The 144,179-nt window shown below is 38.0% G+C and overlaps 1 protein-coding gene and 1 long non-coding RNA gene across 9 annotated transcripts; both read left to right on the forward strand.

Moving 5' to 3' along the window:
* The first annotated feature begins 11,146 nt into the window (after positions 1 to 11,146).
* LOC116874980 lies at positions 11,147 to 21,922 on the forward strand. The gene is made up of 3 exons (XR_004384104.1): positions 11,147 to 11,277; positions 17,659 to 17,715; positions 21,465 to 21,922. It is a non-coding gene; the product is annotated as an uncharacterized LOC116874980 (long non-coding RNA).
* Positions 21,923 to 32,749: 10,827 nt separating this feature from the next.
* Positions 32,750 to 119,965, forward strand: LEPR (leptin receptor). Of its 8 annotated transcripts, none has more exons than XM_032870009.1 (19): positions 32,750 to 32,837; positions 54,148 to 54,207; positions 59,599 to 59,928; positions 62,273 to 62,396; positions 77,610 to 77,818; positions 82,314 to 82,459; positions 84,240 to 84,384; positions 90,073 to 90,363; positions 90,522 to 90,639; positions 92,905 to 93,104; positions 95,283 to 95,431; positions 96,644 to 96,803; positions 96,920 to 97,002; positions 98,343 to 98,559; positions 101,176 to 101,358; positions 102,784 to 102,879; positions 104,681 to 104,786; positions 105,898 to 105,973; positions 118,902 to 119,965. In XM_032870009.1, exons 2-19 carry the CDS (start codon positions 54,168 to 54,170, stop codon positions 119,727 to 119,729), a joined length of 3,501 nt encoding a protein of 1,166 aa, XP_032725900.1. In that variant the 5' UTR covers positions 32,750 to 32,837; positions 54,148 to 54,167; the 3' UTR covers positions 119,730 to 119,965. The 8 variants fall into 8 exon arrangements, with proteins under 8 accessions (XP_032725900.1, XP_032725898.1, XP_032725899.1 ...); XM_032870007.1 differs by lacking the exon at positions 32,750 to 32,837 and adding an exon at positions 35,775 to 35,851; XM_032870008.1 differs by lacking the exon at positions 32,750 to 32,837 and adding an exon at positions 36,221 to 36,239 and having other exon boundaries at positions 54,132 to 54,207.
* Positions 119,966 to 144,179: the final 24,214 nt, after the last annotated feature.

Here is a 144,179-nt window from a genome sequence, read left to right on the forward strand (position 1 = left end):
AGCAATCAGGTTTCTTTTGTGTGGCAGTTTTCCTATGTGAGAAAATTGGGTCTCATTTTGTGCTCCACGACAACCACAGCATCTAGAACAGTGTGGGAAATAAAGTAGATAGTCATGAAATGTCCTGATGATGACTAAGTGACTTTTCTCTTTTCTATACTAGCAACTTCAGAGTCTTGAACAATTCTTTGTGAGACACGGCTAACAAATTTCTCATAGACTTAGTGATCCATCCATGAACATGGTCTAGTTCCTTAATATCTTTCATAAAATGACTGTTACAAAATATTCTATTTCTTTCAATGTGAAACATCAAATGTGACCATTAACTTCTCAAATGTGAGCTCCATGTGGTCTGGAACTGTATATTGTATGTAAACAGGTAAATGAGTGGTTGAATGAATAAATGTTTAAAGGGGCTCTAGGTGGTTATGATGTTACATTTGACCCTGCCATGGTTGGCCACAACTGGTTGGAATAAAAGTAAATATTGGATTATAATTGGACCAATTAGATCCCTTTCTTGGGAATGTGGAAGGCTTGTCCCCAGAAAGAGGAGCTGGAAGGCACAGCATTGAGGCTGAAGGTAGAGACGTGACTAGTCACAGCTTTGTGGAGTAGAAGCAAGCGAAATAGTGCAAGTCCACAGAGGAGAGACAGTCCATGACTGCCAGTGAACCACATGGCTTCCCAGCACGTGGCTTCAGTTTCCACTAGGGTCAGCTGCCTTCATTTTGTGAGGCCTCGGAATCCTTTTGATCATCCCTGTCCCACTCTCAGAGATGGACAGACACACACAACGCACACACACATTGCATGGAACAGTTTATTCAACCTAGTAGAACACTAATTCTTGACTCACATTCTGTACTCAGATTGCTACCATGCCCAGGTCTTTTCCCGTGAACTGCTGTCAAACTGATTGAATAATTTAGGTTCTTGGGAAGGTTCATTCATTCATCCATTCATTCTACAGGAACACATTAAGCAACGACTGCATTTGAATATACTTTCTATCATTCAGTTATTTGCCTGTCAGTTGTCACTTTCTGCTGCCACCGAGGACTGCTGCCTCTAATAATCCTCCCTCTCTATTTACCTCTGATCAGGGGTGGAATGAAAAGCGAGCACGTTACCAAATACCAAGCTGTGAGCAGTAACAGCAGAATGAAAGTTCTTACGCTCTTAGCGTGGGCATGTGCAGAGACGAAAGCATGTGATGTTTACTCTGTCTACGCTGCCTGCAAAGAGAACATTTTGCCTACCTTCTGTTTTCCTCTTAGAGTCTGCATTGTGGAAGGTGTAGTAAACAAATACTGGGTAACTGGGGTGTTATGTGTGTTCATACATAGTTCACATAAGTTGCTGTCCAAATAGATATACATAGCTAGGGAAAAACTGAATAAAGTTTCTACCAGAATCCAACAGTGAAGAAGATTCAATGACATTTAAATAAATGAAATTGGTTACATTTATAGACCAGCAGATGCACTAGGGACTTTTTCTCTGTAATTATGCATCCTGAATAAAACCAGAGATTAAACTTGGCCATTCAGTGTGCTCTTAATTCATCTCTTCCATTCCACTCTCACTTCAGTCAAATTAACCAACCTTTAAACACCCATTTCTAAGCTGATTTTTTTTTAAGATTTTTTATTTCTTTATTTGACAGACAAAGATCACAAGTGGGCAGAGAGGCAGGCAGAGAGAGAGGAGGAAGCAGGCTCCCTGCCGAGCAGAGAGCCCGATGTGGGGCTCGATCCAGAACCCTAGGATCATGACCTGAGCCGAAGGCAGAGGCTTTAACCCACTGAGCCATCCAGGTGCCCCGTAAGCTGATTTTCTGCAGTTCCAATTTGTATGCCTTACACCAGCCCCCCTCACTTGTGGGTTCAGTTTTAAGGGTGAGAAGGAACATGAGGGGGGCGCCTCTCTCTCTGCCTGCCTCTCTGCCTACTTGTGATCTCTGTCAAATAAATAAATAAATAAAATCTTTAAAAGAAAAAAAAGGAAGGGACATGAGGAAGAAGACTTTTTTTTTTTTTTCCTATAGTCCAAATGCCCATGCAGTAGCTAAATTTATACTTGGTCCATCCTCCGTTTTCTTCCTTTTTTTTTTTAAATTTTTTAAAGATTTTTATTTATCTGAGAGTGAGAGCACGCACAAGGGGTCAGGAAGAGACAGAGGGAGAGGGAAAAGCAGACTTCCCCACGAACAAGGAGCTCAGTGTGGGGCTCGATCCCAGGACCCCAAGATTATGACCTGAGCTGAAGGCATACACTTAATGGGCTGAGCCACCCAGGCACCCCTATTCTCCATTTTTAGCAATAAAATAATTAGCAATAAAAACAAAAGCAATAAAAAATTAAAAAATAAAAATAAATGGCATGAAACTAAGGGATTTGAATCCTGCCTTTGCTGACTCTCAGCCATATAAATTTTTTGCAGTTCTCTTAATTTCTTCATACCTCAGTTTGTTTATATCTAAAACAAGGTTAATACTACCAACTCGTAGGAATCGCTGTGAGGGTTAAAGTTCTCAAATGTCTATCAAATACTTAGCATAGTGCCTGGCACGTGGTTAAGTGTTCAATAGCTGGTGGCTTTTACTGTTGTTTGTGTGACCATGAGACTCTGCTGTCCGTGGCCGCGGAGACAGAGAGAGAAAACAACGTGCAAGGCAGAGGACTGAGAAACATTTCCTAAGAGCATAATATATTTTCTGGGAATTCAGATGTTAGCTTGAAAAATCTTAAAAATCTGTCAGTGGTAACACAACTTACTTCTGTAAATATCCCCTGTCCTGGGGATAATATGAATGTTCCTACGAGTACTATCCCAGATTTCTTTTTCCGTGAGAATGAACTCCCTTGTGCTTCTTAAATTTCTGTTTTCTTGGTGGAGAGTTTCTGTTTTCCCTAATGCACCATGGGTTTTCTCAACTTTGAGTCGTAGGAATTTCAATCTGGGCTGTGGCGAGAATGGTTTCGAGGAAGGAGACATGAGAAATGGCAGTTCTTCCCAGTGAACACTGTGTTTCAAGACCCCAGAATAGTTTTTCAGTGCTTCTTAGACATCTTGTGGAAAATGGCCTGTCCTGTGTATGTTTAGTGCTTAAATCGAAGAACAAGTTCTTACTAGCCAACTGCCATGCTTTAACCGGCCCAAGTACTTGTATTTCGATCTCAGCCCTCTTGGCTAACTTGTAGAAGAACCTTCCAACCTCCTTCCTGAGTTTCCTCAGACTTAAACTAAAGAAATAGAAAGGACTGCCAGTGGAGAGTTGATTCCAAAAGTGTAAATAATCGATCAAGATCACGGAATGATGGGCCAAGCTCGCAGGGGGTGCTGAGGCATCCGGTGCCTGTTGATTTTTAATAATAGGGAGAACACTATTTAATAATAGGTAGAACACTTTAATAATAGGTAGAACACTATGCCCGTTTATTATTTATTTTATTTTTATATTTATCTATATATACTATATTATTTAATAATAGGTAGAACACTATTAAGCAGGGGGTTGGGTTAGATAGGCTAGGCGATCACAAAGTTATGACTCTAAGATGGAAACTATTGGCTGAGCAACTTACAATTGTACACATGGTTGTAAAACGTGCTTCCACATCCTTAGCTAAATAAGTGCTTGCTGCTGGCAGATTAGCCTGGCCTTGGAAATTTGCTGCTGCTAATCAGATGTGAAGTGGTTGGTGTTTGTGATATACTTAAAACAGTACAGGCAATTATTTTCCTAGGTATTCAGACTATGTCAGGTGAGTCAAAGAAGTCTTAAGAAGAGGCTCCGTTTCCAGCTAACGGGTTTGTGTCTAATTGTTCATTGATTGTAAAATTAAAGAAAAATCTCAAAAGCTCATGTTACTCTGAAGTGAGAAATGAAATTTCTTAGTGACTATCCCACTAAGTAACTGACTATTAAGTAACCAAACATTATCTTTACCTATGCTCTAGTTTAAAATTGCAAAAAGAAATGTGGTCAGGTTTATCAATGTGATTCACTCTCTGACATCATCTCTGAGGAGAGAACCACTTTCTCCTGGGACTGACTGCCCAGGGGAACCTCAGGATATCTCTAGTGTAAAAAGCAAACATCCTTTTTAGCGAATAGATGGATATTATGGTAGGAAGTATGTAGATCATCTTGCTTATTTTACCATCATCCATCATGGCAGAGATGGAAACATTGTGAGCCGGGAACATTGAGTTTCGTTTAACCTGTATCCTTGCCTTTTAGAAGATACCTGTTAGGAGTAGTTAAGGTAAATGGATTGTTTCTAAAATTGTGAGACGAGCTATAGGGCAGCATTTCTATTTAATTAGATTTTTTTCTTTTTGTGTTTTCTGTTGAGAAATACGGAGTAGGACCTAAGCTATTCATTCACTGAAGCATATAGTTTGCTTACAATCCTTTTTAGCTTAGCTAAGAATACTATTTATGGCTGTTTCAAAAAGTATAGCAAGATAATTTGTAAACTCAGTTTCATGTCAATTGTAATCTACTTATTGTGCTCCTTTCTGTACTGTGTTTACCAAGGTCAACCATGGTTCATACTTCTTTTTTTTTTTTAAGATTGTATTTATTTATTTGACAGATCACAAGTAGGCAGAGAGGCAGGCAGAGAGAGAGAGAGGAGGAAGCAAGCTCCCTGCTGAGCAGGGAGCCCGATGCGAGGCTCGATCCCAGGATCCTGGGATCATGACCTGAGCTGAAGGCAGAGGCTTTAACCCACTGAGCCACCCAGGCGCCCCATGGTTCATACTTCTAATGAGAAAGATTTGCATTATAGTATCTTTTCTATGCACAGGTGGGGGTAGAAGACTCCTTATCTTCTTCCTCCACTCCCAAAGCTCCTAAGCTCCAAACTTCAAGATCATATATTCTTTTCCTACTTCTAATCTAATATTAAATTGTATTGATTTTATCATAATTTTTTCCCCATTTTCCATTACCGTTGTCATTATCTTAGCTCAGGCCCTCTGATTTCATCCCTTAAATGTTCCTTTCCTCCTTCCTTCCTTCCTTTCCTTCTTTCTTTCTCTTTCTTTCTTTCTAAGATTTTGTTTATATATTTTAAGGGGAGAGGGAGAGAGTACAGCTATGAGTACAGGAGCTGTGGGAAGAGCAGAGGAAGACAGTGAGTGAGGAGGAAAGAACCTCAAGCAGACTCCATGCTGAGTGTGGAGCCCATCTCAGGGCTGGATCCCAGGACCCTGAGATCATGATCTGAGCCCAAAGCAGGAGACAGACACTTAACCGACTTAGCCACCCAGGTGCCCCACTTAAATGTTTCTTTATTATGTGTAATGTATTTATTCAGCAGATGTTTAGTATTCATCTACTGTGTACTAAGAATTCACTGCTGGGAATACCAGCCATAACTAAGATGAACCCTCATGTTGGGTACAATCTTCTTACCTGAGTCACTGCCAAAGCCTTAAATAGGTCTTTTATATATTCTCTCTCCCTGCATTATATTAAAAACGCTATTGCCAGTTTAATTTCATTTATTGCTTCATTCTGGTTTGCAAGACCCTAATAGTGTGGGCCTGTCTTTTTTCCAAGGTTATCTTACATTATTCTCTTAATTTCCTTCCTTCCTTCCTTCCTTCCTTCCTTCCTTCCTTCCTTCCTTCCTTCCTTTCTGTAAACTCTACCTCCAATGTGGGGCTCAAACTCACAACCCCAAGATCCAGAATCATATGCTTTACTGACAGGCAGCCAAATGCCTGCCCCTCTCTCTTAATTTTCTTAGTTCTCTACATTTTAGATACATTTATCTACTAGATATGTGACCACAATCCCGGGCCTTTCCTAGTTTCAGTGGTTTTGTTGTTCTCTTCTTATGGAAGTGCTTTTCCCCCATCATCCCATATGACAAAATCAAATCCATCTTGTAAAGCTCACTCTAATGGTCAGTTTCTCCAGGAAGCTTTTCCTGATCTCCCTCCTCCTTCCTGTTTGGCAGATCCTTGGAACTTGTTTTGTTCTCCCGCATTCATTAGCCCTTACTATCTAGCTATCTGGGCTCTGCCCCTACACATTCTAAATTGCTTGCCTAACAACTTAGAAAGGGAGCCAGCGATGCCCATAGCAGCCACCAGCAATTGTGCCAGCCTTTTCTTTATTTCTGGCACACTCTGGTACCTGTTCCTGGACCCTGTGAGTTCTTTTTTCTTTTGTTAAGACTTTTCTGTATTTATTTGTCAGAGAGAAAGAGCGCACAAGCAGGGGGAGCAGCAGGCAGAGGGAGAAGCAGCCTCCCACTGAGCAAGGAGTGTGATGCAGGACTCCATTCCGGAACCCTGGGATCATGGCCTGACTCCAAGGCAGATTCTTAACTGACTGAGCCACCCAGGTGTCCCAAGATTCTTTGGCTATCTCTGTCCTCTCTTCTGTGCATCTCCTCATCAATTCTGGCTCCTTGGTATTTCTGCTTCTTCTCTTAGTTTTTGATGATTGATCCTCTATCATGGATTTTGAACTGAATTGTGTGCCTTTTTTTTTTTCCCCCCCTAAAGTGGATTTTCTTGGGCAGAATCCAGTCTTGCTTGGTGCCAAACTAGGGGGAGGTGGTCGATCAACTATCTTTATTTACACTTTTTTTCCTTTTTCAAATGAAAACAATTTTCAATTGCAGGAAGACATGTACATAACATAAAATTTACCATCTTAACCATTTTTAAAAAAAGATTTTATTCATTTATTTGACAGAGAGCGAGAGATCACAAGCAGGCAGAGAGGCAGGCAGAGAGAGAGGCGGAAGCAGGCTCCCCGCCAAGCAGAGAGCCCGACGCGGGGCTCGATCCCAGGACCCTGGGATCATGACCTGAGCCGAAGGCAGAGGCTTAACCCACTGAGCCACCCAGGCGCCCCCCATTAACCATTTTTAAGTATATAATTAAGTAGTGCTGAGTTTATTCACACTGTTATGCCACCAATCTTCAGGACTCTTTTCATCTTGAAATCTGTCTATATTTTTAGATAGCCATTTATTTGCTTGCTTTATTTACCTTGCCTATTCGACTGGAAGTTTCTTGAGGACAAGGCCATGTTCCTGATTTTTGTCTCCCTTACAAGACTGCCTGGTATGATCATGGTATAATCATGAATTACTTCATGAAGTTGAATTGACTTGTTTCCCCTCTCTGCTCATCTAACCTGCTTTCCGCAGGAACCCTCCTCTGCTCACAGACCTGGATCCTCCTGGCAATTAAACAGACCGTTTGCAAACATTTCCACTTATATGAGCAAGGGAGGTAAGCGTCCACAGAGTCAGAAGTTGGCCTGAAAGGTTGATCTGCTTTGAAGGTTTTGCTTTAACTGCAACTTGGTGCTGTTGTTTTTGTTCTGAGAGGTGGGGATACAGCGGTTTTATTTATTTTAAAAAGGCAGAAAGCCAGGAACACATAATTGAAAGGAAGTTTCTGTGCTGGCATATTATTATTCTAACTAAGACGGTAACAAATAAATTTCAACTTCCTTTTGTTTGAAGTGGTGGATGTGAACTGAGGTGAACATTTTACACTCATGAAATTGCCAAGTGGCAAATACTTTCATGGTTCCTATTATTTAAAAATGCCTATAAATGTACACTCTTCTAGGAATGAGTTTTGTTACATAATTGCCTCAGAATTGTCCTGTATGTGCTCCTCGTGTCTTCAGACCGAGGGGAGACCCAGTGTCTCCCTACTCCTTTCATACCTCAAAAGACTCTCAGAAGGCTTATGTCTCTTAGAGTCACTTCTCCTTCTGGTTTTCTGCTTCTGGAATTCTTCTTCGTTGCCTGCATTTTGTTTCTTGTGGCTGTTCCCTCTCCTCTAGCGAACATATACCCTGAAGCATTCTGTTTGCCTGGATTTTGCAAAGATACCACATGTGTTGTCCAGAAGAAATATTTAAGCGGAAAGAGGAGGTAGCGCGAAGATGGAGGTTACTTACATCAGAATGGTGCAGAAAGATGTAAATGAGATATGAGGAACACTGTTCTTAAACTTCATTGGCCATTCCTACCCCTGGAAATATTTGGGAACTGACTTCATTCTTCAGTATCTGTGGTCTCCTGCTAGGTCACTGATTTCATCTCATTTCCTTTACTGCTTGGCTCTGGGACCCTAATCTCCTTCTGCTAGTCAGTTCTTGGAATACCGCAATTTGTCCAAATTTAGTCCACTATTTATCTTGCCCAAATTTCTATCATGCCCTGGACATGACAAATATTTTTTGTTTGTTTTTACTAAAAAGATAATTTTACTAGAGAGATAATTATCTCCATAAAAGTGATTTAATTTTTTCTTAAAAAAAAAAAACAAAAACCCTCTAGGGACGCCTGGGTGGCTCAGGTCATGATCCTGGTGTCCTGGGATCGAGTTCCACATCGGGCTCCATGCTCAGCGGGACCATGCTCAGCTCCCTCTGCCTCTGCCTGCCACTCTGTCTGCTTGTGCTCTCTCTCTCTGTCTCTCTGACAAATAAATAAAAATAAAATTAAAAAAAAAACAAACTCTAATTTTAGAACAGTTTTAGATGTAAAGAAAAATTGCAAAAATAGTACAGGTTTCCATGTACGTTGCACCCGTTTTCCTTATCATTAACATCTTACATCAGTAGTTCATTTGTCACAAGCTATAACCAATATTGATACATGATTATTAACTCGTCTGTATTTTATTCAGATTTCCTTAATATTTTCCTAATGTCTTTTTTTTTTTAATGCCAGGATGCCATTCAGGATACCACATTATACTTGTCATGTCTCCTTAGACTCTTCATAGCTGTGACCGTTTCTAAGACTTTCTTTGTTTTTGATGATCTTGACTGGTTAAGTATTTTGTAGAATGTCCCTCAGTTGAGATTTATCTGATGTTTTTCTCATCATTAGAGTAGATTTATGTGTGCTTTATAAGTGTGATTTTTATCAAAATGACTTATCAATGTTAATGTTGACTTTGATCACTACTTATCACTAGTAAATATACAAGTGAAGTAAGCCACAGCCTGAAGAGAACAGCATGGTAATCATGAGCTTCTACCTTTCAAGAATGTGAATCTGGGTCACCCACCAGCTAAGCTACCCAGACTAGCAGAGATACTAGCTGACTAAAGGGGATTAAGAATAGGAAGCAGAATTTTTCACAGAACTAGAACAAATAATCCTAAAATATATATGGAACCACAAAAGACCCCCAAAAGCCAAAGCAATCTTGAAAAAAAAAAAAAAAAGAAAAAAGAAAAAGGGAGGTATCACAAAGTTACACTACAAGGCTGTAGTAATCAAAATAGTATGGCATTGGCACAAAAGTAGAGACATAGGTCAATGGACCAGAATAGAGAGCTTAGAAATAAACGCATGATTATATAGTCAACTAATCTTTGACAAAGGAGGTGAGAATATGCAGTGAGAAAAAGACTGTCTCTTCACCAAATGGTGTTGGGAAAACTTGACAGCTATATGCAAAAGAATGAAACTGGGCCACCTTCTAGCACTATACAAAAAAAAATAAACTCAAATGGATTAAGGACCTAATGTGAGACTTAAAACCATAAAAATCCTAGAAGAGAGCACAGGCAATAATTTCTCTGACACTGACCAAAGGAGCATTTTTCTAGAGATGTCTCCTAAGGCAAGGGAAACAGAAACAAAAATAAACTATTAGAACTATAGCAAAATAAAAAGCTTCTGCACAGCAAGGGAAACAACAAACTAAAGACAACCTATTGAACGGGGGAAGATATTTGCAAATGACATATTTGATAAAGGTTCGTATCCAAAATATATACAGAACTTATACAACTCAACACCCCCAAAATAAATAATCTAATTAAAAAATGGGCAGGAACCATGAACAGACATTTCTCAAAAGAAAACATACAGATGGCCAACAGGTGCATGAAAAGATGTTCATCATCACTCGACATTGTGAAATGCAACTCACAACCACAGTGAAATATCACCTCACACCTGTTAGAATGGCTAAAATTAAAAAAAAAAAAACACAAGAAACAAGTGTTGGCAAGAATGTGTACTATTGGTTGGAATGCAAACTGGTGCGACCACTGTGGAAAACATATGGAGGTTCCTCAAAAAGTAAAAAATACAATTACCATAGGACCTATTAATACCACTACTGGGTATTTACCCAAAGAATACAAGAACACGAATTTAAAAGGATGTATGCATCCCTATGTTTATAGCAGCATTATTTACAGTAGTTGAGATATGGAAGCAGCCTAAGTGTCCATCAATAGATGAATGGATAACAAAGATGTGTGTATATAGATGTAGAGTGGAATATTACTCAGCCTTAAAAAAGAATGAACTATTGCCATTTGCAACAGCATGGACCTAGAAAGTATAATGGTAAGCAAAATAAGTCAGAAAAAGACAAATACCGTGCCATCTCACTCATATATGGAATTTAAGAAACAAAACAAATGAACAAAGGAAAAAAGAGACTAACCAAAGAACAGACTCTTAACTATAGAGAATAAGCAGATGGTTACAAAAGGGGACGTGGGTTGGGGGATGAGTGAACTAGGTGAACATATTAAGAGCACACTTACTTTTTTTTTTTTTTTTTAAAGATTTTATTTATTTGTTTGCCAGAGAGAAAGAGAGTGCAAGCGAGCACAAGCAGGGGGAGTGGCAGGCAGAGGGAGAGGCAGGCTCTCCGCTGAACAGGGAGCCCAATGCAAACTCGATCTTAGGACCTTGGGATCACGACCTGAGCCACAGGCAGATGCTTAACTGACTGAGCCACCCAGGTCCCCCAAGACAACACTTACCTTCATGAGCACCAAGTAATGTATAGAATTGCTGAATCACTACATTGTATACCTGAAACTAGTATAATACTATGTTAACTGCCCTGGAATTAAAATATAAATAAATAGGAAGTAAAGGAAGGTGGTAAGAATCAACTATTTTTCAGGGATCAGCTGCAGTGCCAGAAGCTATAGTTTGTCCCATCACCCTTCTTCAGCTTGTAAGTTTTTCCCAGGGAAAAGACTGACTAGAATTCTGCAAGAGTTCTTCCCACATGAGGTAAATTTATTATATGAAGCAAATGTATTCCAGCAGCGCAATGAGATGGATTGTAGTGGCTGCTGTGTTTTGCTCTTCAGACTGTTACTTGAGAACCAGGAGCACCAACCTCTTCCATTTGAGTCCAACCCTAGGACCAGCTATTGGAGAAAGAAAACCAACTCACCTGACTACACTTCTACCATGGAAGAGACCTACATCCCATGACCAATCAATGTAGGTGATACAAAGCCCTCTCCCCTTGCCTCCGTGAGAGATATCTCAAAAGGGTCAACCCAGCTTCAGAGTTCCTTGTGAAATTGTCTTAGGCACCTTGGGCACCTGTATTGCCTTTCTTCTCTCCCAGTTGTCCCGTCCTGCTTCTTTCACTCCCTTGGAGTTGGTGTTCTGTGGAGCACTTCCAAATAAACCACTGGGATGCAGATCTCCATCTGGAAATCTGTTTCCTGGGAAGCCCAATCTTTGACACACAATGAAGAGACCTGAGGCTACATAAAAATACTTTAGCTTATCTCAGTCTTCTCTCTGACGGATGAGTTTAAATCAAATGGCAGGAATGGTACGTTGAAGAAAAGAAACTAGAGGTAGCCTAGGGAAAAGATGAGAGGATTGGAACCTTGTAGTAAGAGCAAAACACAAGTCAGAGGACATAATCCATAATGGGCCAAGCGGTACTCTGAGCCTTATAAAGAGAGAAAGATGGAGGTCATCCAGGAAATTATTGAGGGGACTGGAAGAAGTAACAGTGAGCCGCTCTATGGACCAGCTTGTGGAAGAAAGAAATTCCTAGGTTCACTTCACAATAAAACTGAATGCACAGTTGCTAATCAGCCTGCAGGGTCTCGGTGGGTCTTTATTTCCTGCAAGTCTGCCTATTTTTGCAGTGTGAAGGATTCTGGATTATCTTGGTGGGAGGATTTTGGGTCCATCCTACAAAGGTAGGTGTAGGGAGGAAAGGCAGCTGGGGGAAGTGAGTAGATGGGATTTTTAGTTTCTGTTTTGTTTGTACAAGTTAGGATGACTTAACCCTTGCTAATATCACACTTTCTTGGGCTCATTGTATTCAGAGTGAATTTTGAACAAATCACTTAATGTCTAAGATCTTTTGTTTCTACGTCTGTTGAAGTGGTAAGAAAAATCTCTCAGTTTACTTTCTTCGTTATCTATGTTCAAGTGTTTTAATACTCAAGGAAGCCATCATATGTAAAATTAACTCCTTTATAAATAAAGCCCTGAATCAAATGATTTAGGTTTGGAAGGGAACATCTAGCCCACTCTCTCATGCAGTGGAGATATCCTTTCTGTGGCCTGCCTGACAAATAGTTATTTGACTTCCCCTTAAATAGTCTGAGCACAGACAACCCAGTACATCCTAGGCAGCCTTATTGTCAGATGACTCTAGGGCAATGATACGTGAGTGTTAATCCTAGGACCACTGGCACCAGGCCGAACTGGGATCTTGTTAGAAAAGAAGGGCCATCTGTACCCCAATGTTCATAGCAGCAATGGCCACAGTCGCCAAACTGTGGAAAGAACCAAGATGCCCTTCAGTAGATGAATGATAAGGAAGATGTGGTCCATATATACAATGGAGTATTATGCCTCCATCAAAAAGGTTGAATACCCAACTTTTGTATCAACATGAACAGGACTGGAGGAGATTATGCTGAGTGAAATAAGTCAAGCAGAGAGAGTCATTTATCATATGGTTTCACTTACTTGTGGAGCATAAGGAATAACACAGAGGACATGGGGAGATCAAGAAGAGAAGTGAGCTGGGGGAATAAATGGGAAAAAAATAAAAGTAAAATTAACCCCCACCCCCCCAAAAAGAAATGAAAAATCCCAGGCTCTATGCCAAGTCTGAATCAGAATCTACCTTTAACAGGCTCTCCCAGTAATTCACATGCATGTTACAATTTGAGAAGTATGGCTCTATGCCTTTTTTTTTAAAATTATTGTTCTTATAGTATTGATCTGAAAGCTTACTTTTATAATAGCCACTCATTAGTTTCCATTTAGTTTCTTGCAATTTTATAGAAGTCTAGGATCTTACTGCACATGAGAACTATTCAAATCTTTGAAGGCAGAATCCAGGTTTGTTGGCTGGTCTCTTTCTGAATTGTTCGAGGCTGGAAACTTTCCTGTCCTGAGCTTTCCCATGGTCCCTTTGTTCTGTCGGATTGCTTTTTGTTTTTTATTTTTAAAGATTTATTTATTTATTTGAGAGAGAGAGAGCGCGTGCGCACATGAGTGGGAGAAGCAGAGGGAGAGGGAGAAAGAACCTGTAGCTAAGAGAGGAGCCAGACAAGGGGCTCAATCTCACAACCCGGAGATCAAGACCCTGAACCTAACCCAAGAATTGGGCCCTTAACCTACTGTGCCATCCAGGTGTCTCTCCGTAGGATTGTTTTAATAAGAATATCAGGGTCTGCCAACTGAGGGATTTATGAAAAAAAAAAAGGCAGGCTGCCTTGTCCTTTTGCCTGTGAAATGGAAATGAACAAGATAGAACATTTGAGCTGATTGTTTATACACTCAAGCCTTAGGGCATATAAACAGGATGCAACCACTTATCTCCCCTTTATTGATTGTTTCCTACAGATTGTGGCATTTTCCTAAATTTGCTATCTTCTCAGGGATAGTTCTTTAAACTCAGTCTTCTCTTTTCTAAACTAAAAATACCCTCTTCGTTCAACTGCCTCTTGCACGGTTGGATTGGAATGTAAACATTTTGAGAGAAAGGGATGAAGTCTTACTAGAGTATTTTTTTTTTTTTTAATGTCAGGTTAGGTCAGTGCTTAGTGCATAATATGCTTTTAATAAGTAATTTTTGAATACACAAATGATTTAATGGGGGACATGGTTGCAAGACCTTGGTTGTCATCTTTTGAAAATATATTAGTGTGTCACTGTCTCTGACAAAATGTGACATCATGGATTGGACAGAATATTCCACGTGTCATATGACTATTGTAGAGCAGTGGTAGGCTTAATTTCCCTAATTTAGACTTTATGCTTAGATGAACTCAGCCTGATCACGACAAAAGAGACCAAGGACCCCCAGCATGATGGTTGTTTGGGAGTTTTGAAAGTCAAAGTCAATTCAGTTTATCAGCAAGGTGGAATTTGCTTTAAATGACATTTTTAGAGTTTTTTTCCTTTTGGATCTGAGGGGCTTTCCAAGGTTAGGGAGGCCCTTATGGCTAAAGAACTGTGGTCTTTCCTCATCCCTCCCTTCCATCATTCTTTGCTTCCTGATGCCTCTGGCTGCATCTGAAGCCACTTTCCTCACCTGAAATCACTTTTTGTCTAAGCTTCACTATGAAAAAGACTGTGGCTGGAGTATTTAATGCAGAGTAGATGGATAAACATAATGATCCAAGAAAGATGATAGTGAAATATGACATTTTCTGGTGTTGGATATAATAATAATGGGTAGAAACAGAGGAATAAGAGAAACAGGCTGGCTCCTTTGCCATGGCAACAATGAGTGCATTTATTATATAAACAGAAGGAGGAAAGGCAATTATTCAGTCCCTGTGCTTTTCTTTCCTAATCCTCCAGTTCTCCTGTTTCTAGCTCAGATTCTCAAAAGATGGCAGCCAGTTATCTTACCATGATGTTGAGCATTTCCTTAAGTGCCTGAGATGTGCGGGAATACACGTGACTTCCCAATATTTTATTATTAAAAGTTGATCAAAGATTTCTTTATAAGCTCATCAAAGGGTAGCTTGTGTTCTATTTCATCAAGCCTAGAAGAATGCCCTTTTTAAAAGTTTGTATGTATTTTGATATAATAAACTTACAAACGGGAATCAAGGTACCATTTTCTTTCCAATTCAGTATCATTAGAAAATTGTCTGATTCATTCATGTGTGTCTCAAGGATAAGTGGTCGTCAGTGAGTGTCTGACAGAGAAACACTAAGTGATTCTAGTTTAAAAGGAAAATCAATGTGCACTGAGTAGCAGTGCTTCAAAGGTAGTTCAAAAAGCTACTTTTCTTCCCTATGTCAAAATGCACCTCAGGTACCAGGGGGAAAAGAAAAGCTATTAAATGCTTATGATAGTGAAACAGTGTGTTTTAGGGACTAAAAAGATGGGAAAATAGATGGCAAATGAACTGCAGTCCACACAGTGGATTTCCCAGAGAGCATTGCTGTATTTTCACAATATTCTTCCCTTTTTGGAGGAGGTTGTGCAAAATTGCAAAGAGCATGGTCTCATTTCATACATTTTCCAAATAATGTCTGGAATTTACAACATGAGCTGTAGGATAGATAAGTTGATGAGACAAGAGAGACAAGAGCCTAAAATATACCAAATTTCTGGATACAAATATCAGCCCCACCATTTATTAGCTTTGTGTGACTTTGGGTGAGATCCCTAATGTCTCTGAGTCAGAGTTTCCACAGGTATACAATTAGAACTGTAAGTTCTACCAGAGAGAGGAATTGTCAGAATTCATGCAATTGACCCATATAATGCAGTCACCAGAGGACCTGGTACATAACAGGGCTTCAAAAATAGGAGCCGTATTTCCGTTCTCGTTGTCACTTTAGTTCAGATCCTCAGAATGTCTCCTCTGGGCATTCTAGTAGCTTCCAGTTTTCCTTGTCTATAGTCTTCCCGTTTATGCATTTTGCTTACTCACTAGTATTTATATAACATTTTCCACACAACCTTCTTAACTTATACTTAATGTGCCATATCCCACTTCCTAGAGAAAAGCTCAAACTTCTTATCATAGCATTCAAGGACATCCGTGATGGGATTCCAGATAGCATCTCCTCTATAAAGACCTTGTGTTCTCTTGGCCATGTCCTTTACGTGTCCTGAATCTTTTTCTCTCCATAATTTCACTCACTTCTCCCCCTCTAACTGCAATACCTTCCATTTCTGCATATTAAAAACCCTATTTAGGCTTTAAATTCCACCATCAATGCCATGCCCTTCATGAACTGTTCCTTAATCCTTTAGACAGAAGTGACCTCTCTACTGAAACTGCTTAACAATTCCTTATAACATTAACAATAAATACCTATGCGCCTGTGTAATGCTAAACTCAGTGGATACTTACAATCTGGATATTATCTAACCTGTCTAGAGTAGTTGACAATACTAACGACTCTCCATCCATTACCTTCCTTTGATGTCGAAAGGGTGAATTTCTTACTTCCTTTCTGACTTTGCCTTCTTAGTCTCCTCGGTAGATGTATTAGTTTCCTAGAGTTGCCTGGGAAATGTACCACAAACTGGATGGCTTAAAACAACTTAAATTTATTATTTCCCAGTTCTGGAAGCTAGAAGTCAAAATCAAGATGTTGGCAGGCTTGTGCTCCATCTGCAGCTTCTAGGGGAGGATCCTTTCCTGCTTCTTCCAGCTTCTGGTAGCCCCAGGCATTTCTTGGCCTGTGGCAACGTAACTCCAATGTTGGCCTCAGTCTTCACACGGCCATCTTCTCTGTCTGTGATACTCTCTTCCTGGTGTCTCTGCTTTCTCTTCTTAAAAGGACCCCAATCATGTTGGATTAAGCCCCATCCTAATTGAGAATGACCACATATTTATTTGATTTTATCTGCAAAGACCCTATTTTCAAATAAGGTTACAGGTATCATGTTTTAGGAAACAGCTTTCTAGGGAAAACTATTTAACCCATAACACTGGAGCTCCCACCTTTTGCCTCTTTTTTAAATATTAGGGTTCTTCAGAGTGATTTCCCAGGCTTTCTTCTCTCAGAAGTCGCTTAAATAATGTCCAAAATGAAAGAAGTTGGTAGTACCAAATATGGTGACTCACAAAACACAAGGATCCAAGTAGGATGCTCGAGCTATAGTCTTCAGACATATTTTCCTAGACTATAGCTACTTTCCCTTAGATTTTCCTTCTGAATCAGAGTTGAGATGTAGTCTTTAAAAAAATTCAATGGATATTATTTTTTAAAAAGAGTTTTTAATAAGGCAACATTAAAAATGTGGAAGTTCTATGAGATAGATATGAGATATGAGATAGATAGTGTTCCTCATCTTTTTCTCCTTCATATATAAAAGAAGAAATGATTGCCCACTGGAAGCATAATTGTTGTGGACTGAATTTTGTCCCCTCCAACATTGGTATGTTGAAGACCTAACTCCCTCGCAGAACGTGATTATGTTTGGATATTGCCTTCAAAGAGGTGATTAAGTTAAAATGAGACCATCCAGGTGGGCCCTAATCTAATCTAACTGGTGTCCTTATAAGAAGAAATCTGTACACATACAGAGGCACCACCCAGCATGAAGTTAATACAGAGAAGATTGGAGAGATGGAGATGGGGTTGGATAAAGAGGAGAGGGAGGGGGAGAGAGAGGAGAAGAAGAAGATTGGAGGAGCAGAGGGAAGAAAGACAATTTGTTGGTATCATTTGTGCCAGCTGAGACTCAACTACCCTTGCACACTTCAACTACATAAGCCAGTAAATACCACCCCTCCTTTCCTGCTCCCACCCTTTTTTTCCCTAAGCTGATTTGGAATTCTGTTAACTTGCAGCAAAGCATCTGACTAACCCATCCTTCTTACCCACTTTGGGTTTTTTTTGTTTTTATCTCCTATTTAGGTGCCATTTCAGAGAACATCTTTAACAGTATGAACATGTATCTGACCTCTCACAAAGGTAAGTAGGGGAAATAGTGAAGTTCCAAGATTTGTCACCAGATTTATCTATGATTTATTTATCCACAAAAATTCCTGACTGCTGGTTATATGATCAGTGTCTTAGATTATGAGTAGTCTTGAGATGGAGAACACACTGAAGTCTCTTTTTGCGCCCTCGTGATAGACATTCATCTATCCCTAACTGACTCTCCTCAAACCACTCAGAGTAGAGCATCAAGTCCCTAAACTTTATTGTACCTTGGAATCATCTGGAAGCTCTTAAAAAAAATCCCTAAGTCATACACCCACTTTGCAAGACAGTTTGGCAGTTTCTTATAAAGCTAAATATAATCTATTGTATGATCCAGAAATTCCTAGTTGATTTGAAAACTTATGTCCACCCAAAACCCTCCATGTGAAAATTTATAGCAGCTTTACTCATAATCAGCAAAATCTGGAAACAACCATATGTCCTCCAATAGGTGAATGGATAAACAAATCATGGTGACATACATAGAGTGAAATACTATTTAGCAGTAAAAAAGAATGAGGTATCAAACAAGATACAGATGAATGATAATTGATATTTCTAGGTGGAAGTAGCCGTCTGAAAGGCTATCTCCTATATGCCTTTATAGGACATTCTTGAAAGACAAAACTCTAAAGACAATAAATTAGTCATTATTGAAGTTTGAGGGGCAGAATGTTGAATAGATGAAGTACTCACAAGCATAATGGTGGTGAAAACTTTGGTATGATTCTGTAATGTTGTAACAATGCATTTGTCAAAACCCATAGAACTCTACAACATGAAACGTGGGCCATAATTTATGCAAATTAAAAGAAATCATTTAGGAGGTCAGAGGTTCCCAGGATGGAATACAGAATACAACAAAACAATCTAACTATGTTACAAATGTATGAAAAAACCTCACTGCCAGAACTAGGGGAAAAGTTGGCTGACCTAATGAGTGGTGACTAGAAGACCAAAGGAAAAAGGGATTGTACATAAGCACTCTATTCTATAAAGTTACCTATGGGGGCATGGGTTAACTGTTCTGAAATAAGTATACATGTATACCAGAATTAAATAATTAAGTAAATGGCTATTAGGAGTCTATAGGTAAGCAAGTGCAGAGGCAGGAATGATCCCTGTGGTGATGGATAAGAGAGATATTATTATGAACTCTATTATATAGATCTTTACCTATAGAAATATTTATAGGTATGGGTCTATTCAGGGATTAGCTATATGCACACATTTCCCCCCCCCTGGCAGCCCAAAGGGCCTAGAAAGAAGGATATACACAAACATCCATTTATTTGTTTCTAATACTATTGTCCAATAAAAGGAATCAGGAATTCAAGAAATAGCTGACTGTATAGGAAATATAAAAGATGAGCCTGGAGCATTTTATAGTGCCAAAGAGTATGGAAGTGCCAAAAACAAACAAGGAACACTTTGTAATGATGGAGCAATGTGAACAACAAAATGAAGTAGCATTGGATTATAGCCCAGAATGTAAATCTCTATGAATCCCCATTGATATAAATAAATGATTGAATTAATAAATAATTGTGGGAGAAACAGACAAATTTCCCATGCAGAACTCCAAATAACTTATGTAGATCCTTTGTCTTCAAGGAGGAGGAGCACACCTTCCTTAAGTGAGGGCTGCATATGTGACTTCCTCCCAGAGTACAGAGTGGAAAGGAGGGGGGGAAAGCAACTTTACAGTGAAGAAACCTGGTAAACACTGTGTCTTCCTGGTGATCAAGGTCAACATTAACAGTGATAAATCTACTGCTGGTATATACTCTTGACATGGTGTGATGAGAGTAGCACTTTCCCTCTGTGGTCCTCCTCCCCACGGAACATAGAACCAGAGTTTCATCATTAGAAAAATATTTGACAGATCTAAATTGAGAGATGCTGTATGAGATACCTGACCACTATTCCTCGTTACCACCAAGGCCATCCAAAACAAGAAGATACTGAGAAATTATTGCAGCCAAGAGAAGCCATGCTGACTGGAATGTAATATGGTATCCTGGGTGGGATTCAGGAATAGAAAAGGGACAGAAGGTAAAGACTAATGAAATCTGAATAAAGCATAGACTTCAGTTTAAAATTATGTATCAGTATTCCAAGATTGGTTCATTGGTGGTGACCAATGCACCATACTAAAGTAAGATGTTAATAATAGGGGAGATCCAGAAGATATATGGGAACTCTATTATCTTTATGGCTTTTCTTTAAATCTAAAACTTATAAAATAAAAAGTTATTAAAAAATTCCTTTGCCAAGTTGCACCTCTACCAATGAAATCAGTATTTCTGGGGTATAAGCCAGGCACATCATGGTTTTTTTTCTAGAGATCCCAGATGATATCAATATACAGCAGAAGTCTGGGGACCTCTGGTGTTGGAGAAGTCTCTGAGGCTGGAGGCTGTTATATTTTGGCATTAGTTCACTCAAAATGTTCTGAACTAAATAAAAATGTTGAGTGTTGCTTCCATTTTATACCTATGTGAAGTTGAATTTTTAATAATGAATGTGATAAAAATAAAGTACTGGAACGAGTTGCCCATGGGAACACCACTTGATGTTACACTATTAGATACTGAGGCACTAAATGACCAATGTATCAAGCATATAATTACAAGCAATATCATATCTTAAAATTTCCCTTGTAATTTTCCCGCAATTGAAGTGAAAAATGACACTCACATGTACACCCTTTCCCCTCTCTCGTCCCTGGCCACCTCACTATGGCCCCCAGTCGCTATGCTCTACTGGACCCACAGCCCAATCCATCTTTTACCCTTTTTGACCTATTCTGTGCTCCGAAGGCTGTCTGTGGACTGCAATGCCCGGGCCCTCTTGCCCTCTGCTTTCCCGTTGAGTTCAGGCAGAATGGAGGAGATAGATGTCCTTTTAGCTCCACTCTCTCCATTCCTCATTATGGCGGGCCGTGGCTGCCTTTGTCCCAGATCCAGCTCCTGTTGTCTCCTGTTCTCGCTTGGCTCTGGAAACTGTTCCCTTTCCTCACCCCTTCAGCCCCCAGAGAAGTAATTGCTTCCTGCTGTGGCTATTTCTGGGTAACTCATATCCCCTGTTGGAGTTTTAAAAATTCTGCCCACACCTCTGTAAATAGTCACTTCATTGAAATACTTTTGATTTAACCCTTTTGAGGGTGCCATCTGCTTCTTGTCAGAGTTCTGACTGATAGAATCGGTGTATATTGGCCTACCCTCTCTCTTCTTGAGAGCAACGACCTGCCACCACCCTCCAATCACCTTTTTTTTTTTTTTTTTTTTTAACTTGACATAAGTATGGCTTACTTCCTTGGCCTTAAAAACCTCCTTTGTTTTGTAAAATGATGCTGATGGTGGAGAGCACTATTTTCCCCAAACCCTTTCTTGGCAAAAGTAAAAGTTGGCAGACCTGTGCTGGTTCACCACACATTTTTGAAATTTCATTTTTGAAATCTAGAGTCTGGGAACCATTGATCTCAATGAGTATTTGACTTTGAAACATTAAGGGAATTCAGCTGTAATTCTTTTTACCGCAAGAATCTTACAAATCTGGGGAAAGTGGCCAACCTGGACACTGTCACGGCAGGCACTCAACTTACTGGGCTTCGTTGTTTACATAACAGGGTCTCACTCCTGGTAAAGAGGGAAATAGTATCAGGGGAAAATCGAAGGAACTATAAAAATGAAATGGTTATTTTCTGCATCATTCACTATTGCATTTCCCTGCAGATCTGCTGGGGGAAGAGAGAGAGAGAGGAAGAGGTTAAGAATGTATCTGGAAGTTTAAGCGAAAAGTTTACAGGATTCCTCCATGAAGTTTGAGTGAGAGTGACTAAGAACTCTCATGTTCTCAGATCCAGGAACGTTTGTATTTGCACTAATCCACATCCTTTTTGTTATAAATAATTGCAGAAGTTCATTTATAGATGAGCTCCATCACTAAGCAACACGCATTGGACATTTGTGTTTGTTGGCGTTTTAAATTCACCGTGTTTTATAATGTCAAGTACAGTCAATTTATAATTGAAGCAAAATTTTTGAAGTACCCTGTGCTTGGGCAGGGTAGAAGAACACAGGGTACTATTTATCATAGTTTAGTCTCCTTGACTTTAAAATTTTTCTTTGTTAGGAATGTAATATCCTCCTTTGTTGTATCATATCACATTTAATTTTGACTGCAAAGACACTAAGGCATGATTGTTTTTTTTAATCTTTCATCTATTTAAAAATATATGCTTGTTAATGTTCTCATTATTTTCTTTTTCTGTGGTTAGCTTGAGAAAAGGCACATAGCCATCTTTTAAAATTCATTCCTTCCTTTATACGCTTTAAAAAAGGAATTTAGAAGGGTCAAATAGATTAGTCATAGGGAGGAACATTTTTTTACACAGTTATAATCCAAACAAAAGCTATTGTCCTTACTGCATGGAAGAAGAACCTGTGAACTCAGTAATTTTCTTTCTCTTTACATTTCCACTACTGAAAGAAATTAGTGGAAACGTTAAACCCTGACTTATGTTTTCCTTTATCTGATGGTGGAACCCCGGGATGAAAAACCTGGGAATGGTCAGTCGCCATGTTTCCTACCATGTGGAAAGGTATAGTAAGAAGGAATGAGACCCACTCATACTGAGAAGCAGAGATAAGAGATGGAGAAGGTTAATGGTGGTTTTAGGGTTCCTCAAGACCAGTTACATGTCTACTCCTTTCGTTATTTAGTTGCTCAAATCTTCCTGATTTCATGAAATAAAAATACCCATTTTTTGCTAAACTATTATATCAGCCATACGTAGCTTGAGTTAGCTTAAGTACAAGGAGGGAATTAAGGAAAGATCCTGAGGCAGCTGACAGTACAAAAGGGAGAGCTGATCAACTAAGCTTCATGAAGGTAGGAGGGGGCTCTCTAGGAGGGACTCGGAGTCGTGGGCCAGGAGGTGGGTACCATCAGGACTCAGTTTTCCCTCATGTGACCCCTGACCCTTCTCTGCCTGGGCATCATGCCCTCTGTGGAGGAATATTTTGATATATTACTTGCTGTGTTTCCCCCCAAGTACTTTTCATTTATTTATATTCTAACAACTCTTCCATTCGTGGGCATTTTTGTGTCCCTTGTCACAGGAGATGTGATAACAGACTGTGTTCTGAGTCTTAGACACAGGCTCCATTCAGGCTCTGAAAACTAACAGAGGTGTCTTAAATTAGGGGAAAAGAAGAAAGCCCGGAGGGAAACAAAGAGAGCTAAGTTGAGGCACCAATGAGAAAGAGGCCCCATCCCCTGTAGATGATTCCATCACTCAGTAACACACTGTGGGCGTCAACGTTTACCGGTGTTTTAAACTGAATGTGTTTCATAATATCAGTTACCAACCTATAGCTGAAAAATGTTTAGAAGTGCCTTATGAAGTTTATATCTGAGGACTGAACTGGATAGGGGAACAGCAGCAGACACTCCCAATGAGTTTGGAGGAAATCTAAGAACGTAGAGGATCAGAGTAGAAAGAGCAGTTGCCCCTATCCTGGACAGAAGGTAGGGATGGAGAGAAGACCATCGGAGCTCAGCAACTTGGGGTAGCCTGAGGCAGCAGGTAGGAATGTCTGTGTGATGAAGGTAGTCACATCTGAAGTAGCTTTGAAGAGTTCCAACTTGACTCAGTGAGGGGTGGGAGCAGCAGCGTAATTCCCAAGGGTAAAATAGATGTGGTTTTGGGTTGGAAAGCCTCATCAATGTGGCCACAGCCCAGGGCAGTATTTGGAGAATACTCAGTTCACTTCGGAAAGGCACCAGGGGCAAGCCGGGAGAGTCACTGATCCTGAAGTGACCCCTGGCATGGATCCCTGTAGATCAACATCTGAAAAACAGACAGGATGAGGAGTCAGATGTGAAATTCAACAGATGACCAACGATCAGAACCAAGGATCAGCCTACCTTTCTCTCCCACTGTCTACTGCTTAGAAGTTAGAAGAAAAGTTAGGGAAAGGAAAGGGGAACCTGAATTCATTGACATTTAGTTTCTATCAGTTCGTATAACAGGATAGCACAGAAGAAATCAAGTAGAGTTGCATAAGAAAAATGGCCCCACTTTCTGAACACCTGCTTTCGTGGCCTGAAATTCAAATTCTGGCTTCTCCTACAGGCTGTGTTCTTCCCTGTGGCAGAGAACCTGGCTGCTAGTAGCTGCAGTTCACAATCACATGGATTCATCCTCTAGGGGAAAAGGCTCTTGGCCCCTTTGACGCCCACCCTTTGGTCCTCTCCTCCCAGCTTCCATTGGAAAAGTCTCAGAGGTCCATCTTCACTCTCCTTCTCATCATGCTCCTACCCCACTGGCCAATTACAGAGCCAGAACTGTGAGATGCTATGATCAATCTAGCTTGGCCACGTGCTAGGTGGCCCCTGGAGCCAAGATGTTGGAACACATCCATGAGCTTGGAGTCCGCGGAGCAGTAGATCCTCCACCAGAGGAAATACTCCGACCAGAAGAAGAGGAAAGGGGGAGCTGGCTGGTAAAATAGTGAGTCTTCTCCACGGTCTGTCTGTCTCGGGTAGCTGTCTAGTGGGACCGCACTAATAAAGATTTCCTAGTACCACGTTGATATGATGAAGGCAAGGAACATAATTAACAAGATACTGACTGTGTCTTTTATGACCCATCAGTTCAGAACTAGAAACTGGGCTCTGAAAACAAAACAAAACAAAACAAAACAAAACCCCAATGACAATAAAAACACAACCTTTTCATTGTATATGTGTAAATTCTATTGCAGCTCAGCTAGAAGATTTGGCTAATAGGTCATGAATAGGCCTGGTGCTTTTTCCTCTCAAATCTCATTATGTGCCAGCAAAGAAAAAAGTGCTCTGTGAAAATTAGTTTATAGTATGTGTGTATCAATCCTCAGGATTATTGGAAATACTGGCCACTCTCCTTCAAGGTTCATAGAGACTTAAATCTGAAATGCATTTCTATGAAAACTTCATTTGGCCACATAATTCTGAAATGATTCTAGCCCACTGTTTATTCATAGCAGCCTTTTCAGGCCAGAGGCATGGAGTAATTGCTCTACATTTATTTTCTTAACTTTACTTATTCTTATATTCTTTCAAATGTGAGGAAATAATAATTACTTTGGCTTAAGTAGAAAACCTGGAGAATTTTGTAATCTCTTTTATACCGCGGTACCCATTTCTGATAAAGAGGTAAATAGATAATAGATACAAGAATAGAGCAAGAAGAACTGACAAAATGTAGAAAAGAAATCCCTTGAAGAAAAATTCTATTTTAGTCCACGGTCTGGTACTAATTTTAACCTTGGAGTTAAAGCATACTTATCCTTGGTCCTAAATTGTAAGCAAACAATCCAATTAACTTGGCTTTCAACTCTTAACAGTTTTTTCATCACAGCTGATTTAGCTACTGTGAATTTCATTGTGTTATGTAGCTTTTGAGGCAGGCAGGATAATACATTTCATCCACATGCACACCCGTAGCATCCTAAGGGCAGGGAAAAGTGTTCCGGCAGATTAGGGGCCTAAATGAGTTACAAATCAGGGCAGCTGGCCAGTGAGCAAGAGCCAACAGGAACTGGGCTGCCCCAGGCCTTAAGGTGTATTTCAGTGGGCCTAGCTCCCAGGAGTTATTTCCAAAGAACATGTGATCTTACACAGATATTTTCAAATAGATTTATTACATATATAATTCCTATAAACAATTCTACAGAAATTTAGAATAAAAATCTCTTTCTCGTACACAAATTTCAAGCAGTACTGTAGGTAAATAATCATTGTGAAGTAATTACTCATAAATAAAAGTTTTCACTTTTGTTCTTTTTAATAATAAAGATGGAAAACTAGATGATTTGCTTTTTCTATTTTAGTCCAATGCATATTAATTGAGCAATCCAAGATATGGTGATATACTTTTAGGGACTAGAAAACCAAACATTAATAACCTAACATTTGCCCTCAGGACATTTATGTAGATATAAGCACAACTAACTATGTCATGATGAAATGGACACAACATAAATTTCTAAATGATTGTAGTCCATAGATAGCATAGCTCCAACTGGGGAGCTTACAAAGAGGAATCCATTTAGTTGGATCTTGAGATCTTGGCATTATTGGCTAAGATTGTGACCAGCAGAGAGAGGATGTTGATGGGTGATGGTTGAGGGAGAGGTGTTGTAGAATGGAGGAAAAACATTCAGGATGGAACGGCATGTACAAAGGCAAGAAGTGGGAAAAAAAAAAAAAAAGCAAAGATAAGTTTAGGTAGCTAGGAGTTGTCCTTCATGGTGGGAAGAAACATTGGTCAATTAAATCTCAGACAGTACACTGGGAATGAATTTGAATGCCAGAGTGAGTTTAAACTTTAATCCGTAGGCAGTGGAGAACCACAGATATTTCTGAGCAGCCCATAAAATGATGAAGTCTGTATCTTAAGAATATTATGTGAGACCTAAAACCCCAACAAGGAGTGATATATGGCCATTTGTGTGTGTGGGTAGGTGTTCATGTAATTGTTTTTGAAGCATCCTTTTTAAAAAAATGTAAATTGTAGCTAAGCTTTTGTTTTTCTCTCCACATCCCAAGAATACATTTTTAGAACTTTTTAGAAGAGCATAAGGATTTCCTACAGTATTTTAATATCTAAACTTCCTTATTAGTAGTATTTTTATCATTTGTAACTAGACAACATAATGTTCATTTGTTCTGTATATATTTGTTCCCTTTGTCTTTCATAAGATTGCTTTATTCACTCAAAAAGTATGTATGCAGTAACTTCACTGAGAATATTGTATAATGGGTAATACAGAAACTATGTCTTCTGGGGGCAGCTGGGTGGCTCAGTCAGTTAAGCATCTGCCTTCAGCTCAGGTCATGATCCCAGGATCCTGGTATCGAGCCCCATATTGCCTCCAGCCCCGCATGGGGCTCCCTGCTCAGCAGGAAGCCTGCTTCTCCCTCTCCTACTCCCCCTGCTTATATTCTTCTCTCGCTGTCTCTCTCTCTGTGTGTGAAATAAATAAATAAAATCTTTAAAAAAAAAAGTGCTTTGTGTCTTCCAGGGGCCAGCAAACTATGGCACATGGATGAAATCTAGCCCTCCCTTGCTTATTTTTGTAAATAAAGTTTTATTGGAACACACACAAAAAGAAAAAAGAAAGAAAGAAAAAAGAAACTATGTCTTCTGGAAATTTTGGATTAAACTCTGGGCCTGGAGATAGCATTTGAATAAGAGGAATTTTGACTATCACACACTTAAGGATAAACTTGCTAGCATTTATGATGGCCAGACTTCATTAGTTGATACTAATTATCCTGTTTATTAAATATTTGTAAACTCAGGTTTTCTTTATTTGTTCTTCAGTTTCCTTCCTACATTTTTTTTTTTTTAATTTAAAGAGGGAGAGAGCGAGAGTGCATGAGTGATGGGGGGAGGGGCAGAGGGAGAGGATCTCAAGCCGACTCCACCCCCAGTGTGGAGCCAACACAGGGCTCCATCTCGCCGCCCTGAGATCATGACCTGAGCCAAAATTAAGAGTCACACGTTTGACCAACTGAATCACCCAGGTGCCCCTCCTTTCTACATTTTTAAAGTGTTTCTTTTTTCATTGCTTTTTCCTATTTCATTTAACTTTGAATTGCTAAAACCTTTTGAAAATCATATTTTAAGGGTACCATTTGTATTTAATGTAGAAAAGTCAATTTAGGCTTTCATTAAATCAGCTTTTACATTATCTGCTCTAAACTTTCCATTGTTTAATATATTTCTGGTGTAGGCAAAGGTACTGGCTACCATTTACCCAAATAAGTTGGCCTACTTATTATCTGTAAATGGCACGTCAAGTGACCCCCAACACTCTCATGTAAAAGGTCTTCTCTTCTGAAGTTTACTTCGGTCTCAGAAACCATTATTTAATTAAGCAGTTATATTGTTTATATGACTAATGCAATTTATTATAATCAAATATTGATGATCATATTGATGGATTATTTTTTCCTATAGCACCTTTTAGGTTTGCAAATACAGCTCTCTATTGTTAGATCCAAATCCCTCTGTACCCATTTCACAAAGCCTCATCACATATTCTGAGATTCCATTTTTGTGACTTCATTAGTTTGCCTTCTGAAGCCGTGAAAATCAGAGCAATTGTACCAACAGGGAAATCACAAAATAAAAAGCCAAGCAAAATGGTGCTTTTTAGGACTATGCTAACCAAATCATCTCAAATTACTCTCAGGAAATTTTACCATTTGAATAATCTCCCGTAGTTCTTAGATGATCATAATGACCTTTCATCTCTCAGAGTGTTCCCTACCTCTTTGGCATTACTAATGGGGTGTGGAATATAATGTCGGTCAACATCAAGCCAACTTTGCTACATACCCCTATACCCAGAGACACTAATGGCTCCTCCAGAGAACTGGGACCCTAGACTTAAAGGATTCATATGCAATTAATCTGAAAGTCACAGCAGAACCTATATGGTCCAAGCTATCAAATTACCTAGTAGTTCTTTGGCTGCTTAACTGAACTAATTAAAATCAAAGCTGCATATGTATGTTTATTTATTTTTATTTTTATTTATTTATTTTTTAAAGATTTTATTCATTTATTTGACAGAGAGAGATCACTAGTAGGCAGAGAGGCAGGCAGAGAGAGAGGTAGGGGGTAGGGGGAGCAGGCTCCCTGCTGAGCAGAGAGCCCGATTCAGGGCTCGATCCCAGAACCCTGGGATCATGACCTGAGCCGAAGGCAGAGGCTTTAACTCACTGAGCCACCCAGGTGCCCCTGCATATGTATGTTTAAATAAAAATCCACATCAATTAATTTTCCTGTTTCAGATTTACTGTTTCATCCCAATTGTCTTGAAAATAAGACCCCCCCTCCCCACAAAGGTCTATGTACTTATTTATTTATTACAATAGAAAACAGATGCAGGCGAAGTAACTAAAGGCAATCCTCGCTTCTGGAGGGAAAAGATTGCTCATGCTCTGTGAATGGTCAGTCAGCTCTCTGTGGATAATAGGTGATGTTTTTATTACAGAACTTGTCATTTACAGCCCAAACCCTCTTCATGGAAATACTCTGAAGTTGCATCTCCAAACCATAGATGGTTTGATATGGTGCAGCCCTAATTACCATTTTTCTGATCTAATCTCTTTCCCACCGAGTATCATCCTGCAATATTCCTGTTGGCCAGTCCTTTAGTCTCAATTTAAAAAATATCACCTGATGAAGAGCTCATTGTCTCACCTGGTAGCCCATTCCACTTCTAATGACTATGGCAGCTAGCAAGGGATTCCTTTGATTGGGCTTAAATCTGGCTGCCTGTGCTTTCCATTCACTGATGTTAGTTGGGTTTACAGGGGCTGTATAGAAAAACCTACCACATCTTCTTCTTGATTGTCTTCCCAGTGTTTGAAGTAAACTATCATTCTCGCCTTTCTCCAAAAGCTAATGATTTCCCATTTCCCTAGGCATGCCTATTAAAACACAGAGTTGTTTCCCCACCTCCAGAGGCTTTTATTCATTAGGTCTACGATGGGCCCCAAGACTTTGTCTGTTTTAGAGTACAAGCTTTATGGTTTTATCAGCCTACTTTCTGTATGTAGAATTTGGGGGTCCAAAAGCTTTCTTTGTTCTGTACTCCATCCCTTTAAATCCCAAATGGCAGTATTTCTACCAGTATCGAGTTTTTGAGAACCCTATAGATGTCCTGTGTATGTTAAAAGGAATTCAGTCCAGAAGAAAAGGGGCTTATCCATTGATCCTCCCTAAATAATCCCATTTCTATTTGGGAGGTGTGAGGGAATTTATGAGTCAAATACTTAATTTCTTCAAAGAACCTTTGTGTGACTGAATACTCTGATTTTTAAAATCTTTCTTAAGTATTAGCAAAAGGTTGACCAGCCATATTCTTGGCTTTTTCTCGACAGCATGCTTTCTTGGCAGTAAAGCCAAGTCCATGTTTGTACCCTTCAGAGACTGGATGAGCCAAGAATTTCCCAATCATCAAGCCCTGGTTGCTTTTTGTTTGAGAATTCTTTCTTCAATTTATTTTTCTTCTTACATTTTACTGTCAGCGTCAAGAAGTAACCAGAATACCTCTTCAACATTTGGAAATCTCCTCAGGTATGTGTCCAGTTTACTTGTATACAGCTTATGCTTTCTACGTGACTGCCCGGTACAATTCCGGTAAGCTTTCCTCCACTACGTAACAAGGATCTCCCTTCCTCGAATTCCCGAAAACGTGCTCCTCACTTTCTTCCGCGTCCTTGCTAGCAGAGTTGTTAACCACCATATTTCTACTAATCGTCTATTTAAGACAGGATAGGCGTTTTCCATTGTGTTTCTCAAAATTCTTCCAGTTTCTGCCAGTTGCCCATGTCTAACACCATTACCACATTTTTGGGTCTTTGTTATAGTAGCACCCTGGCTTTTGTTGCCAAAATCTTTTGGGGTCCAACTGGAGGAGGAGAACCAGTAGGAGATATATAGTAAGATATTTATTGCAAGGCCTATGTAACTTAGGGACTGCCTAGGACTGCCTGTGTAACTTTTAGACATGCCTAGGCATGTCTAAAATCCATAAAGGAGGGGTTCCTGGGTGGCTTAGTTGGTTGGACGTCTGCCTTTGGCTCAGGTCATGGTCTCAGGGTCCTGGGATCGAGCCCCATGTTGGGGCTTGTCCCTCTTCCTCTCTGCCCCTCCTCTTTCTGCTTGTGCTTTCTCTCTCTCTCTCAAATGAATAAATAAAATCTTTTTAAAAAATGAGTATTAAAATCCATAAAGCAAACTGTCAGGGGAGGCAGACTGGAGCACTTGGCCATGGGCTGAGGCTTCTGTCCACAGGTGGGGTTTCTCCTTCTTCAGGGAAGACTCAGCTCTGCTTTTTTGGCTTTCAACAGACTGAACCAGGCCCTCCCTGACTATTTGGGATAATCTCTCTTACTCAAAGTCAATTGATTGTGGATTTAAATCACATCTACAGAATATCTTCATAGCAACACTTCGATTAGTGTTTGTTCGTGTAACTGGGGACCGATAACTGAGTCAAGTTGACAACATCAGAAAGACCATCATGGTACCCTGTATTACACTTCCTCCACTAGCCACAACTTGTAACCGCCTCACAGATAACCTAATAATTTTCCTTTGGATGTTCACGCTTTAAAGAGGCTTGTTCTCAGACATACCTGAAGAATCAAGACAAAATATTTCTATCATACTGACTTGTTATACACAAGACTTCTTCAATTAGTCATAACAGCTGTATGAGCTGCAAATTATTTCTCCATGGGGATTCGAAAGTTAGATGTACACTAGATTTAAATGTCTTTTTGTTGGGAGACAGCACTGACAGTAGTTAGATAGTCTGTTGCCTTGCTGGGGACCAGCAGCATTGCCATCACCTGGGAGCTTATTAGACATGCAGAGTCCAGGTCCCATCCCAGCACTCCGGAATCAGAATTGATGTTCTAAACAACCTGCATTCAATTTAGTTGCACATTATGGTTTGCCTACTTTCTTAACTGTTATTCCCTGGCTCTACATTTATCTCTTCACACACCCAGGATGTGCTTTCCTTGCTACGAATTTGAAAGCAATTCTTTTTTTTTTTTTAAGATTTTATTTGTTTATTTGATAGAGAGAGAGAGCACAAGCATGGGGAACGGCAGAGGGAGAAGCAGACTCCCCGCTGAGCAGGGAGCCTGATGTGGGGCATAATCCTAGGACCCTGGGACCATGACCTGAGCCAAAGGCTGAGCCTGAGCCACCCAGGTGCCCCGAAGAAAATTCTTGAGTCTAAAAGTGTTCAACGTTTCTTCATGCATAGAGGTGAAAGTCCAAATGGCCTTCAAAATCCACATGACCTTCAGAGTTCTTCTATTAGACTGCTGTGTACTTTTCCAGGTACTCTTATCTCAACATAACGCAGGGCTCTGATACAGGCAGTCCCCAAAGCTACTATGGCTTCTCTCCTCTGTGCTTTTCCTTCCATCCTTGGTTCCCCTGTATAGAGTGCCCTACACCAACCTGGTTGAACTATGGGAATCCTAACTTGACTCCTCCAGGGCATAAAGGACTCATGCTGTTTATCTTGGTAGTTGTACCTGACACATAATAGATACTGACTATTTATTAAGAGAAGAATAAATGATCAGAGTATAACTCCCCAAAATAGTTTCTAGAGATGCTGTGAAAGCTGAGATGAATGATAAATAAATGTCATAGAGTTCTAGGGAACAAGTCCTATGATGAAGGCATAGTTATTATCTCATTACATTGCATGGCATTTCAGAGGGGTAATTATTAAGAACTCCATTTTGCAGTAAAGGATGCTGAGACAGAGGGTAGAGAAACTGTTCTCATAATTAATGTGCTAAAAAGGAACAAACAAACAAACAGACAACTAAGGCAGTCAGATTCCAGAATCCACATGATTGCTATATAACTTTGGATGCATATAAAAACATTTTCCAGTCTTTTATAAAAGTAAATTCTAAAGATTTGTGTGGTAATTAGACATGTAATCAATAGTTATAATTATCAATTCATTTCTAAAAACTTTATGGAAAACAGAACACCATAGAAAGGACGAAGTGATATTTTAATTAAAACTACATTCAGGGGGCGCCTGGGTGGCTTGGTGGGTTAAAGCCTCTGCCTTCGGCTCAGGTCGTGATCCTGCGGTCGTGGGATTGAGCCCCGCATCGAGCCCTGCATCGGGCTTTCTGCTCAGCGGGGAGCCTGCTTCTCCCTGCCCCCTCCCCGCCTACTTGTGATCTCGGTCTGTGAGATAAATAAATAAAATCTTAAAAAAAAAAAACAACCTACATTCAGTTAACAACAAACCTTTTTAAGTGTCTATTGCCGTGCATATCTATGCTTTTTGGCCCACTTTTTCTTAAGTAAGAGCACCCTAGTACTCTTTTGGGATCCCACTTTCCCCACTCTAAGTTATTTGGTTAGGGTGAGATCAACTCTCCTCTCAATCATGTTTTCCAGGAGCACACCGGTGACTCATACCTGGACGGTCATCATATTCCAACTCACTGGACACCATGACTGGTTCAGGGATGGGCCTATGACTCAAGTAAGCCCAAGAATGAAAATCAGTTTGGTAATTTTTAATATATTGGTTGATTGTCTAAAATTGTAAGAGTGGAAAGTAAGAAGGAACGTCAAAGAGGGAAGAAGTGAACCAGGAGAAAGTGGAGTCATTGAAATCATTGCAAGAGTTTCAAGAAATGACGCTTCAGTATCATAAAATTACCAATTGAATAATATTTATGCTTTTGAATGTATCAACCAAATACTTAAACAAAATATTTTATTCACTTCAAGTAACTATAATTTCAGTCATGATTGATTGTTCCCAGCGGGATCTGTATCTGTGTAAATAGGCAATTATTGATTCGGAAAAAAGAAAAAAGGAGAAGAAGAAAAAGGTAGGTATCTCATTATTTTCTTTTTCAAATCAAAGTTTTCCTTTTGGAGACTTTTCCTTCACTCAAGAAAATACTGAATGAGTCAGCGTGTTAATCTGTTTTGCTCTGGTAAATCCCATCTTCTTATTATAGAGATGTTTTTCAATGGGGTAATAATTGCCTAGCTGATTGGTGGTGATTTATTTATACCCATCTACTCATTTAACAGCTCTTTATCAGGCCTCGATATGTAGCAGGCATTGTGCAGAGAGAGTGAGATTCAAAGTTGTTCCCTAACCTAGAATGAAAGCTCCCTAGGAGCCCCAGACTTAGAGCTTGGTGCCTAGCAGACATTCGGTGTTGGATCACATTATCAGAAACCCATACCTATGTATGTGGGGTATGTTTCTGTATTCGTTTAACCATGGTAGCTGCTGAAGATCCATGGTTGGCCTTCAAGTATCACCTGGGACTCAAACATGAACTTCCAGCTTGGGGCTCTGCACTTTTTTTCCTTATGGCAGTTATTCCTCATAATGCTCAGGTTTAATGATACCTGTTTTTAGTAGCCCACAATGAAATGATAACTTATACTTAGTGTCAATATGGTTTTGTATAACGGTGCTGAAGCGGTACCCTGATACCCCAATAGACGACGATTTTGGTCCCTATTGGTGTACTAGCTTTAGTGGGTTGGATGGTGGCTTCCCAATAAAAATAGGTCCACACTAAATCCCAGAGCCTGTGATTGTGACCTTATTTGGAAAAAGGGTCTTTGCAGATGCAACTAAGTAAGGATCTTGGGCTGAGATCATCCTGGATTATTTGGGTGCTGCCTAAATCTGATGACAAGTGTCCCTGTAGGAGACAGAAGAGAAGATGACACATGGAGGAGAAGGCCATAGGAAGACGTAGGCAGAGAGTGGAGCGATGTAGCCATAACCCAACAGATTCCTGGAGCCTCCAGAAGCTGCTCCAGGCAGGGGAGGGTTCCCTCATAGTCTTGAGGAAGGAGTGCGGGCCTGATGACACTTAATTTAGACTTCTGGCCTTCAGAACAGGGACAGAAAAAAATTTCTTTTAAGCATTTGTTAAGGCAGCCGTAGGAAACCAATAAGCTAGTTCATACAGATTGCCTAATTAAGGATTCTGTTGTGCTGTTTTATAACAATTTTTGGAAAGTATGTATCTCTACTCCAATTCTATCCAATGGAGACGTTTGTTTTCTGAGGTTTGATGAAACTCAAAGGTTAGTGCTTCTAGCCACAGATGCCCCAGAAAGTCCATTCAAGGCACAAATATGAAATTTCTGAATGAATTGGTCTCAACAAGTGGTCTGGAGATCTAAATACTCTTTGTAAAAGTACCATTGGTTCTGAGAGGAAATGCCTATGGGTGAAAAGTTACATTTACAAAGTTCCACAAATTGACAAAGTGCCTGGGCCAGGGAGCCAAGGCACGTTGCTTCTGGCCCTATGCACATCTCTGGGCTACTTTCTCTCTTTGCCTCTTCCTATGATGCACCTTCCTATGAGGGCATTAGGCAAGTTCATTTCTAGAGACCTTTGAAAATTAACCATCACCCAATCTGGAGTATGTCCACTCCCTTTTATTTTTCTTTTCCCCCTTGGTTTCCCCCATGTCACCCATCATAATTGGAAATTTTATGAACACTGGCTTGTCTGTCCTTACTCCAAGTTCAAGGAACATAATAATTGTACCTCGCATATTGTCTGACACACAGTAGGTCCTCAATAAAAAGTATATTAATACACAGATTAGTGAGTGAACATTTTGGGTGTCTATCAGGGGTTGGAATCTGTTCAAGGACAGATTTTGTTTGCGTCGTTCTGAAATTCAGTGGTGTTAGGACTGAAAGAGAAGTAAATGGTCTTTTAGTCTAACCCCACACAGATACATGAGTGCATCTTCAGCCTTCCTGACAAACATGACCCACATGCTTGGCTGAAACATCCTTGGTGACTTGGTGACAGGAAGCTCACGACCTCACTACCTCTAGTCTTTGCCAATTTGCTTTCCTTTTCCACTCCTGTCAATTATTGCAATCTTTATAGAAGCATTTTGCGCCCGTGATGCAGCAGAGGCCTGGAAGTCTGGGAGTGGGAGGAACAGAGGGAACCCCAGTGCCTAGCCCAGGGTCTGAGAAACACCGGCGGCGAGGTGGGCGCGCTGTAGCTGACAGCTGCCTGAAGCAGCGGCGCCGCCTTCCTGCTGGGATCGCCTGGGCTCTCGGCTTCCCCGCAGGCAAGGGGTCCGTCCTCCTTCGCCAGCATTTCTCTTCTCCCGCCAGGCCCGCGGCCACGCGCAGCAGCGTTCCCTGCGGCCGCCCCCGTCACCTGCGCGGCCGCCCTGGGCGCTGGGGTCCTCTGCTGCGGCCGGGAGCGGTCGCCGAGGGCGGGGGGCGCGCGCGTGCGGCCACGGCCTCTTCCCTCCCTTCTCCCCACCCCACGCGCTCCCCCCGGCCCCTCCTCCCCACACTGCGCCGCGCTCGGCTCTCGGGAGAGTTACCAGCACCTCCGGCGAGGAGTTCGGAGCCGCCCCACAGCAGAGCCCACGGTCCGTAGAGCCCACGGCCCGCCGCGCGCGAGCAACGCAGGTGTCGGATCCCCCGCGCCGCCGCCATCTCTGTCTTCCCTGTGGGTTGAACCCCGGTAACGAGGTGGGACCCGCTTCTCTCTCCTCCACCCCTTACTGCCCCCTTTCCCGCTCTCGGCAGCTGGAGGAGCGGGGCGCTGGGGCGCGCTCGGCGGGCGCGGAGCTCGCGGGCCACGGGGGGACGGGGAGTCCGGGGACGACCCCGCGGCTCCACCGGAGGGGTCAGCGCTCGGGGGTGGCGGGAGGGGCGGAGGGGCTTCTCGGTCCCCTGGCCCGGAGATCGGGAGGCTCCCGGGTCGAGGAGGATAGGGGCGCGCGTCTGACCGAAGCTGGCCGCACCCGGGCGCGCACCTGCCTGGTGCCCCCGAAGCGACGCGTGCCCCAGCCAACTTCTTTTTCAGGTCTCAAAGACCTTCCTACTTTGGAAACTGAAGGGACTGCGACGTAAACCAGTAAGCCCCGGGGCTCGGGGAAACACTTGTTGGTTTGGCTGAGGAGAGAACAACCTCGCGCTGCAGGGGTGGTTAAAATCCCAGCTTCTCTTTTTCACCCTCTCCCGTTCTCCCCAAAGAAATGTGAAAAACAAAAGAACGAACCCAATCCCAACCAAAGCACTTGTTTAAAGGGATTCGTAGAGGTGAGAAAACTAGACCTAACCGAGGAGTCAGTGGAAACCCCAGGTATGGTGAAGCCGCCTAAGAAACTAGTTGTTGCCAGTGCTATTTCTAGGACTTGTGTTTGCAAACAGATGAACTCTAAGAGTTCCTTCTATTGAGGGCCTGCCCGGAGTGCCCTCTGTTAACATGTATTTCCATAAGTATTAAAGTATATTGAAAGAAATGCTCTTTCAGAGCTCTGGATTTGCAGTCAGAATATCTGGATTTTGGGATGATGGGCCATTTATTATCCGTGACAGCTGGGGTTAGCTTAACTTCTTTGGGCCTCATTTTCCTCATTTGTCCGATTAGAGGGTTGGATCCTGAGGGCCTCTTAATAATATTTAAGATGCTTCCCAACTTAAAAATGTATAATTCTGTAACTCTTTAACATGTTGCAAACATTGCTAGGTTCATGATTTCATGACACTTTAAAAATCTATTTTGATCTCAGCATTTTGTTTTGTATGCCTTTATGACTTGTGTCTTTAGGGTTTTCCAACCAGAAATTAAAGAGAAAAATGCGTATAAAAGAGTTCAGAAATGTATAGTTTATATGTGAATATTTAGATCATCTCTTACTTTGCCTTAAGGAATTATGTTCAACTTTCAGCCAATATTTGCAGCACTACAACAAAAACACATGGCTTTAGCACAGCACTTAATTCTCTCTCAGTACTGTGTATTTGGAGGAAATAAAAACTGTTTTGGAGGAAAACAGAAATTGTACCTTTCCTATCAATTACTGATCTTGACCAACATGTGTTACTTTTTAGCATAGTTGTGTGTAAAATATTTTAAAAAATGGTTTCAGACCATTTCAAAGCCTCTGAAATTAAGCTCAAAACCAGAGATGCCCATTTTAGTAATGCATTTTAGTTGTCTTGGAATGAAGCCCAGAAAATAGCAGAGGTGAAGCAGATAAACCAGAAATAAGGAATTGACCCCCACAAAAATTTGTACAAGAAGTGTGTGCCCCAAAAGGTCAGTGAACCTTTTGTTTATTTTTGATAAAAAACAAACAACTGTTGGTTTGTTGGCAGACAGAGGATGTTAGAATAGCTTTTGTTGTTACTTACAACTTAAAATTATTTGAGACATAGTCATCAGTAGTTAGGATAGGTTTTAGAAGTATTTCTGGCTCTTCTTTTTTTTTTTTTTTTTTTAAAGATTTTATTTATTTATTTGACAGAGAGAGATCACAAGTAGACAGAGAGGCAGGCAGGCAGAGAGAGAGAAGCAGGCTCCCCGCTGAGCAGAGAGCCCGATGCGGGACTCGATCCCAGGACCCCGAGATCATGACCCGAGCCGAAGGCAGCGGCCCAACCCACTGAGCAACCCAGGCGCCCCTATTTCTGGCTCTTCTTGGTGGCTTTGATATAAAATAAAATAATGCGTTCCCACCTCGCCTGTGCTGTGTGTGTAGTTTGGGAGAGTGGAGTGGATTTCAAGTACAGTACTCTTTTGTGAACACATTCCCTCATTTCCATGGCCTTTCCTGCTTTGGGCTGCAAGTGTCCTTACTCACTGAGGCATTATCTTGCCTCATATTCTCTGGTAAAGCAGGTGATCAGCTCCTTTGAAACTGATGCTCAAGGAGTTAAGTAAATTAGTTGGTGAATCACAGAGAGTGGAAAAACTCAAATACCCTGCCTTCTAGGGGTTTTTGGAAAACACTAGATGAATCTGACTGCTCAGGGTCTACCCCTGATTCATTCATGGCTTGGGAGCATCACCATGGCTGGCCAAATTCTGCTTCTCTTTTGTAATGAATTAACCAAAAAAAAAACCAACAACCCCAATCCAAAAAACAGTCATGTCTTCATACTTAGATCACTATTATATAATCAAATGGTTTTTATTTGTGAAGTGAAATATCTGTGCGGACCTGGGAAATAAAACTTAGAATATCCAGAAAAAAAATTGTCTTGGCAGATACTATACTGCGTTTTTCATACTGAGAACCAAGCACACATACTAAAAAAACATATCCTGTGGAGTTAAAAATGAAGAAAAGGGCTTACGGTCTCCTCTCATTCTTGAGATTTTATGTGATTTACAAAGTCCGCTTTTAATTAAAACAGAAAGGTGCAAATGTTCACCTACTGGCCAGACCTAGTACATGTAACCTTTTGGAATTTCAATTCAAATTTGGTTTGTTTATAATCTGGAATATTCCTTCTCACATACTTTTATTAAAACTTTTTGTGATGCAAGAGTGATATCTGCTGTCTTTTCATGAACATGATCTTATTAATCTTTAATTTTTGTAACCCTTTGAGCATATATATGTATATATATATGACATATAGAGAGAGGAGAGGTCCATAAAATAAATATACTGGTTGACAAATAATAATAGAGAATGATTATAACAGACAAATATAAGGTAAATACCCTATTATTCACCACACCAGTAAGAGAACGTGCCAGTAACTAGAGACCGCTTGCTTATTCCTTCTTGATCACAAGTTTGGTTTTACCTTAAAAAATGTTATTTGAACTTAAGAGGCATTCTTTCAGATTCTCTTGCATTACGTGTTTGTGAGCTGAAGCCATTTCTTCGCTCTGCTTTAAAGCAAAATCTTTTGAAGAGTTGTCTGTGTTCGCTTCTACAGTGTATCTCTTCACATTATTTTTTTTGTTTGTTTGTTTTTAAGATTTTATTTATTTGAGAGAAAGCGAGAGCATGAATGAGGTGAGGGAGAGGGGCAGATGGAGAAGCAGGCTCCAAGGCGAGCAGGGAGCCTGACGGGGGGCTTGATCCAGGACCCCGGGATCAGGACCTGAGCCAAAGGCAGGCTCTTAAACAACTGAGCCACCCAGGCGCCCCTACATTATCTCTTAAGCCCATTTCAGTACTCTGCCAAAACTACCCCTGTCCTAGTCACCAGTGACAACACCTTTCCAATTCCAATAGTTAGTCGTCAGTGTTGCTCCTACGTCACCTGTTGGTAGCATTGTCGCCGTTATCACTGTCTGCTCAGGGTACTCCTTTCTTACTGACCTCCAGGACACCAAGGATGCTTGGTTTCCCTCCTTCTTCGCTGGCCGCTCCTGTCTCCTTTGCCAATCAAGAGCTTCTCTGAGAGGTTTTACTCTTCCAGTGCCTTAAGATGTAGTCCTCGGGAGCTCTTTTCTCTGTATACTCTGATGATTTCATATAGTCTCTTTATTTTTTCTCTTTCATCTTTACCATTGTATACTGATGACTCAGAAATGATAGAGCTCATGCCTGAACTTCTCTCCCTGACCTCAGACCTCTGTATCAGCTGCCTACTCACCATTTCCATTTGGATGTCCAGTAGACATCTCCACTTCTACATACCCCAACAGAATCTTCATCTTGCCCAAGTCTACTCTATCTGCTATCTTCTTCACTTCCAGCCACCTTTCAGTTGCTCTGGCCCCAAACCTTGGCGTCATCTTAGTTTCTCCCATTCCCTCATACCTGAGGTGTAACATGTCAGGAAATCCTCTTTGTTTTCTCTTATCAACCCAGAATATAATTACTTCTCATCACTTCCATGGCTGCCACTCTGGTCTGAGCTGCCATTATATCCCACATGAATTATTGCAAGGACCCTGCAACTGGTCTCCCTACCTTTATCCTTTGTCTTCTATAATCTATTCTCACAGTTGCAATCCGAGCTCTCCTTTTACTGCATATGTCCAATCATGTCACCTTTCTGCTTCAAAAGCTCCAAAGGCTTTCTAGTTCATATGGACTAAAAACCAAAGTTCTTAGGATCACCTACAAGACCCTACCTGATCTTTTCTCCTATCCACTTTACCTATCTGATCTCATTGCCTACTGTTCTTCTCACTGGTCTTGCTATTCCTTAACTATATCAGAGACTACCTTTGTGTTTCAGTGTCCTCTGCCTGGAATACACTTGAAATATTCAAATACTTCTTTTTCAATGAAGCCTACTCTGATTATCACATTTAAAATTACACATCCTTTAACCTTGCAATACACTTCTTTCCCTTTCCTTTGCTTTTCCGCGTAGTACTTATCACCCATTAACATACTATATGTCTTCCCATTTATTGTTTTTTTCCTCTCTTATTTCGATTAGAATATAAGCTCTAGGGGCACCTGGGTGGCTCAGTGGGTTAAGCCTCTGCCTTCAGCTCAGGTCATGATCTCAGGGTCCTGGGATTGAGTCCCACATCGGGCTCTCTGCTCCACAGGGAGCCTGCTTCCTCCACTCTCTCTCTCTGCCCACTTGTGATCTCTCTCTGTCAAATAAACAAAATCTTAAAAAAAAAAAAAAAGGAAGCAGAATATCTTCAAGCATTTAAAAAAAAAAAGAATATAAGCTCTATGAGAATGGATTTTTTTTTTTCCTGTTTTGCTCACTACTGTATCCCCAGTACCTGAAATAGGGCCTAGCACAAAAGAGCTGCTCAGTAATTTTTTTGTTGATTGGAGGTTGTTGCTGACTGTGGCTGTTGTTTATCTTCATTGCTGGATATATTTCACTATATTCATATATAATATCTTATTGTTTACTGATTCTGATTATGATAATCAGGCTCCATTCCTACCTACCTTCCTCCTTCTCTTCTTTCCTTCCTACCTACTTCTGTCCCCCTCCCTCCCTTTTCCTTCCTTCCTTCCTTCCTTCCTTCCTTCCTTCCTTCCTTCCTTCCTTCCACCTTTCCCTTCCCTTCTCCCTTCCCTTCCCTTCTCTTCCCTTCCCTTCCTTCCTTTCTTTTTTAATTTTTCTACCATAAATAAACCAACTATGATTCTTCTTCTACAAGTGTCATGATGCGTAGATGCAGGAGTTTCTTAAGAATATAAAACTGTCAAACTAGTACTAGATCACTACTAGATTGCAGATAGTAGCTTTGTTAGATAATGCCACATTTTTCACTATGTACTACCGATCTACATTCCTGCTTTCATTGCTCTATATTTTTGCCAAAATTTAGTATTCTCACAACATTTAATATTTGTCCATCTGGTGGGTATGTGTTGTTATTTCATTATTTTTTTATTTCTAAAGAACTAAATTACTAGTGAGATTGAGCTTGGTATCTGTAAGTTACGCTGTAGTAACAAATAGTCTCCAATTCTCATTGACTTAATGCCATAAAACTTAATTTCTCATTCATGCAAAGTTTCTTGTGGATTAAAGCAACTTTCCAGGGCGACTGTCCTTAGTAACTCAGAGGTCTAAATTCAGGGACTGTCCATCATTCTATAGCTGTACAATCTGCAACATAGGCCTTTCCCAATTGGTATGGTATGGGAAGAAAAGCATGGATAATCATGAGCTAATTTTAAATACCTTTGTCTGGAAGTGACATGAATTGTTACCACTCATATTTTAGGAGCAAAAGAAGTCATGTAGTATGTTTAACTTCAAGGAGATGGGGAGGGTTAACTTCTTTGATGCTAGAAGGAAAATAAATCTGGGAATACTGGTGAGTGGCACTTTTTTTTTTTTTTAACCCATTGCTGTATAACAAATTACCCCACAGTTTAATGGCTTAAAACAACAAATATTTATTATTTCAGATATCAAGAGTTAATATATCATAGGTGTGTTTCTAGGCCCAGTATTTGTGCTTTTGGTCTCTTTTTTTGGCCCATATCACATTGTTGTAATTACTGAAGATTTAAATTAAATTTTGCTATCTGGTAAGTGTGGTAGCAAATCCTCTCACTTTGTGCAATTTTTTCAAGAGTGTAATAGCATATTCCTTGGCCCTTTGCCTTTCCATATACATGTTTTTGAATCAGCGTGTCAAGTTCTATAAAATTTGTTAGGAATTTAATGGAGGTTGTGTTGAGATTGTTTTGGGTCTATAAACAACTAAAAGGAAATTGATACCTTTAAATATTTGGTCCTAGAATCCATGACTATCTCCCAATATATTAGGTCTTCTCTGATATAAAAAACATAAGTGTTGTTTAATATTTTCCTTTGGAGTTCTTGGACAACTTCTTATAAGATTTATCACAGGAATTGCATGTTTTAACATTTATTTTAAATAGTATCTTTAGAAAAATTCATTGTCTGTTGATACCATATAGAAATACACCTGACATTTGAACATATTTTCAAAATAATAGCTTTAATTGATTGTAATTCACATAACATTCATCTTTTTATGGTATAAAACTCACTGTTTTTTAGTACATTAACAGATTTATGAAATTTATGCAGCCATCACAACTATGTAATTTGAGAACAGTTTTATTACTCCTCAAAGAAACTCTGTATCCATTAGCATTCATTCCCCAATCCTCTTCCTTCTGTGTTCAAAACCACTGATTTACTTTCTGTGTTTATGGATTTGCCTGTTCTGGATATTTCATATAGATAAAATCATGGGGCCTTTAGCAACCAAATTCTTCCACTTAGCAAGTTTTCAAGGTTAATCTGTGCTATAGCATGGATCTGTACTTCATTCTTTTTGTATAGCTAAACAATATTCCATTCTCTGGGTATACTACTTTTTGGTTATTCATTCAGCAATTGATGGACATTTGGATAAGTTTCCACTTCTTGGCTATTATGAGTAATGCTGCTACTAACATTTGTGTAGAAGTTTTTATGTGAATGTATGTTTTTATCTTTTTTTGGTATATACCTATGAGCGGAATTGCTGAGTCACATGGCAACTCTGTGTTTAACATTTAAAAATCTGTCAAACTACCTTCCAGAACAGCTTTCATCATTTTACATCCCCCCCAGCAATGTGACCCTTAAATCAACATTGCCAACATGCCAAGCTTAAAAAGATGTGATTAATGCAAGTATATCATTTTCAAGTAAATTTTAATAAGTATTTATAGGAAATATTAGACATAGCAATGCTGGATATGTAGTGAAAATTACTGTCCAATTCAGGTTCTACATACTTGGGAGTTTTTAAAATCTTTTTCAGAATTGTGAACACTCAATATGTTTAAGGTGGACCATGAGAAACTTTTGTGAATATTGATTCTCACTGAAGGAAAGTCAGCAAGTCATGTATTCAATAAAATTAGTAGGTTAGGCTCTTCCCACTTACACAATTTTTTGGTACTCCATAAAGTCTCCCCCAAAGTGAATATAGTCCAGTGCAGGAGAGTGTTTGCCTGGCCAGTGCAGTTTTTCAGGGATCTGCTTAGCTGGGCGAGAGCTATGGTCCTGGCAAGTACAGCATGGAGAACTCCTGAGGAGAGCACAGAGCTGTAGGGAACCACTGCCTGGAGGACGGGTGGATGATCTCCAAGAAGAGAGTCATGTATTTGAATCACGTGAGAGCACTGTGAACTAGCAAAAGAAAATGACTTAACTAGAGACTCTCTTAAGGGGCATTGTGATATTAATTTTAAAAGTGTTTGCCAATTAGTGGGGGGAAATCCAGAAACAATATAGACTTACAAATGTGCATACAATATGGGTAAGATAGTGAATGAGAAAGAGAGGAAGAGAAGTTGGGGGCAGAGAGAAAGGCTTTACTCCTGGGCCAGTAGTTTCTGTAAGGTTTGTGGGAACATGTACATGTTTTATCTGTTTGTACTAGAGTATAGCTAAAGATCTGAAACAAACAGAGATTCTCAGGAGCTTTTATAATGGGCTTTAAGAGTGTGACCTCATGTTTAAGAAAGCTGCTATCAAATATTTGTTTTGTGAAGGCATAGAACAACTTAGTTTTCCTGAGAATCAGATTTTCTCATTTTATTTTATCCAGCAGCTGTTCTTTGGGTGTCTAAACCTATGAAAATTGAGAAACAATGAACATGAGCTAATCAAACAATTAGATTTCTGTATGCACCAACAAAATTTCTGAACCAAATTTGTTGGTGTTTAGGAGCTAAAAGAAAATAAATTATAAACAGACATAGATAAACACACACTCTATCAACAGAGAGAGAAAACATAATGACACATGCATAAAAAACACCCAATAATTATAGCTGCTGTCATGTTATCAAGATGTTATCTCTTAGAATTATGGCATACTTACCATATTAGACCTACCCAGCAGGTAGCTGGTTAGTTCTCTAGTGATCTGGGTTCTTTTGACAACACTGCTAGTCATAGTTTTGATTTGAGGGAGAGAAGGTTTTTACACAGAACGAACAGGATGTAAAAAACGTTCTTTCTATAAAAAGCAGTCATCTGGGCAAATGGCTTCTTGGTCATTTGATTCAAAATTTGCTAATCAGTTTGCACACTGGAGTTCTTACTGTCCTTTATTGATATTCTTTGGCCGATCTTTGTTTTTACTGACCATAGGTTCTGTGTGAATCTCTTTTGTAATACTGAAATACGCTTCCTGTGCCTTCCCATTCTTCAGGGGGACAGTTAACTCTTTACTCTTCCATGGTATCTGTTACGATTTCCCCAAACTAGAAGTAATCTCTCTGATTTCTCCTAATTACCGTCTTTCTAGGTAGTTGTAATTCTGTAAATCTAGATATCATGAATTTTTAAGATATGCTATCATTTTTGTACCTCCAAGAAAGAAAAGGCTCTGCCTGTATTTTACAATGCTTTCTCAACCTTTAGAATTTTTTCTTATATCTACTGGAAGAGCTCTTTTAGAATTAGTAAATAAAGATTTTTGTTTAAATCATATCACTCTCATAAGGAAGGTATAAAGCAAAGAAATTGGTTAAGGAGTTCTTTTTCACATTCAGAATCTGTTTTTTTTTTTTTTTAATTACTTTTCATCTCAGCGCTGTTGATGTCAATATTTTTCCAAACACTAGCATTTTCTGGGTTATCAAGAATACTTGTGATACAGCATTTCATAAAAGAATGCTTCACTATTGCTTCTTAGATTTTCTATCAGCGTGTTCCGTTTTGCAAACTTTATGCTGGCTCTTTATATGTTCTTCCCATAAGATGTCAACATAAGGTTTTCAGACATTGCTCAGGGCTCCTTTCCCTTCCTCAAATGGTGTTTAAATAGTTTGTTGCCCAAAATATTGATGGGTTAAAATTGCCCATCTATCATGAGGAAAGCGCCCCAGTTTGTCTGTATGCAATCAATGACAACTTGATCACAGCTGCTACTGGGCTATCGGTAATTGTGAGATAACATCGATTTTAACAAAGATCTTGATGTCAGAGATGTTAACATTTTGTGAACCTTAAAATGGAAGAAATACAGCAGTACTCTCTTCTTTTGTGTTTCTTAGAGTTCAACTAAAATATCACTTCTGTGAACCTTTTCGTTGGCCCCTAGGACTTTGTTAGTGGCTATTTTCTCTGAAATCTCATAGCCCTCTATTTAGTTAAAAGGACTCAGTAATAATTTTACATGAAAATAATCCACGCACATGGTTACAAAAACCTATTGCAATCAAAAAAATCTCACCCCCTGCCCCATACCTTCTCCGTGCTGACCTTGGGAACAACTAACTTGAACCATTGCTGGTTTTGTTTCCTAGACCTGTGGCTTCCTCTGAAGGGCTGGGTAATGTGCTTATACTGACTTTTCATTTATCAACCATAAGCAGCATCCTAGAAGAGAATTTAGTTTACTAGTTTTGCCTTCTTTCTTTCTCTATTCCCGCATATAATTATACCAATTTCCAAAGCTTCTTAATTGATTACATTTGTAATTCTCTTCACTATTTCTGTCCCATTCACTACAGGTAGTTCCTCTCGACTCCCTCCATCATCAGGTTGGGATATTTCACCCTTTGCCTTCCCATTCTATCTCCTTATACAATCATACCGCCCAAGTTTTGAGAAGTGTATAGTGAGACTATTGTTAATATTCCACATTTAGTATTGTAATTAATTGAATCTTTCATTTTTGTCTATTGTTGAACCAAAAAGTTGAAAAATCTATAAAGAGCATTAATGTTATTATGACCATAACTATCATTCACTGCAGAATCAAGAAGTGTCATTTCATTTAATATGACTCCTTAGCCACCCAAAGGAGAATATTCTCGGAATCAAGGTTAAGGGATTCTTTCATCTTTCACATGGATTCTTTAATTCTTCACTTGGTCAAAATTGTGCCATATATGCAGCACCTGGCCGGCTCAGTCCATAGAGCATGAGACCTTTGAGTTTGGGGTCTTGACTTCAACCCCCTGTTGGGTATACTTAAAAAAAAGTATGCCACATTTTATTTTGGTTCATATTTAGATCAGGACTCTCCATAAAGCTTTTTTAAATTAACTTTATTTTTTCTTGTTGGGAGAAGGTAGGTGGGCCTTCTTCATTGTATCTTTAATTTTTTAGGTTTTTATCCAATCTTCTTGATTTTTTTGGGATCAATTTCATTCTTCTTTTTGTCGACCATGAACTCATATTCTTATTTGGTTTAGTGGCTTCAATTTTGAAATACGACTTCCTTTTTTCCCTTGTGCTATTTGTGGGTTCTGTTTTTGTTTTTGTTTTTTGTTTTTGTCACATTTTTTGCAGCTTCAGAATCATATTACCCATTGAGTTACCTCCATTCCTGCCTCCCCTCTGGTTATTTCCTTTCAGGGGTCAGCTGCTATGTGGACTGGTCATTCTCAAGCCTGTGGAGCCATCAGCTGGGTTGTAGTTCTGCTTTCCTGAATCCTGAATCCCTGAATCCCTCTTTCTTGGTTTACTTCTCATTTGGCTGGAATACCTTGTAAAATTCCTTCTGAGAAAGAGATTTATAGAATATAAATTTTCTAAGTCATTGTGTTATTGAAAATACATTTGCTTTGCTCTGATACTTGCTTGACTGGCTAATAGAATTTTCCACTGTAAATAATTTTCCATCAGTCATCACTGGATTATCTTCTAGTATTCATTGTTTTGGTATAAAACCTTTGCTTCCATTCTCTTTCTCATTTCTTTAGAGATTTTTTTCTTCTCTTGAAATGTTTCCTGTCTTCTGTTCTTTGCTCTTCTGTAATTTCTTAGTGATATGTTTAGCAGTGGATATTTTTTCCGTTCTTACTCCTTGGACTTGGTACACTTTTTTTTTTTTTTTCCCCTTCAGTTTGAAAACTTGTATCTCTTATCACCTCTGGAAAAGTTTTTCATTTTATTTCATTGATCATTTTCTCTTTATTCTCTTTTTCTGGAACTACTGCTGTTTGGATATGGATCATTTGACCTTTTTCTTTAAGCATTTCTTTTTTCTTTTTTCCTTTTGGGGAGGAATTAATTATGCAAAAGTGTTTTCTAACATTTCTATTGAAAAATGTTTTTGCAACTGTGCTTACGATTTTCTAAAGCTCTTTCTTCTGATGATGATTCCTTTGTCAGAGCAATCTTTGAATTTATGGGTGCAGCGTCTTCTGAAAATGTCCTTGAAGATACTCATGAACATTTACTAAAGCTATTTTTCCTACTCTGAGTTATCTATGTCCCCTGTGGTAGGTTTTCTTTTTTTTTTCCCCCTCTTTTTACAAAATTTTTTCATTATGCTGAAGTCTTCATGTCTTAGTTCATGTCTTAATTCAACATGGCTGTTAAGGGGATAAATATGAAAAATGTGAATTGTGTGCATATGGGCAGTGTTTGTCAACTGGTAGGCTTTATTCTAGGCACTTGAGTGGGGAGCTGCCTTTTACCAGAACATGTAAGTTCTTTACCATGTTCATGTCAAGTCTATACTGAAAGCCCAAGTTCTCCTCAAGTAACTTGTACTTTTTAATTCCTTTAATATATAGGAGTGTATGCAACAATTTTTTAATTCTTTTTGGCTATTTGACATCTTTGGATATTTTATCTATGTTTGGGGATTTCCCTACCTTATAAATCCCTATTTTCCCAAGTTTCCTGGCTGCCTAAATGTAGACTGTGAACTAGGCTGCATCAGTGAGAGACATGCCAAATCTTATATCAGAAGTGTGGAATATGGAAGAACAGATGAGCTCAGAGGAACTCAGAGGTAGTAGTCTTTGAGGTTTCAGTCATAACATGCAATGTCTTAGCATGGTAGCAGGGTTATCTTTTCTAGAGAAATTTACATGGGATTTTGGGTGAGATTCTTGACTGTGTGCTTTATTAGTCAAGTTCTCTGGCTCTCACTGAGGTTCTGTGAGGTACCCAATAATTTTACTATTTATTTTCCTATTTAAACTAGCCAGAGTTGTTTCTCTTGTTGTAAATCACTCCTCTGACAGATACAGGGAGTTAGATTTGGCTGCTGTGAATTGTTCATGAGGGGATAAAGAAAGTCAGATATTACATATACAGACTAAAACTGTCTCTCCTTTTGGCCCCATATCACTCTGCCCTTTACCATTTGGAACATCTCCAGGGTTTTGCTAAGTAAATTTGTTTCTTCATTGATGACAGCTCCTTCCCCAAATATCCTGTGTGGTCACTTCCTTCATTCTACTTCATTGATCTTTGCTTCATCTTCCAGAAATTTGTTTAAATCTCTCTTTTGCTGCTGCTCCCTTCTCATTCTGTGTTCTATTGGTTAATAATGATTTATTTTACTGTAATACTAGAGACATCTCAGGAGTAAGAGAAGATCAGTTTATTTGTTTAGTTTGTTATCTTGAATGTGAAGTCCCATGGTACTTTACTCATATTGGTATTATGGAACTTTGATATATAAAAAAGTCATAAAATAATGTTACTTATTAAAAATAGCAAGTTAAAATTAATGATTTATTATTGATTTTTATATTTCTAGTCCTTCATATGGTAACTTATATTTTACCAAATATTTAGCTAATAATTAAATGAGTTAACTTATGTATAGATTTTTTAATTACTTTGTAGGTAAGATGCCTATTCTGACTCAACTTTGTTGAGTTTATGGTACCTACGTCTCTGAATCACAGTTTATCCCTCTGTATTTTCAAGGAATTAATTTGCAACAAGATCACATAATTAGAGCCACATCAGGAATTAAAACACTTGAAATTAAGTTTTCAAAGTGACAAATGCTTATACCAAAATGATGAAAGGGTTTTTTTTTTATTTGAAAATAATTTAAGTCTTTAAGGCTACTTGATGGGAAGGAATAGCATCATCAATTTCTGCCCTAAATGAAGAAATAAAAGTAAACATACTTAAAATGACAAGGTTAGTAGAGATAGACCAGGCTATTTTTATTTTGACATTTGAAGAAATAGGGTTTTTCATTTATATTTAGATGAAATACTTAAATGGTATTAAGTGAAAAATGGGCGCCTGTCTAGCACAAAGTAAAAGCAAGAATTAGTGGCAGATGGCACTCATCAAGGCAACAAAATTGTCAGAATTGCTTTTCCTACTCATAAACTTTTCTACATACCTAGAGACTTTGTGAGATCATTGGAGCAAGTTGTAAGTAATTTCCTTTCTTCCACTCAAACACTAATTGAGACCATTCTCCTTTATATTTAAGTAGAATTTCATACATAAAGATACACAAAAAGTTTTCTATGATAGAAGTTGAAGTCTAATTTTTTCCTGAAAACCCATAATATTATAATTCAGGAGAATATAGTTTTTTATTTCTCCTTTTGTTTGACGTTTATAATAATAACTCCAGAGTCAGTGACATGTATAATATGCTTACTCTGGTGTTTTATTTTTATTTATTTATTTATTTATTTATTTTTTAAAGATTTTATTTATTTATTTGACAGAGAGAAAGATCACAAGTAGGCAGAGAGGCAGGCAGAGAGAGAGGGGAGGAAGCAGGCTCCCTGTGGAGCAGAGAGCCCGATGCAGGGCTCGATCCCAGGACTCTGAGATCATGACCTGAGCTGAAGGCAGAGGCTTTAACCCACTGAGCCACCCAGGTGCCCCACTCTGGTGTTTTATGAAAATTGAATTACTGACCACAGATTTAGATGTTATGGGTGGGTCATTTAGATCAATCTATGAATGCATCTTTGTATATTTTATGAAGATTTCAAATAAAACACATTATTTTTCTTAACTGTCAACATAGAATGACTATATTCCAGAGGGAACGTTAGGCAGTATTATCTCTAACTCCTCATAGCTTGATGTCTATCAGTGGCTCAATTTATAGGAGCTATACTTATAGAGGACTGCAATTTATTTATCTAAATCAGGAACTCTAAATCGGGAAGCTTTAGATGAATTTAGATGAATTTCAGAGTTTGTTAACCCCCTGAAATTATAGCCCTAATTTTGGGTATATGTGTCTCCTCCTGGCAGTTGGTACCTTGCTCTTACCAAATTCTCAACAATATCCATATTTATTTATTTTTTTAAAAGATTTTATTTATTTGTTTGAGAGAGTGAGGGGGAGGGGCAAAAGGAGATGAAGAGAGAATCCCAAGCAGACTCTGCTGTGAAGCTCTATGTGGGGCTTGATCTCACAACCCTGAGATCATGATCTGAGCTAAAATCAAGAGTCTGACGCTTAACCAACTGAGCCACCCAGATGTCCCAACAAGACCCATATTTAAAAATGGTTAAGGGGGTGCCTGGCAACAGTCAGTTTGTTCTCTGTATTTGAAAGTCTGATTCTGCTTTCTGTTTGTTTATTCATTTTTTTTTTTTTTTAGGTTCCACATATAAGTGAAATCACATGGTATTTGTCTTTCTCAGTTTGACTTATTACACCTAGTATCTATGTTGTCCATCCATGTTGTCACAAATGGCAAGATCTCATCCTTTTTTATGGCTGTATAATATTCTCTCTCTCTCTCTCTCTCTCTCTCTCTCTTTCTCTGTGTGTGTGTGTGTGTGTGTGTGTGTATCACATCTTTGTTATCCACATAATCCATCTTTTGAAGATTGTTGTTATTTTCTTGGTATGATGCCACCAGGCTATTTTGAAGAATATTCAAGAAAGAGTCATATCATGCCATTCCTTCATTCACTCATTCATTCAGTTAATATATAGAAAGCACCTAGTAGGTAAGAGGCAGCCTTCTATGGGTGAAGGATATAATGATGAAAAAGAAACAGTAAAAAAAAAAAAAAGTCTTGGTTTAGGGGAGTCTACTTTCTAGTGGGGAGAGTTAGACAATAAGCAAGAAAAACAAGAAGTCATATTCACATTAGATAGTGTGAAGAAATCAGGAGAAAATTCAGCAGAACAGTAGGTATGGCATGTTTGGGTGGGGAAGGTGTTGAACTATTAGGTGGGCTAGCAGGGAAGGCTCTGAGAAGGTGACTTGAACAAAGGAAGAGCAGTAGTTGATGAGATCAGAGGGGCAGTCGAGATCCAGGACTTTGTAGTTCTGTGTAGGACTGAGACTTGTACTCAGAATGAAAAGGCAAGTACTATAGTGTTTGGGGCAAGACAGACATGATCTAGATCACTCTGGCTGCTGCCTTGAGAATAGACTGAACTCAGGCATAAGGGCAGCAGAAGGGAGACAAGGTAGGAGGTTCTTCTGACTGTCGGGGAAGAGAGGGTGGTGGCTTAGAATAGGATCTCGGCAGTGGAGGGGCTGAGGAACTGTTGAATTGTGAAGTTCCCATGAAACTCTGGTACGGTTAGGATGCTCATGAGGATGTTACCTGTTTTGAAGTTACTCAGGCAAAAATTTCTTTCTGTTCTTAGTGTTAGGATTATTTGAACATTTTCCCTAAGCTGTTAGTTTCATTTTAGTGTAAAAGCACTCTGAATATATGATTGAACAATTTGATCAGAAGAAAGCATAAAGGAAATTAATAGTTCATCTTTAAAAAATGAATTCAACTTAATGGCATTTTGTATATTACACTTACTTTGGTCATCTTACCATTAGTTTTCGCTTTGCTTGATTTTTTTCCCTCACAGCTTAAAAACTTCTGCCTTTTTTTCTTTTTTTTTCCTCGGTATTATTTGTGCTTCTGTAAACCTCTTTGTATATTCCTTTCTGGTACAATGTAGGGTCATATAAATATTTGTCTCATTGAGTCTATATAAGGGGCCATATTTTACACTCTCTTCAAGGTTGCATCTATGTCCTTTTCATTGTTGTGCTTGTTTCTCTGTTATGTAAGAGTGAAACCTGCCTGCAAGAATTCAAACCATAAGAATAATTTGTGTTTTGCATGGAACATTAAATAAAAGAATGCTTGTCTTATATAAGCAAGAACAACTGAGCTGTTTGGTCACTTGACTCAGAAGATCAGTTGAGTTAAAAGTGAGTCAAATCAATTGTTGGCCTGAATTATTTGCCACCAGTTGGTTCATTCAAAACACTTAGTCTAATGATATGTTGTATCTCTGACACATCCTGATTATGAAACTTACTCTTAGGTTTATTTTAAGAGATATTTTTTAAAAAAAGTTTGAATTTAAATTCCAATTAGTTAACAAACAGTGTAATAATTAGTTTCGGGTATAGAATGTAGTGATATAATACTTCCATACCATAGCCCGTGCTCATCACAGCAAGTGCCCTCCTTAATCCCCATCAGTTATTTCATCCATCCCCCCAGCAACCTCCCCTTAGGAGAAAATTTTGTATCACAAACAGGTATCAAAAAATTCACATGATTAGATAATGAGGAGTCCAAAGACCGACCGAATGGATGTTTAGAAGTCCTAAAGACACGTTGTGATATCCATGTATAAGGAATCAAACTTCTGATGAAAACTGAGAGGCTGAAAAACAAATTTATCAGACAGCAAAATGTTTATGCTCATCCCTTCTCTTCCCGAGCGTCATTAAGTCATGAACTAAACAAACGTGTTTTCCTGTTTACTCATCACATGGTGCCAATTTGCAGATGTGACTTATGAGACATGTTTCTCACTTCATATTTTATAATATTCTTTGTGGTAAATCTGTAAGTTCCGTTTTAAAATAAAATCTCTCAGAATCATGGGAAGCTCTGAAAGGGATTATAGAGCTCATCTGTCAGGGGGATTTATATACAAGGAACCTGAGGTCTAGAGTGTCGAAGTCCCAAGTCCCACAGCTGATTAGTTGGAGAGTCTAGATCAACATTCAAGACTCCTGACACCTAATTCAGAGCTTTTTACCTCAGATTAACTTTCTCCAGTGAGCTGAATCCCCAGTTTGAGGTAACAAAAAACACTGGAACAACAAAAACGTTTAGGCTTTCATTACGAGTCAAAGCCCAGTATATTAAAATTATGCTGCCAATCTAATTCATGATGTCCTAGTACAAATAATCTTATTCATGATGTATTTCAAATTGAGTAGACTTCATGGGAAAGCTTATCTCTTGAATTCAGCCTATGATTTGGATATATTAAGCCATCAACCTTTCCTTAGATTACTCTGATAACTCTCCAATGTGAGTATTACTGCATCTGCAAAAAAACACCAGGGGTTTCCAAAAGTATACAGGGTAATTTCCTCCTCTTTATTGGAAATAAATATACAGTCATTACCTATGCTATAACTGTTTGGCTTTGTAGTATTACAGTGAATGTAATGGCTTTAGAAAATAAGAGAAATGTAAGAGTTGAATATGAAAAAAAATTAATGTTCAATGGTGTACATATTGAATCAACCTTATGAACACTTTTGTTTAGTTAAAAATTTGGTCTTATCTTATGATGCCTGCTTTGTCATGGCATAAAGGAATATTAAAAAATTTTTGAATATACTACATGTGAATATGTGGCTAATATTATATGTTAAGCATGTGCACGGGAATGAATCTATAATGTCTAGCTCTACTTTAATGTGAGACACTTCTCTGATATTGATGCACAGTATTATAGAGGATTAAAATTTAAAGACTTATTCATAATCCTTTTAATTTTATATTTCCCCAGACAACTTGTAGAGATCGATGTCAGGTGTTTTTGTGTGTTGTATGTTATTTGTTTTAGATGTACTGTTTTTCAGGTCTACTTCTCTGAAGTAAGATGACTTGTCAAAAATTCTGTGTGGCTTTGTTACATTGGGGTAAGTAATTTGCTTTTTAAATCTCCACATATAAGAGATTTTGCCCTTAGAGATGCTGTTTCTTTTTTTGGCTAGCAGAATGTCCCCTGTCTGCGTTAGAAATTCTCATGCTCATGATTGAAAATACAAAACAAACCAAAGTGTAAGGGTGAAAATGAAAAAATCCTTCCCAATCTCCTGGGCACAATCTGACGTGTAACTTTCCAGAACTGTAACACACAAACACACACAATTTGTATCTATGGTTGCAAAAATAGAATTGGTCTCTATTGTTCTGTTATTCTTTTTCTGCTTAATAGTTTTTCAGTTTATCATGACAACTTTTTTTTTTTACTGAGTACTTACTGATATGCTTATTCATTTAATGGTTGCATAACAATGAATTTATGACTATACCTTAAATTATTAATTTACTAGACCAATTCCCCATTGATAGACATTTCTTTATCTGTTACAAATAATGCTGCATTGAAATCCATGCATATATCTTTGTATATTTGGGAGGATATTCCTGTTGATTAATTATTAAAGAGGAATTTCCATGTTAAATAGTATGCACATTTAAAAATTTGGTAGGTACTGTGAAATCTTCTCTGCAAAGCCTTGAACCATTTGCAGTACCAACACAAATACATGAATCCTATCCCATGGTATTTCTGTTAAAGATGTATATTATCGTTCTTCTACCTTTTTGCCCCATCAAGTATGGAAAACATGGCATCTCATTTCAGTTTTATTTACTCGATTATTTGTGAGGTTGAGCACTATTTATAGGCCATTTATATTTCTTTTTTTTTTTTAAAGATTTTATTTATTTATTTGACAGACAGAGATCACAAGTAGGCGGAGAGGCAGGCAGAGAGAGAGGAGGAAGCAGGCTCCCTGCTGAGCAGAGAGCCCGATGCGGGACTTGATCCCAGGACCCCGGGATCATGACCCGAGCTGAAGGCAGAGGCCCTAACCTTCTGAGCCACCCAGGCGCCCTGTCCATTTATATTTCTTATGCAAGTTTCTAAATCATGTACTTTGACCATTTTGTTGCTGGGTTTTATCTTCGTACATTTTCAGAATTTCTAAAATATCACTGATATTCAGCACTGTATTAGTCAGTGTTCTCCAGAGAAAGAGAACCAGGAGGATTTATAGAGCAAGATAAAGAGATTTATTATAAAGACCTGGCTCACAAGATGGTGGAGCTTGGGAAGTCCCATGACCTTTGGTTGGTCAGCTGGAGAGCCAGGAGTGCTGATGGGATATGTTCCAGTCTGGATACTGACAGGCTTGAGACCCAAGAAGAGCTGATGATCAGTTTGAGTCCAAAGGAAGGAAAAGACTGAAGTCAGTCAGGCAGCTAGATTTCCTTCTACTTCAGCCTTTTTGTTTTATTCAAGTTTCTAACTGATCCATAAGGCCCATCGATGTTTCCATGGTAGGGAGGGCAATCTGCTTTTCTCATTTTACTGATTCAAATGTTCAGTTCATCCACAACATCCTCACAGACACTCCCAAACTTTTTCACCAAATGACTGAGCACCCGGTAGCCCTAGACAAGTTGACACATTACCTTAATCATCACAAGCCCTTAACCATTTATTATGTTTTGCAGATTTTTTTCTTCCTGCCCACTGTTTGCTACTTTGTTTTCTTTTATAATACAGAAAATTTATTTATGCACACTAACATCCTTATACATGTATAGAAACATGATATGGTGACACTTGAATGTTTTAATTTAGTAAATGTAGCATTATTAGGTTATAAATGTATAATATCAGATGTTAGTGAAAACTAATTCTCTGTACCAAGGAGCAATTTACTTGGTGATAATATATAAAATATATCGCTATGACACAAAATAATGGATTTATTCTTAAGTGGAAGGGAGATGCCATTTTATATGCTATTTTACATTATAACTCCAGTAGACAATGACAAGTATAATGTTCTAAGGGGATATTGTCAAGTGGTGGTGTTTATGTTGAACATTTCCATCTTGAATATTACCAGAAGACTTAAATGTATACTAGTCTTCCTTCTATCCACTGCAGGAGTATCCTCAAGTGAAAGCTCACAGATAATTTTTTAATGTCATGATTTTAATTATCATAAATCATAGTATGCTTCTGTTTGAAATTAGTCACCCATTGCCAATGACTTTTTAAAAAAATTTTATTTATTTATTTGAGAGAGAGAGAGAGAAAGAACATGAGTGGGAGAAGCAGACTCCCTGCTGAGCACCAAGCCCAAGGCCTGGGTCCGTCCCAGGAGCTGGATCATGACTTGAGCAGAAAGCAGGCACTAAGCAAATGGGCCACCCAGGCGCCTGCCCCACCAATGACTTTTGAACACAGTATTCTCTGACTTGTTTCTTACTGCATTCTAGAGATATTTTGATTAAAAAAAAAAAAACCAAAAAACTCAAATCATCTAATTTAGGCTGTGTTCCAAGTTTTTTTAAAACTAAAGTCAGGCTGGGGCGCCTGGGTGCCTCAGTCAAACATCTGCCTTCAGCTCAGGTCATGATCCCAGAGTCACGGGATCAAACCCTGCATCAGACTCCTTGATGAGCAAGGAACCTGCTTCTCCCTCTCCGTCTACTGCTTCTCCTGCTTGTGCTCTTTCTCTGTCAAGTAAATAAATAAAATCTTTTAAAAAATTAAAGTCAAGCTTTTTTTAAACAAAACCCATTTTAGCTGGCAACCATATTGGGAGCTTGTCCAGCTGTCCACCTGTGTGTTCTAAGCATCTCCTTGGCTAATCCAATCTGAAGGTGCTCTTCTAAGCCTCTCTCCAAGTTTTCTTCATGCATACTGTTCTTTCTTCTTGTAGCCATTTGTAGATTTATAGAAAATACCCATAATAACTCCACTGTTAACAGATTTCAGAAAACCTATACTACAAGGGACTATCAAAAAGTAATAACATACTCATTCTCTCCCCAATGAGAGAATTCACTAATTTTTATTAGGCTCCATTCAATGTGTTTCATATTGGCTTTCCAAAAGGTTTGTTGTTTGATGAAGTTTTTTGAATCAGGAGAGTTCTTGGGATGTTGTTACCATGATAACATATGTCTTCAGATGCAAATTCTGGATTCCTGGCTGTTTAGGGCTCATCTGGAGGGAAAGAAATATTATTTGCAAAAGAAGCGTGTAAAATAGAACCATCTTTTAATTAAACGGATTCAATAGTTGCTATGTCTATGACGTTTATTATTACATTTTAAATTTCAAATACTTCTTTGAGGATTTTAGACTCATTTCAATTCAGCCAACTGAATATTCCATGTGCAGCTAGAAAATGTGCTTTTAGTTAATACCAACAAATATTCATAGTTTTGTAAAACCAAAGAAATAATCTGTTTTTATTGACATGTGCTAATTTCAGAAACATGTTAGAAAGATGAAGTCCAAAGGAACACAGTTGTAATGAGGAGTCACTTTTGGTGAAGTTATGTTACCTAATTGTTATCAGTGTGGGCAAAATGTTAGTCATGTTGGTCATCTTCGCTTTAATTTTTGCATCTGATACCTTTTTATGTTAGTTCACTTTTATGGAAAAGTTTAGAAATCAAACTTTTAACAGTCACTACCTATATATTATTTAGATGTTTTTACATATATTACTTTAATAATTTAAAGCTTTTTTGGTGAACTGGTTTTTAAAAAAATTGTAATTTTCTTACATTTTTACATTTACCCTAATTCTTCAAAATTCTCATTCCATGCAAATCCATGCAAAATTCTCAGAATTCTCATTCTGCATTGGTTTGTATGTGAAGCAACACAGCTGTTGAATTATATGAGTAACTTGTAAAAGAAAGAATTATTGAGAATTAATTATTATTTTATTTTCAAACAATTACTGATTAAAAAAACAAGTACCACTCCAGAATTTTTTGGGTATGAGATTATATAATTATTCTTAATTTTTATATGTCTAAAAATTGAGAATTGTCTTTAACCAGCAATGGAATTTTTCTATCTTTGTGCATTGATTCTTGGAGAGTGCATTAAAGACATGTCTTAGACAATGTGCTATATCTGAGGATATAGGACATTGTCTAGGGTAGATTCAAGAGCTCATCCCGCTGTTCTGATGCTGAAGATAAACTCTTCTAAAAACACTCATAGTGCTAACATTTTGGTAATATTTTCTTTAAGAAATATTAAAATAACACTTTAATATTTGTTTATATATATAAATTGCACATCCAGATATTTCCCACTTATCCTGGAAGCTCATTAGAATTTTTTTTTTAAGTGCTCAACATCACGTGGCATCAGGGAAACACAAATCAAAACTACAGGGAGATACCACCTCACACCAGTCAGGATGGCTAAAGTCAGGAAGCAACAGGTGTTGGCCCCGATGCGGAGAAAGGGGAACCCTCTTACCTTGTTAGTGGGAATGCAAGCTGGTGCAGCCACTCTGGAAAACAGTATGGAGGTTCCTTAAAAAGTTGAAAATAGAGCTACCCTACGACCCAGCAATTGCTACTGAGTATTTACCCCAAAGATACAAATGCGGTGATCCGAAGGGGCACATGCACCCGAATGTTTATAGCAGCAATGTCCACAATAGCCAAACTACGGAAAGAGCCTAGATGTCCATCAGCAGATGAATGGATGAAGATGTGGTATATACATACAATGGAATATCAGCCATCAAAAAACACAAAATCTTGCCATTTTCAATGGCATGGATGGGATTAGAGAGTATTATGCTAAACGAATTAAGTCAAACAGAGAAAGACAATTATCCTATGATCTCACTGATATGAGGAATTTGAGAAACAAGACAGATGATCATAAGGGAAAGGAGGGAAAAATGAAACAAGATAAAACCAGAGAGGGAGACAAACCATAAGAGACTCTTCATCTCAAGAAACAAACTGAGATTTGGTGGAGGGGAGGAGAGTGGGAAGGATGGGGTGGCTGGGGACAGACACTAAGGAAGGTATGTGCTATGGTGAGCACTATGAATTGTGTAAGACTGATGAATCACAGACCTGTATCCCTGAACCAAATAATACATTCTATGTTAATATAAAAAAAGAATAATTTTTTAAGAAAAAGTGATTGAAATATTTAGCTATAATTTTTTTCATTAAAATGTAAATATAGAAGGCTAGATTAATCATGCTTCATTTGAAGTACTTGAATTCAATTTTCAAAGCAATTTTCGGATTTCCAAGAAGAGGTGCTAAAGGGTGAAGTTATCTCAGTAAATTAATGTACCCTTCCAAGTATCACACATTGTATAATGGAAGCCCAGAGCTCTGCATTAGGCACGGACTGAGCACTACATGGTTTAATCTCAGGTATTTCCTATTTATGTCTTAATCAAAATGACGAATTGTTTTTCTGTGTGTCTTTAATATCCTAACAGAACTTATTTATTTGACAACTGCACTTAACTTGGCATATCCAATTACTCCCTGGAGATTTAAGCTGTCTTGCATGCCACCAAATACAACTTACGACTTCCTCTTGCCAACTGGAATCTCCAAGAACACTTCCAATCTGAATGACCATTATGAGGCAGTTGTCAAAGCTAAACTGAATTTGAGTACTACCTACTTTTCTAACTTATCTTCCAAAACAACTTTCTACTGTTGCTTTTGGAGCAAGGAAGATAAAAACTGTTCTGTACATGCAGACAACATTGATGGGAAGGACTTTGTTTCAACAGTGAATTCTTTAGTTTTTCAACAAATAGGTAAGTATATTAATGTTCCAAGCATTACCTATTAACTGTGTGTGTGTGTTTTTTTTTTTTAAGATTTTATTTATTTATTTGACAGAGAGAGAGCATAAGCCGGCAGAGTGGCTGGCAAAGGGAGAGGAAGAAATAGGCTCCTGGAAGAGCAGGGAGCCTGATGTGGGGCTGGAGCCCGATGTGGGGCTCTATCCCAGGACCCTGGGATCATGACTAGAGCTGAAGGCAGTTGCTTAACCAAGCCACCCAGATGTTCCCCTAGTAACTGTTTTAAACAAAATGTTTTCCTTCTCTGAAACCTGTATGAAGAAATGTAATATAGATGGGATTCTTATACATATCATCATTTTGTATTAGTAATAATATTATGATTCATCATGTGACCAAACTAATGAACCCGAAATTATTTTATATTTTATAAAAATACAATGAGGGGACTCTTTTTTTCCTATAAATCTATTACTTGCAATCTTCTAAATTTGCTTTAAAATAGAAAACGCACACCTTATTTTGTTGAATAGATAAAATATTCAAAATATTCAACTGTTGGGGGCACCTGGGTGGCTCAGTTGGTTAAGTGTCTACCTTCAGCTCAGGTCATGATCTCAGGATCTTGGAATTGAGCTCCGCATTGGGCTCCTTTCTTAGTGGGGAGTCTGCTTCTCCACTCCCTCTGCCTTTCCCCAACCCCTGGTTTGTGTTCTCTCTCTGTCTATCTCTAATAAATAAATAAAATCTTTTAAAAATATTCAACTGTTGAATTAGTTAAATTTTAAAACACTTATGAATAATATTTGTTCAAGCAAGGAATCTCTCAGTAGCCAATTACATATTTTAAATCAAGGGGGTTTTGTTGTTTAAGTATAATGCATACTGAATGTAGCTAGCGTAATAATTCTGCATCTGAAAATCAAAACCACAAAGTTATTTCCAAGCCTTCTGGAAAAGCTAACAGAGCAGCGTCAATTAAATCAGTATACAGAGACCTATAGTATGAAAATAGAGGCACACATAAGTATAACACTCCTATAAAGGGTTAATCAGAATTTCTCAATGTCAACATTATTAACATTTTGGGCCAGACAATTCTTGGTTATGGGGGGCTGTTCTGTGTATTGTAGGATGTTTAGTAACATCCCTGGCTTCTGCCTATTAGATGCAAGTAGCTCCTTCACCCAAACATATCTCCAAATACTGCCAGATGCCCCTGAGGGCCAAATTGTCCTTGGTTGAGCACCACTGATTAGGTGGTAGAAATGCTCCAGTTCATTGAAATCAGTGCAGGAGTAAGAACAAAGCATAAATATACCATAAAATCAGAGTTTTAAAACAAGCTAGTAGTTATAGCTCCTAGTGTCTCCAAATGAGTCGATGGCCATTAATTAATAAAATTCATTTGATTTTAAATGAGGCATATATATATATTTTTTAATTCATAGGGGAACTTAGTTATTCGGCAATTATTAAATATACCAAGCGTGAACTTAATAAGGCACGGTCTTTGTGATGAGCTTTGATCAAAAAGTGTTAGTACTTTCTTCAGTTTTCAAGAGGAATGATTATGATGCTGTAGATTTAAATTTTACACATAAATAAAGCTTCCATAACCAGTCGCTTCTTAGTGAGTTTAACTAAAATTGGTAGGTTAAGTGGCAATTGCTGAGGATTTCAACAGGTGGTTCTATCAGGCATGCTGTTTACTTCGTAAGGGCTCAACAGTGTTGAAAATCCCGACCAGCTACAAATCCTTCAGGTTTGGGGAATATGTTAGCGTTGTCTTGGGTTAGCCATTATTTGTAGTTGTTGCTACTCTTGCTTTTTAAATTACAAATCACCAATAATTTATTACCAGGTGAGTTTTCCAGTGCACAGTGAAGTATATTTGTGTCAGTTGTATTTGGGGCCTATGATATTACAATAACAAGAATTCAAGACATGAATCATGGTTCACATGTCAATCACTGTGCTTTTAGTGCTAAAGCAGACTCAGAAATACTGCTCCAATTTGCTTGTCCCTTGATATTGAATTTTTTTTTTTCCTCTTCAAAAGTGAGCATGAACTGAGCTAGGTGAGGTCTTTTGTCCTGCTTAAGCAGTTGAAAATTTGGAAAAAAAAAAAAAAAGTTTGAGAATTTAACTCTGTTACTTACCTAAAAGGATACTGGGGACCTCGGGTGCTAAGTGACTTAGGTAGATACATACCACTGGTTAGAGCCGGTTCTTTTTCTCTCAGAATAGGTAATGGAAGTTGTATCAGAACACTGGTAAATTTAATTTAGTTCTTCTCTTTCACGGAGTTGTTCCGAATGTTTTTCAGATTTAATGTAGTTTATTTTTAATTCAGGTGCAAACTGGAACATACAGTGCTGGATGAAAGAGGACTTGAAATTGTTCATCTGTTATATGGAGTCATTATTTAAGAATCCTTTCAAGACTTATGACCTTAAGGTCCATCTTTTATATGTTCTGTAAGTGCCAAATAAATTAATTTGGAAATTTCTATGATACAATTTTTTTTAATGCAAGAGCTTCCATATACAGAAGTGGTTTATGAAAACTCTCCTCTCCCTACATTTCCTTTTGTATGTATGTCCATTTCTAGAGAGCAGTTTTATGTATTTTTCATGCAATATTAATCTCTATTAGGTTTCCTCTTTGCTCCTCCTGTTGATTAAGGTAGCAAGACACAGCAATTATGGATGGGCGTGTATTCTGCAAGAAGGATGAACTCAGTTCAGGGCTCTTAGATATTTGAGTGCTGGGGGAAAACTTGTTATACATTTCTTTTTCAAGCAGATTCTTTTCTCCTCTTTGATCATTTTATTAGCTTAGAAATGTAAGTGTTCAATATTTATTTGTGCAGGGTAGAGAGTCAAGATGATGGTTTTAAATAGCCATACACTTATGATTCCAGCGAAGACATCATTCAAGTTTCCTAATAACTTCAGTGACAATACGTATCATTTCTAGAAGAATTTTAGCTCTTTAAAAATTTTTCCTAATTTGTTCTTTTCTGTGATGCTTAAGGAGAAGAACACTAATTCCCTTCAGTTCTACAGTTTTGAGGGCATACCGTTGAGAGGCAATGTGCTAGAAACTGTCTCTATAAACATGAGTCAAGATAGGAAGTGGAATAGTGGTTACCAGGGACTAGGGATGGGGGCGATGGCAAGTTCCTGTTTAATGTACAGAATTTCAGTTTGGGAAGGTGAGAAGAGTTCTGAAGCTGGATGGTGGTGATGATTATTGGACAATGTGAATGTACTACTGTCACTGAACGGTACACTCAGAATGGAAAATTTTATGTTATGTATATTTTAAATAAAATAATTATATTAATTATATATTTAAAAGTCATTTTGTTAAAATAATTTATTTTTTTAATTTAAATTCAGTTCGCCAATATGTAGTATACCCTTATGAATTAAAATAATTAAAAGAGAAATTTAAAGATGTTAAAAAGAAGAGAAGGGTTATGCTGTCTGTCTCAGAGTCATCACAGACTACTGTTGGGGCAGATTCGCATATGGCTTCAGTCGGAGTAGTTACTCTCGTATGTTGTTTAGGAATGTACGGGAAACCACGGGGGCACTAGATTGTTGTGGAAGCCTTATAGGTGGGGATGGCTAGTGCAGCCGAATTCTAGATGACTCTGGAAGCCTGCTAGCCCCTGTTTCTTTGGGTAGTTCTCATTAGGGACAACATTCTGAATGGGACTGCCCGATTGGTGAGAAGGTGCCCCCAGCTGTCAGTGTCTGAGCTGTACAAAATGTTAGATTTTCCAGACAAATGCTGGGCAGCCAGGAAACCTAGATTCATGTTCACAACAGAAATGACTGCGCTATGGATCTCTAGAGGCGAACAAAGTAACGGGTTGTAAAGTGGGAAAGGTTGGAGTAGTAATTGGTGATGGACAGCCAAGGGTGGACATTAAAAGGACAGGAAAGAATGAGCTTGTTTCTAGTCTGTAGATTATGACCCAGCAGGGAAAGAAAGGTTGAAGATATGGTGGAAGAGAATCCATTGAAGTTCTATGACAGAGAGTGAGTATTTAAATAAGTAAGTTCCAGGAAGAGAGCACAGATGGAAGGTTGGTCTTAAAATGAAGGAGGCTCACTTCAACTTTGAGCAATGAGTAAAGAAAGGAAATCCTCTTTTGGTTGGAGATATATTTGAAGTTTAGAGCAGAAAATTTCCTACTTTTTTGAGCAAAGTAGATTTTGGTTCAGAGAAGCAAATTCCTTTGCAATGTAGCACATTCCTATGATGACCTAAATGTTTTGGATGGTAATCAGAAACTCTCTGGGTGCTTACTCAAGAGAATTTCAAACGTTATCAGCAGGGTGGGGCAGTGTGCTTGTTGTTAAAGCTCAGTGACTATCTGTAAGGATTTAAATTTTATTATGTATAGATTATATTTACATCTAGAGGTCTGCATTTTCAGAAAAAGATATATCTGAGTTTATCAGAATATTACAAAGTTGCATAGTAACTTGGCTACAGCTATGAATTTTCGTTTCACTTCACTCAGCCAAGTAGTCACTGGTCTATTCATATAAATTGTCAGATCCAGGAAAATGAGAAAATTATGATAAATTAACTAGATTTTTAACTTGCTCATATGATGAATTTAGCAGATTGTTTTGACCTGCGATTATTATTATTATTATTTTTAGCGATGGAGAGAGAGAAGTTGGAGGAAGGGCAGAGGGAGAGAGAGAGAGAGAATCTTAAAATCTTAAACAGGCTCCCTACCCAGCACGGAGCCTGACTCAGGGCTCCCTCTCACAGCCCTGAGATCATGACCTGAACTGAAATCAAGAGTCAGGTGCTTAACTGCCTGAGACACCCAGGCTTCCTGAGCTGCTTTTATTTTGAACTCAGACTTCTAAAAATATCAGTACAGGAAAACTTATCATAATTGCATGCAGTTTGAGAAATATTGTGGGATTGTGGCGTTCCCCCTCCCACATTAATTGTTCTCTCCTTAATACAGTTTGGTTAATATGTCCATTTTACCCATTGTTACATGCTGTTTCTGTCTTGAATTCTGTTGTGTGCATCTTTGGGCACTATATCTCCAAATAATTTAAATAAGACTTTTCAGATTAGAAGGAAGAGATAGTCAGTATAATGAACAAGACCTCCATGGGAGGGAAAATCCATAAGGGTGGTTTCTGTAAGAAGAGATTTTAAATCAAAATCCCCTTCTCCAGACATTAGTGAATCCTTGGAAGAAATCTTTCAAATGCTTCTATGTGTAAATAAGTATGTTTCTTAAAGGAACTAAAACCTAATGTTTATAAGGGGTTTAAAGCCCTATAAATATGTCCCATAAGGGAAAGCATTGTTTGAGCTCAGATATTAATGTTTGTAGAGAATCCAAAGGAGAGATACCATAGAAGTGTGCTATTTTCAACTGCTTTAGGACATTTTATCTTTGACATGGAAGAGAAATCCTTTTCTTCCTTCATGAGATGTTTACTGTGTGCACCAGCCCCTGAGCTGAGTGTGGGCAACCACGCTGAACAGCTCAGACACAGCCCTTGCCCTCCTGGAACTAACAGTGAAGATGAGGAACATAACAAAGTTTGAAAACACTGGTGAAATAAACACAGGGACTTGTGAAAACACGTAGAGACAGGCACTAGAAGTATCTGCCTGGATTACGAGGGGGACACAGGATGAACCAGGTAGAGTGAGGAGCATTTGCAAGGTCCCAAGTTCACATCTGGTCATTTGAGGACATGAAAAGGTAAGTATGGTTGCGTTATGAAGTTGGGGAATGGTGAGAAATGGAGGTGGATGAATAAGGGTCATCCAAAGAGTTTGGGCTTCTGTAACTGCTAACACCTCGTTTACTCTGTCTCTTTACTATTCCCTATCAGCATTCCTGGTGATTTCCATGTCCATATGGATGATCTTCAACTTCTTGAAGGCTTTACTTTCCCTATTCTTGCTTCTTCACCCCATTTGGTTCACCCATTCTTGTGGACTTGCTCCAGACCTTGCCATTACTGGTAACTGTGCTCTGTTTGTATTTCAGAGTCAAGTACCTCACTTTCTGACCATCTCCCCCTCCTCCTCCTCACCTTAGCCTTCTTCCCTCTATTGCCTCAATGTCTGGAATAATTCTCCATGTTTCTTGGCTCTGCCTTCTGAATTTCTTTTTCTCCCATTTCTTCTGTACATCTCTGCAGTGGGGGAATTTTCTCAGACAATTTTGGGAATCCAGTGGCTTTGTTTAATTTGTACCCTTTCAGTTTGAGCTAGTAGTGTTTCTGCTACCTGTTCTCTCATAGGAGCCTCACAGCCTCTTGTGACTCTCACTGTGATTCACCCCATTAGGTAAAAGCCCACAGGTCTCTTAGAGATAAGCCCTCCTCTGCCTTCTCTTTGATCTTTGCTTGGAAGCCATGTCCTAGCAGCGACATCTATGCCATCTAGAGAGACTAGGTATCTCGCAGCTCTCGTCATGGTTTCTTTTGTTTAACAGCCCTTTGCTCAATATATATCTCTCCTCTTGTGGCAAGAAGAAGCCAAGAGGCACCTTCAAACACCTCCTTGGCAATTTCCTGCAGCAGATCACCCAGTTCAGGAGGCACACGCTGTGTACACCGTGCTTTCTGCCCCTACGTAAGATTCTCTTTCCTCCAGTTTCCAGTCCATGTTCTTCACTTCCTCTTGTACCATCACTGGCAGTGTCCTCAAACTCCACATTTCCACTCACAGTCTGTTCAAGGCAATTTAGGATTTCTTTAGCCTGTGTCTCCAAATTGTTCCAGCCTCTGTCACCTGGTTCTAAAGCCACTCCCACATTTTTAGGTGTTATTGTATGGCATCGTCCCATTTCCATGTACCAATACCTGTCTTGGTTATCTGTGTTATATAATAAGCTACCCCCAGTTTAGTGGCTTAACACAACAATCATTTATCATTTCACAGGCCCTGTGGTTCAGGAATCCAGGCACTGCTTAGCTGGGGACGCATGCCTCAAGGTCTTTCACAAGGTTGCAGTGAAGATGTCAGCTAGAACTGCAGTTATTTCAAGGCTTAAGAAGTTCAGGAGGATCTGTTTCCTGGGCTTCCTAGTTCCTCATGGACTATTGGACGGAGGGCCTTAGTTCCTCCCAGGCTGGGGCTGGAGGTCTCCTTCCATTCCTTGTCATGTGGATTTCTCCATAGGTTATGCTACAACATGGCAGCTGGCTTCCCTGAGAAAGAGCCAGAGACGCTCCCTGATGACCTTACTTTGGATTTTCAGCAGGAAAACCAGAGCTGGGGGGAGGTTCTCTTACAATTGCTTTTCTTACCAAAACCTACCAGCCTGCTGATATCAGTGCTCACACAGCATCCTTCTCTTCTCTAATCATGGATGAGTTCTCTGTGTTCCAATCTCAAGTGAACCCTTTCTCATGTGTTTTGAGTCCCATCCCCTGTAGCTTACTCAAGGACTTTGCTCTTATAGTTATCCCCTCTCTTCCTTGCATTATCAAGCTTTCTTCTCAGCTGATAACACACTGTAATAACTCCCATTTAAGACATAGATCACACATTCCATCAAGTCAGCACCCCATTTCACTGCTTCCTTTAAAGAAAATCAAGTTTTAAAGTATTTGAATATATTATATTTTCATAAGTTCCTTCTGGCCATGAGGGAGTAATACAGTCTGGGATTACTCTTCTGTCATAAACAATTAGAGAACTGGATAAAAATGTAGGAGACCTCTACTTCCAGATATGGGACAAAACAGAACAGAACTGTGATTTCTTTTTCTTTTCTTTTTTTTTTAAAAGATTTTATTTATTTATTTGAGAGAGAGAGAATGAGAGAGCACCGAGGGAAAAGGAGAAGCAGGCTCCCCGCTGAGCAGAGAGCCCAGTGTGGGGCTCAATCCCAGGACCCTGAGATCATGACCTGAGCCAAAGGCAAACAGCCACCCAGGTGCCCCTGTGATTCCTGAGAAAAGGAAACAAAGTGAATCCTGAATTACTCTGGCTCTCTGGACTAAAGGGAATTTTCAGAACTTGGCACAGGGCTGGGAGACTCAAGTGGAGCCCAGTGACTTTGCTGGATCAAGGAGACAGAAGTAGGAGTTCAGAGACCATAGGGAAGCTTGAATTTGTGAGGTAGAGTATTTGATGCAGGGGGGTGCACAGAATTAGTACTGGGGTCCCCTTGACTGATGACCAGTCTGCCCATGATGTTTGGTAAGAAACTGAGTTGGATAAGAAATACTAGGAAGAGAACAACCACCAGGAACTATAAACTAAACAGTTCTCAAAAGTTATATAGGACCGAGAATAATTGAAGTTTTCCACCAAGCAGTTGGTGAATATCAATGACATTAGAAACCCCATAATAGCCACATTCTAAAAGTGGGGCCAAATTAACCCTAGAGTCAAGGTTATTCTCTCCCCAAAATAACTTAAAAGAAAAAAAGGTTCAAACTGGTGCCTAAATAACTTAACTGACGGCCAGAACAAATTCCAACATTGTTTAAAGCAAAACAATACAATCCAACACTTAATGTAATATTCATAATGTCTGGCATCTAGTAAAAAAATACTACACATATGAGGGATAGGAAAATGTAACCCCTAGCCAAGAGGAAAAGAAAAATAAGTCAATAGAAACAGATCCAGAAATGAAATAATAAAAGTAGCAGACAAGGATGACTATTACAATGTTCCACATGCTCAAGGATATAAAGGAAAACATGAATATAATGAGAGAAATTGGCAATATAGAGAAGAACCAACTGCAATTTTTAGAGAAGACAAATGCATTATTTATAAAGTAAATAAAAGTGCTCCCTACTAACTGGGACATTTTAGGGCTAGTGTTATTCAGTCAAGAAATATTTGGTGTGGGGCACCTGGGTGGCTCAGTGGGTTAAAGCCTCTGCCTTCAGCTCAGGTCATGATCCCAGGGTCTTGGGATCAAGCCTTGCATCGGGCTCTCTGCTCAGCAGGGAGTCTGCTTCCCCCCATCTCTCTGCCCACCTCTCTGCCTACTTGTGATCTCTGTCTGTCAAATAAATAAAATCTTAAAAAAAAAAGAAAGAAAGAAACATTTGATATGTATAGGCCACAGCGCTGGGCTCTGTGAGAAGTACACTTCCCATTCCCTTCCTTCCTTCCTTCCTGTCAAGATGAACTCATGGATTCTTCTTCTATTTTATGGGCTATAATCAGTTACTATCATTTTTTATTTTATTGCTCAAATTGCCCCATATTTGGCCATTGGGAACTTATTCAGGTTTGTTTCTGTGTCCTTTTGATGTGTCTCATATTTTTTTTTCTTTTTTGAGGACTTCCTTCCTCTCCAGTATTACAAGACATTTCAAGTTGGTTTTATACTTTTCTTGCTTTAAAACTGGAGTCAGCCATTTCTCCAAGGAGCCCAGATTCCTTTTTATTGGAGAAGGGTATTTACAAAGCAGTATCTGGGAGCCAGATTCTCATGTTACTTGGGGGGCGTTGTTTCTGGGCCCTCTCAGTTACAGAGCTAGTCACATGTATGTGTATCTGCAATACACACATGATGTATATATATAATGGGCACAAATTTGTATTTCTCTATCTCTGTATACACATATATTAAAAACCTGTATTCATACTAACATCGCCCATTTTTTAAAAGATTTATATATTTAGAGAGAGAGTGAGGAAGTCAGGGGGTGGGCAGAAGGAGAGGGAGAGAGAGAATCTCAAGCAGACTCCTTCCTGAATACAGAGCCTAACCCAGGACCTGATCTCAGGACTTTGACATCATGATCTGAGTCAAAGCCAAAAGTCTGAAAGCTTGACCAACTGAGCCGCACAGGCACCCCCAGTATCTCCCATTTTATTTAGTCCAAAACCATAGGATCCATTGTAGCCTTCCTTTTCCTTTCTTCCTTCCTTCCCTCTCCCTCCCCTCTCCTCTCCTTTTTCTCTCCCTCCACTTCCCTTCCCTCCCTCTTTCCCATCCTCCCACCCTTCCCTCTTTCTTTTTTCTCCAGCAATAAAAAACTGCCTTCCCTTTCCCACAATAGAAAACCAATTTGCTTTGTCCTAGAACATATGTAAAGTAATTTTGGAATTGCTAACCTATACCACTATGAAAAACAAGCATACTAACTAGAGTACAATATTTGTTTCCACTCATTTTACCTTGGCTAAGGCTAAAGGTTTCATGGTCCAAATACTATGTTCCAAAGGTAATTAGGATTTCTCCCCCAATGTGGTTGTACTGTCAACTTGATACGCATTAAGGTTCATTTGTTTTTATTTGCAGTCTTTTTTTTTTTTTCTCCCTTTCATCCTTGTTGATTTTCCGTTTGTTTGGTAATATCTTACATCTGAAGAGTACTTTGTGTTTTACAAAATGCTTCTTAAACTTGTCTCCTTGATGACATTTATCTAGGCCATTACTTCTTATTTGGGCCTGATTCATGAGATCTGGGGTGGAGCCAGTAATTTGCATATTTTTAAAAGATTTTATTTATTTATTTATTTGTCAGAGAGATAGAGAGAGAAAACAAGCAGGAGGGGAGCAGCAGGCAGAGGGGGAAGCAGGCTCCCCGATGAGCAAGGAGCCTGATGCTGGGCTTGATCCCAGGACCCTGGAATCATGACCTGAGCCGAACCGAATAAGCCACCCAGGCACCCCAGTAATTTGCATTTTTATCAAGTTCCCAAGGATGCTGATGCTACTGGTGTGGGGATAACTCTTTGAGAACCAATCTATGGCTCTTACTGAAAACAGATTCCTTAGCCCCAGACCTACGGAATTCTTCATGGGAGGTCTAGGAATCTATTTTTAACAAGGTTCCAGGTGATTCTGATGAGACTAGTTTGGGATACTAATTTGGGCTTTGAGATTTGGGGGGATTCGCAAAGTAGATTTTTTGGGTAACATCCATATAGATTACCAGTCTCAGATTAAAATAAGTGACTTGATTAAATGATATACAAAACTAATACTGTTTTCAACAAGTCCCACTTATTCATTTGTCCACCATGGTTTGCTCTCAGTTTATGTCACAGTTAGGAATTGGGTGGTGCCCATTTGATGTTATTCCTGTAATAGCTTGGCATAGATCTTTGCTTAGAGAAGTTTAAATATATTCATAGAAAAGTAATCCTGGGAGCAAACAATATGACCAAAGATCAGAGGATAGACTGTGCTCTCTCTATAAATCACTGTGTCTATCAAAAATGAAATTTCAGTACTAAATATTAATATGTCTAACTTCTGAGTAGAAAAATTGCCCAAATGGTAAAATTTTCAGGGAAGCCAAATTTAAAATTTGAGAAATTTTTTTTTTGTTTTGTGTAACTATTTTCACTTTTAAGTAAAGTTTGCTCACTTATAGAGTGATTAAATAGTGGTACTGAATGTGTGTGTATGTGTGTGTGTGTGTGTGTGTGTGTGTGTTGGCAAGGCGTAAGATACTTGGCTGCATAAAAATTTGTGAAGGATTTCAGAAATTTTTACCTTTTGGTTATTTTAAACCAATGTATCTCCTTTCTTATTTTAAAAATTTGATTTTCATTTTAGTCCTTACACTTTAAAATGATCAAAATAGAGTGCTGTTTGATGTTCACAAATACTTCAGACTTCTTTTAGAAGATAAAGGAAGGTCTGATCCTTTGATCAAGTTACAAGGTCCCTGTATTCCAGTTTCACACAAACTTTGCAAAGTTTATGCTCTCATAAATATGAGCAATATCTCGTGTTTTCCTCAAGGAATAATCCTTGAAATAATAATAATTATGTAATTATTACATAATTATATAATCCTCTAATTCTTTAAAGTTCTGATGTATGGAAATGTTAAGATGGTTCAGATTATAATTATTTTTTAGTTGTGAGCACTGGTGTGTTAATCCCCTAAATAAAATAATAAAGTGGCTTCAGTAACAGGGAAATTTTATCTTGTGATAATAAGACATCTTGGGTGGCATGCCTGGGTGGCTCAGTCTAAGCGTCTACCTTCGGCTCAGGTTATGATCCCAGGGTCCTGGGATCAAGCCCCATATCAGGCTCCTTCCTCCATGGGGAGCTTGCTTCTCCCCTCTCCCTGCCACTCCCCCTTCCTGGGTTCTCTCTGTCAAATAAATACATGAAATCTAAAAAAAAAAAAAAAAAAAAAGAAAGAAAGAAAAAAAGAGAGACATCTTGGATGTAATGAAATGAGCAAGGAACACTGAAACACAAGACTTTAGACAAGTTTCATGTCCACATTGTCTCTGAGCCTCTCTTACTTATAAAGTAGGTGATATTAGTTCCCTCATAAGGTAGTTTGAAAATTAAATTAGTGATTCACAAGGTGTTTGTGTAAATTGTAAATATGCTATACAAGGAAATGTGATGTTATATTTAATGTAGATTTTCTATTTTTGTGTCCTTTGTCCATCAAATTCCCACCAGTAGGGAGTACAAAATGTTTCTGGCCAATAGCCAGAATAGCAAATAACTTGGGCCAAATAGCAAATATTTCAGACTTTGCAGGCCATACAGTCTTTCTTCCAAACTTGTAGTCATAGTTAATATGTATAAATGAATAAGCATGACTATATTTATGGACACAGAAATTTGAATTTTATGCAATTTTCATGTATCATGGGATATTCTTCCTCTTTTTCTTCTTCTTTTTTTTTAACCATTTGAAAATGTAGGAAACCATTCTTAGCTCACAGGTTGTACAAAAACAGGTGTACTTGGCCTGTGGGCTGTAGTTTCCTCACTCCTGTATAGAACGTTTGGAAATTAGTTTTAGATTGACTTTTAGAGTTTCATAATGGGATTGTCTGTTGGAGTGATATGGGAAATTTATGAATGGAGATGCCTTAAAAAAATCATAACTAATGAATTACTAAAATAAACATATATATTATATATGGTCATTATTATAAATATACAGTAATATATTTTATGTATATTGATATTATAAAGAAATTAATGATGAAATTGATTAAATAGAACACACAACAGTGAAGTGATAGAGAAACCAGATAGTTAATCTAATTGGTAATCAGCCCAATTCTATAACTATCCACTCTACTTAGAAAATATGGTATTGGAAAGACTATCTATAGTAAGACAGTGTAATTCTAACTTTTCTTTTTGTTTTAAAAAAGAAAAATATCACTAGAATTTTCTGTCCTTTAAAAAGCATTAGTGAAGAATGTATGCCTTATTTTCTGTTTACTTCTATTTTTGCTGTAAAATTTGGGAGTTTTTCAAAGCATAATACCGTGCAAGCATATTTCTGACATAAAATACCACAATTTATTTGATTTATTCCATACCCTTTTCATAAACGCTTTTATTTTAATATTTGAAAAATACCTAAAAGGCGTAGTATGATATTTTTTTAAAAAATGACATTTCATTGGCTTTGTTTAAAGGTTTAGATAAAATTGAAAGTGCTAAGTCATTCCAATTCTAAATCAAAATGGTATTTTATGGGTGTATAGCACTTTAAAGTTTTCAAAAATACTTTTATGTAATCATCTTTGATTACAACAGCCTTGTAAAGGGAGGTGGTACAGGCATTTTCTCTGTCTTACTGATTATGGAAACTGAGTCTCATAAAGAGGAACATACCTGTCTATAGTCTTATGGCTCAGCAGCCAAAGGAAGGACTTGATTTTAGGTCTTGGTGTTAATTTAGGGTGCTTCCTACAATAATATTATCCCTGACACAGTGTCCAGTAGACTGCTTTGCACGCTAAAAGGTCTGTAACTGTTGTTTCTTGACTGATTTCTTTTGGGACTAAAGTAATGCTGAAGTCTATCTCAGGAGACTCGAAAATCTATCAGAATTCACACTTACTACTGGTGGTATATGTATGAAAGATTCGGGTCCATTTTGCTCACGTTGTATTTATATGTGAATTCTCGGGGATATGCTAGTTAGCAGAGTTTCTAGAACAGTGCATTCTCCTTAGTATATTTAACACTTACAGTTTTTTCCCTACAAAAGGACTGCGAGAATTCTGAAGGCAGTGATCCTATCTACATATTAATACTCTCTTCCTCTCCCTAAGTTCTTTAAAAAAAAAACAACAACAGAGTGGTTTAGGTAGAAGGCAGCAGGTGTTTATGGGCTAATGGGGTGGCTCAAGCAAGACAGGGACATGTTAGTTACCGCTGTCCCACCCATAACTGCTCCCAACGCAGTAAGTTTTCTTATTTGCAGCTAGACTTAGACTCTCCAGGCAACCAGACAGATGAAAAAACACAACACTAATAAATCGGAAATAACAACTCTGTGTCTTGGTTGCATACTATTATTCTCTGTGCCTTGAGTTACGTAACTCAACCCAGCTAGTTACAGGCCGTCACCAACTTACAATGGTTTGATTTATGATTTAATGGTGTGAAAGCAATACTCATTCAGTACAGTTTTGAATTTTGATAGTTTCCCAGACTAGTGATATATGGTAGGATGGATACTCCCTCGTGATGCTGGGCAGTGACAATTCCCTGTCGGCCATGTGACCATGGGGGTGAACAGCTGATAGACTTTGACTATACTCTCTCTCTCTCTTTTTTAAACTCTGGGTATGATATTCAGTAAATTCCATGAGATGTTCAATATTTTATTATAAAATAGGCTTTGTGTTAGATGATTTTGCCCACCTGTAGGCCAGTGTAAGTGTTCTGAGCATGTTTAAAGTAGGCTAAGCTAAGCTATGGCATTTGATAGGTTAAGCGTATTAAATACATTTCAACTTAGGCTATCTCTAATTTACGATGAGTTTATCAGGAGGTAACCCAACAACTCAAGGAAAAACTACAATTACTTTTTTTTTTTTTTTAAAGATTTTATTTATTTATTTGAGAGATAGTGAGAGAGAGCCCAAGCAGGGCGGAGGCATGTTGGGGGCATGAGAGAGGAAGAAGCAGGCTCCCCGCTGAGCTGGGAGCTGATGCAGGGCTTGATCCCAGGACCCTAATATCATCACCTGAGTCAAAGGCAGACACTTGACCGATTGAGCCACCCAGGCGCCCCTGCAATTACTTTCTAAGGTTAGCTCATTCATTTGTAGGTTTATAGTGATAGGTACAGTACTGCTTAAAAAGTTTTTCCTAAATTTTCTTTTTTTGGGTAAACAGCTTTATTGACATAAGATTAATAGACAATAAACTGTACATATTTACACAGTTTATTATATATTCAAAGTATAAATTTGTAAGTTTTTTGTAAGTTTTGCCATATGAAATCACTCATAAAATCATCACCCTAATAAAGAAAACAAATATATTGCCAATCATGAAATTGCTTCCTGACCCTTTGTAACTCCACCTGCTGCCCCTGTCTGTGGTTCCTACCGTCCTCATCACCCTCTACTGTCCCCACACAATGAATGACCTGCTTCCTGTTACTGCAGGTTACTTTGTATTTTTCTAGACATACAGTACTTTTGTCATGCTGTCATACAGCATGATAATTTTGAGACTTATTAATGTTGTGTGCATCTACTAGAAGTTCATTCCTTTCCATGGTGAAGTAGCATTCCACTATATAGATATACCACATTTTGTTTATCCATTCACCTGTGAATGGACACTAGAGTTATTTACAGCTTTTGGCTATTACAAATAAAGCTGCTACAAGCCTCTCCGTTTATATATGAGTCTCTGAGAGGACATATACTTTCATTTCTCTTGGATGACTACCTGGGATAGAATGTGTAAATCATATGATAGGTGTAATTTTAACAACTTAAAAATTGCTGAACTGTTTTCCGAAGTTGTATCATTTTACATTCCCACCAAAGGTGGGAAACCAACGGTGGATTAAAGCTCCAATTTCTTCACATCCTTATAATTAATTTAAAAAATTTTAGCCATTCTAATATGTGGATAGTGTTATCATTGTGGTTTTCGTTTGCGTTTCCTGAATAACGAATGACCTTGGGCTTCTTTTCACATGTTTATTTTCATTGATTTATCTTCTCTGGCTAAGTGCCTGGTGAAATCTTTGCCTGTTTTTAATCGTATTGTTTGTTTTATTATTACTGAGCAACGTTCTTTATATCTTCTGGAGACAAGTCCTTTATCAAATAGATAATTGGGAAATATATTCTCTCAGTCTGTGGCTTGTCCTCTTGTTGTTCCGTAGTGTCTTTCTTTCAAACAACAAGTTTCAATCTTGATAGGAATCCAGCTTATCAATTTGTTCTTTTATGGATCATACTTCTGGTGTTGCATCTAAGGAAATGTTACCTTACTCAAGGTAACAAATTTTTGTCCTTGTGTTCTCTTCTAGAAGTTTTATAGCTTTAGGTTTTACGTTCAAATCGATGATCCATTTTGAATTAATTTTTTAATCTGGTGTGAGTATGGATTGAAATTTGTTTTGTTTTGTTTTGCGTGTAGATATACCATTGTTCATGTGACTTAATGAAAAGATTGCCCTTTCTCCACAGAACTGCTTTTGTACCTCTGTAGAAAGCTGGTTGTCCATATATGTGTTGGTCTCTATTCTGTTCCATTAATCTATTTTTCTGTCTTTATGCTAGTACTCTGTTGGCTTGATTATTGTGGCTCATTAGCTATAATTCCTTGTTTTATTATTTTAGTGGTTGCTTTAGGATTTATAATATAGGTTTTTAACTTATTACAATCAAACAGATGTACCTCTAACTAATATCATACCACTTCATGGATGGTATGAGAACATTAAAGCTGCATACTTAAGTCACGGCTCTCTCCCCCAAGCTGGGAGCCAGTGTCACACATTATACTTCTCCCTGTGTTATAAACCCTACACTACATGGTATTATTTTTGTTTTAAGCAGTCAGTAAATATTTACCATTTTAAAGTTCTTTTCTTTTTTTAAGATCTTATTTATTTATTTGAGAGAGAGACAGAGACAGAGATAGCAAGGAGAGCACTAGTGGGGAAGAGAGGGAGAAGCAGGCTCCCCACTGAACAGAGAGCCCGATATGGGGCTCGATCCTAGGACCCTGAGATCATGATCTGAGCCAAAGGCAGACGCTTACCCAACTGAGCCACCCAGGCGCCACAGTTTTTTCATTTCTTTGTGTGGAATCAGATTTCCATCTGCTGTCATTTTCTTTTTGTCTGATGGGCTTTCTTTGGCAATTTTTGTAACGCAGATCTGATGGTGACAAATTCTTTCAGTTTTGGTATGCCTGAGAAAAACCTTTATTTCATGTTTCTTTTGAAAGGTATTTTCTCTGGGTGTAGAGTTTTAGGATCACAGTGTTTCTTTCCTTTCAGTACTTGACTGTTGCTTCACTCTCTTCATGTGGCTATTATATCTTTTTTTTTTTTTTTTAAGATTTTATTTATATATTTGACAGACGGAGATTACAGAGAAGCAGGCAGAGAGAGAGGAGGAAGCAGGCTCCCTGCTGAGCAGAGAGCCCAATGCGGGGCTCGATCCCAGGACCCTGGGATCATGACCTGGGCCGAAGGCAGAGGCCTTAACCCACTGAGCCACCCAGGCGCCCCGTGGCTATTATTTCTAAGGCTAACCTGCTTGAACCCTTATTTTTACATCTCTAATATAATGTATCCTGTTTTTTCTAGATGCCATTTAAGCTGGATGTTCAGAACAGTTCACCTCAGTTTGGATTTTTATCATATATTTTAGATAAATCCAATCCTGTCGCAGCTATGCTAATATTTAGCTCTTCCTTTGGCACGTAGGCCTGAAGTGTTAGAAGAGTCACCTCCGGCCCCCCAGAAAAGCAGTTTTCAGATTATCCAGTGCAACTGCAGTGTTCACGACAGCTGTGAATGCCACGTGCCTGTGCCCACAGCCAAACTCAACCACACTCTCCTTCTGTATCTGAAAATCAAGTCTGGTGGAATAAACTTCCAGTCACCTCTAATGTCAGTTCAACCCATAAACGTTGGTAAGTCACACATAAAAAAAGGTATTATATCTAAACATCAGCCAGACGAATAGGTTAAACATTGCTTACAGAAGTTTTCAGTAGCTTATCTTGCTTTGACCCGTGTGGGCAGGACAGCAAATGCAGAACCAGGGAGTATTAAAAGCAGCCTCTAGAATGTTTTAACAGTAGTATACGTTATCTCTGCAGTTGTGACTTGAATTCTTGCTTTTTTAAAGACTTACCATTTATTTTAGAGAGAGAGAGGGAGTGAGTGAGTGCAAGCATGAGTGGGGGGAGGGGCAGAGAGACTCTTCAAGCAGACTCCCTGCTGAGCGCAGAGCCTGATGAGGGGCTTGATCCCATGACCCAGGAGATCACGACCTGAGCCAAAACCAACAGTCAGATGCTTAACTGATGGAGTCACCCAGGCGCCCCTTAAATTCATTCTTAAAAACAGTTTTTCTTTCAATCCTGGATCTGTCCAATGGAGATATATCATTGGGGTGTTACTTTTTCACTTCTCATATAACAGTTTCCAGAAATAATTAGGAGCCTGTTTTTACCCTTGTTTATTTATTTATTTTATACTTTTACTTATTCCTTCAATAAATATTTCCTAGAAGCTCATGTGTGTCAGCCACTCATCTCAAAGCTGGGGAAACAACGGTGAATGAGACAAAGTTCCTCCCTCATAAACTGGAGACAAACAATAGTGAGCAGAGAGAAACAAAAAAGTAAACACCTAAATCATTTTCTGTACAAATCTAATTATAAGGAAAACTCAAATAATAGGTAGTACCCCATATTTTTGGTGCAAAGATTCCCAGTTTCTTTTTTTTTTTTTAAAGAGTTATTTATTTATTTGACAGACAGAGATCACAAGCAGGCAGAGAGGCAGGCAGAGAGAGAGAGCAGAGGAAGCAGGCTCCCTGCTGAGCAGAGAGCCTGATGCGGGGCTCGATTCCAGGACCCTGAGATCATGACCTGAGCCGAAGGCAGAGGCTTTAACCCACTGAGCCACCCAGGCGCCCCCCCACTAGTTTCTTTTGATCAACTTGAACATATGATTACAGATGTGACTAATATAGGTATTGTTCACTTAAAATTTATTAAGTCAGTTTCGTGTATGTATTTTATATATAATATATAATTTAACAGTGTTACTATTTTCCACTTATATTTCTTGAAACCATTATATACCAACTATTTACGTGCATCTCGATATCATTGTTTTTGACATGACTCGAACCACTTTTCCAGGTATTTCACACACAATTTTCCAAACAACTTCACCATCACTTCTCTAAGTTACCGGGGATATACCACTTTTTGAATCTGTATATGACATCATATTTCAACATTAGGACCTTCAAATAATTTGTCCTTTAGAGATATATATGTGGTCTCTACAACATAATTACAATGACATCCAAGCAATTCTGTGATGAAGTTATAGCACAGGGAAAAACATACATAAAATTTATAAAATATCATTTTGTTCTCTTTTTAAAACTAATTCTGTCAGGTGATTTTTAGAAGCATTTAGAACCAGAGTTAAATGAAATATTTACAAAAATAAGGTAGTTAGAAGGTGTTTATGAGAGACTTTATAAGAAACCTAAAAAGAATTTTGTCTTTTTTTCAGAGGTAATTTTTTGAGGAAAAAAAAAAATCTTTCCTTATACTTCGGTATATATGATAATGTCCTAAAAATGTTAAGTTCCACAAAATAAATATGATGAGGAGAGTGTTAGGTAGGTGTAAGGACTATTATTTCAGCTGTGGAGGTCAAAGAAGACCTGTTTTTGGAGATAGCATTTGAGCTGAATGAAAAAGAGATAGCCATGCAAAAATCCAGAGGCAAAGGTGCTCCAGCCAGGAAAATAGCACCCATAAAACCTCTGAGATGGAATGAGCTTGGAAGTGGGAGGACCCAAGACAAGGCCTTTGTGCTTGGAGTGAATGAGGTGGGGGAATATTTGTGGATGTGGTCGAAGGTATTGGATTCAGGTCGTATGGTAGGCCAGGGTTATAGAGTTTGGGTTTTATTCTAATTACAGTGGAAGCTTTTGAACCAGGAGAGTGATATGGTCGTGTGTGTATGTATGTATGCATGCTTAAAATTTACTCTGCATGTGGAGAAGGAAATTGACGGGGGAATGAGGAAGGATAGTTATAAGAGTAGAATCAGAAGGCTCAGATACTATTGGAACAATCTAGTTGGTTTAGAGATGTAGCACTGGAGAAGTAAAGAGATGATCATAGCTGGGATTCATTTTGGAGATGGTGCTAACTGAAATTTCTAGTGGATTGGATATGGAGTATGGACAGAGAAAAACCCAAGATAATAGACTTGGCCCTGAGCATGCCAGTGAATAGTGGTACCAGGTATTTGTGGAGGATCAGATGTGTGACATATTATTTTGAGATGCTCATAGATACCCAAGAGATGCTGAGCAGGCAGTTGGACACATAATCATAGAGTTCATGCGAGATATATATGGGACTATCTGGTGTATAGATGTTTATGGGATTGCCTGAGATCATCCATTTGGAGTTCAGTGAGAGAAAGACTGAGGCAATCAGAGAAAAGAGGAGTGAAAAGAGTGTGGTGGCCTTGAAGTCAAGTGGAATCCAAATGAGCAGCTATGTGGAATGCCGCGAAACAGTGGAGGAAAATGCATCAGTCAACTGACAATGGATTTGGCAAAGGACAATGACCTTGATAGAGTGGTTTCAGTGGACTGGAAGAGCAGAAGACCTACCTGATCAGAGTAGGTTGGTTAGGAAAATGGAATATGAAGTGGAGAGAGTGAGTAGTGCCAATTCTGCCAAGGAATAGTGCTCTGAAAGCAGGTAGATGGGGGTGTATCTAAGACATGGGTGGTCCAGAGAAAGATTTATTTTTGGATTTCTAATATGAAGGCATATATGTATGCCGGCAGAAAATGTACAATAGTTTATAATTTCATGATTTCTGTTTGGTGTTTTTGTTTTGTTTTCTTTTTGGTCATGAGAACTCAGTGAATTTCACCTACTGTTTCTAGACTTTAGTGTTTATCTGTCTCTGCTTTAAAGTAACTAAAATTTGTAATATGTCACATAAAGTAGAAGCTTTATTAACTTTGATTCAAGGAAAGGAGAAAAACTACGTCTAAATTCTTAAAACATATAGTATGTTAATTATAGTAATATGCCATTTTAGTTCCTGAAAATAAAATTCAAATCAGTAAACATTTCAATGTAATGATTATTTCATTGTACATAATTCTTGCTAGTTAAAATCTTGAAAACATAGAGATGCACTGAGAAGAAAATTGCATCATCTGTTTTCTATAATTCTGGCTTTTTTTTTCTATTTTAATACATATTTATAAATATTCTTTTGTTAATTTCAACAAATTGAGAACTCAAGTATAGATGATTAATAATAAACTTTTAAAACTAACAATATTAGCATTTTCAATATTCTTCTCTGATATGATTTTTAATGGCTGTATAGATTTCCCTATGGGGATGAACCATTATTTTTTATTTTTTTTTTTTAAAGATTTTATTTATTTATTTGAAACAGAGAGAGAGAGATCACAAGTATGCAGAGAGGCAGGCATAGAGAGAGAGAGGAGAAAGCAGGCTCCCCGCTGAGCAGAGAGCCCGATGCGGGCCTCGATCCCAGGACCCTGAGATCATGACCTGAGCCGAAGGCAGAGGCTTTAACCCACTGAGCCACCCAGGCGCCCGGGATGAACCATTATTTATTTAATCAATCCTTTATCATAAGATGTTTGTATTGTTTCTATGAATAATTTAAAGGTTACTTGTGTTCAAAACCACACACACACACACACACACACACACACACAACCTATACTCAAATACATATTCATACAAGAACACATGCATGTACACATGAACTCAAATGATTTACTAAGTTAAATGCATTATTAAGCTAAAAAACTCTATCCCCATTTCTGGTGGCAAGCTAGGGCCTGCATGTTTTATTCCACGTAAAACATGCGTGCTGTGGGTTTTGAGTAGGTGTGTCTAGATTATTATATTTCAAAGTTAATAGGTTTGCTGAATTTTATATGCATAGTTACCTGAATTTTTGCATGCAAACTCCATATGCGTTTTCAGAGTAGTGTTCTGCAAAATGCTGTTTTTCCTTGTCACCTGCTAAACCAGTGGATGAGGGTGGTGGGGGAGGCTTCAAAGAAGTTTGGGGAGTGATAGGTTAAATAAAGTTAGCAGACTTTTTTTTACAGTAGGAATTCACATTTATCAAAACAACCTCATTACTGATTTACAGTTTTTGCCATGTGTGGAGAGAAAATGAATATATGTGGATTGCTACGGAAGGGTACAAGGAGTAGACCTAATATTTTGGTCTGTAATTAACTCAAACACCTTTTGAGTTGTTGAAAGAACAGGATATGCTAAAAATTCGTTTTGACTTTGTTTTGTGATATCTTGAAAACTGCTTGACTTAAAAATGTTCTCTTTTTTCCTTAAGTGAAGCCTGATCCCCCATTAGATTTACATATGGAAATCACAGATGCTGGCCACTTGAAGATTTCTTGGTCCAGCCCAACATTGGTGCCATTTCAACTTCAATATCAAGTGAAATATTCAGAGAATTCTTCAACAAACATGAGAAAAGTAAGTACATTTCAATAAACAAAATGAAAAGTTGGGAAGTAACTGAAGTAAAGAGGAGACCCCTTCCATGTCCTGTAGAAAATGACCTTTGCATGCCAAACACGCATGGTCCTTCTAGATGAGAATCAGCTCTAATTTAATATTATATCACTGGCTTTCATTTAAAATCAGCATAGGAAATGATCACATGAACAACATGTCCTCATCTGCGGTAAACACTTTTAGAGAAATTGTTTGATGTTGCACAATCTCTCTCATGTATGGAGCCCTGTTACATATTGAGGAGTGTGACAAATTCTTCCCAGACTTTAGTAGGCTTCTCTGTCTCTCTCCCTCCCTCCCTCTCCCTCCCCCTCCCTCTTCCTTACACACACACACACACAGCTGAATGGCAACAGGAAGACCAGTTACAGAAACTCGAATTCATAATTATAATTTTCTCACCTACAGACCTCTGATTTCTGATTTTACAATTCCAACTGTTGTTTTATTGGTCAACATATTTGTTTACTTGCACCATGTGCATTTGCTGTATAAAGTCTGTCAAATTCTTTTTGCATTCTTTCCATATTTATTGAGCACCTACTAGGTACTAGGAGCTGTTCTGCATGCATCAGGATGTCCTGAGTAGTAGAGCTAACGGGTGCTGGTGGAGCTAGTAGGTTGTAATAGTCAGTGGAAGTGGGGGAGGCCTCATGGAGAAGGTGACACTTGAGCAAGGATCTGAAGGAGGTTGGTGAAGTAGATATCTAGGGGGATTAGTTTCCAAAGAGAGAAAACAGTAATTCAGAGGCCCTAAGCCAGGGGAGAAGCTGGAGGTTGGGCGAGGCAGTGGAGGAGTCAAAGAGAAGAACGAGAGGAGGAGGAGGAAATCATAAAGAGAGTGGGCCATGCATGGACTTTGGCATTTTCCTTTGTGAAACAAACTGTTACATAATTTAGAAGTAAAAACCTGTCTTTGTAGCTCTGGGCCAATTTTTTAAAAAGACTTTATTTTCATAAAGAGCAGAAAAGGAATCCATGGTATCCTGTGTGGAAAAGCAGAGTTAAGGCTTCTCCGGGTTTCAGTTTTCTAATCTGTAAAATGGAGACAAGAAGATTTGAAATCTATGTGGCCTGCTATTGTATAATACATTTGTGGTGATTCTCACCCTTTTGGTCTCTGGTACCCCACAGTTTAAGAGGCCAGGGAATTTAATCGCTTTGGAGTACATCATTGGAAAACAGTGTATTTGCTAAGCAATTCTTATTAGTGGTTGTTTTATGCAGAATTAGGTCTCTTAGATATTTGCCCTCTAGTTTGTAAACTATATTTTGATTCAATACAGCTTCTCAGGGCCAGGGTTCAGGTTCTTAAAATTCTTCATGCCCTCCTCTGTGACACTTTCCTCTAGGAATATTAATAATTCTGTGTCCGCTCCTGCTTATGATTTTCTACCACGTGTGTATTACAGATGTCAGTGGTGGCTTGAAACTCCCTGCTGACTAGCTGTACCTCTCAAATTTCACAAGGTCAATATTTGTTATCATTCAGTAAAAAATATCTGCTGATCATCACTGTGTTTTTCTTCTTGGAGTCATGGGTTATTTAAAATTTTATCGACAAAGGTGCAAACATTTGTGATTTTCTCACTGTTTTCTGTTTAATGTTACCATGGTCCGGCCAAATACTCTGTTAAGATTTTCATTCTTTGAAACTTGTTGGGACTTCTTGTTCTCAATTTTGATGAAGGTTCCATGTCAACTTGATGCTCTGATGTTTTCAAACAATATTTAACAGGCTGATGAGATTGTCTCAACTACATCTCTGCTGATAGACAGTGTGCTCCCTGGGTCTTCATACGAGGTTCAAGTGAGGGGCAAGAGACTGGATGGCCCAGGAATCTGGGGTGACTGGAGCACCCCTCTTATCTTTACCACACAAGGTAGGTTTTGTAATAGTATCAAGAGAATATGCTTCCTGATTTTTCTTTTGGCCTATTGTAAGCGTCTTAAATTTTGTGGCAATAAGCCAAAAGGGGGGACACAATATTAACATTTTATTTGAGTGTTGGAAGGTAAATTTGTGAATGAAAACTTGTAAAAAAAAAAAAAAACTTGTGTAAGGGCTCCCAAGTTTATGTGCATCCGTATTGAGTGTCTTGCTGAATTACTCTTACCTATTCAAAAGATAGACTTAATAGAAAGGTTTCAGACTCACAGATTCAGAACGTTACTGGTATCAGTGTTTCCTTAATTTACATTTAAAATCAGATATATTAATTTGACATAAATTCCAAATATTCAAATTTCATTTATTATATTTACATAATGTAATAAATAATAACATAATGGAATAATTCTTTTCACTCTAGATGGTGGCTTTTAAGAGTTTTCACTGTCAATTTTCATGTTTTTAATCTTTAACATCAGAAAACCTGTGGTTTATTCAAAACTTCCTCATGAAGCTGAGGTGGTGTTTTACAAAGGGCATAGACATCTTGGAATGGTCCAGCCCTGTCATATGCTAACTTGTGACCTGGAAGACACTCCAGGGTCTTTTGCCTAGTCGTCTGATCTGTCAAAAGAACAAAATTATTCCTCCTGAAACTCATGCAGGGTGAATATGGATATGTAGAGACAGCAGGTGCCCTGTAAGTCATTGAGCAGATAGTCAACACATTTAATGAATTAAGTCCATTTACTGATTACTTCCTATTTAAAAAGCCTCAGTTAGTCAAAAAGCCAGTAACATTAGTGGTTTAAGAGCACTGACTTTGGAGTCTGACAATGTTTTATAAAAGTTCTGGCCTCACCACTTATTTGGAAAGTTTCTTTGCCCTTCTATGCATCAATTGGCCCATCTGCAAAATAGGGACATTCTTATTTGGATAGAATGAAACAGTGCACCTACTGTGCTCACTGTAGTGTCTGAGCCTTAGTAAGCACCCAGTAAACAGTAGATGCAGTCACAGTTTCCAAATCCACAGTCTCAATATTCAAAACCTCAGCATCTAATGGAGGTGGCAGGTTGACATGATACATAGCTCATTGCATGAGCAAGGCTGTCAGAAGAGCTAACAAAGTTCTAGGAAGCAGGAAGGATTGGTTCTACCCAGGGAAGCCAGGGACCTTCTGTGAACAGTTTTAGAAGACATGGATTTCTCAGATAATTATTGAGCATCACAATGTGTGTGCTGAGGACTCAGCTTCTGGTATTTTTCAGAGGAAGATCACCTTTTCTACCTTCAATTATTTATTGTTGATAAATAGGTCTGAATCACCAGCAGTGAATTATATAGAGGGAAATAAATTACAACATCAACTTTTAAAGAATGTCCCATGGAGGTTTTTAAGAGAGTGGGATGGGGTGCAGAGGAGGCAAGTAACCCTGACCTCCACTCTGAGAGGCCTCTGACTTGCTGCCTTCACTTACTGTCCAGTGAAATAGTTCTCTTTCACAAGAAGGTGGCTTTCTTCTTTGTGATTTTACTTCTTAATTAGATCTGAAAACCCACCCCCTCCCCAAAGAAGAGGGAAATTCTAAAAGAATCATTGTTATTTTTAAAGTTTGCTAATATTCAAATTGTAGATTATACCTTTCTAGAATAATGATTCTTAGCAATTCTGTATTTAGTGGGGTTAAGATAAGCATTTTGATCCAGCATAATATAATAGTTATTTGTGTTACATTTCATGTAAGATTTTATTTTGGATTGTTCAGCGTAGGTTTTTAGACCTTTGGATGGACATAGTTTTAGTTCTGTTTTACTTTGTACAAAACTCTTTTAGACTACTAGAAAGTAACCTTTCTTAGGACACATCAATATCTGTAGGATTAAATTTGCTCAGGTTCCTCAATATGTTGGACCATGTTTATATGCTTTTATACATAATATAAATCAGATTTTTAATATACATTATAAAGCACATACATACGTATATATATGTTCTTCCCTATGCAATATTTAGTGTTTTATGTATGTGACAGTAATAAAGATATGCTTCATTGAAAAGAAACTTTGCCAATTTACTTGCTTGTACAGTGTCTAAATATTGCAATTAACACCTGGCCTTTTACTTATTTGCCTCAGATGTGTCCCTTTAGTGACGTTAGACATTCCAAACAGAAATATCTGATAGTAAGTGAGAAATAAATCCGGACAGTGAGTAAGTAAATAGTCCCCAAAGGACAGAATTTGTTGATTTAGCAATGAGTATAAAGGTAAGCTTACTATTTTAACAGGCTTGGATGGCTTAGATGCCACTGAGTGGTACCAGGTGATTATTAAGGGAAAGACAGAAACTTGCCAAATAGGAAGTAGACCAGGGACACCAAGAGCAGGAAGAAAAAAGCCTTTACACTTCAGTAGCTCCCAAGCACATTTCTCTGTTATAGGATCATCTGCAGTAACGGCGTAATGATGGGTACTGAATCACAAATCACAGGTGTACCTACCTTCATACTTCCCTACTGGATAATAATAATAATAGCAACAACAATAATAAGACAGTTATGGAGTGCTTCCTGTGTTTCAAGCACTGGTCTCAGTGCTTTACATGTACTATCATTTTATCTTTTCGATCCCCTGTGAGATAGGTATTGATAGTCCCCTTTTATAGACAGAGAAATCGAGATTTAGAGAGGTTAAGGAAATTGTAAACGTTGGCCCAATCTAGACTGGCAGTCTAATTCCAGTGTTCATATTGATACGCACTAATACTGTGAGTAAGCACCGAATGTATGTTTATACAAGACTTCTGGTGTCACTAAAAATTGATCCTGGGAACTAATAAGCGATAAGCTTAATTACATAGAGCACTTTCGTAGAACACCTCATTTCCTTCGTGATTCCTGATAAATGAGGCTTCAGCATTGCTTGGGTTTTTCAGGTCTCAGGTTTGCTGAGTTTCCTTCACCGCAGTTCCCGCATCCCCCAGTGCTTACCGCTCTGGAGGCTTATTCTTGAACCCAGTGCACCAGCGAAGTCTGTTTCTCCAACCCTGGGAGCTTCCTGCTCTTGTGTAAAGGATTTGGATCCTTCTCCCTTAAACCTGGGTATTTGCTATTATTAGATTATCCCATGCTGTTCAGTGCTAGGTGCTACACTGGCATCCACCAAACAGAAACATTCTGTAAGACTGAGGCATTAACTTATTTACAGTGAATTAGCACACCTACTTTATCACTTCCAAACACTTTGGAATTTATTGATCTTTTTTTTTTTTTTTTTTTTTGAACAGAGGCTATCTGATGTATTGGTGCCAGAACAAATAGATGCTAATTATCAGTCCCTTTATAGCTACTACTTTTTGTTTGTTGATTTGTTAAAACTATCTACCAAGTGTACAGTTAATGAAGCATTGACATTTTAATCAAGGAATTCTTTTAGATTTTTAAAAAATGAATTGGCTAGGTTCTTTCTTTAGCTGTTGGGAGATCTTGGACTCTTGCCAGAACTTAAGAAGTCCAAGAATATTGCAATTAAGTTATGCTACATACTAAAAATAAGTTTAGAAGTGCTGACTTCTAGTAATACCTTTCTTAATTGCACTCTTGTCCTGCCAGAGGAAAAACAGATAATTTCTACATTTCGTACTTGACAGTGCTTGTAATATATTAGAGAAAATATTTTCCCATTAGATAAAAATAGAAAATCTGCTTTGAAAATTTAAAAATTTATTTTCTGGTCATATAATAAACATATTTTAATACAACTTTAACTAAAATGTTTTTTTTAACTAAGGTGTTTTATAATTTATGTTCATTGAAGTAATTCACTAATATTTATCAATAGAATTTCTTCTTTTAATGAAATTCATCAGTATAGATTCTGCAAAAGTATTGGTACTTAGTCACGAGAAGAAAATTATTTTCTTATTTTACAGATTAAATGTTGTGTATCTCACATGAGAATAAAATATGTATGTATGTTATTTTGAAAATTAAGTATTTAACATTTACTTCATATCAATTTCTATATATTCAGTGTACATTTTATAAAATCAGGTATTTAATAACTTGTTTTTATTCTTTTTAAGTTAATATTTTAATATTTAATCATGCCAAAATACTATGACTGTATTTCTCAACTTAGCCTTACTTAGTCATTCAATTTTGAAATGAAGTGCTTTGAGATTTTTATTATCTTTAAAAGATTCAGTTTAACTTTTGAAATCTTATTTGTACTCTTTCTAAAAATAAGTTACTCTTAGACTTCTGAAGCAGTTCAGTAATGAGATGTGGAGCATATTGAAAGCAGGTTAATGATCTTTCAGGTCTGTGCTACATACTTGTGTGTAGTAAGTAATGTTCCAATGACGCTTGAGCGCCACCCTAGGCTAGGATTATGAATCTGACGGACTGACTTCTGTCAGTGATTTCATGCTACTAAAACTTTTCCTGTTTATGCTTGACTGTAGAAATACCAAGTAAAATGTTTCGTAAGGATTGTAAATATAAGGACAGGGGAGTTTAGCTACCTATTACAAAAAAAAGAAAAACTTAAATAATAAAAATCAATGAAGTTTTGAGGCGCCTTGGTGGCTCAGTCGGTTAAGCGTCTGCCTTTGGCTCAGGTCATGATCCCAGGATCCTGGGATTGAGCCCCTATCAGGCTCCTTGCACAGCGGGGAGTCTGCTTTTCCTTCTGCCTGCTGCTCCCCCTGCTTGTGTTCTCATTGTCAAGTAAATAAAAAATCTTTTAAAAAATCATTGAAGTTTTTTGTTTTTGTTTTGGGGGTAGTCAGGATGATATGTCTGAGAACAGATACTCACATTCTTTCGGCAGAGAATGGCGTACCTTAAATTGCACAACTGAAATATACTGTTTTTGTAATGCATTATGGCAGAAATAATTTCTTCCTATGTAAAGAGTCATTTACTTTTATTTTCTTTCTAATTAAAAATATAAGTAAACTATGTTTCCAACAATAGGGGACCGAAAAAATAGTATAGAATAGTGTAGAGGCCTTAAAAATAATATTTTAGAAAAATATTGGTTTCCTTTATCTGTAACTACACCATACTGGCATTAAATAACTTGAAATATTACAGATCAGTATTTACAGTTTTTCCTGTTTTGGTGCCTTGACACATCATTGATTTTACATATCCTAACTATTTTTCTTATTTGAAGTTTACTTTTCTCCTTTACCTGCTTATTTGAAATTTTCATACATCCAAATGAAACAGTAGCAACCACCATTTAGTCTTGGGGTTTTTGCCTTAGAGTGATTTGATTCAAGAACTCGCCCTACATTTCATTGATTTTTAAAGCAGAGTCTGATGGAAAACACATGTCATTGTGGAATTAGATTATATTTCACTTGAATTAATTTTCTGCCTATCAATCAACAAGTGACAATTATGCACAAAAATTTTTTTGTAGTAAGTCTCTATGTTTAGAAAATACTGGACATTTTTGAAAGTTCAAGTCATTTGGGAATGAGAGTGCCTGAGATACTACATAACTGTCCATAAATAGGCAGGTAGAGTTGCACAGTCTCTTAGTACAGTCATTTATTTTTGGCGGTGTGAAACTGAATGCATTGTGAAGCCTTTCTACATAGCCTCAATTCCTCACAGGATGTTTTTGGTCTTCATCCCATATCCTCCCCTTCTCTTATTGCAGATGTCGTATACTTTCCGCCTAAAATTCTGACAAGTGTTGGGTCTAACGTTTCTTTTCACTGCATTTATAAAAGTGAAAACAAGATTGTTTCCTCAAAAAAGATTGTTTGGTGGCTGAATTTGGCGGAGAAAATTCCTCCGAGGCAGTATGCTGTGGTGGGTGACCGCGTTAGCAAAGTCACGTTTCCACATTTGAATGCAACCAAGCCTCGTGGGAAGTTCACCTACGATGCCGTGTACTGCTGCAACCAGCAGGAATGCCACCATCGCTATGCGGAACTATACGTGATTGGTAAGAATACCGCCCTTCTCTCCGTTTCCTTCCACAAGCAGATGTTTATTACCGACCCTGTGTTAGAGTCCCGTTGATAATGTAAGGACATGTTGTTTTCAATAAAAATTGCTTTGGTGTTTTTGCTTTGTATTAATATTTTAATGTGTTTTAAATAGATGTCAATATCAATATATCATGTGAAACTGATGGGTACTTAACTAAAATGACTTGCAGATGGTCAGCCAATGCAATCCAATCACTCATGGGAAGTACTTTGCAGTTGAGGTATCACAGGTACGTGTTGTTCTCGCTGTTTTATTGTTCTGTGGATATGGTGAGATAAGACTTCTGGTAGAGATATCATAACAGTTCTCTAGGAGATGTTCTTCCTGTAAGAGGAAGGTAGAATCTACTTGATTAGGAAATTTTTGAGGGATCAAATAAATTGGGGATCAAATAAATTTTTGAGGGATCAAATAAAAAACTCACATTGAGGTAAAAGTGTATTTTGTTTTCACCTCAAATTATTTTTTCTGATAATCAATTAATTTTCCATAATTGCATTTTAACTACTGAATGAAATCCAATAAAAACTGGTTTCTGTACTTTTAATTTGACTTAGGGAATTGACCGGAGGACAATATCAGCGATTTTAGAAGTCCAATATTATCTGCTGAAGATTAATATTTTGGAAAAAAATCAGAGGTAGTAGCACAAAGATTGTAAGATATAATATGAATACTTTTAGAAGTAGGAAAGATTAAGAAAGAAACACTTAATAAGGAGTGAAGTGTTTTATTACTAAAGAGTAATTTGTGCTTGTTTATTTTTACCCTTCCCTGTTTTGAAAAGAATTCAAGGCTTCATCTTCCTTTAGTATCACCTGAAATAATAGCACTCTTGTTTAGGAGAAGGTAGATACATTTTTATTTTTATAATCTCTCATATTAGTTTTCAGTTACATATACTGCTCTCAAACACCCTGTGTCAATTTGTGTTTTGTATTGGGGTCTTCCAGTTTGTTTCACTTGTCCTCATTTATTCTTAAAATCTAAACTTTCTACTGAAAAACAAACCCCCCTCCTGAAATACTGCAATCTGAACTCTATACCTAAAGTGACCAGTCTATTGTTCTGTAGTATTAGAAAAAGAAATAGGACAATTTCTTGCCATTTCTTACATAGGAATAATAGTTGGCTTCATTTTACCTGGTAAGAGTATTTTGAAATCAATAGAATATTTATGACTGCCGTTTTACTTTTATAATCTGTCTTTATTTTCTTTCCATGGCATTTTTCACATTAAGAAAAGTGTTGGTGGCTGACCATCACAAAAGCTCTGTGTCTCATTTGTCTTGCTAACATTTATGAAGAACAGCAAAAGTCCCTGCATGTACTTGGGCAGGTTTTTTTTTTTTAACCTCTCTTTAACCTTGATTTCTTTGTCTGTAAACTGGAGAGAATGATAGGACTTACAAGGTTTCCGTGAGAATTGATGATATATTCCATTTAATTGTAATTAAGTGATAGAATTTCTCCTAGTAAATATTCAGTAAATGGCTCTTGCTCTCATGATGACAAAGACACTAACGTCTGCATTCCAAGTGGTGTATAACTGGGCTTTGGTACATGGTCACAGTTCTTACCCACAAAGGAAGCCTCATGCCTGGTTCTCATCTCTGCCCCCTCACCCTGCTAGCACTCATTCATATACACACCCCAGTGATTGTAATTTTGGAGGGGGTAAGCAGGAAAAGTCACAAAAAATAGAAAATGAGAAACAGAAAAATACAGATTTTTCATTTTCTTGTAACCTCCTAGCTCCATTTTTATGGAAATGGTAAACTGCTATTTTAACTACTTAAATGCTGTATTCAGAGCAAATAGTGGCATCAGGGCTATTTCAAGGAAAAGGACCAGTGCTCTGTAAGTTCTGAGGCAGAGTGTGGGTCAGGACACAGTTATAAAAATTACTTTCTTAAATTTCTTCTCTGAGGAAATGTGTTAAATGTGTTACATATTTAATCATATGACTCAGGTATGAATCAAGAATTGGTATTATTATCATTATATTGTTTTGAACTGGATAATATTCAGACATTGTCAATTAGGCTATAATTTACTATCAATTGTATCTTCAATTTATGGTGGAATTTAATCTGTTTCTAAAGCGTAAAAGATTTATCTTCCTTTCCATTTCGGGAGTGTCCCAATACCACTTGTAATCTATACTTCTAAAATGGTATCACTCATGTATAACGTTAGCTTGACTTCCAAGGTGTTGTAGGTTTTATCTCTAATTGGATCCTTATCTCCTTCTTGGAGCAATGCCATTTATTTTACTTGCATTTCCACTTATTACCTAATAAAATATTTAGTACAGTTTATTGTTTACTTTTATGGAAAGACATAAAATTGTGATATAGCCGGGAATTCAAAGATGTCATTCCAATAAGAACATTTGTTTTAGATGGAACAGAAATCAAATATCTTATTGCTCAAATATCTTATTGCTTTCATCACTGTTGCCTATTAACTGAATGTTCTCGTATCTTTTAAGGAGCAGCCTTTACTGTTCTGATGTTCCATCTATTCATCCCATATCTGAACCCAAAGATTGCCATTTGCAGAGAGATGGTTTTTATGAATGCATATTTCAGCCAATCTTTCTCTTATCCGGCTATACAATGTGGATTAAAATCAATCACTCTTTGGGTTCACTTGACTCTCCACCAACGTGTGTCGTTCCTGATTCTGTGGGTATGTCAAACTCTGTGGTGTGTCTTCATTTTTATTAGCAGATTTGGATTGAGATTGATTCATGGAGACTGCTGTGTTTTACCATTTCCTGATCACACTATATTTAAACAAATTGTTTTTTTCATGGTTACAGTGCAACTGGGAAGACAACCTTAGAAAGTCTTGCCATTTTTATCTTTTAAATTACTTATAACAGTATTTTTGCAATAAGAATATTTTCAGCATATAATCTGACAAGTTATATTGGTCATTGGGAATAAAATTTAGCAGTGAGAGTATTCTAAATAATGCATTGCTTTTTCTCCCAATGTACTTATGAAAACATTTGGTGTTTTTAATTTAAAAATTTAACTTGGGTATTGTGATGGATTTTGCAATCTAGTAATCATAACCCAGGGGTTTAATTTGTGAGGCTGCGTAGGATGCAGCAGGATTCAAAATAACTAAATCGAAGAAGAGAAAAATAGATCAAGCATGATGATATCCATCATGAATTTTAAATACACTTTTAAAAAGATATATTGATTCGAAGTTAAGGGAGTTCTTGACATATATAATATATCCCTCCAATATTAATGTGAAATCTTTGGGAAATGACCCATTTATAATTATACAACAGAGGTAAAGGAATATCTTTTGGTGCTATATTTTGTTTTGGGAAATTATGCCAAAAAACAATATTTGATTCATTACATTTTCAAATAATTAGTACACATATGAAATAAAACCTATATTTTGTTAAATATAGCATAAAGTCATAATTTTTAGTTTTTTAAATACCATAGAGTCCCAATTAATTGACCCCCCCCAGGCCCTCCTAGCCCATGCTATTTAGTTTGGTTCCATTTAAAGTGATTTTACCGTAAGCAGTACTTCTCTGGTACTAAATATCTTGGGATGGCAAAGAACTCTCCTATCACACTCCACCCCACAGACACGCACAGATATAACCTCACATGTACTAAAAGACAAATGCAACATGGATTTAGTTCTATATGCTGTCCAAACAACCCTCGATATTATTCTTTTCAATACTAAAATAAGGAGTTTAAGTTGGGCTTCTATTAACTACTTAGTCTTAGGAAACAATGTGGAGATTCAATTTTAGTATCCAAATGCTAGCTCCACCTGTTATTAGCTTTGTAAACATGGGCTAGACATGTAAGTGCTCCGTGACTATTTTATCACCTATAAAATGTGGATAGCTCCTCTTAATGCCCCAGGGTGTGTGTTGTGGATCATGCAAAACTCTTATCCATTAAGCATCCTTTCTGTAAACTAGATATTCATGGAATATATCCATATGACAGCCATATGATTCAGTCAAGGACAATCTTAACGTCTCTCAAACGTATGTACTTCCTTTTCTGAGGAGGAATTATCTTTTCGGGAGATGAAATGCATGTCCTCTTACTGGTTGGTAAAGAATGTCTTCTTCATATATGAAGAATTGAATAAGTATGAAAAACCGTATAGTAGAGAAAAAGTTCAGGGGTTTGGTCATCAACAGTCTAAGGTATTGTTGATGAAGTCCGGAGCTGCAGAATTCGCACTAGTGTCCTGGGGATTGGAATGTTTAGTTCCAAAATACATTGAGTTTGCATATTGTCTTTTACTTTTCATTTTTTTTTTCAAGAGTCCTTGCCATTCTGATCATCTTTGCCTCTATTTCTGACCTTCAAAAGCCTGTTTTCCTCAGATGATAGAGAACCAGGTCTTTACTCTGTAAGACTATCTCTGACCTTGACCTAGAAATACTTAATAACAGTAGGACGGTGTGAAACTCACACATGTGGAAAAGAATGCAGTGTGTATTTTATTTTTCCTTTTATTAAAGCTCTGCATAGAACAGATATGCTATGGACACTTACGTGTTCAGTATGAGATCTTTTGCGTGCGGAACTAATGGCTCAGTTTCTAATCAGATCTTATTATTACTTGCAGGTGACATGGTCAATGTATTGATTTTTTTCAATCAGACTATTTGCAAACTAGAGATAATCCCTTTCTTACACTCACATAAAATTGTAGGGGATCAAGTGAAATAATGAATGAGAAAACTTTGAAAAGGAGATACTGTTTTATAAATATTGAGTATAAAACTTATCATAATCATGTTTTAAAACTGTTATCACTGCTTAAATTGCTGTTATAGTATACTGTTTTTAAAATTTCTAGTGAAACCACTGCCTCCATCCAGTGTGAAAGCAGAAATTACTGTAGAAATTGGGTTATTGAAAATATCTTGGGAAAAGCCAGTCTTTCCAGAGAATAATCTTAAGTTCCAGATTCGCTACGGATTAAATGGAAAAGAAGTACAGTGGAAGGTACATTTTACCTAGAAATGTCTCCAGCTTGCCTCACTAAGTGTTGTTTCTTACAGCTGTTTTAATAACTCTATTGATTAGGCTTTATTTTATTGGCATAATAGTACCTCTTCGTATATTCTGTAGCTATTTTTGTTCAATAGGTTGCTATAGGTCTAACCCTTTTAAAGAATGACATTTCCTGCAAGCCATCATTTCCCAAAATGAGCGTGACAGAACATTGATCCCATAAAATATTCCTTGAAAAAAGATTGTATGGCTGAATCAACTTAGGAAAGCCTACATCACTGTGTGTTCCTGGTATATAATTGCTCTCTGGTACATCCTAACGGTTCAGAGAGGTCCTGCATTAAAGAAACATTTGTGACCTTTATTTCATCCTACGTTTCTCAAACTTATTTTACCAAGGAACCCTTTTTCCTTTAACATCTAATAATAATCTCTAGTACGTGTATGTTCATTGGGACATATTTTGGAAGAGGCTGCTTCTATCAAACAACCAAAATCACACCCATAGTGGCGAGTGTGCCTATGATGGCTGGCCATGTCAGTTTTCAGATGGCGGTCTGCAAAGACCCAGAAACATCAGGAACCCTAAATAGGACATTAGATCCCGATGATTTTACCTGAAAGGAATGTGACCATTTACCAGCTTGTTGAGGAGACTGAGTAACAGAGACATGACTATGTAACCACCAGGTTAAAATTACTGAGAGTTTTTGTGGATAGGGAATTAGTGGACAGAGATTAGGACCAGAGTGAAGAGTGATCGGGGACTGAGATTCGAGTAGGCCAGTCCAAATCTTGTCCTGAGGAGGAAACAACAAGATGATTGGCGCCTGGCTGGCTCAGTGGGTTGGGGCCTCTGCCTTCGGCTCAGGTCGTGATCTCAGGGTCCTGGGATCGAGCCCCACATCGGGCTCTCTGCTCCGCGGGGAGCCTGCTTCCTCCTCTCTCTCTCTCTGCCTGCCTTTCTGCCTACTTGTGCTCTCTGTCTGTCAAATAAATAAATAAAATTAAAAAAAAAAAGACAATCCTTAACTTGAAGGAGCTCAGGATCCAAGTCTCATTCAAGTATTTCTCAAGCCAGAAAACACGAAGTCAGTTCTCTCTTAATTTTGGAATCATATTAAGGTTTTAAATGCAGTTTGGGGCCCGCCAGCTACAGAGGGGTTCAAAATGATTCTTCTACCGCTTGGCCTTATTTTACAGATGTACGAGGTGTACGAGGCAAAATCAAAGTCGGCCAGTGTCCTGGTGCCAGACCTGTGTGCCGTCTACGCGGTTCAGGTGCGCTGCCGGAGGCTGGACGGGCTGGGCTACTGGAGTAACTGGAGCAGTCCCGCCTACACCGTTGTCATGGATATAAAAGGTCTGTGGAGATTTTGTAAATGTGTCTTAAGAATGCATGCAGGTGCTTTCAAATATGACTCCAGCATGTTCCTCCTGAGAACATGTGTACGACTTGGGCTTCTTGTCATTCTGCAGTTCCTACCAGAGGACCTGAATTTTGGAGAATCATAAGTGAAGACACCACTAAAAAGGAGAGGAATGTTACTTTATTCTGGAAGGTATTCCTGCTTTTTACATTAGTCTTAAATTTTATTTTCACGCTCATGAGAGGTTGTCTTGGTTTCTGTTCCGAGATGGGATTGCAGAGAGCTATGCAGGGGGGCCTGGCACTGGGTTAAGAAGCACTGAGTTCACTCTCTTCTCAGCTGAGCATTAATTCGGCGAAGTCACTTAGACTCTTCAACCTCAGTTTCCTGATCTGTATAAATGTAAGGCTGGACTGGTGGATGCCTGCTCAGATCTTACTCCCACCTGCCCAGATGGTTCCACACCTTGCAGGGACACATGGATATGCATTTCTATTTTTTTTTTCCCATTATTTCTGACTTAGAGGAATCTTAATGACAAAAAAATACATTGAGAAACACTGTTCCAGTCTATTGTAAAGATTCGTTATCTATTAGGTTTATAAGGGATTGGTTTATCTTATTTGAAGATTATTTATTCATTTCAGAGAGAGAGAGAGAGTGAGCAGGGAGAGGGGGAGAGGCCAGTGCGTAGGGGCAGAGGGAGGGGCAGAGAGAGAAGCAGGCTCCCCCCTGAGCAGGGAGCCCCACACGGGGCTGGATCCCAGGACCCCCAATTCATGACCTGAGCCAAAGGCAGATGCTTAATCAGCCAAGACGCCCAGGTACCCCTGGCTTATCTTATTTGAAACAGGTAGCAGTAATGGGGCAGGTGGAGTATATTGTTAGTACTCTAAAGTGAAAGAGTAGAATCGGACTGGACTTTATACTGGAATCATCAGTGATTTGGTATGATTTTTTTTTAAACTATGAGCAGAAATTCTGGGGTGCCATATACATGGTTCTGATAGCCTCTGTTACTTGAATTAGCAACAGATCAGAAGAAACAAATGATTGATCTTATTGGGATTAACATAAATGATAATTAACATCTTTCCAGCTTTTTTGTTGTTGCTTTACAGAACTAGGGGGTTATTATTCCTTGTTTGCTATTTCGATAAGGAAACTCTTGATTCCCTGCTGGTCCCTCTTTTCTCTAAAATTACTGTGAAATTTATTGGTAGGAAAGTGTCCTGATTGTATCCATATTTAATTATATTTGAATGATTTATTCTCCGAGTCTTGAAAAAAAACCAAAAGGAAGAAAAGAAATTTCCTACGTTCCATACCCATCCAGACACCTTCACTGTATCTGTGGTCAGAGATGGGCCCTATCTCCTCTCACCTCCCTATACCTCAGCCTTGAACTAGATGGGGCTTGCCCTGTTCTGACCTTGCCTCCCAGTGGGGAATGTATAAGAAGAGTTCATGGGCTTGGTTGGTATAAAAAGCACTGGAGCCCTTGAACTAATCAATTTTTGTGTTTACTACAGCCTCTGATGAAAAATGACTCATTGTGCAGTGTGAGAAAATATGTAGTAAAACATCATACTTCCCGCAATGGAACATGGTCAGAAGATGTGGGAAATCACACTAAATCCACTTTCCTGTGGACAGAACAAGCACATTCTGTTACAGTTCTGGCTGTCAATTCAATTGGTGCTTCTTTTGTGAATTTTAATTTAACCTTATCATGGCTTATGAGCAAAGGTAAGAAAGGGTACACAGTAGTAAACCTGTAACGCTTTTTAGTATTTAATCTTTACATACTCCTCCCATTCCAAAGGATCTTCCAAGAAGCCTGCAATACTCTGAACCTGGAGAGCTCTCTTCCTTTATCTCGTCTTTTCCGAAAAATAGCAAAACAGATTGCATCCTGGTTATGTAATATGGTCCTTGGGTTTTCGTATAATAGAACCATGTTGAAATAGTATTATGATCAATAAGAATATTCTAGTAAATCTAAGACTTAAATCTCTTGGATCAATGGAAGTTGTACATAAATCAATCTCCTTGTCTGTGTGTATGTAAAAATAAATACATGTATATGTGTGTTATGTTTATTACACATATGTAACAGTATTACATACTATATGGATGCAAGTAATTGATCAGACTTGCAAATTAACGTACTTCATTTCTTATGAGTTGATGAACCTTCTTTCCTTCATTTTGATATATTTGATTAATTAGAGAATCAAGAACTACCTTTAATAGGAGTTCCTATTCTGGATTACATATTCAGAGTATAACTTTTTAATGGAAAATTTCAAATCTACCCTACCTCTACTCATCTCTTCCATGAAGTCTTTGCTTATTGCTTTAATTAGGTATGTCCTAAATCAAGGTGCTTTCTACCTTTCTTAAGGTTTTTTATGTCTTCCATGTATTATGATTACTTTTGTACATATGGGGTAAGCTTCTTGTAAGTTCCATAGCATCTGCACAATGTTTTACACTAAAAATATTTTCTTTTTTTTTTCAAAAATTTTATTTAAAAATATTTTGAACCAGTATGTTCTAGAGATATTTACTGAATGCTGCGCTGTGTTAGGTGGTGGGAATTCCAACGAGAGAGAAACTGTAATTGTCTCAGCATTTGGAAACCATTCAGAAACCACACAGACCATGAGAATGGTCTCAGCAATCACAAGAGTCCAGTAGATGACACAGACATTGATCAAATAATCATCCAAGTTCATGCCTATTTATAAGCTGAAATCAGTGTTCCCAGGAAAGGAATGTAATGTTATGAAAGAAAAGAAAATAGAACCTGACTTGGCATTGAGGGTTAGAGAAGCTTTCTTAAGAAGCAGTATAGGGATTAAACTCTCCAAAAAGTGGGGAAAGAGCATGGGCTCCTGAGACAGGAGTAGTCTGATTGAAAGTCCTCATGGCACAGTAGAGGACCTGAGGGAAGAAGACCAGGGTGGCTCTGGTGCAGAAAATCATGAAAGGCTGGGAGGCTGAATGAGGCTTGGCCCTGTGCCTCACAGACATGCTAGGCGGTTCCTCCTCACATGTGGAAATCCAGTGGAGGCCCTTAAGTGGGACTCTGTGAGGAGGATGTTAAGTAATCAGACTTGTCCTTTGAAAGCGCAACTCTGTCAGCAGGAGAGGAATTTGCAGGGAAGCAGAGGGTGATGAATAGGCTTGTGTGGTGTTCCAGTGGAGAGCAACTTTTTTGACTCTATCCCAAAACCCCATTTTGGTTTCTCCTCAATGGCATATGTTTCCACATCTTTCTGCATATATGACTCTGTGGTACAAAAATAATTGTATTAAATCAAAATCACAATGAGATATGACCTCACACCAGTCAGAATGGCTAAAATTAACAAGTCAGGAAATGATAGATGTTGGCGAGGATGCGGAGAAAGGGGAACCCTCCTACACTGTTGGTGGGAATGCAAGCTGGTGCAGCCACTCTGGAAAACAGCATGGAGGTTCCTCAAAAAGTTGAAAATAGAGCTACCCTATGACCCAGCAATTGCACTACTGGGTATTTACCCTAAAGATACAAATGTAGTGATCTGAAGGGGCATGTGAACCTAAACGTTTATAGCAGCAATGTCTACAATAGCCTAACTATGGAAAGAACCTAGATGTCCATCAACAGATGAATGGATAAAGAAGATGTGGTATACACACACACACATACATACAATGGAATACTATGCAGCCATCAAAAGAAATTAAATCTTGCCATTTACAATGACGTGAATGGAACTAGAGGGTAGTATGCTGAACGAAATAAGTCAATCAGAGAAAGACAATTTTCATATGATCTCTCTGATATGAGGAATTTGAGAGGCAGGGCAGGGGTTGTGGGGGTTAGGGAGGGAAAAAATGAAATAGGTTGGGATTGGGAGGGAGACAAACCATAAGAGACTCTTAATTTTTTATTGTTATTAATATACAGTGTATTATTAGCCCCAGGGGTACAGGTCATAAGAGACTCTTAATCTCAGGAAACAAATTGAGAGTTGCTGGGGGTGGGGGCTAGGGATAGGGTAGCTGGGTTATGGACATTGGGGAGGGTATGTGCTATAGTGAGTGCTGTGAAATGTGTAAGCCTGATGATTCACAGACCTGTACCCCTCAGGCAAATAATACGTTACATGTTAAAAAAATGAATAAAATAAAATAAAATAAAATAAAATAAAAAAATGAATAAAAAAAATAATTGTATTATATTTATCTATATAAATGTGAGCCTTCTCTAACATCTCCCTTTCTCCAATAGGTCATATGCCCCTCAAAGTGTTAGGGGAATTTTTTTATTAGTTTTGAATTTAAAAGCAAATTTCTGTCTTTTCCCCTCAGTAAATTCCATTCAGTCGCTCAGTGCTTATCCTTTAAACAGCAGTTGTGTGCTTCTGTCCTGGACGCTATTATCTAGTGACTACTCTCTGATGTATTTTGTTACTGAGTGGAAAATTTTTAATGAAGACAGTGAAGTTAAATGGCTTAGGATCCCTCCATCAGTTAAGAAGTATTATATCCACGGTAAGTTTGGTGTGCTTTAGTAAGTTTTTCTTACAGATTAGCATGAGAGTGATTATTAATTTAAATAAGATAGCCAGTTAGTGAAAACTTCAAAAATGTAAATGATACTACCATTTTACCACATATAATCCTATCACTTTATCACAACATTCAGTTCTGTTTCATTTGATCCTTTCTAAATATTTTACAGTCATAATCATGTCACCTATTGCTTTTCTTCTGGTTCGTTCCTTTGATATATCACAAGCACGTTTCTGTTTTCTCCCCAGTCCTTTTAACCATGATTTTTAGTGATCATATAGCATTTTATTCCCAAGACTACTTAAACCATTTATTTATTTGAGAACATTTTTTGTTGCTTCCAGCTTTACTTTTTTTTTTTTTCTAGGACTGTTTTTTAATGGCCTTTGATATCTGCCACCAAATTGTTTTCCCAATTCTGTGTACCAACATATAATGTTACTAGCAGTGAGTGGGAATGCCCGGCTGAAGGTCTACAAATATAGGACTAAGTGATGTATAAACTCCCAAAGTAGACCAGTTGCCTCAGGAGGTGATTAAAGTACAAAGTAGTCGTGTACAATACAGTAACTCCAAGTCTGAGTAAGGTTTTAGTAGGGAAGCTAACAATTGCCATGACCCTATTATTATACAATATCACTCCAGAGACTTGTACTTCTGTTTCATTCCAAAGACCCTAGAATTTAGCATCAGGGCAAATAGAAATGATTGATAGAGAACTAAATTCAGTTCATTACCATTATTGTCCAGATGATTATTCTCTGTGCTTTTCTTTAAACCATGTAAATATATAATCTAGGCCTCAACAAGATTTATCCCTTGTGGAATACTTGTATGTTATTAACATTTATAAAAATGACACATCACTGATAGATTCATTTTGAACTTTGCCATACAGATGGTTGTCCCCCTGACAGGGGGATCCCTGGATAAGCAAGGGGACTCCTGGTCCCCACCCCCACTTCTTTGCATTTCATAAGACTTTAGTCTCACAGCTGCCTTGAATGGGGAAAATAAGGAAGTTAAGTGCCCATGAAAGGGGAATATTCCTGGCTTTGGGGATTTGGGAGAGGAGGTAAGACATATTGTCCTGGAAAGGGAAAGTATAAGTTCATACGCCCTGAACTTGAACAAACTGGTTATCATTAGAACATGCCCTTGAAAATTGCAGTCTTGTGTCTCCGGGTAATATTTTCAAAAAGTATTTGAAAATTGTCATTACTAGGAGAATTTGGAATGCTTAGGTGGTTTTTGAAACTTCCTTAATCATCAGTTTCAATCCACAAATAACAATTTATTTCTATGTTTGGAAAAATAAGAGAGTCACCTAAATTTTTTTTATATAGGTTTCACTTGTTAGTGTTAATTCAGTAAGAATGACCTTTAATATATTTTTCTCCTCAGATCATTTTATCCCCATTGAGAAATATCAGTTTAGTCTTTACCCAGTATTTATGGAAGGAGTAGGGAAGCCGAAGATAATTAATAGTTTCCCCCAAGGTAAGAATTTTCCTTTTGGTTTCTTTTTTACAGTGTGTGTTTTCCTACTAAGCAGTTATGTTGCCATCTGATTATTTTCTTTCTATTGGAGTCATGGAAGAGTCTAGAATCTTACATAGATGTGTCAGGGAGTGATTGCAGGAGGGGTACATGGACCCTTGGTGGTTTAAGAAGAATAATCAAGCATGGTATTCTTGTATTAGAAATTAACATTTTCAGTCTCAAACTGGATAAAAAGTTAATGGAAAACAAAATAAAGGAAAATATGCATAAGGGCAATAAAATATATAATCAGAAAGACTAATTAGAAAAATATTAATTTTCTATACAATTTATATAAATGCATTTACCCCAAACAGTATGTTTGGGGGGTATATACTTATGAGCCTTTAAATTTTTTTTTAAGATTTTTATTTTATTTATTTGACAGAGAGAGAGAGAGAGAGACAGAGCACAGGTAGACAGAGTAGCAGACAGAGGGAGAGAGAGAAGCAATCTCTCTACCGAGCAGAGAGTGTGATGTGGGACTCGATCCCAGGACCCTAGGATCACAACCTGAGCTGAAGGCAGACCCTTAACCAACTGAGCCACCCAGGTGCCCAGGCCTTTAAATTTTAATTAATCTTTTAAAGGAAACACTTTTCCTCTAAAAATAAAACTGGAGAAGTAGTTATAGAAATAAATTCATTGTGCCTCTTAAATTTCTAATTCATTTTACCATACTTGGAGTATCAACATTTTGATTTTGCTATTATGGCTCAAATTGTCTTCAAGTCCAAGCAACCTAATAATGAAGTTTCAAGAGAGAAATATTTTTTCTGGTTTTAGCATTAAGATGATTATAAGAACCCATTCATTTATTATTTGATACATACGTGCTGGGAATAAGAACTGGGGATACAGCAATAAACATCTGTCTCCGTCCTTAAGGAGCTTAACCCTCATGCTCTAATGGAAATGAAAGTAAACAAATCATGTATAATATAATGGCAGATAGAAATAAGTGCCATGCTTGTTGTGATGAGCACTGGGTGTTGTATTTAAGTGATAAACCACTAAATTCTACTCCTGAAACCAATATTACACTATATGTTAATGAACTAGAATTTAAATAAAAACTTAAAAAAATTACTTGCACTCAAAAAAAATCCCAAATCAATAAAACATAATGTAAGAGTGACAATTGGTAATAATTAATAAAAGGACTAATTTAATATTAATAAAAAATAAGTGCCATGAAGCAAAATAAATGTAAGATGAAATGATAGAGTTAAAATGTGGTGCTTTCGTTAGGATGGTCAGAATTGGTCTTTTTAGTTCAAGCCATGCAAGTACAAAAGAGAAGAGCATTTTAGACAAAGGAATAGCAACTGCAAAGGTTCTGAAGACTGAGCATGCTTGGTGGCTCAAGAAAAGCAAGGTCAATGTGTGTGGAATGAACAAAGTAGAGATTGGCAGGTAATGGATGTTGAATTCTCTAGAAGCAGATACTGAGACAGAGAGTCATCAGAACAACTTTAATTGGCACTTTGACTCATATGACCTAAAGTGATCACATGGATTTGGCAGAAAATAATTTTGAAAAGGTGTTTTGTTAACTCACTATAAGCATAATTCTGTACAAAAAATATTTCATTAATGTGATCATAACTATACTTTTAGCTTCTTTTTTATTTTTATATCTTTAAAGGTAGTACAGATTTATGATGAAATCAGAAAAAAGTCTGCTGTAATTTTTGGTACAGAAAGATGTTTTTACTTCCTCAACCTTCTGAATCATGTGAATTCTATTTCTTTTTAGATGATATTGAAAAACACCAGCATGATGCAGGTCTATATGTAATTGTGCCAATAATTATTTCCTCTTCAATCTTACTGCTTGGAACACTGTTAATATCACACCAAAGGTATTGTACATGGACTTACGAATCTTTATGGCCAAAGCTCTTGAGCATATTTAAACCTTGATTTAAAACCCAAATCAGAAACCTATAGTATCCTAAATATGTTTATGTGGTATTCAGTATACAGTTAAAATGGCCTAAAAAGAAAAGGCCTGTTTTCAGGAAACCACATTTTATTTTGCTAGTACAACACGAACATCATGGACGAGATTCATGTTTTAAATGTAAATACATTCAGGAAATAACAAGCTTATAACAGGAAATCTGAGGCAGTATGTCCTCAGAGAGGGCAACAATGGCTTTTAGAGCTGTATAATTTGGGTTGAGGACTTTTAGTGGTGAAGATTTACCTGGAGTGGCCAGTTCATTTATGATTAGGAAGCACTCCAGTTTTTAAAAATCAGCACTGTGTGGCTTCCCAGTCTGTCTAGTTTGCAAATGGGCTTGAATTTCTTGTGGTTCTGGGGTGCCATATCACCGTGTGCTGAGAGGCCCAAACCTATGAAATTATTTCCCACATGTCAAATCTCTACAGAAACGTCTGTCTATAGCAAAAAAGAGGAATGGGAGATTTTAGAATCTGAATGTATCTTTCAGTCAGGTGAGCCGATGGGGCCATATCAAGTGGAATTGTTTCTGAAACTCAACTGATGGCCCTTATTTTTCCTTTTTGAGAGGGGCAGGGAGGGGCAGAGGGAGAAGGAAAGAATCTTAAGTAGGCTCCATGCCCAGCGTGGAGCTCGATGTTTGGCTTGATTTCATGGTCCTGAGATTGTGACTTGATCCAAAATCAGTAGTTGGATGCTTAGCTAACTGAGCCATCCAGGCACCCCGATGGCCACTTTTCATATATTATTTCTCCAAGAAAAATCCACTCAAAGTGTTTAGCACAGTGCCTGGCAAAGAGCTTTCAGTAAGTGTTGGTTATTTTATTATTATAGTGATATTTAACTTTAATCTAGATAGAACATTGGTGGAAATCTTCATGGGGTAGTGTGTGAAAATGAATCAGATTCTACTGAGAAGTAGCTGATCTGGTAGATTAATTTCTAATTTGTACATTCATTAACTGTGAACATTTTCGATATGAATGTTTTTTGTTTCTCCTTTATAGAATGAAAAAGCTGTTTTGGGAAGATGTTCCAAACCCCAAGAACTGTTCCTGGGCACAAGGACTTAATTTTCAGAAGGTCCCTTTTTCAATTTTTTTAACCCAAAATATGTAAGATTGTGCTTTAGATGCTGAATGCCTTATATAGCATCCAACATTTTTAAGGTTTAAAATAGTTTAAGGATAAGGTTTAAATCTTATTTTATTCAATTCATTTAAATATGAGTTCTGTTTAATCCATTACGTATTTTCAAGAATAGCAGGATGCAGAGATGTGAAATTAGGATGAAAACAAAATTTAGTAGGTAGTTCATCATATGAAAATTAAATACATAGGTATATATACATATATATGAAAAATATATATGTATATATTTATATTTATATATCTTCTGGTTTTTAGTATATAATAAAATAAATATTAGACTATTAAGGGTTAAATCTAATGGAGAACAGATATTTAGATATACTTTTTTGGTGTAAATTGATTATCTTTAGGTAAAGGCTAGGATCAATACAATATTTTTAATCCCTGTAATTATATTCATAATTATTTAAATCAATTAAAAACTATATAAATAATCCTGTCCTTAAACACTGCAATCTGAAAAAAGAGCAGTTGTCCTAATAAAGCTTACATTTAATTAAGCACATGGTTTTTTTCAAGCTGAAGTACTTTATAATCAGCTATAATAAAATAATTTGTACATATATCTTATAATAGAATTCCCCAGAAAATTGTAGAGTTTAACTAATGTTTTATTAATTCTTATAATTTCCCCTGAAGCAAGGTTGGGTTTCTACCCATAAAATTGAGAAAATAGAATTCAATTTTCATGTCAAAATATCTACACAATGTTTTAAACAGTAATCATATGGAGGTTTTAAGCAGTCTCAACAATTTCATCTTTATCATTAGTCACTGTTAAAGTGATTTCAGTGGTTTCCTTTTAGCTACAAGATACAGTTCAGTCCCTTTAAGCTAGTACTCAATGACCTCTCTCTGTAATCTGTTACCAAACTATGCATCCTATTTCTTCTGTCCCTGGGCCTTGATCATGCCTTTGCTCTTCCCTTTACTTCTACAGACCCCACCACATTGGTGAAGACTTCACTCTAGTCCCTTTTCTACAAATTTTCCTTTAACAAAAGTAGCTCAGAAGATTTCTCTCCCTCTAAGTTCCCAGAGCATTTTACTGTTCAATGTATTGTGAAGAGCTTTCTGAGTTCCCAGGGTAGGTCTTACTCCTCACAAATATTTTTTCAACTTCTACTGCATGGGAACTATTAAAGTCAGAATTAACTAAAGCCGTGTGGTAATTCATGATCATGTCCATTCATATATGTGCAAATCACTGAGATACATTAAGATTTTTGCTTCAGTCCTCAATATCTCAGCTTCCTTTCCTGTAAAATGAGGTTTAATGGAACTTGCATCATAAGGTTTGTTTTGGGGATTAAAGAAGATGGTACTTGTAGCATAGTAAAGCCTCAATAACTATTAATCATCATTATTTTACATTTTTAGATGTTTCAAATTATTATTCTTTCAATGACACTGTGAGATAATTATCATTATTTTCATTTTATAGAAGAAAAAACCCGAGGCTTATAGTGGTTAGGTATCTTGTTTTAGAACCAGGCGTGGCTTGCCAATTCGTCTGACTGTGGAGCCTGTTTGTTCCATTACTCATTCTTCTCCATAGTAATGGCTTTCAATTTTTTTTTAATTTGACCATGACCCACAGTACATTTTACCTTGTAGCCTAGTACATGCATAGATATAGATATGTAAAACTGAAAGGATTTCAGTATATGTAGTGCTATTTTCAAAATTCTATTTTCTTTTAAAAATTACTGGTTGCAACCCACTACATTGATTTCACTTACTACTGACCTATGACTTGCAGCAAGAAAAACACTGCTCTCCAGTTTATCAATGAACAAATGAGCGAATATATGATATTGTAGATATAACAGTGCAAACGATTAAATTGTGATCTTTCAGCAGAAACGACACGGTCTTATCTTCAGATGAGACAGCACAAGATGATCATTCTCTTTATAGAAACTTCGCTTTGTTTTGAGTCCGACCAGCCCCACACCATACACCTCTCAGCTATGGCATCAGGCGTTGTATGCCATGGAATCTCCTTCCATTAGACAGAGCTCATGATTTTTTTCAATTAGTAAAATATTTATTCCTCTCTTCTCTCTTCCATTATGAATTCACACCGTAACATTTATTGTAGCTATAATGATATTTCAGCCATATATATTTATCATTCTTTCATTCATTCAATAAGCACATAGTAAGTATTTACATGTAAGTCTAGGATGTGACTAGGATCTTGGGAAACAAATTTTTCAGAGATTTTCCTTACTATCTGGGAAATAAGACAGTAAGGTTATAGAGGAGTGGCTTGAGTAGAAAGTGGAATAGAAAGAACTTGTCTTCTTTACCATCTCTAAAATAGTTTATTCATTTTAAAATTCATTAATTTGTTTACTTATTCATTCACAGCCTATTTATTGAATACCTGTCCTGTGCTAGTCACTGTGCTGTACCTTCAGGTTGTACTGATCAGAACAACAAACTCCTGGAGTGGACGGTCAAGCAGGGAAATAAGCATTAATCAATGATCATGGAAATAACAATATGCATATGGCATATGTAACCAACTAATAATTATAAGCTACATGTTGTGAAAAAAAAAGATCCAGTGTGCTGAGCTTAGTGTGTGGGATGGGTGGGGATGAGCAGTGAAGATAGGAAAGGAACAACTGAGCTAAGCTCTAGAAGATGATTAGTCATTAGCTAGGTTTTGTGGTGGAGTGGGGAGAGCCCAGGCAAAGGCACCTTCAAACACAAAGGTAGGAAGGACCACAGCACATTCATAAACTGAAAATAGGAAGATTAAAAGACAGTGTAAGGAGGAGATTTTTCTTATATATGAGGAGCTCTTTATTTTAAGATGAACTTTTTTTTTTTGTCACAAAAACTAGATATCTATATAAACAAAAATTTTAAAGCTTCACCATCCAAGTATACATAAGTGCCGGAAATAACCATCTTCTTGCCTTTTTAAGAGAAGCTAAAATACTCTCTTCAATATGTGAAGCTCTTCAAATCTCCCCTCTGCACCACCATGAAAATGGTTTCTAAATATTTACTGGGGTAGGGAAATGATCAGGCTGACCTCCGCAAAGGAAGTCTGAGCCTGCACTAAATGATCTCTCCCCTTTCCGGAAGATGGCCAGCTCAAAGGAACCACTTGGTGGATAGAGGTTGGATCAGTGAGCATTTGTTATAGACTGTGCTCTCCTGTTGTCTCAAACGCATGCACTGAAGATGAGCATAGTGTCGCAGCAGATCATGTGACAGATGTTAAACACAAGGAGACTGAAATCTCACTCAGTTTTCCCATGTCCTAGTAAAGTGAAGAAGTGGGGAGAATTTTTAAGATCCTTGCAGTGGGTGTGGATATCCTTATCTTTATTTCTTCCCCCCCTGCCAATATTCGTAATCTTACTTCGTAATTCTCACTTCGTAATCTTACAAGATAATTTTTTGAGTATAACCAGTCCTCAATATGTCTAGTTTATTTCTAGAGCTTAACCGGTACACCGGTAACATAGTCTAGGAATAAATCAGTTTGGGGAATATAATAGGAATATTTGAAAAGTGAAGAAGAATATAAGAAGAGAAATAAGAATATAAGAATATAATTTCAAAGATTTTTACTAATGATAAAAATCAAACCATCTAAAATGCAATAACTTAAAAAGATCTCATCTTCTACTTTAATCTCCTAAATAGCTAAAAATATACTTTTTAAGGGAAAAATGGTGTGTAATTCATGCTGTATTTCTAAACCAGGTAAGGCAAATTTACTATTGACTCTTTGCTTTTATATTCATTTATTTTCTTTAATTTTTTCATAGTCTTCTATTTTCTGATGACCAAACCAAGTCTCAGAGTGGTTCAATGGCTTGTCTTGATCATCTATCCTGTCCTTGTAAAAACTTCGGTTAAACCTAGGTCCATCGGACTCAAATTGCCACCCTTGCTATCAGTCCCATCTTAGTGATATATTTCTTTATGTAACTTATGCTACTAAATCGTATACTTAAAAATGGTTGAAAGACTAAATTTTGTTATGTATACTTTCACAAAATTTAGCAAATGAGTAAGAAATCTGGATAGACGTTTCTGCAAGGAAGCTATATAAATGGCCAATAAGCACTAATGAATATATGCTCACCATCATCAGCTATTAGGGAAATACAACCCCAAAACACAAGATACCACTTTACACGGGTGAGGATGGCTATAATCAAAAAGACAGATAATAAGTGTTGGTGAGAACGTGGAGAAATTAGAACTCGGACGCTGCCAGTGGGAATGTAAAATGAGGCAGCCCTTTAGAAATATGGTCTTTACAGTTCTTCAGTAGTTCAATATAGAATTACCATATGACCCAACAATTCCACTGCTGGGTATATATCCAATAGAAATGAAATCACGTATTATATGGAGATTTATACGTGAGTGTTCATAGCAGCTTTGTTCATAGTAGCCAAGATGTGGAAACAAGCCAAATGTCCATCAAATAATGAATGGGTGAGCAAAGGGTGATATATCCAATTCTAAAACAAAAGGAAATGACAAACAAACAAAATAACCCATAGTCTATTGCAAAGCAAAAGGACCATGACAGCCCATCATTGTTAAAAATATTTACAGTGCGGGTGCTGGGTGTCTCAGCAGGTTAAGCCTCTGCCTTCAACTCAGGTCATGATCTCAGGGTCCTGGGATCAAGCCCCGCACCGGGCTCTCTACTCAGCAGGGAGCCTGCTTGTCTCTCTCCCTCTGCCTGCCACTCTGCTTGCTTGTGCTCTCTCTCTATCTCTCTGTCAAAAAAATAAGTAAAATCTTTAAAAAATATATTTACCGTATTTTTAAAGAGATAATAATTTTTTACATAAAGCATTTCCCTTAATTATACTCTAAATTCAGATTATTTTGAACTTTGGTTTTTTGAAAGTAACCCTATACTTGTAATTCCTTCGACATCCAACCTGATTTCTTAAATGGTCCCTAAAATTAATCTCTTCCACTTTTTGAGCTGTCATTCTCATTCCCTTTGGTTCATAATGAGTCTAAATGCATATTTACTTCATATTTTTAAAATAAAATTTACAGTTCAAGTTCGTCCTGCTTGTTCCCCTCAGTAGTTTCAGTGCCTCCTTTCCTTCTGAGGGGCACCCACTTTCAAGAATAGAGTGTGTATTTTTCCAGTATGTGCTTTTATACTTCCCTACACCTGCATATGTGCAGCTATGACCAGTGAACAAAAACACTTTGGGTTATAATGAATGTGAACCTGACTTCCATAATTATTCTGAAGTTATTTTTGTTCTCAGCATTGTTTTCTGAGATCTCTCCATGTGGATACAGTTAACATAGTTTACCCATGTGGACTGGCCTTGGTAGTCTGTCCTATAATTATATCACAATTTATATGTCTATCCCCCTACTGATGGATATTTAAGCTGTTTAAAAGCTTTTTTCTATTTATCACAAACAATGCTGCAGGAATCAGGATCGTATATGTCTCTGTGTTCTCTGGAGCTATATCGGTCCCATTATTTTAAAAAGTAAGTTTTTGCATTACCAGATGACCAGTGTGCATGGTTCACTGGTGAAATAGTATGGAAGCTTTATTGCAAAATATAGTGTCCTCCTCTACCCTTAGCTACCCTTAGTCTTGCTCTCCAAATGCCATTACTTCAAACTGGTTTGCTTTTAATTTCTCTGGGAGGTCATCTTTATATTTCTAAAAATAATATGTTTATACCACTATGAAATGTAGTCATCATATATTGATTTCTGGCAATAATGAAGATTTACTCGTACACTTAACTTCTCCTGCCCTTCTCCTTTCCCCACAATCCTACCACATACCGTTTTGTCACTTTTATCAATTTTTTTCAGTAATTACTCTGAAACCTCAGAAAAATCTTCTTAGATTACATTTATTTCCATCAAATAGACTACTTCTTGGAGCTCCCTTCCCTCCCCCTTTTTAAAAATAAAGACATTAGCGCTCTTGCCTTTCCCTCCATTTCCCCCTCCACTTCCCAATCTGTAAATATAACTCTGTGTGTTAAGTCAGGATTGATAGCATGTTTGTGCTATAATTGTTTAAAAAACAGAAAGTCAACAAACTGCATTTACACTGCTATGAATATGTAAATACTGTTATTTGCAGAACAAGTAATAGAGTGGTGAAACTCTTGTGAGTTCTAATGTCACAGGAGAATCTATTTTTTTTTAAGATATTAGAAATATTTCACCTGTTGATCAAAATTGAGCCAAATTTTAGTTGGCTTCATTTTTAGTTCTTATGGGTTGTCATTGTTGCTTTTTCTAGAGTTTCTAATTGCTTCTTTAAGAGTTTTTGTGCTGCTATTACATAAGCTTCTTCACTGGATACCTTCTCCCAGTGTTCTCTGCCCAGGAAACCTTCTGGATGGGGCCTTTTCTAAAATTTCCATAAGCCCTCACTCTGGATTTTCCTTAACCAGTTTCTAGTGACTGCTGCTTCCTATATTCCTTTTCTTCTTCTTCCTTGGTGAACTACATCCTTACATAACCTCCTCAGAAAGGTTTTGTGTGAGGTCAGAGTCTCTGCATGCCTGAAATTCTTCTTATGGTGCCTTCATTGATTGCTGGTTTGGTGGAATGTCAAGATTCTGCGTTGGACAAGTCTTTCCAGTTGAACTTTGAAACGATTCCTGCCTCATCACCTAGCACCCAGTTTTGCTTCCAAGAAGCCAGATGCCATTCTGATTTTTGTTCCTTGCTGGTTGCTTACGATTTTCTTGCATTTAAGATATTCTCTCCATTTTTAAAGAAGTATTTATTTATTTATTTATTTGAGTGAGAGAGAGAGAGAGAGCGAGAGCGAGCATGAGCAGCGGGGAGGGACAGTGGGAGAAGGGAGAAGCAGACTTCCCGCTGAGCAAGGAGCCCAGTGTCAGGCTGATCCCAGGACCCTAGGTCATGACCTGAGCTGAAGGCAGACACTTAACCAACTGAGCCACCCAGGCATCCACAAAATATTCTCCCCATTTTCGATGTTCTAAAATTTCAGTGGGTCTAGGGATGTTCTTTTTCATTTAACTCGGTCACCATTTGAAGAAAATTTCAATTCCATGACTCTGATCATATCCAAGAAATTATGTTATTTCTTTGCTGATTTCCTCTCCTCCTGTTTCTTTTGTTCTCTATTTCTAGAATTTGTATCGGTTAGATGTTAAACCCTCAGCATGGTCTTCTGTATGTCTTATCTCTATGTTCTTTTTTGTTTTTTGTTTTAATTTGAGACTTTGCCATATCCTATTTTAATGCTTCTGTTACACTTTTATTTACTGATATATTTGTAAATTTGCAAGGTTTTTTTCCTCCACAATATTTTGTTCTGGTTTTATGCATACAACATTTTCTTAAATCTTACTAGAAATATGAATTAAAGGATCATAGTTTTAAAAATTCTCTTTTTTCCTATTCTCTGAGTTTTCTTTGTACTAGGATTATGTTTTCTTTTTGTTTATCTTGGCTTTTCTTTTCTTTTCTTTTATCTCTGTCTTTCCCCAAATATCTAGTAATTATTTGTTTTCCTTTAATGTTTTAGAATAAATAGTAGATGAGTTGACTGGGATCCCGGTGCCTATAGGCAGGAATTATTGCTTGTTTGTATAGATAGGGCTCTGGCTAGATGAGGAAAAATGTACTCACAGGCACTAATAACTTCATAGCTGCTTGGTAACTCCCAGGATAGGTCCTTAGTTGATTTTGAAAACAAAACCTCAATTTGGGTGTGGAAGGTAGTTCTAATATGAAGGAGTTTCTGTGTATAGCAGAGTAATGGAAGAGCCCCATTCCACGTGCATAATTTCTGGTTTTCAGTCTCAGGTCTCATATCTTCCTGTGTTCTCACCTGCCGTTTCTTCCCTCACCATGTCTGCTGTATTCAGCTGTGCAAACAGGCTTTCTCTTCAGCCACAGCCCACTCTAGAAGTACTTTGGTCTGTAGCTTCCTTTGCTAATCCTCTTTAGTTCACATTCTTCCAGTTGTTTTCTATCTCCTAGATATGCATTCAGATTCTTTTTTTTTTTTAAAGATTTTATTTATTTATTTGACAGAGAGAGAGACAGCGAGAGTAGGAACACAAGCAGGGGGAGTAGGAGAGGGAAAAGCAGGCTTCCCGCAGAGCAGGGAGTCTGATGGGGGACTCGATCCCAGGACTCTGGGATCATGACCTGAGCTGAAGGCAGATGCCTAATGCCTGAGCCACCCAAGCACCCCAGCATTCAGAATCTTATTCCCTCTTGCCTTCTCAGGTCATCTTCTGTGTTGTGGGTGCGCATTTGTTACTTGTGTACTTTCATTCTAATAGAGTCTCTTCAGAGATGAGAGAGCAACATGTTCAACCTGCCATATTGAACCAGAATACCCCTCTACACCCTTCCTCTTGATACTTTAAAACTCAGAATCATAAAAAAATAAAAAATAAAAGAAAAATAAATATAGAAATCAGAATCAAAAAGAAAAAAGGGCTGAATTCTTGTAGGAAAATGTAGTGATGCAATAGACTTCCTTTTCTTCTAATTCAAATTTCACGGTGTTTAAAACCCTGCTACCAATTTGGTTTTTTTACTTTTTTCTTTAGTATTTTTGCTTAATCTGTTATTTTCTTCCTCTAAGTCTAAATCACCTGTAATTTTTTTTTGACTGGGCATGTCCTAATCCTGCTTCTTTGTTTTCTATGTTGATGTCCATTTTCACAAGAGCACACTCCAGTTAATAACCTACCTTAGGAATGTGAAAGCTAAAACCAAATGGATTTTTGCCATGTGATTCAAAGACTGTCCATGATTCCACAGTCTGCTCTATGCCTCCAAAGCAGCTCAGCAACCTGCAGGTTCCAAGAACAACAGTCTCACAGATCTGGGGCAGAACACCCCTGAAAATGCTTGAGTGGTCTTGTAGAAGTGGGTAGAATTGGTGCAGTTTTGAGTGGGAAGTTCTCTTTAGAAGTGCATTATTGGGCTTAGAAGTGTGTATCTCACTCCCCTAAATTAGGACTTCCATTTTGTTTATTTTTGTATTCTTAATATTTATGATATGCCTGTGGGTTCTTAAGAACCAGAAGAAAGTATTAGTCAGCTGAAATCTATCACAGCAGTACTAAAAGCAAAACCAAGAACATGTTTTCCTGCCAGTTTGCGTTTAGGATGTCTTTTCATCCTTCCATGGTTTTATAGAAAGATGGTTGGGCTGGAAAAAATTAAAGAACTAAGTCCAGGTCCTCACTCTGCTCTAATTAGCTCTGCAACCTTAAGCCCCACTTGCTTTGTTTTTAAAAAAAGGAAGCACATGGACCAGATGGTTTCCTAGATTTTTTTTTCTAGATTAGAAAAATCATGATAATGATCTGTCATTGTCTTCTTCACTGTTTTAGCTCTTCTCTCTCTTAATTTTTAAAATTTTTGCTTTTACTGTTCTACTCTTTTACTCTTTCTTGTTTCAGTACTTCTCTCCAATACTTCTGTTGCTCCCAATATCCTCCTTTTTATTTTTCCAGCTCTTTGGTTTTTTTCTCCTTATTCTGTTATTCTTCTGTAGTTTTTCCTTGTCTGGGGTCACCAAGACTATTCCTAGAGCGTGATGTTAAGGCGTGCTTTACAAAAATAGAAGAGACAACCTCAATTCAAAAGTTTACTCTTCTCTAAAAAGATGTATTAGTCTAGTATAACAGAAGAATTCATAGTCCAGAAGCCATGCCTGACAGAAAATGTTTTTGAAATCTTTCATCTTTTGCTTTGTGAGTGATTTTTTATTTGCTTTCTTATTTTATTTTATCTAAACAGAGAACGGACATTCTTTGAAGTCTAATCATGATCACTACAGATGAATCCAATGTACCACCTTCCCAACATTCTGTAGAGTATTAGAAGATTTTTACATTTTGAAGAAGGGGAGACAAATCTAAAAAATATTTGGTTGAACTATTGAGAACTAAAGTACGGTGGATGATGTTGATATAGAACTTTAAATAGAAGGGTAAATTTGGGGTCAAGAGATAGGTCTGAGTCCAATTCAGTTTGAATGTATGATAACTTTGGGTCACCTAAAGTTTAAAAAGTAACATTCATGGTATCTGGCTTTTGATTTATCATTTTTGTGGTCATAAAACATTAAAAGCTATGACTGTTCTAACCACATATCTATTCAATATCATTAGGCAGGTAGTAGACAATGCCGTAGCTAGGTGAAAACTATAGCTTCTGACACATAACTTTGCAAACACAATGAATCTAATTACAAGATAAAGTGAAACTATCTAGTTTATATTTTTATGTCCCAAATTTTCCATTTTGTATTCTTTTATAGACACCTGAGCTTATAAATGGACCCATGTGTGTGTTCTTTCAACTGTCTTGTAGTTTTTATGTCTGTCTAATTTGGGTCAATCCGGAAATTCCCATCTTCAGTAGTCTTGCAAATGACTTAGGCACTAACTTTGATTTCAGTTCAGGGAAAGCCAGAAGTTAGGGTGTGTGCTGGTCAGAGGCCAGTGGAAGTTACAGTTCGTATCAGGATGACCTGACATATCCAGGTCAGACTGACCAGATGAGAAAACACATCAGTCTCCAATTCAGCCTCTTCAGGAAATTCTTGCCTACATTCAATTTATTTACACCAAACCACCCAAAGCTTCTGGCAGGCAGAGAGGTAGGTACACAGTGATGCAAAAAGGGAGTTTTTACAAATAGTTCATGGCAAAGACAGGACTCTTCTTCCTGAAAAAATGCCCTTGTTATTTCTATGATATCAGCATACTAAGTGTGTTATGTTGCTCACATTCAAAATAAACCAAACCTTCTGTTTGATAAACCTAAATAATATTCAAATTTAGGAAACATATTGATCCCTTACATTTAGATTTCATTCATAGTTTTATTTGGCTTTGAGAACAGCACTAAAAATATGGAAGAATAGGTCCCTTTTCCCCCTTCATTGACTTTTAATTGATATCACTAGAACTTAAAATCTAAGTATGAGATTATGAAAGGATATTCTTTCATTCCTACCAGCTGACTACATATTTAATATGTTCCCAGACCATTCTAAACTCTTGAAAAATTAGATGCATATAATGATTGAAATAATTTTTTAATGAACATACTTTTAATACAGGTTTATGACCCATTGATAAAATATACATCAATAATATATGAGTATGTGACTTCTTATTAATTATTAGTGAAATCTTCCATCTGAATGCATTTGAAGACACAGACATTATCCATTATCAGTAGTTAGTTACTGATTATAAAGTTTTAGAGAGCATGTAGTATTCCAAAAACATCATCTGAGGAGCATAGGTGAGTTTGTGTGCTATTAGCTATTGGTGTGTATTTTTTCTTTTCATATTGACAGCATGTAGTGCCTTTATTTGGTGATCTTAATTTCTAGGTTCATTTGAATTTTAAGTAATTCAAGACATATATAGTAGTAAGTTTAAGAAAAAGCAAAATGAGCAAGTAAATATTTGAAGAAAATTATAAATCTAATGATAGATTTATATCAGAAAGAGGAAAGGCATGGGAAGTTTTCATACATTATGTTCATAGAATAACAAAGAGGTTGTGTTAATATGGTGTCTGTCATTATGCAGTATTTTAATATCTATATAAGTCTATTCCATTTTTATTATATTTAGTGTTTGGTATATTTATTCTTTTATAGTTATAATCACCAATATGTTTCCTTTAAGAGTTTAAAACTATGCTAATGAATTATGCTTTTATATGGAATATATTTGCCATTATGAAGAACAGTTGGGGAAATTGTTATTTCAGGCAATAAATTTGAATTCATTCTAGTGGTTTAAAAATTGTAAAATTCAGAAGTTCAACCATATGTATATGTCTTATGAATTGAACCACATTTTCAGTAGCTCTTCATTTAGTTGCATTAATTTTTCAGTCTGATGTGTCCATGGTATTCCTTATTTTGCATTTATTTTTTCAATATGTTTACATTGTATGAGTTGAGCTTTTTATACACAGATTCTTTATTTGTGGCTGCGTAGCAGGATTTTTTGTTGTGATGTAACCAGCATTCTTATAAAAGATACGATGTGCATTTGTTTTGCGTCTTTGTCTTCATTCCACATGTTCCACAGTATGTGTTTTCATTTGAAGCTATTTAAAAGGAATAGTAATTTAAGAGTCTGTGATCATAACTTTCACCATCACTGTTTTCAACAAAACAGTATTAGTTCTTCTCTTCTGAAACTCTTAAACAGATTTTCAGTATGATGTAAGGCAGATAAGTCTTAACAATCACAAATAGTTTACCCTCGTACCATATCTTATGTCATGGAGTAGTTATTTTAACTGTCTTTGGACTAGTTGGTTTGCTCATTTAACTTTATTTCAATTCCTTTTTTTTTATTATTGGAGGTTTAAATTTTCAGTTTGTGGAAATCTAATTTGCTGTAAAATATTAGGAATTCTTCAGAATACAGCCCTTTTTAATTACAATAACCAATCTTTATTGAGAGCTAAGCACTTTCAGACACTCTCTAATTTATTCCTCACCACAATGCCAGGAAGTAAATACTGAACATATTTTTACAGATGAAGAGACTAAAAGGCAAAGAGGTTAATGTACTTGTCCATGGTCATAGAAGGGCTCAGACCAAAGTCTGTCTCATCCCACTTTTAAACCATCTTCTGCTGACTCTCCCTTATGATTTTTGACATATTCATTTTCAGTCCAAAAAAAAAAAAACAAAACCCAGTTCATTTGTGGTTGACTTATGTCCTTTAGTAGTAACCTTTCACACTTTCATTTCTGCAATGATGTCATAATGAAGCAAAAAGAAATTTAATACAATTGAGCATTAAAATGTGTCTTTTCTTTTAGCCAGAAACATTTGAGCATCTTTTTATCAAGCATACAGAATCAGTGATATTTGGTCCTCTTCTTTTGGAGCCTGAAACCATTTCAGAAGATATCAGTGTTGACACATCATGGAAGAATAAAGATGAGATGGTACCAACCACTATGGTCTCTGTACTTTTGACAACTCCGGATCTTGAAAAGGGTTCTGTCTGTATCCGTGACCAGCACAGCAGTGCTAACTTCTCTGAGCTGGAGAGCACCGTGATAGCCCGTGAGCATGAAAGCAGGAGGCAGCCCTCTGTTAGATATGCCACCCTCCTTGGCAGCTCTAAATCAAGTGAAATTGTTGAAGAGCAAGGGCTTATAAACAGCTCAGTCAGCAAATGCTTCTCTAGCAAAGATTCCCAACCAAAGGGTTCTTTTTCCAACAGCTCATGGGAGATAGAAACCCAGGCATTTTTTATATTATCAGATCAGCATCCCAATATAATTTCGCCACACCTTCCATTCTCAGAAGGATTGGACGAACTTTTGAAACTCGAGGGAAATTTCCCTGAAGAAAATAATGGTGAAAGGTCTGTCTATTATTTAGGGGTCACCTCAATCAAAAAAAGGGACACTGGTGTGTTTTTGACTGACCAGTCCCAAGTGTTGTGTCCATTCCCAGCCCACTGTTTATTCACTGACATCAGAATCCTCCAGGACAGTTGTTCACACCTTGTAGAAAATAACTTCAATTTAGAAACTTCTGGTCAGAAGACTTTTGTATCTTACATGCCTCAGTTTCAGATTTGTTCTACTCAGACTCAGAAAATAATGGAAAACAAAATGTGTGACCTAACTGTCTAATTTCATTCAAGAAGCATCTCAGATTTATGTTAGAATGAATCATGTGAAGTGTAATATATTTTGCTGTGGTTGTGGCTATGGGAGAGGAAAGAAAACCGTCAAAATTGGAAATGATTGTCCCCAAATCAGTGGTATCTGTCCTCATTCAGTAAGGTAGACAAAAAGTGTGAGACACCCTTCAAGAGCCTGGCAATGTAGACTGACTCTTCTAATTCCATTAACAAGCTACACCGGGAAGGTTTCCAATGGCTTGTTTCTAGCTTCTTAAAAGCTTTTTAAAAGCTAGAAACAAGCCCAACAGATACCACATTTGGGAACAGGAGACCTGTGTAGAAAGAGCTAATCTTCTCAGTTATACCTAAGTTTGAAAGAAGACTTCAAACTGATAGTTGTGAGATGTAACTTGCTTCAAGGGTGTCGTTGTTTTACCTTTTTACCTTGAGTTGTCTTTGCTTTCTACCGATTCGTGCACACACCCGCTTGTACCTAAGAGGCATCCTCATACATTTTTAAAGTATGTGATGTATTTGTATTTTGTGCTACTTGACTGTGTGATTTTAAGATTTTGCTATTTAACAAACTTGTCTTGAGAACTTACTCTGTGGTAGGCACTCCATTAAATGTTGCAGATAAATAGAAGATTTAGCTCTGGCCTTGGGGATATACTTCTGAAGACTGACAAGTAAGCCAATCTTTATGTGTCAAATCTAAGATATGTACCATTGAATGAAACTATCTATTAGAATGGCAATACCCACAATTAATATTTTGATGACAACAAAAGCACTTTTGAAGACATAATGTCTGTCTCAACTCTTCTCTATAAAAGATGTCGCAGTGGTCACTTTTGGATTCAGTTCGATTGCCACATACCTGTACCTCACTCCAGAATCACTGTCTTCCCTGATTCCCATTTGCTTGTGTGCTATTTTTTTTTTCTAACTTACAGAGCATTCTCTCTCATATAATCAACCACTGTATTAAATCTTTCTGTACTTTAACTCAACTAATTATTAAAGTAATCATATGGGACAAGTTCCCCTATAACACCCATTTTAAAGATTAGAAGATTAAGTAATTTTCCCAAGGTCACAGAGTTAGTGGGTGATGGAACCGGGATTCATATTTAAGTCCAGATATTTTTTTTAAGATTTTATGTATTTATTTGACAGACAGAAATCACAAGTAGGCAGAGAGGCAGGCAGAGAGAGAGAGGGAGGGAAGCAAGCTCCCCGCTGAGCAGAAAGCCGGATACGGGACTTGATCCCAGAAGCCTGGGATCATGACCCGAGCTGAAGGCAGAGGCCCAACCCATTGAGCCACCCAGGTGCCCCAAGTCCAGATCTTTTAATGCTAGTGACTGTGTTTGAAACCTACACCTTACTTTGCCATTCATTTAAAAAATGTGTTGTAATCAAGTAAAATTTATTAAGCAGAAATAGAACATGGGATGAAAATTAAGTGAGAATTACACAGATGTTGTTTTTGCCCTTAAAGACTTTAATATTTATTGTTGGTTTCAGTTTCTGGTATGGCAACAAAACTCAAAGCATATTGAGCAACAAACTAAATTAAGAAACCTGCAGAGATCGATGTTGAATGGCAATAATTAAGAATGTCAAGATGATCGGTATGATCAAAACAAATAGTTCAGTCCTTGCAAATATGCCTATTGGTTGTTAAACATCCCCAGTTTCATACTTAGCCTGAGAGAGGATCCTGCTGATTTTACCGTTACCCAAAAGAAAATCCTGCTATCGCTATGCTAGTTGAGGTCCTATGAAATGAACAGTTCTAGACAATGACAAAGATCTCAGACCCCAACCAACAGGTGTTTTTTCACACTTCATGATCATTTGCCAGTTAGAAACCAATAAAGCTGTTTCCTATCATAGGCATCATTGAGCTAGCTTGGGATCTCATACTCCGGTAATGACTCTCACCAGAGAAAGGTAGAGGGCTCCTATCAACTCACTGAATAATTAGTATGGAATGAAAGCCTTAGTTCCACACAAAGATGAATTGAAAGAATATTTTTCTTCACTGATGTTTTAAGTGGTCCACAGATTCAGAAACAGAGGAAATTATTGCATGTATGGAAGCTCTGGTAAAATTGGCCATTATTTTGAATGATGCTTATAGAAGATAGACATTTAATTGAGGGTACCATATAGGAGAGACAGGAATTACATTTTGCTCCAGTCTGCACGTGGTTAGAGATTAAACACTGGGCATGTCCACTGAGACACATTTTCTTGTGGTCTGGGACCTGTAACTGTGAGGAAGAGAAACTGATTCAGGTTCCAATCAGCCTAAGATTTCACCGTGCTATACGTACGCTGTAGTGAATTCAGAAGTCCCAGGACCACTATTGTGCTGTAGGTCTGTGTGAAAAGAATTTAGTAACAGCACATTAAGTTGAGAGCATGACCAGCATCCTGGCACAGCTTGATTTCCTAAAAACAAGTGAAAACTTCTCAAATATCAATATGCCAAGGGAGTTTCTATCACAGAGAAGGCTAAAGCATACAGATTGGCCTATTGGTATGTATAGATTTAGTTCTTTTCTATAGTCAATGTGTTAGGGCTCTGATTTTCACTTTTGAAAGTTTGTTTCACTCTATGTATTACTATATATTATTGGGTCTTTGTGAAAGTTATCTGTTATTAAATAGTGGGTTTTCATTAAAATTTAGAATTTTTATTATACTGCAGGAGGTCCAGGTATTCTCCATTTCTTCCCAAAGATTCCTTTAAAAAAAATGTTAGGGGAGAGAAGAGCTGAAATATGGGTTTGGACTTCAACATTTGGGAAAAGTCTGGAATTTTGAGTATTTCACTAAAGGCCTTGAACCGAAAGACGAGTTACTAGTCAGTCTCTCTAAACCTGAACTTAATGAAAACAAACTCAGAATTTACTAATTTGAGCTAGGGCCACAAGTTTCAACAGATTGTCTGAAGGTAAATCATTTGTCAGGGTTAATGAGATGATATGTCTCCTAGGTTAAACCCCAAGAACAAAGACGAAGAAATCAAATCAAGGTGCACTTACCAGCAGTAACAGCCGAGGCCTCCTGTTGGAGATCTGGGTTCCCATTTGGAGATGAACTACATCTGGATAAGAGAAATGGGAGCAGATAGTCTTCTATTTTTTAACCTAGTCTCAAGTAGTAAGAAGACTTGGATTATATTCGCAAACCAGTGGGTGATCCTGGACCTACAATAAGGCTTGATGACGCAGAGCTATGAGCTGCTACCTTCTCTCATCCCTTTCCAATAAAGCCAACTCCCTCTTTCCAAACGCCAAACATATGGTCACATTCCCTTAGGAATATTCATCTTGACGCCTCAAAACCGAGAGAAGATAAACTTCCTCCACAGATTGATACCAGATTCCAAAGCCACTTTGGTTGGCACAGGATCCAAGCTAGGCCATTGAGAGCTATGCCCACGGGGCTCACATGGGGTTGGACAATATGCTGAATGGATCAGGCCATGCTGCAGCCATATGTCACCTAGACGTGATGAAAGAGACCCCCTTCCAAATTCTTTCCTGTAGTTTCTAAAAGACATTTGCTCCACTTTTAAGGGTCATCCTGATAGTTACGGATTTTGCCAAACTATTTTTTATTGAAAAAATACGTTCTCAAATTTAAAACACAAGATGAAAAGGGTCCACTCTATTAGGACGAATAGAAGCTGCATTTGAGGGTTACCCAAAAAATGTGAAGAAACATTTACAAAAGGAAACTAGAGAAGTCACTAGTTTTATTTTTTCTTGAACAACTAATTTAAAATGGTGAAGCATTCCCGCGCTGAATCACAGGGGAGCAGCTGAGAATACAAAGGTCTGGATTAGAACTGAGATATTTTCCCAGGTATTTGTATGAGCGTCAAGAAATGGTTTTCATGGGTTCTTGTACTGAACAAATTATTTTTATACAAAGTCTGTCACTCAGTGTTTATTTTGGAAAGCTGCTGAAGATGTCTATTTTTCAAAATTTTACTTAAGATGTTTGACATTGAATTCAATTTTGTGAGGATCTTTGACAGGATATTTTAAATAGTGTTCATTCAAAACCCCTAGAACTGAGAAGAATTTGGGAAATTATCTAATTTTGTAGTGAAATACCTAGATTGCAGATACTGTACTTTTAAAACTTGTCATTAAGTATTTGGCATTCAGTGAACATTTTCTCTTTGGTCACAATTGGTACATTAACAAATGTTATAAACACAAGTGTTGAGTGAGATATGGTCACCAATTATTTTATAAAATGTAATTATTCTAATTCTCCTTTATGTCCCTAAAGTCACGAAGAAGGAAAGTAAATTATGACTGAATATTTTCATTTTTTATCATCACAGATCATGAGCAATGTCAGAATTTTGAGAAATCAAATGTCCAAATAGAGTTATTATGAGTTTATTTTAGAATTTTCTTATTATTATATGGTTACTTTCAGCAAAGTTTTGAAAATACAAAGAAGTAATCATTGTAGTTAATTTAGTTAATATAAAATTTTTATACATTGATAGCCTTTATATCTTCAAAATACTTATATAATGCCTTTCCTTTGAAAGGGGTTTGAAAACATTTTAGATGCAAGTATCTCCCTTTACTGTTACTGTCTTGGGCATCTACTCAATGCATCACTTCATACCAAATTTTTCTGGCATTATAGCCACTTGTGATGAAAAATTACTCATTTTAAACATCAGGAGCTCTTTAGTTTGGTTCTTTACTTCCTTAAGAAATCTTGATTTAGTGATCTGTGAACATTTGTTTCGTCATTTAGGTTTCCAGCAATTTGAGTTTTTAACCCCTTTTTGGGCTAGTATTCAGACACTTACACTCTCTTGCTTTCTAATTTTAAAATGTAAATGAACAAATACATACATGAAAAATTTCCAACAGTACAGAGAAATATAAGATAAAAGGTCTAAATATCTTTCCCTACCCAGCTCTCAGTTCCTATTCCTCAGAATAACCTGTTAGTATGATATCACATATCTTTTAAAAAATTTGTATTGTTGGGATTGTATTCCACCTGCTGTCATAAAATTATCCTTTTCCCTTAATAAATCATATTTCCATATAAACCCATATATACCTATTTCTTTTTTTGTAATGGTTTCACAGTGTCCCATTGTATCAAAGTACAATGATTTATGTTAACAGTTTACAGTTGGTGAACATTTAAGTTGTTTCCAATCTTTTACTATAACAGGCAATACTGAAGTGAACATTCTTGTACATAATTGTCTTGGCATATTTTGCAAATCTACTTGTCAGGAATCTTGATTACAAGTGTCAGAAATCAACTCAAATTGAAGTATCTTTTCGATATTCTGATTTCATCTTGATGAATGAAGTTGAACCTATTTTCATGTTTATAAGCCGTTTGGTTTTCTGTGCTTTCATATGTGCTGAATTCTCTTGGGTTGTTATAATTTTTAATAATTTCTTATAATTCTTTTTTTACATACATGATCTTGGTTTTTTTAAAATTGAGATGTAACTTATATGCTGTAAAAATACACAAGCCCTCAGTGTATAGCTTAATGAATTTTTACACATTTCCCCCTGAGTGTTTATCTAGGAGTAAAATTGCTGAATGCAGGCTAGGTTCTAATTTAGCTTTAATAGATACGCCAAATAATGGTTGAACTGATTTACACTGCAATCAGTAATGCAGAAGAGTTCTGCCGCTTCGACACTGATACTGTCAGCTTTCTGAATTTTAGCATTCTTATGGTCATGGAACAGTTTTTTGTTGTTTCGGTTTGCACCTCTGTAACATGTAATGATTTTGAGTAACATTTAATTAATTCTTCTCCTGCCATATTTGCTGTTTTGTCATAGATCTTATCTCTATGTATTTCATAAACATCTAAAGTATTGTTATATTGTTGCTTTAAGCAGTAAATAGTCTTTAAAATTTGCCCTTTGTAGTGTAGTCTGTTCCTTCCTGCATCTGTGTGTTTTTCCATCTGGGATAATTTCCCTTCATCCTATGATGAAGATCAACCGTCCTGCAGATCAACCGTGACTTCCTTAATAACTATTTTTTTCTGATAGTTTGTGCTGTCATTTTGGGCTTCATATTTTTAATTTATTTGGAATTAATTTTGTTGTAAAGAGTGATATAATGATCTAGCTTTTATTTTTTCCAAGGGTCTAATCTGTTGTCCCAACGCAATTTGATTCTGGGAGAACAGTCCTTTTTCTCAGCCACATAAAATGTCACGTTTATCATTAATTAATTCCCAAGTATATTTGTGTTTATTTCTGGGCTCTCTATTCTTTTGCATTGATTGCTCAGTCTGTTTTCATCTAGTACTAAGTTTATTAATTACCACCATCTACCCAATATGTTTTAATATCTGGAGGGCTGGATTCCTCAGCCCTGCTCATTATGCTTCATTGCTATTCTTTCCAGAACAATTTTAGTATCATTAAGTTTTATAAGCAATAATTCTGTTGGTATTTCAATTGTAGTTAATATGAAAGTATTGTAGCAAATATAAAAGTACTGAAAAATGTTATCAAAACAGTATTTTGTTGCCCAATGTTGCCTATAAATTTAAAAATTTGGGGAAGGAACTGTTACTTGTGTCTTCCTAAATGAGACAAATAATTCATATCATATCTGCAATATTAAATTCTTCCCAGAATCCACCTTTGACACTATGGAATAGAAGTGTGGTAGGTGCTCTAAACTTCATGCTTTCGATGTGGGGTTATAAGTAGCATGATTATCCATCCCACTGTGCCTGTCCAAATCTTTCTTTAGGTATATATAATGATCCCTTTCATTCTTATAAGTGCCCTAGTTTTGACAAACAAAATACGTGGTTATCATATAAAGGACTAGCCCTCTGACAATAATTGTTGCTTTTATCTCTTTAATGTACCAGTGGTTATCAAATTTGTTCAAGTATAGGGTGTTTGAAAATCATGGTGAACTTTAAAGACCATGAAAGTACTGCTTTAATTCTCTCATTGTAACACCTGAAAACAACTATCTAGCAGCAAATAGCATTATTTGTATATACGTGTCTCTTTCTCATAAGTAACATAAAAGCTTTCTTTATCCAGCAATAAGGTATACTAGATGTTCTGAGAAATCTCTCTCAGTATAGCATATCTAAAAATTGGTAGGTTAGGGGCGCCAGGGTGGCTCAGTGGGTTAAAGCCTCTGCCTTCGACTCAGGTCATGATCCCGGGGTCTTGGGATCGAGTCCCGCATCAGGCTCTCTGCTCTCTCTGCCTGCATCTCTGCCTGCATGTGATCTCTGTCTGTCAAATAAATAAAATCTTAAAAAATAAATAAATAAAAATTGGTAGGTTAAAAAAATCATCTTAATCTATGGCTACATTGAAGGAAAAAGAAGGAAATTCCAAATAGCTTTGGAATCACCTGATCTCCATGACCAATAGCCTAGTTTTGAAAGGGAAATATGATGGAAGAAAAAGAGTGGGGAGACCTCACAATGAGGACCTCAGAAGTGAACAAGAAAATCATGCCCAGCAGAGGAAGATGTTGGGGCTTATGTTCCTATCTCAGACACTACTCTGGACTGAATTGAAGAAAGGTGGGGGGCAGAAAAAGCCACCTACTCTCAGGTTTGTATCCACTCAGATTTCTATCCTCAGATTTTCATTCATATGGATTTGGGGCCCGAATTTATACCACTTGTGTGATGCAGAAAAACACGAACAGAATATTCACTTTCAGGAGCCCCAGATTGGCTGAGCCTTTAAGGTCCACCCCAGAAGCAGATATAAATGGTCTCTGGGGGAATCCACCTTCAGTCTAGACCCAGAAGACCTCAGAGTTCCAAGGAACGTATGGTTATTGACAAAGTCACTTACACAATGACACAGATGCCATTAGTGAGAGTCAGCAGGAACAACAGATGACAGTATCAGAACCACAGAGACTGGAAAACCAAACCAATATTCTGAGGAAGGTGGAGGAGGAAAATGGAAAAGTTTGGTCCTTAAAGACAATATTGAGCAGCATATCAAAATTTGTGAAATGCAGTTAAGGTACTTAGTCTGTAATATACACAATAATGTGGGTGAATCTCAGCATGATTGTGCTGAGTGAAACCAGCCAGACCAAAAAAAAAAAAAAAAAAAAAAAAAGGAAAGGAAAGAAAAGAAAAAGAGTACGTGCCAAATGATTTTATTTGTTTAAAATTCTAGGAAATTTGGGGCACCTGGGTGGCTCGGTGGGTTAAAGCCTCTGCCTTAGGCTCGGGTCATGATCTCAGGGTCCTGGGATCGAGCCCCGCATTGGGCTCCCTGCTCAGCGGGAAGCCTGCTTCCCCCTCTCTCTGCCTGCCTCTCTGCCTACTTGTGATCTCTGTCTGTCAAATAAATAAATAAAATTTTAAAAAAATAAAATAAAATTCTAGGAAATTCAAAGTAACTTGCGGTTCTAGAAAGTAGGTCGCAGCTTGCCTGGGGTCAGGAGGGGTAAAAGGAGGGATTGCCGAGGAGCACACTTAAGTCTAAGTTTTCTTACCCATATAACGTGGAGAAGATGTATACCACCCCTGGAGGGAGAGGATACCAGTCCAGGAGGGAGATGTATACCACTACCAGAGGGAAGATGATACCACTCCAGGAGGGAGATGATACCACCTCCAGGAGGGAGATGTATACTACTTGCAGGAGGGAGGTGATACCACTCCCAGGAGGGAGATGATACCACTCCCGGAAAGGAGATGTAAGGCCTAGCCTCACCTCCTCTGTTTTCTCTTCTCCCATCTGACTAGGGGAATCCAGGATAACAAACTCTCTAAAATTTAGGAAGAAGTAAGGGCCTAGAGGATAATGGAGCAGCACATTAAATCCTGAATGGTCAAATGAAGTGAGTTGAGTGTGTCCCTTGAACTTTTCCCAGACTTATATGAGAAGAAGATACACTTGTCTCCTTTAAGACTTCGAGTTATCATCAGCTGTTTTTGTTAGAGCAGCCTAGCTTTACCAAATAGTTACTGAATTTTAAAATTTCAATAACATTTTTTAATTTGAGGAAATCTTTTTCAAATGTGCTGGTCATTTTCATTATATCTGTTCAATGTTTATTTTTTTGAAATTTCAACATCTATTTTTTTTAAAGACTGTATTTAAAGAAGTTGCTGTGGCTGATATCGAAGAGGTTACTGCCTATGTTCTCCTCTAGGATTCCGATGGATTCCTGTCTCACGTTGAGGTCTTTTATCCATTTTGAGTTTATCTTTGTGTACGGTGTAAGAGAATGGTCGAGTTTCATTTTTCTACATATAGCTGTCCAGTTTTCCCAGCACCATTTATTGAAGAGACTGTCTTTTTTCCACTGTATATTTTTTCCTGTTTTGTCGAAGATTATTTGACCATAGAGTTGAGGGTCCATATCTGGGCTCTCTACTCTGTTCCACTGGTCTATGTGTCTGTTTTTATGCCAGTACCATGCTGTCTTGGTGGTCACAGCTTTGTAGTAAAGGTTGAAATCAGGTAACATGATGCCCCCAGTTTTATTTTTGTTTTTCAACATTTCCTTAGCGATTCGGGGTCTCTTCTGATTCCATACAAATTTTTGGATTATTTGCTCCAGCTCTTTGAAGAATACCAGTGGAATTTTGATCGGAATGGCATTAAAAGTATAGATTGCTCTAGGCAGTATAGACGTTTTAACAATGTTTATTCTTCCGATCCAAGAGCATGGAATGGTCTTCCATCTTTTTGTGTCTTCTTCAATTTCTTTAATGAGTGTTCTGTAGTTCCTCGAGTACAGTTCCTTTACTTCTTTGGTTAGGTTTATTCCCAGGTATCTTATGGTTCTTGGTGCTATAGTAAATGGAATCGATTCTCTAATTTCCCTTTCTGTATTTTCATTGTTAGCGTATAAGAAAGCCACTGATTTCTGTACATTGACTTTGTATCCTGCCACGTTGCTGAATTGCTGTATGAGTTCTAGTAGTTTGGGGGTAGAGTCTTTTGGGCTTTCCATATAAAGAATCATGTCATCTGTGAAGAGAGAGAGTTTGACTTCTTCATTGCCAATTTGGATACCTTTTATTTCTCTTTGTTGTCTGATTGCTGTTGCTAGGACTTCTAATACTATGGGGAACCAGGTGGTGGGTATTAGAGAGGGCACGGATTGCATGGAGCACTGGGTGTGGTGCAAAAACAATGAATACTGTTACACTGAAAAGAAATAAGAAAAAATAAAGACTACTTATTTAAGAGAGAGCAAGAAGGAGCATGAGCACTAGCAGAGGGAGGGGGAGGGGCAGAGGGAATGCAGACTCCCTGCTGAGCAGGGAGCCCAACAAGAGTCTTGATCCCAGGACCTTGAGATCATACCCTGAACAGAAAATATCCCCCTCAACATCTATTTCTAATGTAACTTTTTAGTAATCATCTTATATTCTGTACCAGATAATACCAATATTTGAAGTCTCAGTTCTCCTGATTATTTCTGCTAGCTCTCATAGTGACTTCTTTATTCTTATATATATTTTTAAAATTATGGGTTTTTAGATTATGGAATCAGTTGGCTGAACTTCATTTTTGGAAAATTTAAAAGATCTGAGTTAAGGGTGCTTTCTTTAGAGTGGATTTGCATATTCTTCTCTCTAGCACCAGGGGTCCAACCAATCTTCTAGAACTTCAATTTCTCAGCTTGTAGTTTCACCCACCATATTGTAAATACGAATTCAAATCCCAGTTCCATGTTCTCATGGGGAGAGTTATTAGAGCTACATATGTTTTTTTCCTTTACCCAGAAATATAGGAGATACAGGACAAATTTTTACATTAGTTTCCCTGGACAGAAAGAGGGTCGGAGCTTTGCCTGAAGCTCTCAGGTTTAGCTCCCACTGTTTGTAGTGACAAAGCCCCATTTCCCAGTTATGTATAAGCATCAACCATTTGGCTCAGAGATAGGGTTGTCAGATGAAATACACACCACCTAGTTATATTAGACTTTCAGATAAACAATGAATAACTTTTTTATTACAAATATGTCCTGGGAAATATACATTTTTCACTTGAAACTCAAGTGAATATTAGCTGGGTGTTCTATAGTTTTATTTTCTGAATTTATTATCTGAATTTTGGTTTTCATATCTTTCTGGTTTCCATTCCTGTTCAAGATTTTTGACCTTGAATATTTCATTAACTTTTCATTGAGTGGCAGATGTTTTGCAGTTGGATGTCTGTCTTTTTGAGAATATCTAGTCTACCCACGTTATGCTTAAGGTATATAGATAGCTTTGGATTGTACTTTATTCGGTCTTCAACCCCATCTTCTAATTTAAGATGTTGCATTTTTCTGAGTGAGATAAACTCTTCTGATTTCAGAGGATATTTATGTCAATTTAAAGAAAGAAGTGTTTATTTCCAGAAAATAACCTTAGCCAGCTAGATCTTCTGTGGTATGTTGCCCTATAATCTGGGAATAATGAAGTTGCAACAGAGTCACTTTATCAGCCTGTTTCAAATCTAATACACATCTCAAAACTTAAGAAAGTTTTATATGCTAAAATCTCCCCTACTTACTACTTTTAGTTGGTTCCAACTGAGTGTGAAATCTTCCACCTTTGCAGAACCCATGTTATTTCACAGAATGAATGACACTACTTCAGATTTATTTTCAAAAATTACCTTCTTAATTGCCTTAGAACAGCAGGGCTGGGCTCCACATCTGCCCCTCTTCCTTTGACAGCGATGATCCGTGAGCACCCACCCACCTGGCCAACTATTTCCCATCTAGGCTGGAGCTGTAACCGGAATCGGCTATCTGTCAGACCTGTGGCAGGTCTAGGGGATGACAAGTTCATGGTTTCTGTCCCAACCCCCGCCTTACCCCCCAAGCCTGCCTCTTGTGGCATCTTGAGTTCTGAATACATGTAGATTCAAGGTCTGCTTTGTATTCCCCAGTTTAGGTAACAGGAGAAGAGGGTTTATTGGTTTCAGTAATTCCCAGCGCAACTAATACACAGTCCTTTAAGCTTGGATGCCTGTCGCCTTCGTCACTGTCAATCGCTATGGAAAGAATACCTGTTGCCTCTTCTCTGGCCTGGGGGGTGGCGGGAACTTGAGTTGGGAGGTCATCGTGAGTGCCATGTGCTGAAAGCTCCCTATACCACCGGCATATCAATGACATACCACACTGGTACATCTTCTCAATTTCATAGTGTTGTCCAAACATCAGAGGAAGAGATGATTTATATCTAATGAATGAGGCCATCTAAGTAAAAAATGACTGTAAGGAAATAAAATCTTGGTGAAGTAGATGAGAGCTACACAGGAGGTGGTTATTCCTTCTGAGCTGGGGTGTGTTTGATCTGTAGTCGAGGGCACTTGAAGGGAGAACTGTTAATTATTTTCTCCAAGGCAACTGACCCATTAGAGTCCTTGTAGCAAATAGATGGCTTCCGATTCCCTAGATTTTCCTTGCAGCAACTTCAGCAATATGTGCTCAGCATGGCCTTGTACAAGACTGTGTCCTGCAGACTCTGGTCATAAAAACTGGGCATAGAAACTGCTCTGAGTTGAGATTTCCAGCAGTTTCAATAGCTCAGCAAGGAGGCCAAGAGTGCTGGAGAATGAGATTAATAGAGGTGCAATGGCTGTAGGGAGTATAGCATCATAGAAGAGAGAAAAAAAATTTTTTTTGGAGTGTGAGCCTTTTATTTATTATTTATTATTTATTTATTTGTTAGCATATAATGTATTATTTGCTTCAGGGGTACAGGTCTGTGAATCATCAGTCTTACACAATTCACAGCACTCACCATAGCACATACCGTCCCCAGTGTCCATAACCGAGCCACTCTATCCCTCCCCACCCTCTCCCCCCAAGCAACCCTCAGTTTGTTTCCCGAGATTAAGAGTCTCTTATGGTTTGTCTCCCTCTCTGGTTTCATCTTGTCTCATTTTTTCCCTCCCTACACCCATGACCCTCCCTCCTTGCCTCTCAAGTTCCTCATATCAGAGAGATCATATGATAATTATCTTTCTCTGATTGATTTATTTCCCTAAGCATAATACCCTTTAGTTCCATCCATTGCAAATGTCAAGATTTCATTTTTTTCAATGGTTGCATAGTGTTCCACTGTATATATATACCACACCTTCTTTTTCCATTCATCTGTTGATGGACATCTAGGTTCTTTCCTTAGTTTAGCTATTGTGGACATTGCTGCTATAAAAATTTGGATGCACATGCCCCTTTGGATCACTACATTTGTATCTTTAGGGTAAATACCCTGTAGTGTCACTGCTGGGTCGCAGAGTAGCTCTAGTTTGAACTTTTTAAGGAACCTCCATACTGTTCTCCAGAGCAGTTTCACCAGCTTGCATTCCCATGAACAGTGCAGGAGGTTTCCCCTTTCTCCACATCCTTGCCAACATTGTCATTTCCTGACTTCTTAATTTTAGCCATTCTGACTACTGTTGAGTGGCATCTCACTGTGGTTTTGATTTGTATTTCCCTGATGCCGAGTGATGTGGAGCACTTTTTCATATGTCTTTTGGACATTTGAATGTCTTCTTTGCAGAAATATCTGTTCATGTCTTCTGCCCATTTCTTGATTGGATTATTTGATCTTTGGGTGTTGAGTTTGATAAGTTATTTATAGATTTTGGATACTAGCCCTTTATCTGATATGTCATTTGCAAATATCTTCTCCCATTCTGTCACTTGTCTTTTGGTTTTGTTGACTGTTTCCTTTGCCATGCAAAAGCTTTTGATTTTGATGAAGTCCCAATAGTTCATTTTTGCCCTTGTTTCCTTTGCCTTTGGTGATGTTTCTAGGAAGAAGTTGGTGCAGCTGAGGTCGAAGAGGTTGCTGCCTGTGTTCTCCTCAAGGATTTGATGGATTCCTGTCTCACATTGAGGTTTTCATCCATTTTGAATCTATTTTTGTGTGTGATGTAAGGAAATGGTCCAGTTTCATTCTTCTGCATGTGGCTATCCAATTTTCCCCACACCATTTGTTGAATAGATTGTCTTTTTTCCACTGGACATTTTTTTCTTGCTTTGTTGAAGATTTGTTGACCATAGAGTTGAGGGCCCATTTCTCGATTCTCTATTCTGTTCCATTGACCTATGCATCTGTTTTTGTGCAAGTAGCATGCTGTCTTGATGATCACAGCTTTGTAATAGAGCTTGAAATCTGGAATTGTGATGCTGCCAACTTTGGTTTTCATTTTCAACATTCCTCTGGCTATTGGGGGTCTTTTCTGGTTCCATATAAATTTTAGGGTTGTTTGTTCCATTTCTTTGAAAAAAGTTGATGGCATTTTTTTTTTAAAGATTTTATTTATTTATTTGTCAGAGAGAGAGAGAGAGAGTGAGCACAGGCAGATAGAGTGTCAGGCAGAGGCAGAGGGAGAAGCAGGCTCCCTGCTGAGCAAGGAGCCCAATGTGGGACTCGATCCCAGGACTCTGGGATCATGACCTGAGCCGAAGGCAGCCACTTAACCAACTGAGCCACCCAGGCATCCCCAGTTGATGGCATTTTAATAGGGATTGCATTAAATGTGTAGATTGCTTTAGGTAGCATAGACATTTTCACAATATTTGTTCTTCCAATCCATGAGCATGGAATGTTTTCCCATTTCTTTGTGTTTTCCTCAATTTCTTTCATGAGTACGTTATGGTTTTCTGAGTACAGATTCTTTGCCTCCTTGGTTAGGTTTATTCCTAGGTATCTTATGGTTTTGGGCACAATTGTAAATGGGATCAACTCCTTAATTTCTCTTTCATTGTCTTGCTATTGGTGTATAGAAATGCAACTCATTTCTATGCATTGATTATATATCCTGACACTTTACTGAATTCCTACATGAATTCTAGCAGTTTTGGAGTGGAGTCTTTTGGGTTTTCCACATAAAGTATCATATCATCTGCATAGAGTGAGAGTTTGACTTCTTCTTTGCCCATTTGGATGCCTTTTATTTGTTTTTGGTATTTGATTGCTGAGGCTAGGACTTCTAGTACTATGTTGAATAACAGTGTTGATAGTGGACAGTCCTCCTGTGTTCCTGACCCACAGAAAATGATATTCACTGTGGGTTTTCATAGATGGCTTTTATGATATTGAGGTATGTACTCTCTATCCCTACACTGTGAAGAGTTTTAATCAAGAAAGGATGCTGTACTTTGTCAAATGCTTTTTCAGCATCTATTGAAAGTATCATATGGTTTTTGTTCTTTCTTTTATTAATGTATTGTATCACATTGATTGATTTGTGGATGTTGAACCAACCTTGCAGCCGAGGAATAAATCCCACTTCGTTGTAGTGAATAATTCTTTTAATGTAATGTTGAATCTTACTGGCTAGTATTTTGGTGAGAATTTTGGAATCCATGTTCTTCAAGGATATTGGTCTGTAATTCTCCTTTTTGATGGGGTCTTTGTCTGGTTTTGGGATCAAGGTAATGCTGGCCTCATAAGATGAGTTTGGAAGTTTTCTTTCCATTTCTATTTTTTGAAACTGTTTCAGGAGAATAGGTATTAAGTCTTATTTATTTTTTTTAAAGATTTTATTTATTTATTTATTTGACAGACAGAGATCACAAGTAGGCAGAGAGGCAGGCAGAGAGAGAGAGGAGGAAACAGGCTCCCTTCTGAGCAGAGAGCCTGATGTGGGACTCGATCCCAGGACCCTGGGATTATGACATGATCCGGAGGCAGAGGCTTTAACCCACTGAGCCACCCAGGCACCCCTAATTCTTCTTTAAATGTCTGGTAGAATTCCCCTGGAAAGCCATCTGGCTCTGGGCTCTTGTTTGTTGAGAGATTTTTGATGACTGCTTCAATCTCCTTACTGGTATGGGTTTGTTCAGGTTTTCTATTTCTTCCTGGTTCAGTTTTGGTAGTCTATACATCTCTAGGAATGCATCTATTTCTTCCAGATTGTCAAATTTGCTGGCATATAGTTGCTCATAACATGTTCTTATAATTGTTTGTATTTCTTTGGTGTTGGTTATGATATCTCCCTTTCATTCATGATTTTATTTATTTGGGTCCTTTCTCTTTTCTTTTTGGTAAGTCTGCCCAGGAGTTTATCAGTCTTATTAATTCTTTCAAAAAACCAGCTCCTAGTTTTGTTGATTTGTTCTACTGTTCTTTTGGTTTTTATTTCATTGATTTCTGCTCTGATCTTTATTATTTCTCTTCTCCTGCAGGGTTTAGACTTTCTTTGCTATTCTTTCTCCAGTTCCTTTAGGTGTAGGGTTAGGTTGTGTACTTGAGACCTTTCTTGTTTCTTGAGAAAGACTTGTATTGCTATATACTTTCTTCTCAGCCCTGCCTTTGCTGTGAAACACAGATTTTGAACAGTTGTATTTTCATTATCATTTATTTCCATTAATTTTTTCAATTTTTCTTTAATTTCCTGGTTGACCCATTCGTTCTTTAGTAGGATGCTCTTTAGCCTCCATGTATTTGAGTTCTTTCCAACTTTCCTCTTGTGGTTGAGTTCTAGTTTCAGAGCATTGTGGTCTGAAAATATGCAGGGAAATGATCCCAGTCTTTTGGTACTGGTTGAGACCTGATTTGTTACCCAGGATGTGATCTATTCTGGAGAATGTTCCATGCACACTAGAGAAGAATGTGTATTCTGTTGCTTTGGGATGGAATGTTCTGAATATGTCTGTGATGTCCATCTGGTCCAGTGTGTCTTTTAAGGCCTTTATTTCCTTGTTGATCTTTTGCTTGGATGATCTCTCCATTTCAGTGAGGGGGGGTGTTAAAGTCCCCTACTATTATTGTATTATTGTCAATGTGTTTCTTTGATTTTGTTATTAATTGGTTTATATAATTGGCTGCTCCCATGTTAGGGGCATAGATATTTAAAATTTTTAGATCTTCTTGTTGGACAGACACTTTACGTATGATAGAGTGTCCTTCCTCAACTCTTATTATATTCTTTGGCTTAAATCTAATTTATCTGATATAAGGATTGCCACCTCAGCTTTCTCTTGATATCCATTAGCATGGTAAATTGTTTTCTACCCCATCACTTTAAATCTGGAGGTGTCTTTGGGTAAAATGTGTTTCTTGCAGACAGCATATCAATGGGTCTTGTTTCCATTCTGATACCCTGTGTCTTTTGATTGGGGCATTTAACCCATTTACATTCAGGGTAACTTTTGAAAGATATGAATTTAGTGCCATTGTATTGCCTGTAAGGTGACTGTTACTGTGTATTTTCTCTGTTCCTTTCTGCTCTGTTACTTTTAGGCCCTCTCTTTGCTTAGAGGACCCTTTTCAATATTTCCTGTAGGGCTGGTTTGGTGTTTGCAAATTCTTTTAGTTTTTGTTTGTCCTGGAAGTTTTTATCTCTCCTTCTATTTTCAATGATAGCCTAGCTGGATATAGTATTCTTGGCTGCATATTGTTCTCATTTAGTGCTCTGAATATATCATGCCAGTCCTTCCTGGTCTGCCAGGTCTCTGTGGATAGGTCTGCTGCCAATCTAATATTTCTACCATTATATGTTACAGACCTCTTGTCCTGAGCTGCTTTCAGGATTTTTTCTTTGTCACTGAAACTTGTAGTTTTACTATTAGATGATGGGCTGTTGACCTATTTTTATTGATTTTGAGGGGGGTTCTTTGTGCTTCCTGGATTTTTTGCTTGTTCCCTTTGCCAAATTAGGGAAATACTCTGCTATAGTTCCCTCCAATATATCTTTTGCCCTCTCTCTCTCTTTCTTCTTCTTCTTTTGGGATCCCAATTATTCTAATATTGTTTCATCTTATGGTATCACTTGTCTCTCGAATTCTCCCCTTGCAGTCCAGTGTTTGCTTGTCTCTCTTTTTCTCAGCTTATTTATTCTCCATCATTTGGTCTTCTATATCACAAATTCTCTCTAATGCCTCATTTAGCCTAGCAGTAAGAACACCCATTTTTTATTGCACCTCATTAATAGCTTTTTTAATTTCAACTTGGTTAGATTTTAGTTCTTTTATTTCTCCAGAAAGGGATTTTATTTCTTCAGAAAGGGATTCTCTAGTATCTTCCATGCTTTTTTTTGAGCCCAGTCAACCCCTTGATTATTGCCATTCTGAACTCTAGTTCTGACATATTACTAATGTCCACATTGATTAAGTTCCTAGCTGTCAGCCATCAGTACTGCTTCTTGTTCTTGTCCTTTTTTTTTTTTTTTTTTTTTTTTTTTGGTGAATTTTACTAAAAGGATAGCAACAACCCCAGAAAAATATACACTAATGAAATCAGAAGAGACTTGAAACTGGGGGGAGAAGAAAGGAGGGAAAAAAAAAACATATATATATTAGTAGACTGGTGAATAGAACAGCACCACACACTTGATTTGGGGTATATTTTGGTCCGTTAGAGGAAAGTGCCTCCCAAAATTTTAACGAATGAAAAACTTATATATAAACAAAAATAAGGGTAAACACGATGAAGGGATGGAATATGACTGTAAGGATGAAAATTTAAAAAGATTATGAAAAAGGAATTGATAAGAAGTTGGTTGAAAAAGAAAAAAATAAGAAGAATGTGATCAGGCTGGAGACTAGAACAAAGCCATGTGCTAGATTTAGGGTATATTTTGATCTATTAAAAGAAACTGTATCCCAAAATTTTAAAGAAAGAAAAACCTATATATATATACAAAAAATAAGGTTAAAAGACAATGAAGGGATAGAATATGACAATAACAATGAATATTTAAAAAGATTTTTTAAAAGGTATTGATAAAGGGGCGCCTGGGTGGCTCAGTTGGTTAAAGCCTCTGCCTTTGGCTCAGGTCATGATCCCAGGTCCTGGGATTGAGTCCCACATTGGGCTCTCTGCTCAGCAGGGAGTCTGTTTCCTCCTCTCTCTCTGTCTGCCTCTCTGCCTACTTGTGATCTCTGTCTGTCAAATAAATAAATAAAATCTTTTAAAAAAACCGTATTGATAAAATAGTTAAAAACGTTAAAATAGGAAAAAGGAAGTTTTAAAAAATAGAATAAGAATAATTAAAAAAATTTAACTTTGAAAGACTAAAGGATCATGGGGGAAAAGCCATGAATTCTATGTGGTGCTTTCCCCCAGCTCTGGAGTTCTGCAGTTCTCACTGATTGGTAAACTTGATCTTGGCTGGATGTTCTTGGTGATCTTCCATGGGAGGAGCCTGTTGCAGTGATTCTCAAATGTCTTTGCCCAAGGTGGAATTGCATCACCCTTGCCAGGGGCCAGGCTAAGTAATCTGCTTGGGTTTGCTCTCGGGAGCTTTTGTTCCCGAGAACTCTTTCCGTACAGCTTCAGAGGACAGGAATGAAGATGGTGTCCTCCCAATCTCCAGCCCCATAGGAGCCAAGAGCTCAGGGCCCCACTCCTCAGTGAACCCTCAGAGTTAAGCAGTCAGTCGCTCACATCTCTCTGGTCTTGGGCAGTACTCTGATCTCACCTGGCCTGTGAACGACCATTTCTATTTCTGGCGCCCAGTCCCGTTCGGAGTCTCCAATCCCAGCAGTTTTGTGCAGTACGCTCCTGCACCGCCCCTCCCAGAGGAGAAAGGAGGGGGTTTCTCCAGATCTGCCACTTATTTGGTCTGCTCAAAGAGCAGTGGCCTGACTGTGGCTCAGATCACAGTTAAAGGTAACTCCTAGGGGAGAGCTCACCCTTCGGCTCTGTCTTTGCAGCCAGATTCCCTGCTCCAATACCTGGGATCTCTGCCACACTCAGGCACCCCTGGTCTTTCTGTGACCCCCCTGGTCCTGACAACACACTGTCTTTCAAGGGCTCCACCCCCGACCTAGCCTCTGGAATGATGTCCCTCAGTGGAACAGACTTCTAAAAGTTCTGATTTTGTGCTCTGCTCCTCTACCCCTTTCCAGGTGCCGGCTCCTCCCACCCTGGTCTCTCTTCCTGTATATTGCCTCGGATTCACTTCTACACTTGTCCTACCTTCCAGAAAGTGGTCAATTTTCTGTTCCTAGAATTGCTGCTCTTCTCTTTGATCTGCTGTTGAGTTTGTAGGTGTTCAGAATGGTTTGAGAACCATCTAGCTGAACTTCTGGGACCCAATGATATTTAGGTCTCCTACTCCTCTGCCATTTTGCTCCTACCCCCTGCACCCCAGAGAAAATTTTTAGAGAAAAATCAGGCTCAGAAGGAAGGGACTCATGCCAGAGAGTACATGGAGGTATAAAAGAGGCAGGTAATCTATATCACCCTTAACTTCATCAGAAATCTATCCACCCAAAGCCAGAAGAACATTATTCCAAAACAACAGTACACATGGGACAATTCGTTTTCTAAAATAAAAATCCCTTGCAAATATGTATCCCTTGCAAATATGTTCATCCTTCTTAAAACAACTAACAAATTATGATCATTACTTTTTGAAATGTTAGGCACTTAAGGAGTAGCAGCTTTTGGGAGGCATATGCCAAGGAATGTACAAATTGAAAAATGTTGCCATCAGCTTTGTAGTAAGGGCAAGATGTTAGCAGAAGCTGAAATATAGCTTTGGATGACTTGGTTTGAGTTAGGCCATGATGGGGTTTCCATAGGTTTGCGTTGTCTGCTTCATGACAGCTAGGTTATGCATCAGCTCTCTAGACGAGCTCACCTGAACCATGGTGTGGCTTCTCCAGGAGTTGGCTAAGGCAGGTGCTCATGCAACATGCTGGGGAATGAAAAGCATGAAGTTTAAGATCCAGGAATCCCAGGCCCAAATTGTGAATTAATGCCATGAGAGAAAATAACAGTGTACCTAGAATTTGCCATGCGTGGATGTACCCTGGAGGAGACATGTGTGATACCCAGAAGAAATGGAACCTAGGGCAGAGTGAGATACAATTTGTATTCTTCAGCAGATAAATTGGTAAGCATGTGGATAAACTGACTATCAAACAATAACAAAAATGTCGACTTAACTCACAAGGAGAAATTCCTTTTTTTTAAAGATTTTTATTTATTTATTTATTTATTTATTTGGCAGACACCGTGAGAGAGGGAACACAAGTAGAGGAGAGGGAGAGGGAGAAGCAGGTTCCCCACTGAGCAGGGAGCCCGATGTGGGGCTCAATCCCAGGACCCTGGGACCATGACCTGAGCTGAAAGCAGATGCTTTAATGACTGAGCCACCCAGGCATCCCAAGGAGAAATTTCTCTATTCAAGGATAACCTTGAACATTTTTCATTGATATAGACACTACCAGGTAAAGCTTAATCCTTACCACGAATTCACCACCTCTCCCTCAAAATCAACAAACCCAAATAGTGGGGACCTCTAATAATCCTCAGGGATTTCTCCTGTTCCAGATTAACCGTAAGCACATCCTCAGATCTTTAATCAAAAAATATTCTTTCCTCCTCTGTGCTATCCTACCTGTTAACTTGATTGGGGATACAGAACTGCCGGTTTGTTCTAACCACGGGGTTCTGTAGTGGTGGCTAATTGGTCACGGGGTCTCTAGAAATAGATGGAGAGCCTCATAAGGTGTGGCTTGACATATATAGAAAGGAAAAATGGGGGTTTGCTGAGAAGACATGGATGTATTGTAGAGATTCATAGCTTCTTACTGAGTTCCTAGAACTAAGTCAGTTCGTAGAACTGAAGATCCTCAAGTGGAAGCAACTGTAGCTGTTCACCAAACCAATGGTATACTGGGGACGGGGAAATACTGTCCTTCCATGGCTCTGAATTTGCCCTGATTCCCAGAGATCACAAACACTCCCATGTTCCAACAGATGAGAGTTTATGGAGCTCAGTGAGAGAGGGAGTCTTGGCCCAAGCCTCAGATTTGTCTTGAGTTTCTTTCTTTCTTTTTTTTTTTTAAGATCCTTTTTTTAAATTTATTTGACAGACAGAGATCACAAGGAGGCAGAGAGGCAGGCAGAGAGAGAGGAAGAAGCAGGCTCCCCGCTGAGCAGAGAGCCGGATGCGGGGCTTGATTCCAGGACCCTGAGAACATGACCTGAGCCGAAAACAGAGGCTTTAACCCACTGAGCCACCCAGGCGCCCCTGTCTTGTGTTTCTTTTCCCAGTCCCAGATTGTACAGTGGGAATAGACTTTCTTTGTAACTGTCAGAATCTGCCACATTTGTTTTCTGGCCCGGGAGAGGAGCCATTATTGCGGGAAAGGCCAAGTGGAAGCCCTTGGAACTGCTCCACCCCTAGGGACAAAAGCAGACATAAACGTCACCATTGAAGACCTGGGAGCTGCCATGGGTACTCCTACCAGACCTCAAGCTGAGGGTTCTTATCCTCTAGAAACTGATGGTCTCCTAGAAGGGAACAGCTCCCACCCACAACCTTCCAACCAAGTAGATGACTGCATGAAACATAGACAGCTTCCCCACAAATTCAACGAGAAAAAGACACAGATTGTCATGCTTTCATCTTCATTCTTTTGTTCTTTGTTTATAATCCAGAGTATCTGCTTTCTATTGCTAGTTTAAGGCCACTTTAAACCACTCTGATTAACGTCCTGTCTTTCCTTCCTTCCTTTGGTATTTGTGCCACTTTATCGCTGACTGTTATGTGCCAGCACCCAGCCCCTACCATGCCGGTATCCTCTTCTCCTCATCAGAGCCGGTTCCATTGCATCATGCTGCACGGTCATCTCCAGCCTCGGCCTCAGAGGACAGTCACCACAGAGGTCTTCAGCGATGCAGGTGCCCCCTCATGAGGCCATTTTTTCACTGGCAAAGGGACCATCCTCTGGTCCTCTGAGGAGGTTATGACAAAGATGGTTGAGCAGGTTGCGTGTATTAGGTCCGTTCCAACTTATCTGTTTGTCTAAGACTTTGGACTCTTTTTTTTTTCCCCATAAGGATGTCAGGAAAGTAACAGCCAGATGGTTACCAGACCTAAGCCCAGAAAGATGAGTGGACTGAGCTCCCTCCAGAGAACATAGTGAAAGAAAGAACCACTTTGAAAGGAGCAATGGGCTTTAGTTGAGGGGCACTGACCTTTGTCTCCACACAGGGAGAGAGTCAAAGGAGTAACTACCTCAACATCACCCTCCTCACCTCCCTCCAGTTTCCTTCTAGAGGTTCAGCTACTCAACCCCAGGCAGAGAAAAGAAGGCATACGGAGGCCTATTGATAGAGTCCATACGGGTTAGCTTTCTGAGGCCAAGAGAAGTGCGAGGAAGAGGGAGAGAGCAGACAGGGAAAGGCAGAGAGTGTATTGTTGCCCCTCAGCTGGAAAGAAGTGGAGATTCCTTGGTAAGTTTAGTGTTTTTGTAGAAATAAAAATTTCTGCCATGTTGGCAGAAATGTATAGATGTAAAAATGAGTGGCACTAGGATTTTCTCACTTACCCTAAAAACGTAAGGAATCTAAAGAAACCCCCATACAAAGAAGGACACACTCAAATCCTTGTCCTGAGGGCAATACACTGAGCTGGATAAAGACATCGTACAGTCCGACTATCAGAACATGAAAGCCTGGTTCTCATTTCATACCTGTTAACCGCACAGGCTGTCCCCTGCCCCTCCCCCACTCCCCCAAGTTTGTCTGCCTCAGACTCACCCCAGGCACATCTCCCCTCAAACTGATTTCCTCACCCAGAGAGACCATCCAAGACCAAACTACTAAAAGTTGTGACTTTTTCTCCCTTTTAAAGAAAAAAAAACTATTCTCTAAATAGAATCATATGAATATTTATTTTGCTTACTTTTTTTGCTTGTATATTTCACTTTCATATAAGCTTATATGCTTTAGGAGGGCATGGCATTGCTTTTTCAATTCTATATCCTTAATGCCCAGGACAGTACTTGAAACAAAGCAAACCCATCATTTTTTTCCCCAAATAATACTGATAATAATAATCCCATACTGAATTCCCAGAAGCCTAATCTCAGAATATAGACATAAATATAGACACAAAATCTTCAAGAAAATGTTAACAAATCAAATGTTTTACTTATATTTGTCCCCTACATATACCCCTAGTATCTGTGATAGCACCTGGGTCCTCATAGGTCTTTGGTAAATTTTTACATGTGACATTGAACAGAATCAATTTTTGAGGGAAATGTTTAGGACAAAGAAGTGTTGACATTGCTTGCATTGCACAAGAAAGTTAAAAATAAATTAACAAAGAAAATTCTGATTTGAGAATAATTTTCTCTTTGCCTTTCAAACTTGAAATGACACCCCTCCCTATAATGGATGATCTCTTTATTCACCTCACTTTATATTGTCTTGGATGGGGCAAGATCACTGGCGTTTACTGAGAACTTTCCATGTGGCCAATGTGCTGGCGGTTTAACTTCATCTTTTCATTTTAATCCTCAGAATGGTTCATAACCCCAGCAAGAAAACGGGGGCTTAGTACATTTTCCAACAAGTCAGAACTAGTAATTGGCTGAGTAAGGAATGGAGTCAGGTCTTAAGGCGTATAATCATGGAAAGCAGCTTATCAAAGACTGTGCTTCTCATAGGAAAGCTCTGCTAACTGATGGC

Source organism: Lontra canadensis, unplaced genomic scaffold (genome assembly GCF_010015895.1).
Source record: "Lontra canadensis isolate GAN:19392208 unplaced genomic scaffold, GSC_riverotter_1.0 scaffold40, whole genome shotgun sequence".
Lineage (NCBI taxonomy): Eukaryota > Metazoa > Chordata > Mammalia > Carnivora > Mustelidae > Lontra > Lontra canadensis.

Coding starts and splice junctions, on each gene's coding strand:
- LEPR (XM_032870009.1), top strand. CDS start 54,168: ATGACTTGTCAAAAATTCTGTGTGGCTTTGTTACATTGGG. Junction 84,385..90,072: donor TCTTATCTTTACCACACAAG/GTAGGTTTTGTA, acceptor CTCTTATTGCAG/ATGTCGTATACTTTCCGCCT. Junction 105,974..118,901: donor AAGGACTTAATTTTCAGAAG/GTCCCTTTTTCA, acceptor CTTTTCTTTTAG/CCAGAAACATTTGAGCATCT.